This window comes from Myodes glareolus, chromosome 8 (genome assembly GCF_982192425.1).
Source record: "Myodes glareolus chromosome 8, mMyoGla1.1, whole genome shotgun sequence".
In the NCBI taxonomy this organism is placed as follows: domain Eukaryota; kingdom Metazoa; phylum Chordata; class Mammalia; order Rodentia; family Cricetidae; genus Myodes; species Myodes glareolus.
Window position 1 is genome coordinate 75,304,943 of NC_142033.1, and position 126,703 is coordinate 75,431,645.

The 126,703-nt window shown below is 48.9% G+C and overlaps 4 protein-coding genes, 3 long non-coding RNA genes and 1 other non-coding gene across 18 annotated transcripts; 4 read left to right on the plus strand and 4 right to left on the minus strand.

Annotated features, from left to right (window-relative positions):
- Positions 1-12,344: 12,344 nt before the first annotated feature.
- LOC146893907 (uncharacterized) lies at positions 12,345-24,509 on the minus strand. Its single transcript, XR_015738598.1, has 2 exons — positions 24,048-24,509; positions 12,345-13,134 (listed from the first exon to the last, which is right to left on the minus strand). It is a non-coding gene; the product is annotated as an uncharacterized LOC146893907 (long non-coding RNA).
- Smtn (smoothelin) lies at positions 24,509-47,512 on the plus strand. Of its 8 annotated transcripts, none has more exons than XM_048449982.2 (21): positions 24,509-24,637; positions 26,295-26,400; positions 31,205-31,353; positions 31,683-31,776; positions 31,868-31,946; positions 32,038-32,135; positions 32,985-33,311; positions 33,395-33,467; positions 34,082-34,153; positions 34,235-34,750; positions 34,907-35,079; positions 38,027-38,179; positions 38,263-38,338; positions 39,325-39,489; positions 39,583-39,645; positions 39,838-39,919; positions 41,738-41,911; positions 42,125-42,242; positions 42,778-42,929; positions 43,837-43,905; positions 47,192-47,512. In XM_048449982.2, exons 2-21 carry the CDS (start codon positions 26,350-26,352, stop codon positions 47,340-47,342), a joined length of 2,835 nt encoding a protein of 944 aa, XP_048305939.1. In that variant the 5' UTR covers positions 24,509-24,637; positions 26,295-26,349; the 3' UTR covers positions 47,343-47,512. The 8 variants fall into 8 exon arrangements, with proteins under 8 accessions (XP_048305939.1, XP_048305935.1, XP_048305933.1 ...); XM_048449978.2 differs by having other exon boundaries at positions 43,837-44,001; positions 47,192-47,331; XM_048449976.2 differs by lacking the exon at positions 43,837-43,905.
- LOC125410443 (uncharacterized) lies at positions 26,858-34,085 on the minus strand. 2 transcript variants are annotated; one of them, XR_015738597.1, is made up of 5 exons: positions 33,846-34,085; positions 31,524-32,978; positions 31,194-31,276; positions 30,115-30,259; positions 26,858-30,008 (listed from the first exon to the last, which is right to left on the minus strand). It is a non-coding gene; the product is annotated as an uncharacterized LOC125410443 (long non-coding RNA). The 2 variants fall into 2 exon arrangements; XR_015738596.1 differs by lacking the exon at positions 33,846-34,085 and having other exon boundaries at positions 31,524-31,642; positions 32,010-32,106.
- A 170-nt stretch (positions 47,513-47,682) lies between the features above and the next one.
- Positions 47,683-50,084, minus strand: Selenom (selenoprotein M). Its single transcript, XM_048449983.3, has 5 exons — positions 49,888-50,084; positions 48,667-48,702; positions 48,458-48,492; positions 48,107-48,185; positions 47,683-48,038 (listed from the first exon to the last, which is right to left on the minus strand). Exons 1-5 carry the CDS (start codon positions 50,014-50,016, stop codon positions 47,880-47,882), a joined length of 438 nt encoding a protein of 145 aa, XP_048305940.1. The 5' UTR covers positions 50,017-50,084; the 3' UTR covers positions 47,683-47,879.
- Positions 50,085-59,361: 9,277 nt separating this feature from the next.
- On the plus strand, positions 59,362-71,137 carry Inpp5j (inositol polyphosphate-5-phosphatase J). Of its 3 annotated transcripts, none has more exons than XR_007235052.3 (13): positions 59,362-59,757; positions 61,511-62,658; positions 63,014-63,127; positions 63,253-63,361; positions 63,538-63,654; positions 63,943-64,118; positions 64,436-64,547; positions 64,690-64,799; positions 64,930-65,113; positions 69,563-69,700; positions 69,848-69,925; positions 70,032-70,164; positions 70,352-70,489. XR_007235052.3 is itself a non-coding variant. In XM_048449984.3 (13 exons), the coding sequence occupies exons 1-13, from the start codon at positions 59,653-59,655 to the stop codon at positions 70,856-70,858; spliced, it is 3,003 nt and encodes a 1,000-aa protein (XP_048305941.3). In that variant the 5' UTR covers positions 59,362-59,652; the 3' UTR covers positions 70,859-71,137. The 3 variants fall into 3 exon arrangements, 2 of the variants coding, with proteins under 2 accessions (XP_048305941.3, XP_085548262.2); XM_048449984.3 differs by having other exon boundaries at positions 70,060-70,164; positions 70,352-71,137; XM_085692136.2 differs by having other exon boundaries at positions 59,363-59,757; positions 62,048-62,658; positions 70,060-70,164; positions 70,352-71,137.
- Positions 71,138-71,391: 254 nt separating this feature from the next.
- Positions 71,392-77,502, minus strand: Pla2g3 (phospholipase A2 group III). Its single transcript, XM_048449986.3, has 8 exons — positions 77,149-77,502; positions 76,358-77,003; positions 75,351-75,483; positions 74,966-75,100; positions 74,315-74,598; positions 73,495-73,624; positions 73,274-73,390; positions 71,392-72,555 (listed from the first exon to the last, which is right to left on the minus strand). The coding sequence occupies exons 2-8, from the start codon at positions 76,869-76,871 to the stop codon at positions 72,342-72,344; spliced, it is 1,527 nt and encodes a 508-aa protein (XP_048305943.3). The 5' UTR covers positions 76,872-77,003; positions 77,149-77,502; the 3' UTR covers positions 71,392-72,341.
- Positions 77,503-90,349: 12,847 nt separating this feature from the next.
- Positions 90,350-90,462, plus strand: LOC125410516 (U8 small nucleolar RNA). Its single transcript, XR_007235076.3, has one exon. It is a non-coding gene; the product is annotated as a U8 small nucleolar RNA (small nucleolar RNA).
- Positions 90,463-94,480: 4,018 nt separating this feature from the next.
- Positions 94,481-119,716, plus strand: LOC146893908 (uncharacterized). The gene is made up of 3 exons (XR_015738599.1): positions 94,481-94,530; positions 95,525-95,664; positions 118,442-119,716. It is a non-coding gene; the product is annotated as an uncharacterized LOC146893908 (long non-coding RNA).
- The last annotated feature ends 6,987 nt before the right edge of the window (positions 119,717-126,703 follow it).

Consider the following 126,703-nt stretch of genomic DNA (forward strand, 5'->3'; position numbering starts at 1 on the left):
TTACGTATGCAGATGCTGACCTCGAATGCACAGAGATCCACTTGTCCCTGCCTCCCAAGAGCTCAGGTTAAAAGTGTGTTCCACCATAACCCATCATTCTCATTTTTTGCGGGTTATTTGTGCACTATGCAAAAATGTACTGCTGTGATCAGTGTAGTAAAAAACTGAATAGCCAATAGCTAGGCGGGAGGTATAGGCAGGTTTCCAGGCAGAAAGAGAACTCTGGGAAGAAAGAAACAGAGTTGCCAGTCAGAAGAGGAGGAAGAAGCATGGGCAGTAGTATAGAGAGATGAGGTAAGGAGCCACCAGACAGAACACAGATTAAAATAAATGGGTTGATTAAAGTTATAAGAGTTAGTGGGACAAGCCTAAGCTAAGGCTGAGCTTTCATAATTAATAATAAGTCTCCGTGTCATTATTTGGGAGCTGGATGATGGGACAGGAAAAGACCCCCTGCACTGGTACTGCCCCTTAGACACCAGGACAGGCTCCCTGAGTAATCCTTGGCACCTCTTCTACAAACTTCCTGCTTCCGCGCTGTAGCCAAAGCCCTTCACAGCTCTTTGGGACAACCTTGGGCTGAGTGCAGGCTGGCAGGAAGTGTCAATGCAAGGCTATAGCACTCAGGAAGTTGAGGCAGGAGGATCTGGGGCCCTACAACAGCCTGGGATGTGCATTTGAGATCCTGACTCACCAACAAATAACTCTAGTGCCTGGTGGCACACGCCTGTAATCCTAGACCTTGGAAATAAAGATAGGAGGGTCAGGGTTCAAGGCAAAATTTAGCTACAGAAGAACTTGTATCAAATAAATATAAATAAATAAATAAATAAATAAATAAAACAAATGGGGCTGGGGAGGTGGCTCAGTGAGAAAAGCACTTGATATGAAACTTTGAATTCAGGACTTGAATTCAGAACCCAGGCACCAGTGTAAAAGTTCAGTATAGCAGCAAACGCATGTGTGTGTGTGTGTGTGTGTGTGTGCGCGCGTGCACACACACACATACAAGGAAAACAGGCGGGATAGTCATCCTTATTTCACAGATAGGGAAACCGTGGCTTGGAGAAACGAATTGAGTTGCTTGAGAATTTAACAGTCAATAAGAGAAGAAACCACAGGGTTGTCTGGCTCACATTCTGGGTCTCTTTCCCCACCGCAGGAACTGGTCTCTGACACTCCTGAGAGGGGAGGCTTTACCTCTCCTCTCATCCCTGAACAGATGACCGAGATAGAGGAGAAGGTTAATCTGAAATCTGCCGGAGAGGTCAGCGGGTTGGGATGTGCGGCTCTGGGGTAGAGCGCGTGCCTGTGTCTCGCATGCTCCGGCGCTTAGCAATGGGAAAAAAAGAAGTGGCCGTGGGGGGAGGGCAGGCAAGGAGGGCATTTTTTTTTAACCTTTTTCAAATAAGTAAATTAGGTCTGCTTTGAAAACTCATAAAGGATGTGGGGGAACGAACAAGCTGGAACCATTCTGAACCAGATCTGCCTCACATGACAGTCAGAAGGCCAGGAGAGCTCTAAGCCCATTAGCTCATCTTGCTCATCTCACGGCCACACCTACCCCAGGCACTGCGCCCCAGAGGAGCCTTTGCCTGGCCGGACCTCCTCAAATGGGACAGACACCAAGGGAAAGGAAAAAATGATTATTTTTTCTTTACTGTTACCACCACCTCATAAAACACAATAACAGACATTAATCTCAGCTATAACTATTAAAAACTACCTGTGTGAGTAACTCAGGACTTTGTCTCAGTTGTCTCAGTAGGGCAGGGCCAGAGAGGACAGGATCTAAGATGGTCACCTGGCAGTCCTCCCATGAGGGAGACAGACAGACCATTATATTCCCTGTCTGTGGGTTGAGAGCCACAGAAAATCCTTCTGGCTACCTTAATTTTTAAAAAGAAAGCAGTTGGGAGCCAATTTTGGTGTAGTATTCATTGGGAGGAACCCAGGTTCAAGACCCTATTTCAAAAATAGTGATGGTAAAATTAATAAAAAAAGAAATTGAGGAATTTAAGTGGAAGGGCCAAGCTGTATTAGTTTAGTAGTGCAGTGTTGGCCTAGCACAAGTGAGGTTCTAGGTTCAACTCCCAGCACCAGGGGAAAGTGGAATCAGGCATCTCTCCACTGTCTCTCAGATTCTCCCAGTTCCTCTCATTAGTGGCCATGTTACTCTACCTGCAGATAGGATTTATTTCTCCTTTGGCAGGGACTTCAGTGACCAAAATCTCTATATTTTGTATCTCATGGCTTCAGCAACCAGAGACACCATCAACCAAGGAATTTTCAATTCCAGCATGAAAGAGAAAAAAAATTGGAAGGTATGTGATTGACCCCAACTGAGTCACATGTCTACATTTGAACGAATCAACTGTGAGGCTGTTTATCACAACAAGGCAGCAGGCCTGGAAGAGGGCTCACAGAGTAAAGGTGCCAGGGCTCATGGAGTAAAGGTGCCAGGGCTCACGGAGTAAAGGTGCCAGGGCTCACGGAGTAAAGGTGCCAGGGCTCACGGAGTAAAGGTGCCAGGGCTCACGGAGTAAAGGTGCCCACGTCAAGCTTGACGACATGTGTTCAATCCCTGGGATCCACATGGTGGAAAGAAAGAAACGACTCCATCACATTGGGCACAATATGCGCCCACCCCACACACGAGTAAGTAAATAAACAGCTATAATTAAAGATATTTCAAAAAGAACCTCCTCATTATTAAGGGTCAGAAGAGGGAAGAAGCAGAGATGAGTAAGGGGAGCTGGGGGAGCTGAGGGGACATTATTCTGATGTTTACTATAGAGATGATGTATGTTGTAATAGACGTGCAGGCAGAAGCATCCTGGGTGCCCAGGAAGGAAGTCAGCAAGTCTACGGAAATCAGAGCCGCTTTTTAGAGGTGATACATTTGAATTGGGCCTTGAAGCTAAGATCAATGGACTTAGACGTCAGTTCAGAGATCAGCCCCAATAGGTGGGAAGGTGTCAGCTGAAGATCTACATGTTATTGTCTTACTTTATCAAGATCTGAATAGTTCTTTTAACTGAGATAAACTTTGTATATATATATTTAAAAAGTGGACATGGTAGCTCATAACTGTAATCATAGCACTCTGGAGGTTGAGGCAGGAGGATTGTCATGAGTTTGAGGTCAGACAGGGCTACAGAAACTGTCCCAGAACAGCCTGAGTTCTAGAGCAAGACTCAACAACAAAAACACCTCCAACAAATCCCACAAAACAAAAAACTTCATTTTGGTTGGGCATGATGAAGCATACTTGAAGTTACTGTCTCAGTGGGGGAAAGAGGCAAGAGGATCTTTAGTTCTGGGCTAGCCTATGCTACATAAAATCCTTGTTCATGAGGTTGAAGAGACAGCTCAGTGGTTAAGAGTACCTACTGCTCTTTCAGAAGACTGGAGTTCAGTTCCTAACCCTCCCATTGTGTAGTTCAAACAGCTGTAACTCCAGCTCCAAGGGATTCAATGCCCTGTTCTGCCCTCCTGGACACCACACTCTTGTGTTCTCTCCTCGCACCATGTAAATTCCAGGGATCAAACTCAGGTTGTCAGGCTTGATGCTAAAGAGCCATTACCTACTGAACTATCTCTATCTCTCCTGCCCTCTTTATTTATATTTGAGCCAAGTTCTTGCTTTATACCCCAGACTGGCTTCAAACTCATGGTGATCCTCCTGCTGCTTTATACCCCAGACTGGCTTCAAACTCGTGGTGATCCTCCTGCCTTAGGCTGCCAGGATCACAAGCATGAGCCACCATGGTGGGCCAGGATCATTTGAGTGCCTTCCATTTTATTCCACTTACATCCAGAATTCCACACTGCACTTACTGCTGTCTTCCTTGCCTCCAATCTGAGACGGTCCCTCGCTTTCCCTTAAGACTTTGACTCTCATTGCTCTATTTGAATGGCAGAGGTTTTTCCCCTCGTGTTTAGACCGAACCCTTGCGCTTCTGGGAAGAACATCAGAGAAGCAATGGAATGCCCTTCTTAGTGCATTAGATCAAGAGCTACTCTCTGTCGGTGTAAGGTTTATTACTGGTCATGTGAACATGAATCACATGGTTCAAAGGAGGGTCAACTGGGTTTCTCTTTTGCAAAGTACCACTTTGTAATTGGTGTCTTGGGGTGGGGGTTTCTGAACACTGGGCACAGATTTAAATTGCTCATCATGTACGATTTTTACAATATGTTACCAAACAGCGTTCCTTCTCCCTTTATCCCACAAATGTCACCTACTTATTCACTGTGAGGCAACCCTGTGGAGTGAGCCCTGAATTAAGATCATGGCACTATGATGTGTCTCTCCATGGACTCAGTGGGCCTCACAGTCCTGATCGCAAGGGGGAAGGAGCATACATGTGGTGGCTTGAATGAGAATATCCTGTGTTGGCTAATTTTACATCAGCTTGACACAAGCTAGAGTCATCTGAAAGAAGGGACCCTTAATTGAGAAAATGCCTCCATAAGATCAGGCCGTAGGCAAGTCTGTAGGGCATTTTTTAAATTAGTGATCCATGAGGGAGGGACCATTGAGTGGGATGTTATCCCTGAGCTAGTGGTCCTGGGTTCTATAAGAAAGCACTTTGACCAAGTCAGGGGGAACAAACCAGTGAGACACACTCCCCCATGGCTTCTGCATCAGCTTCAAGGTTCCTGTTTGAGTTCCTGTCCTGACTTCCTTTGATGATGAACTGTGATGTGGAAGCCTAAGCCAAATAAACCCTCTCCTCCCAAGTTGCTTTGGTCATGGTGTTTCATCACAGCAATAGGAACCCTAACTAAGACATCCCCCATAGGGTCTGGCATTTGAACACTTGGTCCCCAGTTGGTGGCACTGTTTGGGAAAGCCTAGGAAATGTGGCCTTACTGGAGGAAGCATCTCAGCATTCACTCTCTCTACATGGTTCATGATGTGAGCCCTTTGCTTCCTGCTCCTCCATCATGGACTCTAACCTTCTAGAATCATAACCCCAAATAAATTTGTCGTTTATAAATAGCCTTGGTCATAGTGTTTTTTCACAGCAAGGGAAATATAATGAATGCAAACACCTTCCTATTCAACGTTGCTGGCGCTGATGGGGGACCTGTGCTTATGAAACTGACCGGGGTTAGCATCATTAGTTCTGTGGCCCCAGCCCTGGCCTTTCTCTGCTCTGGCCTGCACGTATCTCTGGTCTGTTTGCGTCCTGCCTTTGCTCATGCCCCCAAGCGTCTGTCTGTCCTCACCAACATGATTTCCTCCTACTGGCCAAGCCTCACCTGTGATGTCATTCCGTAAGTTTGGGAGACACAAGCAGAGTCCTGTCCAGACTAGCTCCTTCTGGAGCCTTGTCAGCAATTACTCAGTATGCCTTGAGGTGCTGAGTGACACCTGGAACCTGGGGGTGGCGGATAAAGATCTCTCCTCCTTCAGTGGTGGTGGTGAGGGAGAGAAGTAGACAGGGCCTTCCTCTAACAGAGTTTCAGCACTAAAAAAGGAAGCTGCTGCACTCCATAGAGTATTCCAGACATGTGTGTGAAAAAGGAAGCTGCTACAGTAGCCATTGAATCAGACAGAGGCCTGATTCTGATGGTAAGAAGATCGAGAGTTCAAGACCAGCCTTGTCTCTATCAAGACCCCATCTCAGAGGGAGACAGAGATATACATATCTGATATATGTGTGCTTAAAATGACAACACAAGAGGATGATCTTACTCTGAACCAATCACCTAAACTGATTTCACTTTTAACGTTTTGAGACATGTTTTTTGTTTTGTTGTTTTGTTTTGTTTTTAACAGTGTCTCATACAGTCTGAGCTGGTCATGAGTTCACTCTATAGCTGAGGGTTTGCCAGCTCCTGTTCCTCGTGCTGCTAACTCCCAAGTGCTGGGACTACAGTGAGCGCCACCACACCCTGAGAGACAATTTTTAAAAGCAGGTGAGATGATTTAAGATGTACACGCTCTTGCTCAGCAAGCTCCACGACCTGTGCTGAGCCCCAGAGCCCACGATAGGAGAGAACTGACTGTTGAAAGTTATATTCTGACCTCCACACATGGCCTGCGTGCTCCCACGGACTCTCTTCTCTGCCTCTGTGTGTGTCATAACAAAGAAACTTAAAAATAATAACTGAAAAACAAACGTAACGGAGGTACAAGTAGTGACCTCACTAAGCTCAGCTTGGCGTCCTCCGGGCTGAGTTTCAGAGCTGGTGGCCTGCCACCACAGTCACTGCTTCTTCTTGGCTTTTTATCGAAGATCATAAGGATCAACATGATAAAGGCAGAAGGCACTTTGGAACTCCTACAGGGCCAAGAAATGTCAACTATTCCTATCCTGGGGCCACAGAGCTGAGTTCTAGGACCTGTTAACTCACAGCTCAGAGAGCACCTATTCAGTGGCCCTGTCAACTCAGGGAGGCCACTGATCAACACACAGGAAGCTTTCCCTCCAACCCAGTCCTGGGGGAGGACACGGAGCTGTTGGCTGGGTTTCTGCCCAGCTGCATCTGAGCAACAATTGGTGACAGCAGCCTAAGGCTGACTTTTATTGCCTTCCCCAGATGGGCCCTAAAAAACTGCTGGAACCTAAAGCCACAGCCTTCCCACAAGGCCTACGAATCTTTGACCTCAAACTCCCTGTGGACCCAAGGCTAGCTTTAAACTCTTGAGATCACAGCACCCTGGAAGCAGAAGCAGGAATATCTGTAGCTTGAGCCCAGCCTGGTCTCCATAGTGAATTTGAGGAGAGCTTGGACTATATATAGAGACAGTGTGTGTGTCTGTGTGTTTGTGTGTTTGTGTGCATATGTGTGTGTGTTCATGAGAAAGAGAGACATCCTACCTCGTCACCTGTTTCTTAATCCCAAACTACAAACCATAGGATGCATATGAATCCTTGAGAATCTTGCTAATTTGCAATTGTCCTTTCTTAGCTGTGGTGAATGCTTTTCACAATCACTATAAACTGTGTTTCTAACTCTGTGGATCCTGACTCAGGAGACCTAGTGGTGTAATTTTTTTTTTACATTTTTTATTGATATTTATTGAGCTCTACATTTTTCTCTGCTCCCCTCCTTGCCTCTCCCCTCCCCTCTTCAATCCTCCCCCAAGATCCCCATGCTTCCAATTTACTCACTCTTGTCTTTTTCTACTTTCTACTTCCCATGTAGATTAGATTAGATTAGATTAGTGGGTCTCCAAAAGACATCCCGCTGGGAGGGAGGAGGTGCGGGACACAGCTCCCAAGGATGAGGCAGAGGAAGATTGAGTGGGCACGAGTGAGGTAGAGAAAGATCCAAAGGGCTGAATGCACTGGTGTCCGGGGGAGAATCAGGCTGAGTGGGCACAAACTGTTTCAGTTCATCATCACGCAAGAACAGGGGCCAAGGGCTCTGAACCCAAGAGACACAGTTGCCTGATACCAGGACTTGGAGAAAAGCCAGAAGTCAAGGAAAGAACTGTGTCCAGGAAAGGGAGCCTCACATCTAGGGGAATGGTCAGAGGCCAATAATCCTGCCAGAGACCTAACTGTTGGTACTGAATGAAATAAAGTGTCAGCAAATGAGAAAGCAGATTTATTGCAGGTGGAAGAGAGCGGATGAGAAAGCAGTATCTGAGGGGTGTTTGGGTCAGATCTGACTGCAAAGGTAGACGAGTTTAGAAGCCCTAATGTTTGACACTGAGTGCAACAGTTCGGAGATATAGATGATGCCAAAGTTCCCATGAGTGAGGCAGATAAGTGAGACCCAAGGGTCTGTAATTCCTAGTGTCCCAGGAATTCAGAGGGCACAGGCTTCTCAGTGATTCATCAAATATAGAGTAGGGGCCAAGGGCTCTGAGCCCGAAAGAGCCGTGGTTTCCTGGTATCAGGATTTGATGATGCCAAAAGGCAAGAAACCACTCTCAAGAGATGAGTCCTCACCTGTGGAAATGGCCAGAGATGGAGAAGAGGGGGCTCACCGGTGTTTAATGGAGAAGCCCAGTGATCTGTTAGAAAAGTGAGGTTGTCATATGTGGACCGGGTTCCAGGGTCCCTGTGTGCCTCAAACTGGAGAGCCTTTCCCGATCAGGGAACCAATGTTGTAATTTATTTTAAAATACCCCATGCAGCAAGGCTCTCACATAGAAGGTTTATTGGAAAAGGAGAGAAAACAGTCAGAGAAAGGGTCAGAGAAGGGGTGGGGGGACAAAGATTGTTCCCTGGGGACAAGAGTAGCAGAAGAGAAAGAGAGAGGGGGAAAAGAGAGAGAAGGAGAGAGGGGGAGAGGGAGAGGGAGAGAAAGAGGGAGATATAGGAAGTGGGCAAGGGAACATAGCGAATGTGCACAGGAGATTTTCTTCGTGGCTGCAGCTCGGGACATATCCTGTCAGGACCCCAAGGGCAGGCCAGTACAGATGTCTGAATACTAACACTCCTGTCAGGACCCCAAGGGCAAGCCAGTACAGATGCCTGAATACTAATGCCTAGTATGAGGTCTGTGTAAGGAAACGATATTAGAGCCAGGTGTGGTAGAGTATCCAACACTCTGGGGGCAGAAGCAGGTGGATCACTGTGAGTTAGAAGCCAATCTGGTATACAGAGTGAGTTCTAAAACAGCCAGAACTGTATAGTTAGACCATCAAAAGGAGGAGAAGGAGGAGGAGGAGGAGGAGGAAGAAGAAGAAGAGGAGGAGGAGGAAGAAGAGGAGGAGGAGGAGGAGGAGAAGGGGAAGAGGAAGAGGAAGAGGAAGAAGAAGAAGAAGAAGAAGAAGAAGAAGAAGAAGAAGAAGAAGAAGAAGAAGAAGAAGAAGAAGAAGGAAAGATGTAATGTTAGAATATTATGTCATTGTGAGCCCAGAGCTAAGTGCCACCACATATCACTTAGGAAGTGAATTTGCATCCTGCCTCCTGCCCAAGAATGGGAGAGCCCAGCAGCAGGCTCTTGCTGTGAACCATCCCCATACACAGAAATGTATAATAAAATACAACTCCCTCCCCTGCTACACAGGCTGATTCTGACTGCCTCTGATGCTGAGGTCTGAACTCTCCTTGGAGTCTCTGCCATGCTGTTATCTCTCCATCTTCCAGGGCGCTGATAGCTCTTCTATGCCTTGGTGCCCAGTAATCTGTCTCAGTGTCCTTTTGAACCACCTGCCCCAGTCAAGCACAACAGGCTGAGAGCTCACATCCCCGCAAGGATCTACTTCAGTGCAGAGCTCAGAGTAACAAGTTGATGAGAAAGACTGGAAACCAGGGAACCCAAGCCAACCCGAGAGGAAGGGATGAAGCTCAGGGTCTCAGAAATACTCCCTAGCATCCTACCACTGAACTAAACCTAGTCCCAAAACTTTCTTTTTCAGTCAGCAGTGTTCATGCGTGTGTGTGTGTGTGTGTGTGTGTGTGTGTGTGTGTGTGTTGGGAATTGAACCTAGTTGAGTTGCACAACCAGGTCAGGTCCCAGAAGACAATTTTGGGTAGACTAAGACAATAAATGTGAGAGACCCTTCTCTCTCTTTTCCTAAAGACTTACCTTTTTGGGTTTTTATTTGTTTGTTTGTTTTTGAGACAGGGTTTCTATATGTTGCCCCAGCTATCCTAGAACTCATTCTGTAGACGAGGTTGGCATTGAGCTAACAGAGATCCACCTGCCTCTGCTCCCCAAGTGCTGGGATTAAAGAGGTGTGCCACCACCACCTGGCTGACATACTGTATTTTTAATTGTGTGTCAGAGTATGGAAAAGTACAGGTGCATGCAGGGGCCTATAGAGTCGGAGACAGCAGATTCCCTCCATCAGGAGTTACAGGTGGTTCATGGCCGACAACCGAAGTTGCAAATTGAGTCCCTTGGAAGAGCAGCGCAGGCTGTTAACTTAGCCCTCTTTTTATTTTGAAATTATCTTTTTTATATTTTATTTACTTAATTATGTGTGTGTGTGAGAGAGAGAGAGAGAGAGAGAGAGAGAGAAAGAGAGAGAGAGAGAGAGAGTATGTGTGTGTTCCACAAGAATGCAGATGCCCACAGAAGCCAAAAGAGGGCATCAGATCCCCTGGAGCTGGAGTTACAGGCAGTTGTGAGCTACCATTTGGGTGCTGGGAACCCAATCCAGGTTCCTTGTAAGAGCAGCAAGTGTGTCTAACTGCTGAGCTGTCTCTTCAAGTCCGATTACTATTTTTGCTTAGCTGGGTTTTAGGTTGATGGTTTTGTTTTGTTTTGAGACAGGTCTCCTGTAGCTGTGACTGTGTGGGAATCTTGATGGCATTTATTTTCTCCTTTAGTTAAAGAACTAAATAATGTTATTCCTTTGGGTCTGGTCCCTTTAAGGGCTAACCACGCCCACTCCCAGCCACTTCTGACCTCCCTCATCGCCATCTTAACCCTTTCTCTTCTGTCCCTCTCTCCTGGCGTGTGCACACGTGTTTTTCCTCTCTGTTCTCTTTTCCATTTCTGCCTTTTTTCCTCTCCTTCTCTTTTAAGTAATAAATGTTTACCCTTATGTCTATTTACTATGTCCTGTGAGCCTTTTATTCGCCGTACCCATCGCCTGACTCGCCTGGCCGCATAGCGCTGCCACCCTGGAGATCTTGCAGGGACCCACAGCCATCCTTGTCGGACTAGCGGCTGCTCTGCGAGCCTGCCAGGGAACACGCCCGCCTTTTAAAGAACAAAAAGTAAGACACAGGGAAATTCTCAGATACAGCAGGCAGCACCAGGTAAGTAAGCTTTATTCACGTCTAGGAAGTATATCTATGCACACAGAGAACAAGACACACAAAGACTTCCTGTAGAGTGAAGAAGGGACTCAGAATTCACAACCCATGTTTTCCCTGGAAGCCTAGGGGTTTTAAGTGTTTATGGTGGCCTGGGAAAGAGCCCTCTCCCCTAATTTTGGATTGTTCAGTTTAAAGAAAGAGGAGCTGGCAGGCTCTCAGCCTCAGGACATGTTTAAGAACAGTCCTGAGTCTATCTAGTCACCGGAATTGGAGGCCCTGTTGGTCAGAGAAAAATCCTGCCAGGCTATTGTCTCAGGTCAGGAAGATGAGGAAGAAGCGGGACTTCCTATTAACTGTCTATGGTCCCCTTTCCTTTCTGTCTGCCTGTCAGGGATCTGTCTGTCTCCTAGTTCCTCTTTGTCCAGGTGGGTCTCAAATCCCTATGAACTCTTGACCTTCTGGCTTTCACCCCCCAGGTGCTGGAATTGCAGGCATATGCCACCATGCTCAGCTGAAATTTCTGCAATTGTGATGTCACTTCTGATAGTGGCCTTCAGAGGAAGACCCACTTTTGCCCAGGGTAACACAGGGATGTTTCTGGTATTTATAAACAAAAGTGAGCTAGGTGTAGTGGCACACACCTTTAATCTCAGCGCTGTAGAGGCAGAGAGAGGCAGGCGGATCCCTGTGAGCTCAAAGTCAGCATGGTCTACAAAGTGAATCCAAGGAAGCCAAAGATACATAGTGAGAACCCTGTTTCACAAAATAAAACAAAACAAAAAGTGGTTTTTGATTATTTGTTTGTGTGTTATAGTTGGCACTGGGATGGAATATAGGTTCTACCTATGGCTTTGCCCATGGTAGCTAGGCACCCACTTGTCCCCAGAGCTATGTCTCCAATTCAGAATCTTCCTTAACATCCCAAAGAAGAATGTCCTCCATGGTAGGACAGGATGACCACATAGACACACACACACACACACACACACACACACACACACACACACACTTCAGCCCAATTCCTTCCATCCATCCTTTGCAGCCTTCTTAGGCACACTTGCTTCTTAAAGGGACCAAAACCCTTTTAGGGGTCTGCTGGGCATTTAAGTCTCCTTCAGTAATACAGAAGGGCTTTTCAAAAGTTACCCTGGGGATTACTCAAGACTTTCTCTCAGTATTTTCTTGAAAATTTTGAGAGGCCTTGGCCATGGTGTCTCTTCACAGCAATAGAGCAGTAGCTAAGACACCCCACTTCTGAGGCTCCCTAAATCCTTCCTGAACCCTCTTTGTGTCAGTCAGCTGGTGAACGATTGCTCTCTGATCACAAATGTGCTGACCCCAAATGTGCTGACCCCATGACAGCTCCCACCCCTCCCTCCGATGGCAACAGCATCCTCCAGGGAAAGGTCGTTGAGAATCCAAGCATCTCATTTGCTCCACAAAAGAGTGTTGTTCTGCTTCTTTGACGTCAGGCCCTGTTCCAGACCTGTTTTGAGAGAGACCACTGGCTTCGTGGTGACCCTCCCACCATTGACTCTGGTGGGGATGAGAGTCCAAGGGAGCAAAGCACACCCACTAACTCTGCTCTGGTAAAACCACCACTGATGGAACCGGGTGCCTATGTTCATCTTCAGGAACTGTAAGCAGGTGCTACGGAAAGACCTTTATTTTTATTTTTATTTATTTTTTGTGTATAAGTGTTTGCCTGCATGCATGAGTACCACATGAATGCATGGTACCCACCAAGGCCAGACAAGGGCATCAAACCCCCTGGATTTGAACTGAAGTTCCAGACAATTATGAATCTCCATGTCCACAAAGGAGGTATGGCTTATCTGCTTTGGGAGTGCTTCCTGGCCCATGGCAACAACTAGGGCATGCTATTTCAGGATCCCAAATTCAACTATCTGGCTGAAATTAAGGAAGAACTCCCACTCCTCTCCCACAAGAATTGCCACAGTGTGAACTCTAGACCTAGGCTGAGGAGGCAAAAATAGGGGTTAGTATGTGAAATAACTTGTGAAGGCGTCAGTGCCACTCTGGGGCCGGTGGGTGCCAGAGGGAGGAGGAGCCAGGGGCTATTCAGTGAGTCTATATTGTGATACACCTTACCCTGGCAGATCCGTGCCCCAGGAAGAACATACCACCACAGGCACACATTGATCTACTGTGGATGACTCAGGGCACAGTGGGAGACACCCTGCACACAGTGAAATGCCTCTTCCTCCAGGGCTGGGTGGGCCAACCTCAGGAGAGAGGGATTCCATGACCAGGGTGTATTCTGTACGTTAGCTGTTCTTGGGTTAGTTCATCATCTCTCTGGGCTTCAGTCGGTGGCCTGTACCGACATCAATTTACATTGTGAATGAAGATTTTGAAGATCTTTGAGGGTCTGTCTGGTCGGAGAATTTGGGCGGAGTCTGCTACAGAGTAGGAACAGCTGAAGGCTCTAGAACAGAAATGAGAACAAAAGAGAAATGAAGCAGGACGCCTGTGGGGAGAGGCACAGACCGTTCCACGTGACTTAGTGCTGACAAGTAAGGTTCATGCAAATCAGATCTAAACGAACCTAGATCAAAAACTCTCCATGGCTCCTGACAGCCTGCACAGCGGTTTCTTTTCCGTCCTTCCTTCCTTCCGTCCGTCCGTCCTTCCTTCCTTCCTTCCTTCCTTCCTTCCTTCCTTCCTTCCTTCCAATCTTCCTTCCTTCCTTCCGTCCTTCCTTCCTTCCTTCCGTCCGTCCGTCCTTCCTTCCGTCCGTCCGTCCGTCCTTCCTTCCTTCCTTCCTTCCTTCCTTCCTTCCTTCCTTCCAATCTTTCTTTCCTTCCTTCCTTCCATCCTTCCTGCCTTCCTTCTTTCTTTGTTTTGTTTGTTTGTTGGTTGGGACAGGTCTCTCTGTGTAGCCCTGGCTGTCCTAGAACTCACTCTGTAGTTCAGGCTGGCCTCAAACTCAGAGAACTGCCTACCTAGTGCTGGATATGTGCCGCCACCACCTGGCCTAAAAGTTTTTTCTTACCTCTGTCCAGGCAGGACTGGCTTCAAGACTGTGCAGATCACAGGCCCGATGCAAGTGAGCTCTCTGTTCCACCATCTTGGAACTCTTATTACCTTTATTTATTATATTTATTTGGTTTGCGTGTGTGTGTGGTGTAGGGGAGGTCTCAGGGGGCCATTTGTGGAATAAGTTCTCCTTCTACCACAAGGATTCTGAGTATCAGAGCTCAAGTCTTTAGACTTGGCAGCAAGCCTGTTGAGTCAACTCGCTGGCCCAGATGCTTAGTTCTCTGCATTTTGTAGGCAGTCCTGCCTGCGGGACTCTTCTGCCCAGCCCGCAATGCCCTCACCTTTCATACACACACACCACTTCTCTCTCACCCTTTGAACTCAGAGAAAATAAAGGTACTGTCTTATTAGTGTTTCTATTGCTGTGATGAAACACCATGACCAAAAGCAAGTTGGGGAAAGGGTTTATTCACCTTACACTTCCATATCACTGTTCATAACTGAAGGAAGTCAGGACAGAAACTCACACAGGGCAGGGACCTGGGGGCAGGAGCTGATGTAGAGGCATGGTGGGGTGCTGCTTACTGGCTTGCTCCCCATAACTTGCTCAGCCTGCTTTCTAATAGAATCCAGCAGCCCAGAGATTTGCCACCCACAATGGGCTGGCATCAGTCACTAATTAAGAAAATGTCCTACATACCTGCCTTCAGCCTGATCTTATGGAGGCATTCTCTCAATTGAGGTTTCCTCCTCTCAGATGAGTTTAGCTTGTGTAAAAAAATTTTTAGCCAGCACAGGAAGAATGCTATTCTTTCCTTAGAGATAGAGGTACCTGGCAGGAAGAGCGGGAATAAAAGGGGCCCTCTGCAGCTGCCCGCTTCCCTGGGCTTGTTTCCCAGTATGACTGCCAGTGTGTCTGCTTCCTTTGAGACAGTGTGGCAGCCAGTTTCCAAATGGGTGGGTCAGTGATTGAAAAACCCATCTGATGCAGACAGTAGGAGAGTCCATTGCCCAGACAAGGCTGGAGACCTGGTAAGGAGAAAATCATGTCTTACAACCTGAAGCCCAGCCTTTCTTGATACACCTGAGATACGATAAGAAGAAAGAAAAGAGGAGCCTGGAAGACAAACTATACTGCCTAGTGAGGTTTGTACTTGCTGCAAACTCCCTCAATGCAAACTCTTGCAGAGTCTCATGTGAAACCCACTCCCTGTAAACCCGTCCCCCTTTCCCGTCTTGCACTTCAACACCTGACGCTCACTCTCGCTCAAGCAGCTGCCTAAATCTTGCTTTGCTCACTCTGCTGCTCTCTGCTCACAATTCAAATGGCAAGCTCCCTTTTTTTTCTGCCCTTTTGCTTCCCCCCTTCAGCAGCCATGGAGGCTCCAGCTTGCCTGCCTGCTTTCTTTCTCAAACACCAATAGAATTGTTATCAAGTTTCCTTCTGAGTCCATTTTAAATTATTTCATTTGCAAGACTAAGATACTGCAAAAGAGCCCCTATGTCCCTGCGTTATGTCAGGACATTTACACACATACTGGCTCTTCCTGGAATGCCCTCACCCATGGCTTTTTGTTTTTTCTAGCTTTGGCTTTGGTTTTTCGAGACAGGGTTTCTATATAGCTTTGAAGCCTGTCCTGGAACTCACTCTGTAGATCAAGCTGGCTTCGAACTCACAGAGCCTGCCTCTGCCTCCCGAGTGCTGGGATTAAAGGTGTGTGCCACCACCACCGCCCGTTTCACTCTGTGACCTAGGCTATCCTCCGACGTGGGATATGTATATGTGTTTCTTTCATTGGTTAATGAATAAAGCTGCTTTGGCCTATGACAGGGAAGAATATAGCCAGGTTGGGAGAGATAGAATAGGCAGAGTCAAAGAGATGTCATGTGACTGTTGAAGGAGACAGATGCGGGAACTTACCAAAAGGCCACAGCCTCATGGTGATACACAGATTAATAGAAATGGGTTAATTTAAGATGTAAGAACTAGCTAGACATGCACCTAAGCTATTGGTCAAACAGTGTTGTGATTAATACAGTTTCTGCATTATTATTATTCGGGTCTGGGTGGTCAGAAAATGAACAGGCAATCTTTCTTTACATAATGGCACCAACATGGGCTGACTACATCCACATAAAACCTGAGAGAGCTTGGGAAGAAATTCTAGACACAAAAGAACAGAGTTAAGCAGGGCTTTGTGGTAGCAGCATTTTCTCAGGTGAGCTCTGTCTGCTGGCAGCAAGCAGAGGCACGACTCCTTTAAGAGAAGGCTTCCTGACTCAGCATTAGCAGTAAAAACCACATGGCTCCTTTAAGAGCTGGCTTTCTAGTTTATACTGGTCCTGTTAGGAGCACTGAAATGGGGTCTGTGAGCAGCGTGTTACAAATCGCTTAGTGGCAACATAGACCTGCTGCTTCCCTGGAGCTGGGCAGAGCAAACAGGCAGGGCTGCGGAGTTGGTCCTAGCCATGCCTACTTAGCATTAAAAAGAAGTGCTCCTGGTCAGAAAATGATTACAGATATGCAATAAAGGCAGATTCAGACAAAAAAAAAAGACCTCTGAATGGGTCACAGTGTTGGATAAATGTACATGAGCTTATGAGAGAGAAGAAAGTCAATACAGAGAGTCATAGACTAAAGGAGTAAAGATAACTCAATATTTAAAGGTAAAACAGTTTTTAAAAAGCCACATAAAGGTAGAAAATATACAGAGAGTCTAGATTATGTGTACTATTGTGTTTTCTTTTAATTTTTTGACTGTGAATGAGCTAAGTACAGAAAGACAAATCATTGTTCAGGCTGCTAAGCTAAACCAACATATATATTTTAAGTTATCTTGACTTTAAAATTTGAGTCTAAGGATATATTGCTTTGGAAAAGAGGTTCTGCTTTTGTCTCCACAGAAGATAAGAATCTGTGAATTCATTCCAGGCTAATGTGGTTTGATTGAACAAGACCCCCACGAAAGGTCTCTGTGAACCCTAAAAATAGTTTTCCCAATAAACCGTAGCAAATAGTTTGGAGAAAACTATGCCCAGATTCCCAAAACAATTATTTATAAATGCTTATTTTCATTTTAAAATGTTTAGTTATAACTGATTAATGATCATGGTCAATCTTCTTTTTTTCTTAAAAAAGGGAGGGGGAGACATGAGATAGAAATGAATATTTTACATTGGTATGGACTTTGATTTATTGATAGAAATTTAAGGTCAATTTTATTATATGTACATTTTTATTCTTATTTAAGGTATTATATTTATACACTCATTTTAAAACGTAATGTATAATTTAAAATTATGGGTTAATAGATAATCATTTATAATAGTCAAAATTATAATCATGTTAGTTAGGTTTTCTAGATATACATAGAAATATTTCTGTTAGATAATCTTCAACACTTCAAAGACATATAGAATATGGCATTTAAAAGGTTTTAAGAACTTAGACTTTTCTCAACAGTGAGACGTGTCTGCTTCTGGAAGCACCAATTACTTCAGAAAGGTTGATGGGCACTGAAGAAACTCATTATGGACTTTGCCTTCAATGACAAGGTTAGACATCTGGGCAAGAAACTGCTCTTGCCTGGACTGCTTGATGGTCTGCTGTATGAACTGGACAGGCAGGGCCCACAGAGAAAATGACTGCTGAACTGTCCAAAAGATGGGAGGGCCCTTCAGGGTTCCTGCTTCACAAAAAAACAACAACAACAACAACAACAAAAAACGGCCAGACATTCTACAGGACACAGAAGAAAGCAACTGATGGTCTTTGCCATTACAAGGTAGAACAGATCTTCAAATTTCCTGCTTCATGGAAAAATTTGCTGGATATTATGGGCCTGTAGGCTGAAGATGGATGCCCCAACATTACAGAAGAACTTTGGGTGACTGTCCAGGCAGCAAAATGTTTCTGCTAGTTTTAGAACTTTGGAAGTTACTTACAATGCACTTCCTGTTGACTTAAGCATTATTGTATCCTTCTGGGACCTTTGAAGAGTTGAAGAAAGATAGTTATAGTTTTTCTTAGTTATGATAAAAGATAAATTAGATATGAAACCTTCCAGATACAATAGACTAAATATTGTAAGTGTAGTTCTTGTTTGATGCCTGTTATATGTAATTTTACTGTGTTAAAATTAAAACCTTACTTTTTAATTAGACAGAAAAGGAGAGATAATGTGGGATGTCCTTCTATATATGTGTTGATTTTATTGGTTAATGAATCAAGCTGCTTTGGCCTATGGCAGAGCAGAATTAGCAGAATTATAAGAAAGAGTTTATATTATAGAGAGTAGGTGGAGTCAAAGAGAGGCCATATAGCTGTCAAAGGAGACAGATGCCAGAATTTACCAGTAGGCCACAGCCTCATGGTGATATACAGATTAATAGAAATGGGTTAATTTAAGATGTAAGAGCTAGCTAGAAATATGCCTAAGCTATTGGCTAAGCAGTGTTGTGATTAATATAGTTTCTGTGTGATCATTCAGGTCTGGCCAGTCTGGAAACGAATGAGCAGTCTCTGTTTACAGTCCTCCTGCCTTGGCCTCCCAAATACTGAGACTGCACGCAGAAGCCTCCATACTTGACTTCAACAAAATACCTTTTTTATTTTTTGGTTTTTTATGACAGAGTTTCTCTGTGTTGCCCTGGCTGTCCTGGATGGAACTTGCTCTGTAAACTAGGCTGGACTCAAACTCACAGAGAATTAAAGGAATGTGCCATCACTGTCTGACAACAAAGTTCCTTTTAGCCTCCAGATGTTAGCATAACCTTCTGAGCCTCATAACTCTATTTGATAAAATTGACAAGAAGCCAGGCAGTGGTAGCTTACACCTCTAATCTCAGTAATAGGAGGCAGAAGCAGACAAATCTCTGAATTTGAGGCCAGCCTGGTTGACAGGTAATGAGTTCCTGGACAGCCAGGGTTGCACAGTGAATCGCTGTCTCAAAAACATTAAATAAATAAATAAATGAATGAATAAATAGGCACGAAACCCAGGTGTCATTGCCGCAGCCACCTCCCATGACTATGTGTTCTGAGTCCTGAGTCCACCTGTTTCAGAGCTTGTCCATGGCTTGGTGTATCATAAATGCACCAAGATGTCCTGGGCACACATGGACAAGTTGAATGGCTACACAGAGAAGTCAATCAACTACAAAGGCTGGGAGACACTATCTGATGAGTCATATGATGGCTGACTTCTGATTCACGGAGAAGGATTTGACCCTAATGCTGTTTAAAATACTGACCTCTAGGTCTAAGGGAAAAGCTCAGGGGTTTAGAGCACTTGTTCTTGCGGAGGACCTGGGTTCTATTCCCAGCACCCACATGGCTCACAACCATCTGTAACTCTGGTTCCAGGAGATCTGACGCCCTCTTCTGGCCTCCTGGGTCACTGCATGCACATGGTGCACAGACAAACATGCAGGCACAACACCAGTATGTATACAAATTAATTTAAAAATAAGAAAAAAAAAGTACTGGCCCCTAGGTTCTTAAGTCAGAATGAGGGCTTCATGAGAATGTGGCAGATCACACAGCACAGCCAGCAAGACTGGATCAAGAGGGCCGTGATGGAATATAAATGAAACTGTCTCCCCTCCCTGCCTCTGCCTCACAGAACCAGCAGTCTTATACTCCTGAACCAGACTTAACCTGGAGCTGGAAAGAGGATGGTCCTATCAGTGACCATGACCTCAGGCCTTTGGAGCTCTTTCAATGGATGAGAAGAAGCAGAAGAGGAAGGATAAAATAGAGGGTAAAATGAACAGCACCTCCAGTCCACAGAGGAGGAAGGCAGACTCAAGCCATGTGTCATGGTCACACAGCAAGAGGCAAGGACCTCACTACAGTCTTGTCTTATTCCTGAAGCTAAGGTGTAGACGGCTGAAGCATCCTGGGCTTGGGCCCCAACTCCCACCACCATGGCTGTTTAACTTTGGGCACATCACTCTTCTCTCTGTTACAACTTATGGCCTATCTCTAAGGCTGTGGGACTTGACTGGAAATTGCTTAGTATGGCTGTGGGCGATACCCTTGCAACTTCTTAGCATTGGGCCCAGAGGGACACAGCACACAGCTGCTTAGGGGGACTAAGAAACTGCTGGTTGCCAAATTTAGTGGTCATCAGGGGCAAGCTGCTTAACTGTGTGGCTCTCAGTTGCTCTGTCCATCAAAAGGGCTCATAATAGCTTTATCCCATTGGGTGGTCATAAGGGATAAATGAGTTACTGTAGGCTGCGGTTTGATTTTTTTTCTCCCATAAGCACTTTCTATATTTCTGAGGTTCTGAAGGCTATTCAAGGCCAGCAGGAGATGATGGGGCCCCAAGCCCCCCTCCCCTCACTGGCTATAGCTCCAGGCACTGCTTTGTCTGCTATTTGGCTATTATTAGGCCCAAAGTCCTCATCTCCAATCCAGATGGGGAGTAAGAGGAGCAGGCAGGGACTGGGCTGGGATCACGGCGGGGAGGTTGGATGTGGGTTTGGGCCCCACCCTGCCTGCAGCTGGTCCAGCAGCCACGTCTACACTTGGCTCTGAGGTTGGAGCTAAGCACTGCCTCCCACCACAGCTGCCTCCTCTGGGAAGGTTCAGAGGCCTTCTGCAGTCTTTAGCGCTTTCCTACCAGTCCCCAGAAGGCTGGCCAGACCTGCACAGAAGCTTGGAGTCCATACTGCTCGCCTCTGGAGCCTGCGAGAGAGCCATCTGCCTTCCCATCAATGGCTCTCCATGCATCCCTTAAGGGTTCATGGGTCTCCTGAAGAAGAAAGGTGCACACCTCTGCCTTCAAATGCCAGCCCTCCACCATCATGCTATACCAACCTGGATAAGGATCTCCTTGTCTCTAAACCGCCCTCGTTTTTGTTCTGTAAAATGGACGTATCCCAACACCTACTTGACAGAGCCGTGCTCAGCCTTAAACAACTGAAGTGCACATAGCCGACGCTCAGTATGTGCCAGGACTGATGTTATTTCATGCTTGCTTGGGTGGATCAGACCCAGAAAAAGAAAGAAGGGATTTAGGAGGCTGGGTCCACAGTGGCTCTGCTCTTGACTTGCTGTGTGATTAACTTCTGCTCCTGGCCCTGTCTGGGACTCAGGTTACCCACCTGTATCATAAAGGGCACATCTAGAACTTTGGGGTGGCGAGACCCAGATCCTGCGCTCATAAGCAGTAAGAGAATTTGTTTTAAGAATCTGGCAAAGTGCCAGGCGGTGGTGATGCTCACCTTTAATCCCAGAACTCAGGAGGCGGAGGCAGGCGGATCTCTGTGAGTTCAAGGCCAGCCTGGTCTGCAGAGTAAGTTCCAGGACAGCTCAGCTAGGGCTGTTACACAGGGAAACCTTGTCTGGGGTGGGGGGAACTAAACTATCACACGGGCCTACCTCCCACAGGGCAGCGGATTTGTGATTAGGAATAAGGGTCTGAGTTTGAGTTGTGGGTGTCAGAGAGCTTAGCCTCACTGGGACCACCTCATCTCTATAAGGGTGACATCTCACCAGACTCAAGCTTCAAGGGCCCTTATGATAGAGCTGTCACATGATATTGCAGACCAGGGTTCAAAACATATGTACCCTCAATGAGCCCTCCTTCTCCCAGCACCAGGAATCCCTTAGAAGTCATGAGAGGTCCAGATTGACCCACATGAAGCCCTCCCCTTTGTCTTTGGGGCTGTTCTTCTGATGTCCACTCCGCCCAGGGGTCTCACAGCCCCTCCCCTCCTCCTAGGACTGCTGTTTGTCAAGCGCAGTTGCCCAGAGACACAACAGCTAGACTTGTGATGACCTTGCCAAACCGGTTGGAGAAGCAGGTCAGCAAGGCTGCTCCTCAAGCTCCTGGATGTGACCTTGGAGGCCTCCAGCTCTGCCCCTGAGAGGAAGGGCCCAGCCAGCCCTGGCAAGAACCAGTTCTCTTTCGGAACCTTGGTCCAGCCTTATTTGCCTGACTGGTTCTCTTTCGGAACCTTGGTCCAGCCTTATTTGCCTGACTGCTTCCCCGCGCTGACTTCTGCTCTGGCTGTCTGTGAGCTGCCTCTCCTCCAGCCTCTCGGACGACGCCAATCCAAGCTTTGCTCTCAGCAGCCTTTGGGCTCTAGATACTTTTTCTTCTCACTGTGTCGTCAGTCACCAACCCAGCCCTTGCTCCCCAACTCTTTCTGTCGCTCAACAGCCTCTGAGACCACCTCACACTCCAAGGCTCAGGCCTCAGCTAGCCTTACAGCCACTTCTAGGCACATACAGGCATAGCCTAAGGTTAAGATCTTGCTGACTGGTCTGTCATCTTATGCTGCACAGATGAGGCAGGGTGCTTAAGAAGCTCACCGGAAAACACCTCCATCATGCAGAGAAAGAAACAAAGAAGGCTCTGAGAAGCCTAAAGCCTTGCACAAGGCAGAACTGGGACCAGAAAACATAACTTTTCTTGCCTCTTGCTTGGCCCCAGGTGTGGTGGGGGTGAGGGAGTGGGGGGGGGTGGGGAGGAACCCAGAGTGAGTCAGGGAACCAATGCTGCCAGCTTGGTAAAAATCATCATTTTTGGACTTGGGCTTTGGAGAAAAATATTACCCTTGGCCCGTGAGCTGTTCCAGCCACTCCGCCCTAACTCTGCCAGGACAGGACTGGATGGGGAGGAATCCAGAGCCTTCCTGTTATAGCCCTTTGAAGGACTGAGAGCCAGTCAGTCAGCACTGCCTTTTTATAAACTGAGCAGATAGAAATTCAGGCCTCTGGGGTGCCTTCAAAATTCATTCCTCCTCCTCCTCTGGTGCCCAGGGCTCTTCACTGGCAACACTACCCGTATTTCCTACCCACAGCCCCTTCACCTCCTTTTCTCACTCACACGCCTCCCAGACTTTGGAAAATGTCCTTCTATCGGATGAGTCTTCTTTGTACTCATCTTCAGTAATATTTAGTATACCACCACCTCTAAGAAGCCCTCCAAGATTTCTTCCATATTTGAAACAACAAGGTTAGGAGAGGTGCTTTGGCAGTGGGCAACATTCTGCCATGATGGTGCCTTTGCCTCCCGGCAGGTTGACTTGCTCCTTGTAGAAGCAGGCGTAGTGGTTATCTTGGTGATCTGGTATACAGCACCTGCTGGGCACTCTCACAGGGTGTATACTCTTCCCTGCTCGTAGTTATAATGTTCCCGGCCACCTGCCCTGGGTTACCCTCTGATGCCCAGATCACCATCACCACCACCAGTCACCCCGTTGCGTGGCGCCCATCCCTTGTAAGAAGGAAGAAGAGGTGGGGTAGGTCAACTGGAGGTAGGCCAGGGCTTGCCATGCCTAGGTCAGAGCGAGGGAGCATAAGCTCTAAACAGGCATCCAGGGTGTTAGCACCCAGCAGGCAGCTCACTGGAGCCATCGGCTTCCACTCAAACAGATCCCGAGACTTAGGTGTGTCCGGAGGAAAGGTCTGTCCCCAGGGACGCAAGGTTTGCAGTGCTCCCCATCTGGCCTTGCAGAGCCTTCGACCTCATTCTGGAGAGTAAGCCGGTATCCAGCTCAGGTAGAGAGGGCTTGGAACGACAGTCTCCACGCTGGGTACTTCTGCTTGACTCGCAAGCGGCTTCTTTCTCTTGGTCTCAGGTCTCATTTCCCTCTTGAGGTGTGGGAGGAAATGAACGGCACATAGAAAAGACGCTCGGAATGGACACAGGGCCTCTCTTTAGGTGTGTCTTGGTGAAATCTGACCTGGAGCTCTCCGTAGACAACAGGACCCTACCTCAGCTCCCACAGTTCCACGTCACAGAGGTCAGAAGCACAGATTAGAATCAAGGCTAGGAGGTATGAACTGCCGCTCCATTACCTACAGGCTTTTATCCTCATCTGTATAATGTATGGGACAATTCAAATCTCATTTGTTGTTATGGATATTATAATCTGGTACACGAAACACACAAAATAAATAAATTGGCGTCCTTATAGTTTTTATTTGACTTACAGTTTTTACTTATCAAGCAGGATTTCAGACTCCATCTGGCCAGGCTCCATCCCAGTTTAGGCCCCACCCACTTTTGTCTTCACCAAGACCGGTAGGGCGGCTCCACAGACTCCAGGGCTGGACGCTGGAGGTGGTTTTCTCTACTGGGTCTGAGCTCTTATTTGATCTTGGGAATATTGGTTCTTTGGGGCTTCTGCTCTCCCCCACCCCATTTGCTAAGGATTGTGAAGTTCATCGACCCTGTTTAGGACTATGAAGCTCCCAGAGGCAGACTTTAAAATGTTTGGGAGAGCATGTTTTATGGACAGGGGAAGACGTACTACCGGTATGATTGATCCTATTCCATCTCAGAGGGTCCTTGGCGACTCGATACAGGGTCAAGATGCAGCTGGTCACCCAGTACTTACCCTGCGACAGCAAAGACCAGGTGTCCCGAAAGCGCTCTGTGAGCGTTGGCGGAGCAAGCCTGAGTTCCCAAGCCAGTAGTGGGTGGAGTCCGGAGAAAGGATGTAGTCTCAAGAACAAAGAGGAGGGCGGGGAGGGGTTGTCTAGACCTCTCAGGGCTTACCCCATCTCAAGCTATTTGCCCGGCCTGTGGCACTCTCCTGGACTTCGATTTATAGCCCGCGTCCTGCCGAAGCCCACTCGAGGAGGTCAAAGACACCGCGGCAGCAATCCTCAAAACTACAATACCCAAAATCCCTGGACGGTGAGGGGCGGGAGTTTAGTGGGGGTGGAACCCAAAAATTGAATTTCCCCAATAGGACCCAAGAAGGGGCGGGACCCAACTGAGAATTGGCTGGGACGGCTTGTCGGGGCGGGGCCAGCCAGCTGGCTGGCGCCGCGGGACAAGCGTCTGCGGCAGAGTCCAGGGGACGTTGCTGAACCGGCTGGGATCCCGGGCTGTGGTGCGTCCCGCCCGCCCGCCCGTCTCCTCTGCATCTGCCGGTCCCAAGCAAACACGAACCCGCACGGAAAGGGCGTGCCGGACTGAGAGGTGGGTGTGAGGATCTTGGGGCGACCTTCAGAGCCAAGATGAGTCGGGGGGTGGGGTGGTGAAACCTAGGTGTCAGGACAGGAATTCTGGAACTCTCGGGTCCGGGAGCCCCAACCAAATTCTGGGAGCTTCAAACCACAGGATTAAGGTTCTGAGACCTTGGTGAAGGCAGCTATGGACCTCGAAAGGGCTCCACGGTCCCCAGAGACACTAATCTGTGGGGAACTGATACCTTGAGGAAGCTTTCCCAGATCCCGACCCCTCACCCACAGGGCTTTAACAATCTCCAGGACCTCAAACTGTGTAGCATGAAGCCATGGGCAAGCAGTGGCAAGCAGTGACAGAAATTTCTGAGCAGATACTAGGACTAGGAACAGCCTTGTCCAACATGAGGAAGCACAGCATGTCCACAATATCTAAGATGGGTGACCATTAAATGACACCGGGGAGGGGGAGTTACCCCAGACAGAATAGCTAGATCAGGAGGCAAAGACCCTAGAATGGCTGGCACGCTGAAGCAGTGACTTTAACAGACGGGGTTCTTCAAACTCTAATTAGTGTACATTAGGGTTCCCCCAGACCCATTCACCGGATGGGGTGACTCACACTAAGTGACTGTTGTGGAGAGAAGGGATGATTTCGGGATGAATCAATGGAGGTGGGGGTCTTGAGGCCATTTCAGTCATCATATTAACTAAGTATCTAGGTGTGCTAGGCCGTGGAGTCTCAAATTCCAGAGACTCCGGGGCTCCGGGAAGGAGAGAGTCGGGCTAAAAAGACTGTCACCAGATTTAGGGATCTGTTTTGATGGATAGCGATTGGACAAGAAACAAACATCCTGGAGTCTTGGCGGCATTTTTGGGAGGGGACTTCAGAAGACAGAAATAACCACGATTTGTATTAGATCCTTCCTGCCCTTTAAGTCTGAGTTTTACTGACCCCCCTGTGATGACCGTTTGGCCCTCTCCCTCTCCTTTTGCCCAGTCCAGAGGTTGGGTGGGTCAGTTCCCAAGGCATTTCCCCCCGGGGAAGCAAACTTTAGGTGAGTTCTGAGTGTGTGAGCTGAACTGGACACCTGGCTCAGGAGAGCCAGGCCAGTCGGCGTCACGGGGAGGAGATGCACAGAAGTCTGGCTCTGAGAATCCAAAAGACACAAGCAGCTTCCACACCTGAACGAATTAGTGACAGGAGCAGAAAGATGGACTTGGCCTCAGCCCACAGCCAGAAGCCCAGTTTGTGGAGGGCAGGTAGAGGGGTAGGCTGGGTAGCCCTGGAGACGAGTGGGTGTGACAGGAAGCTGGGGAACGGCTTGCACCCCCTGGTGGTAAACAGCTTGGGTGGGCCTTGCTGATTCCTTTCTCAGTCCAGGTCCATGCCCTCCTTGTTTGGGGCTTGGTCAGGATGCCAACTTAGACCACAGGGCAGACTGGCAGCCAAGCTGGTAAGGCTGAAACAGGAACACCTATTCTTGGTTAGTGAGTTTTTCAGCAAACCACCCCGGGGCAGAGGACAGTTTCTAGCCAGGAGCCACATGGCAGGGTAGTTAGTACAGAACAGAAACAAATGCTCAGGGACTAGAGAGGGAAACAGGCATAAAACCCAAGGGACTGGGATTTCCACAAGCTCCAGCAATCTAACTAATGTCTGCCTCTTGCAGAATTCCCTGAGTGCCACCGAGAGCTGACACACTTAAGGAGCTACGGGCCAGCAAGATGGCAGATGAAGCCTTAGCTGGGCTGGATGAGGGAGCCCTCCGAAAACTGGTAAGTAGCCCTATGACTGTACTATGGGGCAGGAAGAGCCAAGCCAGGGCTATAGGGCCACGGCTTTTGCGCTTTTCAGCGCATACAAACAGGGTGGGTTTGGAGGAGAGGTTACGGAAACAGCGCCAAGTTGGTTCCATTTGGCCGATCCACAGGCCCTTGTGGCATGTGCCTGTCCATGGCCAGTGCTGAGACCTGGTCCCTACCCACCCCCAACTGTCATCTCCTGATTAAACAGTAACTTCTGGGGACTCACCCATGGGCTGCCGCAGGTGTGGGAAGGCAGCCTGGGCACTGCCCACTCCTGGAAGCCTGCCCAGTGATAATGGCAGCAGCAATGATTAATAAACCAGGGCAGAACAGTAGGGTACTGAGTACACCATCTTACAGAATGCCCACACATGGTCCAAGAGCCAGGATACTGCCACCTGTGTGGTGAGATCACATACCCAAACGCTCCAGGTTATAAGCTTTACTAGGTCCAAACTCCAGAGGGGATTTTGGGATACCCAGAGTGAGAAATAGACTGTGGATCCTTATGGGTTTTGTGATGTCTTGTCTGTTGTTTTCTTCTCTAAGCCTCAGGAGGTTTTTGTTTTGTTTTTTACTTGTTAAAAAATGTGTATGTGGGGGGTGACTGGAAAGATAGTTCAGTAGTTAAGAACATTCACTGGCTGCTCTTCCAGAGGATCTGGCTTCGATTCCTAAGTCACCCACATGACAGCTCACACCTGTCTGTAACTCCAATCCAGGGCTTCTGACACCCTCACACAGACATGCATGCAGGCAAAACATCAATGCACTTAAATTATAAATAAATAAATAAGTTGCTAGTGTTAGCACAGGGATGAAACAAGATATGGCCCTAACTTTGGGATAGAGGCTGGGTTTAGTCCACTCCATCCCTGTTTACCATCTTCTTCCTATGACCATGCACAGAGAGGCAGTGCGACAGCACCGGCCTGTAATGTGTCCATCTACACACACGGCCATGTGGTAGGCCATGGGGAGAGGGGCCAGAGCCCCACCACCCAGCCTCTGATCTCTATCCAGGGCAAAAAAGTAAGAGATTTGCTTTCTCTACAATGCCCCACACCACCAGCAATCCTTGCCCCTAGAGAAAGAGGCTGGGACCACTTGACCTAGTTGCCTTGACATCCCCTAGGCAGTTTGGCCTGTATATCCTGGGGCCAGCACCTTAACCTCGTCTTGAGTTCAGGGCAGCTACTTCCTAGAGCCAGGAGATGGGGTTGGGTCTCCAAAGACGCCCAGCAGCCGTCTTCACCGTCCCTCAAAAAGTCAGAGTCCTTGTGAGGGTCGCAGACTTTCCACAGGGAAAGCCAGGCTGGGTGTCCACGCACTCTCAGGGATTCTCCAGCATCAGACCCCACGCACGCAAAGTTTGGGAGCTGGGGAAAGCGTTAGAGAGAAGAAACAGAAGCGGTAGTTGACGGACGCACTTCCTCCCAGCCCCGAGGCCTGGGAGGAAAGGACGAGCGAGGCCAAACCCCGACCCGGATCCGCGGTCCCAGGCCCACCCCAGCCCTGAGGCTCCACCGCCCCGCCCCCGCCATTGCTGCGCCCCGGAGCTGTGAGGGTCCCACCCTCCGGCCTCGTGGCAGGAACGGGGGCGTCCCAAGCCCGGCTCCTCCCCGCGGGGGCCCGGCCTTATATGGGAAAGCTGTGCCCAGCTGACTCGGGAGCCGCAGCTGCTTCCGGCCCCTCTCCCGCACATTCCTGAGGTCGGGATGGTGGGCTGCGCGGGACAGGGGTACCCGGGGACAAGCACGCCGCGTGTCCCCATGCCACGTGTCTGCACGCCTTCTAGCCGGGTGACCTGGGAAGCGGCTTAGGTGCTGTGAACCTCCCTTCCTTTGCAGATGGGACGTTAAAGCCGGCGGTAGCGGGGGGCTTCCTGCCGGACTCCTAGCAGCGGCGCCTGGCTGGAGAAGGGTGGGTGGGGCGTGGGCGAGCCCCGCGCTAGTGGCCGCAGCCTGCGGGCCTTCAGCGCCCCCTGGCGAGACGTTCCCCCATTGCTCTCAACACTGCGGGCAGCTCTGATCCTGGGATTGAGGGAGGACCTAAGTAAGTCCAGTTTCTTAGGCAGGTGGAAAGACTAAAGTTAACCGAGACGCTGGGTCGGCCGGACGCCCCCAGCAGCAAGAGAGCGCCAGAGGTCCAGTCCCGCCAGTCCCGCCAGTCCCGCCCCCTCCAGCCTCCCGCAGGAGGAGGAAGCACCCTTTTTCCTCCCAGGAGAATTTCACTAGGCAGTTTCGGAAACCGTCCCCTTCCCCCGGGTGGACAATAGCTCTTTGTATTTCCTTCCCTCCCTCTCACAGTCCCCTCCACACACAGTGGGGGTTACTGAGAGGGTGGGGAACTCTGGACACAGTAGGAACACTGTGATCCGACCTTTGGTGTGTGAGAGGGTGGGGAACACAAGACATACAACAGGGACACAGGTCAGAGCTTTGCCCACAGTCCCAAAAGGAAGGAACATGCCAGGGAGTGGTCAGCAGAATGAGGTTCATCCCTCGGCCACCCCATCCACTTAGGGGATTCAGAGAGAGGATTCCAGTTTCCAGATCGAGATACTGAGATAACCAGGGGTTGAAGAAATGTCCAACTTCCCATCTTATTCTCCCTCCACCCCGGGGCTTGGAAACGGGGGTCCATGATATAAAGGATTAGTCATTGTGTCTCAGGGCTTTTATCCTCTGGACCAGTCTGAACCAGCTGTCCCTAAGGCACCAACCTCCAAATGTTTCAGGGAAATAAGCGTCTTTCCCTTGGTTGTGATAAGGTCTCCTAAGGCTTTGACATTTCCAGACAGGCTAGAGGGGTCTCCAATACTGAACCTCAAAGTTCCCACCTTCACAGAGACTCCAGGGTTGTAGCCATCTTCAGTCTTAGACGAGCCTTGCTGTCAGAGAGACCTACATTGAAACTTTCAAGTTTTTGAACAAGACACTCATTTCTCTCTTATCAGATAGAAATAATGTATTAAGAGTAGAAAAGAGAGCTGGACAGGCCCAACAGTTTAGAGCATTTGCTGCTCTTCAGAAGACCCAGATTTGGTTTCTAGCACCCACATCAGGTGGCTCATAACCACTCCAGCTCCAGGGGATCTGATGCCCTCGCCTGGCCCCTACAGGCACCCATACACATGAAGCATACACGCATACAGACACATGCACATGCATACACATAAATACAAATAAATCTTTTAAAAACAACAACTCTGGAGACAGAGGCAGGCAAATCTCTGAGTTCCAGGCCAGCCTGATCTACAAAGCAAGTTCTAGAACAGCCAGAGCTACACACACACACACACACACACACACACACACACACAAAAAAAAACCTGTCACAAACAAACAAACAAACAGAAACTACAAATGGGGATTTAGTGCAGGGTCTGATGTAATTTGGGTCTCAATAAATATACCAGTATGTTCTGTCTTTCCTTCGCCGTCTACTCCTGGCTGATGGGAACCGAGAGGAGAGGCAATGGTTTTGCATGTGCGTGTTTTGTATGTAGAGGAGGCCACGCTGCGTCACTGCACCCTCCTCCTCTTCTTGCCCAGTCCCAAAGGCCTTCATTCCATCTGGAAAATTAGGAAGCAGTGACAGAGAAGTTAAGGAATATAGCCCGACTGTAGAACCAAGGCTGGAACCTGATGGGGGCTCTGGCCTGAGCTGCAAGGGACTGACCCTCCATAGCTCCTCAGGAAAGTGGATCTGGAGAGCTGTCCCTCAAGGCTTTGCCTGCTCTCTTCAGATTAAGACAAGCTGGTTCTTGGCTAAACTGGACCAGCTACGGAAGTTTCATCTCTGCCTGCACCTCCCAGCTCCCCACCTGAGAAGGGAAGACCAATTAGGAAGAGGATTGAATGAAAGGGAGAGTCAGTCACTGTGTGCTTTTCTCGTTCCTGTTTGCATACTAGACCCACGCGGGAGGCGTGGCTCTGCCACTGCTCTGTCAGTCAGCCCTGAGCCAGGCCTCTACCATAAGATGTGTCGAGTGGTGTGGGGAAGGCACCAGCATTGCCCGCACACCACAGAGGGAGCACATTTTTCTAAACCTGTTTCTATGAGGTCCCCAATTTTCCATGAACTTCTGGGCTGAGAAGCTGATAAGAGTTCCTGCACTCTGTGGACATCTCTGGGGGCTCTAAGTAGACCCTAGCACTAGCTGACATCTTTATCTCTCTAGGGGACCAGCCCTTCCCATTCTGGGCCTTGACTTCTTCGTGGTGGTTAGGGCTAGGCCAAAGCCAGTAAAGGAGAAAACTAACCCTCAGCAGAGCAGAGAACTAGGACCCTACAGCACCTTCCTCTGCCTCAGTTTCCCAATCTTTCCCAACAGGGGCGGGGTCTAGATCAGCAAGGGACTTCATCTACTTGAATCACCCTTCCTTTCCTTGGGACCCTCAGAAGGGTGACCACATTCTTCCTCCTGTGGCTCCCTAGTCTAAAAGGTTAATGACTCAGAAGAGCAGGCATCAAGTCACAGAAAGGAGTGCCTGAGTGCTTGGCCCTTGACCTGGGTGGGTGGTTGCTGGCTCTGCACTCACAGAAGGTGGTCTGTGTACCACAGTGCACAGTGGGCTCCTCAGGATCTTTGGCGTCATGAACTTGGTCTCTCCTAAAGATCCTGAGTGGGAGGAGGCACGTGGAAGGCTTAGGGTAGAGAGACTGGAGACAAGTCTCTCATTGTGTCCTAGGCAGAACTATGGGCAGTTGGTGCCAGTCCCTCTGCCCCTGACAGATGCCCTACCCCTCACTCCCACCTGCATTGCAGCTGGAGGTCACGGCAGATCTAGCAGAGCGGCGGCGGATCCGCTCCGCCATCCGGGAGCTGCAGCGGCAGGAACTAGAACGAGACGAGGGGGCTTTGGCATCCAAACGTTTCCGCGCTGAACGGCAAGACAACAAGGAGAACTGGCTACAGTGAGTGGCAGAGGGGGCTGGGTTTGCAAGTGCAGGTGGTGCCAGGGGTCAGCTCGTGTGGAGGCAGGTATGTCTGATGCCCGTGAGCACTGGAATGCACAGAATACCTATGGGTATGAACCAAGTGCCAACTGTGGCCATGCAGTATGGGTAGCATGTGGCATTAGTACCTGTGTCCACAGTTGTATACATATCGATGTTTGCTCAGAGATTCTACACAGACAGCTCCGTGTCTCTCTGTCAAGGTTCAGGCCTCTGATCCTTTCCTTGAGCTCACATCCTCCAGACCCTGTCATACAATGGTAGTTACGCTCATGGTGTCTCTGCAGCTCTCAACAGCGGGAAGCCGAGCAGCAGGCTGCCCTCGCACGGTTGGCAGGGAGGCTGGAGTCCATGAATGATGTAGAGGAGTTGACCACACTGGTGAGGCCCAGGGCAGGCAAGGGATAGGGGAAGGGTAAATAAAAACCCAGACTCCACAGTCTATCTCTTGTGGCCTGCCTGTCACCCACAGCTTCGGAGTGCCGGTGAGTACGAGGAACGCAAGCTGATCCGAGCTGCCATCCGCCGTGTGCGAGCTCAGGAGATTGAGGGTAGGTGCCCTGGCCTAGACCCGCCCTTGCCCTACCAGCTGCTGCCTACAGCATCTCAGTTACCTCCTGACACTTGCCCCTGCTCTTTCAGCTGCCACCTTGGCTGGGAGACTGTGCAGTAGACTTCCTAGTAGTGACTCCCGAGAGGATAGCAGGAGGCCGGCAGCTCACAGACTGGACCCTGGTAAGGTAAGGAGTATGGGTATGGAGGGAGGGTGAGCCAGTGTCTTGTGCCTCCTGGTGCCAGTAGTACAGGGCATTTTTGCTACACTATCATTTGACTGGGAGCTGGCCCTTGGCCAGTGTTTGAGGAAACCCTGGAGTTCAATTTTTATACTCTCAGGCCACTCAGGCATGTGCCTTCCACTCCAGACCTTGAACTCAGGTTTTTCTCCCAAAGCCAGCCTGTATACACAGCTCCAAGTTACTGTTCCTTCCCCTTCGCTACTCTCATGGATATGCTGGCACCTCTCCAACTTCCATTCCTACTTCCCACCCCTACCCCTACTACCCTGCCTGTGCTCAGCAGCCGAAAGAATCTCCTAGAAATGCAAGTCTAGTCTTGGTATCTCCCCTGATTAAGCACGTTCCGTGCTGCCCTTCACCCGCTAGAGAGCACCACATCCTTACCTCACCACAGCCTGCATGCCAGGCCCCTGTCATCTCTATTCTTCAGGTTGTAAGGAAGAGAAGTCAAAACATATAGTTTCCACTAATGGCCAGCAGAGGGTGCTAGCTGCCCAGTCCTGCACAACTGGCTTTCTCTGATTAGCCAGTCTGAGGCCAGAACTCTGCTCTCAAGTCCTCTGGGCATAGGAGTCCCCAGTTTTCTGATATCACCAACTGTTGACGTTAGGATCTGGTCATTGTCAACCCACCTTTGGCACTGACTAGCCTTCCTTGTGCAGGTGTGCCCACAGGAAGCCATGCCCAGGCCCTCTGCTTTGCATGGCCTGCTCTGTCAGCTTGGCCCTCCGTGGGTGGGGGTAGCACTCGGAGTCAGAGAAACCTTGGTTGCGTCCTGTGGGTCCGCTGCAGGTACCAGAGCAAGAGCAACAGAAAGAGCAGACAGACGTGCCAGAGCCAACCCCAGCCCCAGCCCCTGAGGACACCAGCCAGGATGTGACCACAGTGACACTCCTGTTGAGGGCCCCGCCTGGGGGCACGCCCAGCTCACCTGCCTCACCTGACAGTTCACCCACCACTGCTTCCCCCGAGCCTCTCCTAGAGCCTGCTGGAGCCCAGTGTCCTGCTGCCGAGGCTCTGGACAGCTCCGAGCCACTTCCTCACCCATCAGGAGCTCCCAGCCCTGAGCCCCCCATGTCACCAGCACCCCCCAGCTCTCAGGAGCCGGTCATCAGCAAGGTGAGTTTGGTGAGAGGCAGGGATGCCAGGCAGGTGAGGTCCTTGGTCTGAGAGCCCCTTCCTATGTGGTGTCTCTCTTGCAGCCCCCGCCTGGCCCCACGGAGCCCTCTAACACCTTGGCCCCCACCAGAGGCTGCTCCAGCACTAAGAGAACAGGTGAGGAGCCCTGTGCAGGTTGCTACAGGCTCCCGCTTTCCCCTGCCCCTGCTTCCCTTTCCCTGCCGGTAGGATGGTAGGATGGGTTCTGATGCTTCAACAGCTGTAGCTTCCGCAGGTTCAGGCAGTCCCCGCACTCCCCCGGCACTCCCCACCACTGCCCCTGAGGTATTCCCGCCCCTGCCACCCATGGCCAGAGGCCTCCTCACAGCCTTGAAAGGCAACAGGCCTCAGGCACATTCTTCTCCCCAATAAGGGAGTACACCCATCACCCAGCTGGATCTATGGGCAGTACTGGCTGGGGGGTGGGGGGGCTGTCCTGTCCCCTAGTCCCATCAGTAAGGAGAATCTGGATACCTTCCTCTGGCCCAAACTTACCCCTGGCTCCTAAGAGTGTGCACGTCATCCTGGGTCTGTCATCCTGGGTCCGTGCAGGAGAGAAAGGAGGAGCTTGCAGGAGGGTTGCAGCTGAGTAGGCCGGCCTCAGCAGTGGGGGTGCTGGGCATGGTGAGGCGTGCAGAGGTGTTGAGATGAAAGTGGCCGGGACGCCACCCCACCATCCACTTTCCTTTCTCTTCCCCCATATGGCTGCCACCTACTCACCAACCTACCAGATCTGGCTGAACCACAGCCCTGCCAACGCTCCCTGCCTGTGCTCAGTCCCCGACAGCTAACCCAAAATCGAGGTACTGGCTGTATTTACTATCCCCAAGTTCTGGGCAGTCCCTATCCCACCCAGTCACTGACAGCCTTCGTGTCTCTTCCAGAGCCGGTCCCCCTTACAGGACGGTCCCAGTTCCAACGGGCTGGCTCCGTGAGAGACCGAGTCCGCAAGTTCACGTCTGATACCCCGGCAGTGACTACCAGGCTCCAGGATGGCCCACCTCGGACAGCCCTGGCTTCGCTGACCCCCACGAGGCTCCTGGGCTCTTCCTTCATTGGCACCACCCCTGCCTCCTCCTCCAGCAACTCCTCCTCCCGAGGTCCCAGTGACATTTCCTCCCACAAGAAGCAAAGAGAACTTGCTCATTCCCTGGCCCAGCTTCAGAGCTGCCCTCAAGAGGAGGGCCCTGGGGGGCGGGGCTTGGCTTCCAGGTCCCTTGAAAACAGAGCAGGGGGCCCCAGGCCCTGCTCAGAAGAGCCCAGTACCCCGCTGCCTGTGGGCATCGGCACTGGGGAACCAGGGGGCAGTATGAAGACTACATTTACCATTGAGATCAAGGATGGCCGTGGCCAGGCCTCCTCAGGCCGGGTGCTGCTGCCCACAGGCAACCAGAGAGCAGGTAGGCTTCTCACTGCCAGGGTAGAGCCCTTGCAACCCCTCCCTCCTGGTTCTGCATGTGAGGCCAGGGCTGTGTCCAGTGTCCAGGGTGTCATTCCCTTGACTGGTACTGCCCTCACTCCACCTGACCCTAACAGCAACCCTTCTCCCCAACCAGAATTGACCCTGGGACTGCGGGCACCCCCGAGTCTTCTCAGCACCAGCAGTGGGGGCAAGAGCACCATCAGCCACATCAGCAGCCCTGGGACTGTGACCCGACTGGGTAGTGTCACTCAGGTTACCTCCTTCAGCCATGCCTCCCCTGGTAACCGAGGAGGCTGCAGCTTTAAGGTGAGCCCCTCCTGTTTCCACCAGCCTCACCATTCACCAGCTCCAGAGAGTGCTTTAAGGGTGCAGGACTAGCAGACTTTCTCTGTGATGCTCCTCCGCCACTGTGCACGCAAAGCCACCGAGGCCAGAGAAGGAGCATCGCTGCCAATAGTCCACAAGTAGTTGGTGGCTAAGACTGAACCACTGTATCACCCAATGACATACCTGAAGTCATTTTCCCCATGTGTTGACCTTTTGTTGTTTAGTTTGTTTAATGTGGAGTCTCCTGTGCCCTGGGTTGGCAATGATCTTTGCACATAGCCAAGGCTGAACTTAAACTCAGTGAACCTCTTGTCTTCACCTCCGGAGAGCTAGTGTTGTAGGTGTGAGCCACCATGCCTGGGTCCACTTGCTGATCTCGTACCTAAATTGATCAGTTCGTTCTTCATGAGCAAATGTGAAGACTGAGGCTCGGAGAAGGTGGTAGGGGCTCCCACTGTCTTCCTATGGCAGCCCTGATACCCCAGTTGCCACCCGACACTGGACGTCAGCCCCAACATGGAGATCAGATCACAGGCTCACGCAAACTCAGCCTGGTCCATTAGGAGATTGTTGATTAGCATCTTTGCCGTGGAGGCAGAGCAGAACCACTGATGAAGACAGGCAGGCAGGGGGGCATCAGGCAATGAGGCATCGGCCCAGCAGGTGCCACGGGAACTGAATACGATGTATTCCTTCTATTATTCATTCCCGAGCCCAGGATCAGCTGGCTGGGAGCTCCGATGGGGAAGAGATTCCCAGTGGGCTGCCCAGGTAGTGCCCTCTATGCTGTACGAAAGACCGAATGGGACTTTGACTGAGGTGAGGTGGTCAGGCAGAGCTAGCTTTGGGTCTTCTAGTGGGTATCAGAAAGAAAGTGGGAATGACAGCGGCCTTCTTGCCACAAAGCAGGACCCAATAGATTGGGATGGGTGTCATGAGGGATGGTTTCAGATGAGGTTCTCCGGGTGAATGGAAGGTGTCAGGGTTAGATGACTTTGGTGCTAACAACTCAACTGTCTCCCCAGCTGCGGGGAGCAGATGGCGTGTCCGTAATGCACTTGTGCAGTGGCTGGGCTAGAGAACATGTCTCCCAGGGCCAAGCCCCTTTCCTGCAGATTGCTTAAAGACCCACCTCTTTGTGCCTCCATTTCCCTGACTTGCTCAAAACTTTCTAAGACAATGTGATATGAGGGCAGAGATTTGCAGGAGCCCAGCAAATCAAAGTCTCACAGCTAATGTACAGTGTCTCAGCCCGTGTCTTGCTCCTTGCTTCCATTATTCTACCTATGGGTCATGGGACTCTGGTTTCAGTAATCCTTGAGACATGCAGCAGGCTGTGTGCCTGTTTGGGCAGACTACCCATCCCCCTCCGTCCCCTCCATAGAGGAGCCCAGAATAGGTTTCTATTTGGGCAGTTGCTCCAGCTGGCTGGTGGCAGACTGGGAGGCCAGCAGGGGCGGGGCAGGCTCATTGCCCTTGCCTTCGCCCTCAGACCAGCTGCAAAGACTCTGACGCTGCCAGCATAGACAGCAGCCCCTGCTACTGTCCCACCATCGTACCCCAAAAAGTCCCCGGTAGCACGATGCCAGGAGTACCAGGGCCTGGGCCCGAGATGGCTGTGGCCTTTGAGGAACGGTTGAGCCGGGCATTACAGGAGCTGCAGGCGGTAGCTGAAGCGGGCCGGGCTGCGGTGACCCAGGCAGCTGATGCAGCCCTAGCCACTGTAGAGCCAGTGGCTCAGGCAGCTGAAGAGCTTCGAGCAGAGACAGCCGCTCTGAGCCGGCGACTAGACACACTGACCAGGCAGGTGGAGGTACTGAGCCTGCGGCTGGGTGTTCCGCTTCTGCCGGACCTGGAGTCTGAGCTAGAACCCAGCGACTTGTTGCTGGCTGCTGCCGACCCTGAGGCCCTCTTCCAGGCAGCTGAGGATGCTGGGGCTCCTGTGGCCCACCCGCCTGCCTTTAGCACCCGCCGCAGCTCCTCTGCGGGTCCCTCTCGCAGCAGCAGTCTCGTAAGTCAGCCCGTGGGAGGGACTTGATTTGAGCCCAGCTCTGCTGAGTGTCTGTAGACAGACCAACACTTCCTCAAGCCTCAGTTTACCTCACTGTACAGAGGACTAGGCACGGGTACTCTAAGATTGGAGCAAGAAGGTCCCAGACTCTTAACCCTGGTGGCTGTCCTGCAGCCTCAACCAGGCCAGGCCTCTCTGGAGCAGCTGCCACTTTGGCTCTCCCTACCCTCATGACAGACAGAGGCCCTGCTGGGAGGGGACGGCTGTAGTAGCTGAGCTGGGCCTTGGCTTCAAGGGGCAAGGTGGGAGGGAGTTCTCTTGGGGGAGATAGGTCAGTGCTGGTGCCCCTTAGATAATGGTACCCAGCAAGGTGGGGAAGGAAGTGGTCTGGACCTCTAGAGACGAGACATCTTGGTTTGGGGTAGCCCGACTCGGCCACCTTGTTAGGAGACCTTGGGACCTGGTCCAGCCCCTTGGCAAGCAATATTTGCCTGGGGGGAAGCTAGAAAAGAAATATTAGAAAGAACTCAAGTTGAGGAGCTAAACTACTGCAGCTCAACCCTCAGGTCATATCACACGCACAGAGGGCCTAGCCTCAGTTTCCCCTATTCTGACAGGGACACTAATATCCCCAGTGCTTATACAGATGTTTTCTACTGAATGGAAACCATTGTTACTACTGCCACCAACTTGGATTAATTGGATTCTGGGTTCTGGATATGTGAAAAACTCTATACAGGGCTTCCAGTTTGACTACCGTGGGCCTGAAACTAACACAGCCAACCTACATTAGTAGGCCTGGCGGGCTGTTGGTTATTTCCAGTGCTATGGCTGCAGCCCCAGGATCTAATCCTCCCCCATTCAGGTTTCACTCACATCCCTGTGCAAACCCTATGCCCTCTCCACACTCTGTAGATGGAGCCAGATCCAGCAGAGCCCCCCTCTGTGACAGTGGAAGCAGCTAATGGCACAGAGCAGACTCGAGTGGACAAAGCCCCAGAGGGGCGGAGCCCCCTGAATGCCGAGGAGCTGATGGCCATTGAGGATGAAGGCGTCCTGGACAAGATGGTATGTTAGTTCCGGTAGGCTGGGGACTGGCAAAGGGTAGGGATGGGCAGGCCCCAGGTGTGCAGCAACTGTTTCATCTACAGCTGGACCAGACTACGAACTTTGAGGAACGGAAGCTCATCCGGGCTGCACTCCGTGAGCTCCGACAAAGAAAGAGAGGTAGAGAGCCAGTTGCCCGCCTAGATGTGGCCGCTCCATTCCTCAGCTGCATCCCCCATTCTGGAGTCAGTAGTTGCCCTCCTCATGTCCCCCTCCCTGGAGCCATCTGCTCCCCAGCCTCCTTGCCCTGTGTCCAGCTGTGCATTCCCAGCCATTCCCCTCGGCCCTTCTCACCTTGCATCTAATTGTGCCTTGCTTTAATCCAGATAATCCCCCCAGTTGCTCCTCTCCCCTGGGTTGCCCCCCCCCTTAGCCTCTAGCCCGTATGTGGTCATTTCCCTTCCCTACAGTTCTTCCCTGGGTCTGGCTCTTCTCTCTGCTCATACTCTAGATTGACTTCTGGAACAGTTGTTCTCTGAGAACAACTACTCCCCCACCTACCCCACTCCCAGCTGGCAGTCAAATGCCTCCTGCAGCCCTGACAAGCACTCTCCCACTGAGCTGTGCCCTGATGTCCCATCCCCAGCCTACTTGCTTTTTCTGCAGACCCAGTTAACCCTCCCCACCAGCTTCCTTCTCAAGGGTTCTTTCCCTGGATCTGATGGCTTCTCCCAGTACCTTCACCCACCCCTGGGTCTTGGCATCCTTCTTACAGTTGCTCCTCTCCTCCCTAAGACTAGTTCGAAGGTTCGCCAGTCAGCTGCGATGCCCACCCAGCTCTCTCTGGATGTCAGCTGTCCCCTCCTGACTTGACTGCTTAGTCCCACAGAAACTTGTCTTGGATCCAAATACCCCTGTGACTTAACTCCCCTATATTCCCTCTCCCATCTGCAGAGCCCATCACCCTCAGCACGCACTCCAAGTTGTGGTTTACCCCCACACACACCCACTTTCAACCATCCCTAGGGAAGCACGGGTTTCCTGTGTCATTGGTGTTTCTAACGAGCTGCCTCCACTCCATCCCGTGTACCCCTTGTGTCTGTGCATGTGTGCTGTGTGGCGCTGGGCGACCCCTCTGGGCATGCATGGGGGCATCTCCTGCTCAGACCAGAGGGACAAGGAGCGAGAACAGCGACTACGGGAGGCACGGGCCCGGCCAGGGGAGAGCCGAAACAATCTGGCTACAGAGACCACCACGAGGCACAGTCAACGGGCAGCTGATGGCTCAGCTGTCAGCACAGTTACCAAAACCGAGCGGCTCGTCCACTCCAGTAAGAGACTGAGCAGGGCTTGGGGCTCAGGGCGAGCTCAGGGTAACTCCTGTACCTTTCACACGCTTCTTTGTCCCTTTGCTGTCCCTCTAGACGATGGCACACAGACGGCCCGCACCACCACTGTGGAGTCAAGTTTCGTGAGGCGCTCGGAGAGTAAGGCCACCTGCTCTCTCCTGTGCCTGCCTGCTGCCTGCTCACTTCCTTTCGTTCTTCCTTAAACACTCCATGTCTTCAACTGTGCCCTCACTTTCCCTTCTCTACTGTGACTATCACCATCCCTCCGGGCAGCCTCCCCCACATATCCTCTCGTCCAGCCCAGTCCTCACCTCACCCCCTTTTCCGCAGATGGTAGCAGCAGCAGCAGCACCACCACGGTCCAAACCAAGACCTTTTCCTCTTCCTCTTCCTCATCCAAAAAGATGGGCAGGTGAGCATGGGACAGTGCCTATGGGGATCTCACTGTGGATTCCTGCTGCAGGGGGGCAGGCTAACCTACTGAGAGGATAGGCCTACAGTAAAGGAGGTACCTGCTTGCTTTGTGATCTCTCTTAATCCTCAGCCACACCACAGGGTAGGGGTGGAGGCCTGTGGAGGCCAGACATTTGCTGTGGGTTTTACACTGAGCCTTTGAGAGTGACCTGCCACCGCCTGCTGGCACTGCCACCTCCCCACATCTGCAAGCCATTTCTGGGTCACAGAGGTTGACTTGAGGGAGCAGTACACCCCACAATACAGAGAAGTACACCCCACAGTACAGAGAGGTACGCCCCACAGTACAGAGAAGTACACCCCACAGTACAGAGAGGTACGCCCCACAGTACAGAGAGGTACGCCCCACAGTACAGAGAGGTACGCCCCACAGTACAGAGAGGTACGCCCCACAGTACAGAGAGGTACACCCCACAGTACAGAGAGGTACACTCCACAATACAGAGAGGTACGCCCCACAGTACAGAAGATGCAGGGCCAGAAGAAAGCTGAGCACAGTGACTTCAAGAGCTCTCGTTTGGTGACCTGCAATGCAGATGCCAGCCCTGCAGCTGTGTCCTCTGAAACCCTATGAAAGAGGCCTCAATTTCCTCATTGTTAGTGGAAACAGCATGGATTCCTCTCACCCCTTGCAAAGTTGATCTATTTGTTTTTGTCTGGACAAGAACCGCATCACTGAGCTCCATCGCTGGCCCTCTCTTCACTTTTTCCTTTGGGGCAGGGTCTCTCCCTAAATTGCCGATATTGGCATTGATCTCCCTCTGTGGTTCAGCAGGCTGTGAGCTTGCCTTAGCTACCTAAGTATCTGGTATTATATACCTATACTTACTTTTTGTATTTTTGCAGTGTGGTGAGAGGTGGACACTTGACAGAGTCTCACTCTGTGTCCCAGGCTGGTTTTGAACTTGTGATCCTCCAGAGTTCTGGGATTCCAGGAGCACACCAACACATCAGAGTGCCCTGTGGTGTTTAAATAGCACAGTGGGAGGACTGAGGGTGTAGCTCATTTGTGGAGCATTTGCTTAGCGCTCAGGAGACCCTGGATTCCTTCCCCCAGCACTAGAAGTAATAAAAGAACACACGAGAAAGTCTTTAAGGCATGAGCTCATGCTCACTTCATTACTTTTTACTGCTTGATTTAGGGGTTGGGGATGGAACCTAAGGCCTCTTGCTTCCTAGGCAAGTTCTCTACTTGCCCTTTCATTTTTTATTGTGAGTCAGGAGCTTCCCCAAGTCAGACACCGTATCGCTCAGATGGTCCTCCAGCTTGCAGTCTTTCTGGTCAGCTCCCCCAGTAGCTGGGATTCCTAGCCCTGCCCCAAGTCTGGCTCACTGTTATTACTTGATAATGCCTAGATGCTGAGCTTGTCTAGAACTTGGCAGTACAACACACACCCCTAGAAAAGTCCTAGGAACTAAGCCTGTTCAAACAAGCTTGGCTGCCAACTTCCTGTGTTTGTGACTCTATGTCCCTCTCTGCAAAATGGGCATGACAAGGACACCCACTCCCCACCATTAGGGCCACCCTCTACTCCCCCAACCCGGTCTTCATTTGTTAGTGGAAGTTGCTGGTGGCAGTTCATGCAGTATAAGACCTCTCCTAAATGCTGCTCCAAAGCAGCCCAGGAGGACGCCATGGAGCTGTACAGAAAGCTGCACCGGTTTTAGCGTTTTCAAGACCAACGACATCAAGCTAATGATCCTGGTCTGGTGCCAAGAGAGCGGGCCCCACAACATGCATTTTGTTACCCTCCAGCATCTTCGACCGAGAGGACCAAGCCAGCCCACGTCCTGGCAGCCTGGCCGCCCTAGAAAAGCGCCAGGCCGAGAAGAAGAAAGAGTTAATGAAGGCCCAGAGTCTGCCCAAGACTTCAGCGTCGCAAGCACGCAAGGCCATGATTGAGAAACTGGAGAAAGAAGGCTCCGCAGGGTGAGTGGTCGAGGGTGTGGGCTGCCCAGCAGGCATGGTCTGGGCATTGGGGATGGGGCCTGAAGCTCAGTGGGTGGAGCCAGAGGTGAGAGAAGCAGGGTTCTAATTGGGATAGAAAGGCTGAAGGTCATGGAAGACTAAACCAGGGGCCCAAAGGGTTGACTGACCCACTAATGGGGTCTTGTAACCCTCCTCCCCACACTGCCCCCACAGCAGTCCTGGCACACCCCGTACGGCTGTACAGCGTTCTACCAGCTTCGGAGTCCCCAATGCCAATAGCATCAAGCAGATGTTGCTGGACTGGTGCAGAGCCAAGACCCGTGGCTACGAGGTGAGCCCAGTGGAGCGCCTCAGCTTGGTACCCGCTCCTTAAAATTATTTTGCTGCTATCATGTGCTCTGGCAGGAAACACGGAAAACATTCTCAGATGGGAAAACTAAGTATCGGGTAGACCATGTGTCCTGCTCTGGATCCCTGAGGGCCTAATGAAGGAAGGCCCTTTGCGCTGGTGGGCATGATTCAAGGACGAATCCTGCACTTGGAGTCCAGTCAGTGTTACACAGAGTAAATGTTAGCGCCGGAAGGAGTGACTGGAACATTGACCACAACCTTAACAAAGTGGCACTGGGCTTCTCAGTAGCACCTCCCCCCCACCCCCTCTAAAAATCACAGCTCAGAGGTTCATAAACTGAGTTGGAAGAAGCTCGTGTTTTGACTGCTCACCTTCTGTTTAGCTTTCAGCAAGCTACGAGGTCTGTCTGAGCCCAGTTGCTGTAGGTCTGGGATGCAGGATGTGGGAAAGGGGGATTCAGCAAGCATGAGAAGGTTTCCCCTAGGGTCCTGACCAGTGCTCTTTCCTCCCATAGCATGTGGACATTCAGAACTTCTCCTCCAGCTGGAGTGATGGGATGGCTTTCTGTGCCCTGGTGCACAATTTCTTCCCCGAGGCTTTTGACTATGGGCAGCTTAGCCCACAAAACAGGCGCCAGAACTTTGAAATGGCCTTCTCATCTGCTGAGTAAGTGTGGGCCCCCTTCCTCCTGGTGTCAGCTGGGCTCAGCGGCCCCAAGACCCCATGGAAGTGGCCAGTTGTACTGTGGGTCTGCAGACGAGACCCCCCCTTCCCCAGAGAGTTTCCATCCTCCTCCACCCATGCCCACCTGTTGCTGAGTGTGCCAGGTGCCCACCGGAAGGAAGGAGCAGCAGGCTCGCCTACCAACCCAGGCTACAGCCCACCAGGTGGCTCAGTCCATAACCTCTCCCTCCTCCCTCTGCCCCTGTCCCTCCTCTCCATTTCTCTGTCCTGCTCTCCTCCCACTATCACCAGAGCTTCCTGCTCCCACGGGATCCCAGCTGGAGATTCCAAAAGGAGGCTCCTGGCCCAGGCACCGTGCCCGAGTGACCTATATAGGCTTATATAGGACATCAAAAGCCCTCCACTTTGGAATCGTTGCCCCTTCTGCACACTGCACCCAAGCACCCTCCTCCATCTTTTTCTTATTCTCCCCTTCTCTTTCTGGTTCCCTCTAGGATTTTTCCTCCTCCTCCTCCCCCACTCCTCTCACGCCTCCCTCACCCCCCATCCCTGGGGCACAGCCCTCCTCTCCAACCTCGGCACCAGTGCCGTCGCCCCCCTTCCCCCTGCGTCCCCGCTTGCCCCAAGAGTTCTCTGCACCTTGACTGGTTTGGCCCCCACCCTTGTCTGCACCGCACACCATTAGTGACGGGTAGTGAGCGGCACGTCCACCGTTGGGAGGGGGCATGCGGGAGGCTGGCAGATTGCGGCACTGACAACATAACTGAACTCATGTCTCTGTGTGTGTATGTGTGTGTGTGTCTCTGTCCTCCCTTCTCTCTCGGCCTCTCTCCCTCCTTCCTCCACCGGGTCCTGCCCCCGCCCCTTCCTGGCCCCCTACCCTCCCCAGGACCCATGCGGACTGCCCGCAGCTCCTGGATACAGAGGACATGGTGCGGCTTCGAGAGCCTGACTGGAAGTGCGTGTACACGTACATCCAGGAGTTCTACCGCTGTCTGGTCCAGAAGGGGCTGGTAAAAACCAAAAAGTCCTAACCCCTGCCTGGGGCCCCACGGTGAGAAATGTCGCCTCTCCCACCTGCCCCATTTCTCCGGAGTCTGCTCGTCAGTGCACAAAGAGGGATGAGGGGAAAGGGGGGAGGTGCAGGGGGAGCCTTAGAAAAGCCAAAGGAGACAGGCAGGACCCTAGGTGACACCGTTGCCCATGGGTAGTGATGACAAAGTAGGAAGACTGATGGGGGAGCCCAGGAGGCCCCAGACTCAGGCTTCAGGCCCAGGGTGGCAGTCTGTAAAAAAGAGAAAACTAAACTGGGATCTGAACAGTTCAGCCTGAAGGAAGAGAAGGAGCTACGGGCACAGGAACAGGCCCGACAGGGTCAGGGACAAGAGAGATGGAGAATATAGCATTACCTGGGAGGGACTTGATGAGAGGAGACGACCACAGTCTGAGTTTGAACTTCATTGTGAGGACCCAGGAATCAAAGGTATCCAAGCAGGAGAGGTGTGCTCAGGCTAGCATTCTAAAACAATCCTCGGGTAAAACTTGATATGTTCAAGATGGAGCAGCATCAGAAGCAGGGAGGGACAGAGCCAGGTGTGGTGGTGTGAGCTTGCAATACCAGCATGCAGGAGCCTAAAGCTTGGGGATCACGATGGAGGGCCAGCCTGGGCAGCATAGCAAGACCCTATGGTTTGGTTTTTCGAGATAGGGTTTCCCTGTGTAGTCCTGGCTGTCGTGGAACTCACTCTGTAGACCAGGTTGGTCTCCAGCTCCACAGAGATCCACCTGCCTCTGCCTCCCGAGTGCTGGAATTAAAGATGTGCGCCACCACTGCCCTGCTACAAGACCCTATCTAAAAAAAAAAAAAAAAAAAAAAAAAAAAAAAAAGGTAGAAAGACAGGCTCCCCAATCTGGTTTGGAGAAAGGGAGGGTCAAGACACAATCAAGCTTGGAATGTGCCATATGGGGAGTTGGTGATGTCCTTCTCCAAAGTGGGGAGCTTGGGAACAGGGCCAGTTCAACAGGAAGATGTTTCTGGCTGGATTGCCTGAGCCATATGGCTTTCCTCTCTGGTCATCTCACCTCAGGGCCACAGTAAAGAATTCTGACCTCAACTGACTGTCCCATTCTAGATAAGTAATTCAGAAAGCAAGAGAGATAAGGAAAGCATTCAGGCCGGCCACAGAATGATTCCAGACTCCTTAGTGGTTGCTTTTCTAGCCCCACCACTGTGTTCTGACCAATTTTGTGGCAGAAATAAGTTGGAGGCAGAGGTAGGAGCACAGGAGAGGGTAGAGTGTTATCCAGCATCCTCAAGTGGCCAGAGCTAGGACCAAAGAGAGGACCAAGGGAGCAAAGGGATTGCTGAAAGGTATCTGACTCAGAGAGGATGCGCTGGGGCACCCTCCTGGGTCAGGGTCCGGGGGATATGGGGGGAGGAACACACGTGCGCATACACTCAGAGATCCAGGTGTGGAAAACAGACTTGGTACAGGCTCTAGGTCTTATATGGACTTAGCTGCAGCTCAGCAGGCCTCTCTAAAGAGAAAGGGGCTTAGTGTAGGTCTGGTCCGGTAGGAAAGTGTGACTCAGCTGCGTGCTGTTGCTTCAGTTGCCTGGTGCTTGGCTTGTCACTTGGGTAGCCTGAACCATGTACCCCGGTATAAACAATGGCTTTATAAGGTCTCCAGGGAAGGCACCATGGGCGGGGGGGGGGGGGAGTTGGGGGCAGGGATCCTTGGGAAGATAGCTGCAGTTGGAAGATGCTCCAGAGAGAGGCTGCCTTTTCACCATGGTACAGTTGGATAAACAAGCCAAAAGTGGGATGGGGATGACCCCAAGGGCACATAGTTCATCATCAGTAGAGCCAGGTACCTGTCACTTTCCTGAGTACTTCCAGGGTCTCAAATGAGATCAGGGATGACTAATAAGGGGTGGGGTAGGATCACAGGAGAGGGCAGAGTCTTGTCCAGCACCCATGAGTGGTCAGAGGTAGAACCAGGACAGAAACTTTTCAGCTTCTCAGCGTCTTTGTAAAAGATCTGGTGAGGAGCTGGGCTGTGATCCCAACTCCACTGGAGGCTGAGGTAGGAGAATCACAAATTCCAGGCTTGCCTGAGCCTCGGGGTGATTTCAAGACTAGCCTCAGCAATTTATTGAGACGCTAATCTCAAACGAACTAGGTGTAGCTCAGTGGTAGAGAGCTTCTGTCTCAAGCTTGAGTCCCTGGATTTAATCTCCAGTGCCACCACAAAAATGTCTAGGTAAGCTGGGAGTAGATTCCTGTCCTACCACAATCCTGGATTTGAAGGTACCAGATGGGGTCTTGAGTTATCACATGTCTGGGGACCGGCAGCAATCTGCTTTTCCCTTCCCTGCCAAAGTAAGCGCACTGAGCAGCAGTAACGGGACCAGGGGCCAGCGCAAACAGGAGGCAATACAGAAGACACTCCTGCTGTAGTTTGGGACAGGAGGGGAAGTAAAGCTGAGCTTGTACCCCATCTTAAAGCTGTGGGGGAAGGGTTCCTACAGTAGGGAAAGGGGAGTTCCAGGCAGCTGCTAGCACCCATGGTTGAGGGCATGTATCCCATACCAGGTCCACCCTGGCACCTTCTGAGCTGTGAAGCTGTGTGAAATGCAGCACTCTGAAGGAGAATCAGAAGGGCAGTTGCACCACTGAGCACGGTGTAGGGTGTAGACGATCCGGCTGATGTAGCTGGGATCCTCATCTGCCTCCCTTGCTCGACCCAATGCAGGTGATAACAGCTAAAGGGCCACTCCTGACATAGCCCCCTGGCCTCCATTTCCAGTAGAACACCTATCCTCAGGAGAAGGAATCACTGGGGAATCCTGGCAGTAGAGAGACGCTAACCAAAGGGGAAGGCTCTCAGGGGTGTAATGGCCTAGCTGAGACTCTACCATCTGGGGTATACCAGTGCATGAGCAGGAGGTGGACCCTCCAGAGAGAAGTTGGGGTCTAGAACCAGAACCTACCTGCCTGAGGTGGGGCATGACTTATTCCGCAGCTCCATCTTATTCTCTACCTGCTTAGTCTATGGGCAGGATGGCTCCTGGGTTTGGCTGTGGCTCTCCCTTTCCTGGAAAAGTGTTTCCAATCCATGGACAGTCTGGAGTTTATGGAAAGACTAACAGGCTGCTGCGGCAAAGAAAAGACCTCGGGGTAGAGGGACACAGCAAAAAGCAGGCCGGCACTGACAACAACTCCTGTGCCCCTTCCCCTGCAGGATGCTGGTGGACTGTGTGCCCCTGGTGGAGGTGGAGGACATGATGATCATGGGCAAAAAGCCCGACCCCAAGTGCGTCTTCACCTACGTGCAATCGCTGTACAACCACCTGCGGCGCCATGAGCTGCGCCTGCGCGGCAAGAATGTCTAGCCACTCTGCTCACACCGCCCGACCCGCGCTGCAGGCTGTCCCCACCCCACCCCAGCACCGCTCCCGCCCCCCTCCCCCCAGTGCGCCTGCCTACTGCTGCCCGGTTTGTCGGAACTCCCCTCCCTCTTGTACACACGCAGCGTTTTTGATAAATTATTGGTTTTCAACGATCCCGACTTCTCTCTGTTGTCTTGGGGAATGGTATCGGGTTGTGAATTATCCCCCAAACGTCCCCAACTCCCTCAACCAGGCAGTGGGAGGAGTCACCCTAGGGTATTCGGGAACTCCTGTTTGATTTCCCACACCATCTACTCGCAGCAAGTAAAGAGAAGAGCCTTAGTAAGGGTGGAAGGGGATTTAGTAGAGCTGGGGAGGGAAAAAGGAGGATTGAGAGGACCCCCATACACACACCCCATTTCCGTTGCCTCGGAGACTGGCGTCAGCTCTCAGCAAGAGAAATGCTCCCGGGATACTGAGCGCCTCATTCTGTCTCCGGGGCGCTGGCAAGGGGGGTCCCAGCTCCACTGGGGCTCCGGGTTAGAGGTCGGCGCGCTCTGAAGCGTCCTCGGGAGGCTTAGCAGGCGCCCATAGGTGCTCGGGAGGCACCTTCGCGTCTGGCGCCGACTTGCGGTAGAAGCCGAGCTCCTGGACCAGCGTATTGATCTCGTCGCGGGTCATTTCGCTGAGTGGGATGCGCTGAGAAGGAGAAAAGGCGGGGTCAGTACTTCAGCACCGCTCCAGGGCCCCTCCCCCCAATGTCTCACCTCTAGTTCCTGGTAATTGCGACTTAACAGCACGAGTTCGGGGTCTGCCCCAGGGAGGTGCTTCATCACCAGGTTGTGGCTGGAGGAGATGTTAAGGGGGTGGGGACAGAGGCAAAGAGTAATGGTGGTTCCTGGATCCCCTTAGCTGATCACTTACTTTGTGCCTAGATGGGGACCCGATCCTCAGAGAAGTAAAGGGCCCTTCTCTCCACTAATAAACTCTCTTGTCTACTTAATTTTGAGACTTCTAGAATCCCTTGGCCAATCAACCTTTCTGGCCGACGAAAATCATTTTCTATCTCTGAAAACTAGTAGCCTTCCCCGTTCCCCTTGCCCAGAACAGAAGGATACTACAGTGGGATGTCCTGGGTGACAAAGGCCTTCACCTGGAGAGGAACCACAACGTTAGAAAACGGTACCTCAGAACTCTCTAGACATGGGGAAATGTGACCCACTGAGGTTATGTAGCAAGCCAGGTTCAAGCACAGGATTCCTCCCTGGCCCCCAGTCAGTAAGCAGTGTTGCTTATTCCTTAAGGGGACCCCTTCCTTCGAACTCACCTCCTTTAGGCGATTCAACTGTCATCCTCCACAGGTCTGGAGAGAGATAAAATGTGATAAATCAGGAGCCCATCCACTATACAGCCAAGACCATGCTATCCTTAACACTGAATTGGGTCAGGCTGGGATCTGGAAGGGCAGCATCAAGCTATGGAGGGGGAAAGAAGGTCCTGTGGAAAGGAGACCTCTGTACAGGTCGGGGAAACTCAGACCTAGAGACACGGGGTGGAGGATGAGCGAGAAGAGCTAGCCATGGGTTCCTGCTTGCAGATTATGATAGCGGGCCAATGCCCAGGAGACATATACAGCATTCTCCTTACTGCCAGTAGACTGCCCTCTGGCCCTTGAAACCACTTGGGAGAGTCAGACCACAAGAAAACAGTTCAGAACTGCCCTAAGGGCCCCATTAGAGGCAACAGCCATCTGGTCCCTACCCACCCCATGCAGAGCTAGCCCTGCTATAGCCACCTGTGGTCCAGCTCCACAAACCATCTGGTTACCGTTCCCCAACTATGGAGGATGGGTGGACCCTCTGTCTTCCCTGAAGGGAGGCCACATTCTGACAGGAAGTGCAAATCTCACAACCACCTATTTCAGGCCTTCCTTACATTCCTTTTTCTCAAAATATAACCAAGGCCCATGAAGAGTCTGTAAGCATCTGAATCACTTAGGAAGACTCCAGAGAATTCCTTAGTGGGGGTGGGGTGATGGAGGTGGTGGTCCAGGGCTGCTGGGATGCTTGGTATCATTTCCCTGCGCTCTCCTCCAGCTCCGGCATAGAACAGTGAGGGGAGGAGCTTAAAAGGTCTTTTCTCCCCCAGAAGATTCTTGAACTCCAGACACTAAAAACGGGGTGTGGGAGGAATAATAGAAAAAAAATGGGGTTATCGGGGCGGGGGGCTGGGTTCTAAGGAGCAGCTTTAGGAGAATTATAACCTGGAAAAGGGGCTGGGTGTTCAGAGACCCACGGTACGGCCTAATCGGAAGCAGAGCAAAGGTTCAGAATGCCAGGCCGCAAGGTCTACGTCTATTGCTCCCACAGTGCATGCTGCGCATCCTGTGGCTCGGAACAGAATGGATGATTCCCGGTGCCACGCAGGAGGGAAAGAGGGAGCCTCGGGAATTCTGGTATTCCCGAGACCAGAGTGAGCTGTATTCCAGGGTTGAGGGGCTGAGGGGTTCTGGGGCTATCCTACTAAGGATGGGAAAAGGCGCACTCACCTCCACCCGCCCCCTGGCCAGCCCTCGAAGACGGTTCCAGTCCGGTCGGTAGGTGGTGGCGGCGGTGGCTTGGGCCACAAGGGCCGCGAGAAGCAGCAGCAGCGGCGGCGGCCACAGTAGGATGTTCATCTGTGCCTGGCAGGAGACGTTCCGCAGGCTGCACCCAAACTCGGCCGCAGCGCCACGTCTGGCTCGTAGGGTGGCCCCGCCCCAGCTAAAGGCCCCGCCCATGCATAATCCACCCCACCCCACCCCCCCATCCCCGAGCTAGAAACACCACCCTCCCAGGCTCCGGTGGGCGCCTCCTACTAGCCCCCTTCCCTGTCTCTGTTACTCTCTGGTCCTCCAGATTTCACGTTCCCAGTCCTGACAATTTCCATACAGTATTTGCCCACTGAGTGTGAACGTTCCAGCAGGATGCCAGAAGACAGCTCCACTTCTCGCCACCAGAGAGCGCAGGCGGGTCGCAGGCGGACGCGAGGATAACTGGGTCAGACTTACGGATATAGAAACCTAGAAAATCTCCTTTATATTCTTTTGATGTCTTTGAACGAAATTCGGATCAAAATTTTAATTACCCAAAGCCCACGTTGTAGAGAGGACTATTACCTATGCTCTAGCGCGAGAAGGCTCAATGGGTAAAAGCCATACGAGCCTGACACCTGAGTTTGATACCCCCACAACGCAAAAAATGTGAAGGGAAAACAGCGACTTCCACAAGTTGTGCTCTGTCCTTCACACGCGCCCCAGTTCGCGCACCTTGATATGAGCGTGTCTGCACCGATATAATATATATGCTTAATTAAAGTGGTGGAATAAGCTCAGGATACCTCGGGTCACAGCGCGCACATAATAATAATAAATATAAATTCTTAAAAAGAATTATTTCTTATCCTTTTTAGCTAGAAAGGTCGAAAGGGTTAATACACATAATACATTTCATTAGAACAGTATCTGGTCAGAGATGGCTGGGGTGGGGGTGACTCACTTTATACAGCCTGCCCCCCACACCTATCCCCGGCTGTCCTTGAGCTGAACCTCCTGAGGGCTAGGATTATTAGGACAGACTCCTGCTGGGTTGCCTTCCGTTGTCCGTCCTTCGCTTTCCTCATCAAAACTCCCCCTTCCCTCAGCAAACTCAGTTTTGCAGGTTAGGAACTGTTTCAGAAATGTAAAACAGACCCAGAAATGTAAAACAGATCTAGGTTTGAACCCCAAACACCTCTGTGGGTCATGTCGCCAGCCCAAAGATGATGCAGGGGCCACTTCACCTCCTCAGGCCTCCAGCAGACACAGCAAGTGCAGTCAGCTCTTCCTCACCCTGGATTCAACCAGTCCAAGTTAGAAATATCGTTTAGTAGGAGCTGTCTCTGTACTGAACATGCACAAACTCTTTTTCTTGTCATTATTCCAGCCAATAGGACGTGACAGCTATTTATAGCACTTGTATTGCATTAGGTGTTATAAATTATCTAGAGACAGTGTGAGCACAAGAGAGGGCCACACAGATTTGAGGGAAATATTAAGCCCTTTTACCTATGGGATTGAGCATCCTCATAGTTCAAGTTGGGATATGGAGGAGCACTCTGGAACTAATCCCTGGCAGACAGTAAGAACGCACTGTGCCCTTTCCTACTGAATCCAAAGAACCCTGTCAACATTGAGCCAAGGCTGCTTGGTGATCTGAGGTATTTTTACCTTCCTGAGCTTATTCCCCACTTTAAAAGTGCATATTAAAAATGGGATGGGGGGAAGCTTATATGGTTTAGTGATTATAGACACTTGCTGCCAACCCTGATGCCCTAAGTTCAATTCCCAGAACCCATATGGAAAAACCACAAATTGTCCTTTGATCTTCACATGTTTGTGGTGTCAAGTTCTCACTCTTGTGCCCATGCACGTGTACACATGTGCACACACACACACTAATAAATAAGTAAATGCAAAAAAAAATTGGCTTTTTGAGTTGGGGAGATAGATTAACATGTAGGATCAAGTGCTGCATATTGATGAAGATGTGAGTTTGGGTCCCTACACCAATGTGAAAAGCTGGCCATGATAATAAAAACACTTAGGAGACAGGGCAAGAGGATCAGAGCTCAAAGTCATCCTCAGAGGGACTGGAGAGATGGCTCAGCAGTTAAGAGCACTGACTGCTCTCCCACAGGACCCATGTTTGGTTCCCAGCACCCACATGGCAGCTCGCAACTATCTGTAACTCTAGTTTCAGGGGATCCTATGCCTCAACCTACCCTCTGCCGGCCCTGGGGGAACAGACTTGCTTGCAGGCAAAATAATCACATAGGTAAAATATAAATAAGAAGCTGGGCATGGTGGCACACGCCTTTAATTCCAGCACTCAGGAGGCAGAGGTAGGTAGATCTTTGAGTTCAAGGCCAGCCTAGTCAAGCCACGGCTACACAGAGAAACCCTGTCTTGGAAAAGTCAAAACAAAATATATAAATATAGGTTTAAAAAGTCATCCTCAATATCATAGTGAGTTCAAGGCCAGCCTAACCTATAAGACCCTGACTCAAAAATCACAGAGAGAGAGAGAGAGAGAGAGAGAGAGAGAGAGAGAGAGAAGCTAGAGAGATGACCCTATGGTTAAGAGCATGGGCATGTTCTTCCAGAGGACCAGGGTTCAGTTCCCAGCACCCATGTGGTGGTTCACAACTATACCCATCTAACTCCTGACTCGGGTATCTGATGCCTTCTTCTGGCCTACGTGAGCACTGCACACATGTGGTGCACATATATACATACAGACAGAACATCAGAACACATAAAAGAAAATAAATCTTAAAAATATACAACATTACACATACACACAAGGGATTTTAGTCATGTGTATGATAGTGCACACTTGTAATCCCACCTCTCAGGAGGCCAAGGCAAGAAAATTGCCTCAAGATCAAAGCCCAATTTGGCTACAGAGTGAGAACCTCCTACATCTCCTTTTCACTGGCTTGACTACTAAGATTTTGAAACAAGCTTAGAGCTGCAGAGATGGTTCAGTGGGTTAAGTACTTGCTAGACAAGCACAAGGACTTGAGTTCAGACCCCTAGAATCCATATAAGAAGCCAAGTGTACCAGGCCATGTTTGTAATGAACACCAGGAGATAGGAGGATACTGGGGGCTAGCCAAATCAGTGAGCTGGGTTCAGTGAGATAGTATATTACAAAAAATTAAAGTAAAGGTACTTGCTGCAAAGCCGTGACAACCTGAGTTCAATCCCTGGAGCTCACAAGGTAGCAGAGAACCAACTTCTGGAACTTGTCCTCTGATCTGCAGGCAAGCCATAGCATACCCACACCCACACACAATAAATACATATAGTAAATAATCTTAAAGCTGAGTGTGGCAGAGCATGCCTTTAACCCCAGCACCCAGGAGGCAGAGGTAGGTGGATCTCTGTGAGTTCCAAGCCAACCAGAGCAACACGGTGTGACTGCATCTTAAAAAATAAAAACAAAAAAGGTATAGTTGATGAAGACTCGCTGGCAACATTTACTTCTAAGAGAGGGAGGGTGGGTTCTCAAACTTGCCAGGATAGAAAGTAAGCTTCTTTTTTCAAATTCCCAGCAAAAATCTCCTTATTTCCCATTAATCTTTTCATGATCCAATCATGTGCCATGAGAATTTCTCATCAGAATAACCAATTTTGACCCATTCCTAAAGCTGGAGACAAGGTCAGCCACATCCCTGTTTTTATTGAGAAAGACGTAGATGGTAATATGTGTGATGATGGCCAACATAGCCAACCAATATTATAAACTATACACACGCAAATATATTTGACTAGCTCAAAACAAGAAAATCAAGAAAAAAAATCCAAAAATAAAAATGCCTGTCTCTTAGAGGTTGAAACTATAGGTAATTTTTTTCCCCTCTGTACCCTTTTCTGTATTTTCTGTAAGTGTATGTCAACTAAACACAAGTACTAAATTGTGTTTACAAAACGATGGAATATAACCCATTAGTTCCCTCCACCCCCCAGCCCCTATCTTAATAAGGGCCCCAGGGCGACTGCAACCAGAGGCCCCACAGAGCCTGTGGTTTTTCTGCTGACACACCCAAACCCCAGTGCCCCATGGGCTCTTCTTGTTCACTGGACATATGCCACCAAACCACTCTCATTGCATTAACCTAGACGCTGTGGCTGTTGGACCACAGATTGGCCTGCTGAGGGTTGACCACCAGCTGGTGGAACCAGCAAGGGAGACAAAGGCCACAGCAATATCAGGAACTTTCTGGCATCAGCAGCACAAGGCATGCCAGGATAGAGCTCTGCTCACAGCCCATGCCCCTTAGGTGGCAGTGTGTAGTCTAGGCCAGCAGCTTCCTTGGGTAGGTTGGGACTGAAGCTTAGCCTGTGATGAGTTTAGGCTCGTCAGAGTCAGAGGCAGCTTTTAGTTTAAATGAAGATTTAAGAAAGAAACCAGATGGTGGTGGTGCACGCCTTTCATCCCAGCACTCGGGAGGCAGAGGCAGGGGACTCTCTGAGTTCGAGGCTAGCCTAATCTACAGAGGGTTTCGGGACCAGCAAAGCTACACAGAGAAACCGTGTCTTGAAGAAAGAAGAGGAGGAGGAAAAGGGAGACAGAAGAGGAACACAACTTCAAGATCAGTCTGGGCTACATAGTGAGGCCTTCTCAGAAGATAGATAGACAGATGATGGATGGATGGATAGATAGATAGATAGATAGATAGATAGATAGATAGATAGATAGATAGATAGATATCATTACCAACAACAACAATAGCAATAACAAAAGCACAATAGGTTTATAACTAAACCTAGAATGAAGTCAGGATTCAGTCTTTGTCCAGGTTAAGGCTCAGGGTATGACCAGGGTTATGGCTCAGCCAACAACTAAGCTCAGGACTTGGACTTTGACCAGATTCAAGGCTCCATTTATGACCAAAATAAACAGAATTTGCATGACACATGGTGAGAATTCATTATGAGATCAAGGATCAGTCAATAATTAAGCTCAGGGCTCTGTGGACAAAACCAGACTTTCACTTATATCAGAGCCAGGACTTAGTCTCAAGCAAGAGCTAATCCCGACCGAGGTTAACGAGCACTCTGTGAGTGGGGTTCAATCCTTAGGCTAAAAAGAGGGCTGAGTCTTGGTCCAGAATGAAAGTCTCAAGTTGGGATTGGCCTTTTATCAGGTTTAGGTCAGGGTCAGTATGTGGCTTGCCAGAGAACAATTCTAAAGTGATGGTCAGAGCTCTTCAGACAGTTGGAGTTGAGGGTTAGTCTTGGTATGGGATCAAGTCTCAGCCAATCTCAAGGTTAGAATTCAAGCTGGGTATAGGATGAGGGCCACAAACAGAGCTTATTCCGGTTCTAGGCTTTACCCTGACCTCCAATGAAGAAGTTTTTGAAGACCCAGAAGCTCAGGAACAAGAGTTCCCCCAGGCAAGCTTAGCAGGGTCCAGTAGCTGCAGTGAGCTTTTCCTTGCTGCCGAGGCCGGTGTCCTCGAGTCTTCTAACCTACATGGCTCTGCTGTTTCAGGTCCCTCGCACCAGAATAAAAATAGCCACTCACTTCAGAGCAGCTGACATCGGGTGCCTGGCTGCCTGGGAGGAGGGGGAGCAGAAAAGAGGGAGGAGGGATGTCTGAGCTCAGTCCCAGCTGTGTGACCTTGGGAAAGTCACTCTTCTGCCTCCAGCCCATTTCCTGAGTGGTGTGACTGCATTTGGACGAGGAGCCAGCCCTAGGACGAGACACTTGTTACCAATGAGGATCCTCGGAGGAGGAGGGCTCCTTTTGTGGCTGCTGTGTTCCCTGATGCTTACCTCCGTTCCTTTGTAGACATCTCTCACATAGTGCCACAGTGACTTCATTGACCGTGGGTCTGAGCTGGGTTGCAGAAAGGACGATAAAGGATAGCGAGTGAAAAGAAGCAAGGGAGAGGAGGAGGAAAAGGGAGGGAGAGGCCTTCTCTCCTTTGCCTGCTCAGGTGTTCCGTCTGGGCCATAAGGCCAGGAGGACACAGAACCAAATTTCAAATCCTCTCTCAGGTGAATCTTCCACACCCCAGCTGTCACCTGGCTCCCAGACATTTATTTCTCTTCTCCTTGTCACTTCAGACTCCTCTGCCAAGCAAGGCTTGACAGTCATGTGACTTCTTTTGTAGGGGAGAACTACCCATCTCCTTCCTCCCAAGGAACATTGTCCACCCTGTCCTCTCCTAAGCTCAGCTTCTCCCTCTGTCACTGGGGACTTTCTGGGCAGGAAAACAGGGTGATGAGGAGAAGGACTCGATTAGTCTCTCCCTCCGGGACTCTCCCTTCTCTGACCTCAACAGTCTGAAGGGGGGTGTGAGAAGTTTCCAGAAAGTGGCAGGTTGAGCTGTAACCTCCACAGAGTGAGACAAAGTAGGGAGCTGGGAGGGGCCTCTGAAGGCAGCCATCTCCAGGGGGGCGGTTCTCCGTGGCAGCTGCCCCCGGCCTGCCGCCCTGAGCCCCGGAGCCTGTTATCAACCTCCTTAGTCATCCTTCCAGAAGCTCAAATATAGCTCCTACCAGCTCCCGTTTCAGCAGGGGTCCACCCCCCACCACCCCCTTCCCCTTCCTTTCTCTTCCCAGAATACAGCCACCCCAGGCCTCAGTTTCAGCATCCACCAAATGGGTGGTCTGGAACAGACGGTGGTGATGGTGATGACGGCAGAGCAGCTTACTAAGAGCTTGCTTGCTCGCACCCTGCTCCAAGCTAACTTCTTCGGATGTATAGCTTGTTTAATCATCATGGCGAATGCAGGAAACATCTGGTGTTTTTAACTTTTCCTTACACAGATCAGGACTCTCAGTGACCACCCAAGTAAATCAGTGGCAGGGACAGAAGCAAAGCTCCCAGCAGCATTCTGAGCCCCAAGAGTAGTGACAGTGGGGAACCCTGGTTGGAGAGGAATAACCTGCTCACTCATTTTGTGATATTTGCATCGCTTGCTGAGGGCCTAGTTGCCCCTCTCTCAGCCCTGGGACTGAGAGGCCTGAATCTGCACCCTTAAACTCCTCCAGGATGGTATCAAAGGCCAGCTTTCCTGAGGATCCCAGTTACCCACTGTGAAACAGGAGCTGGAGGACCGGATAAGGTTCTCTTCCCTCTTGGTGACCATGGTTGGGCTCCTTCTCCCTCACATACACCCCCATCCTCACCTCCAGTTCTCCCAGCTCCCTTCTCCACCAATGCCACACTCCCACCATGGCTCCACACCCCCATCCTCACCTCCAGTTCTCCCAGCTCCCTTCCCACCAATGCCACACTCCCACCACGGGTCCATTTCTCTTCCACCTCACCGCCCTCATCACTGTCACTGTCCCTTCATGGTTTTCATCACCACTGCCTTGCTCACCTGCCATCAGCATCTCCACCACATGCACACCATCATCCTCACTGCCATGGCCTCCACCTTTACCAGACACCCCTTCCATTCCACCACTGCTATTGCCACCAGGCCCTTGCTTCCGCCATCATCAGGTGTGTTAACACCCGCACCATGATGGTCATCTCCTCCTCGCCCTCAAAGTATCTTTCCATCCCATGCTTTACACTGGCCTGAGTCTTTGCCCCCCCCCCATAGTCCAGCCTTACTTTCAATCCAGATACACAGGCCTGACTCAGAGCGAGTCCATAAGAGTGAGCACAGACAGGAGAAAGCCTGTAGTATCTGTTCCCAAGAACTTCAAATAGGGGTTGGCCCGGGCTAATAAAAATGCAGAGTTGGCCGTTGACCTCCAAGGACTCTGGGCACAAGCCTCTGAACATTTTGGGCTGGGGAGACGGCTCAGTAGATAAGAGCACTTGCTGTGAAAGCTTGAGGACCTGAGTTCAAATCCCCAGAACCCAGGTACAAAGTTGGGCATAGTTGTGTGCACTTGAAATCCTATCTTGGAACAGGTGCAGGGCAGAGACAGGGTGCTCGCTGGGACTTGCTGGTTGTTAGCCTAGTTCCAGATTCTGTGAGAGACCCTGTCTCAAAGGAATAAGGTAGAGAATGGCAGAACAAGACAGCTGAGGCCCTCTTCTGGCTTCCACATGTGTGCACCTGAACACATGCTCCTGCACACATAGGCACACACCAATTACATGCACCATACAAACAAATAAGGAAATAACACATGGCCGCACAAACGAACAAAAGGACTTTGAACATTTCCTGCCTGACCTGGGTGTTGTTCATCTTTGGTTCAACCTAGTATTCCTAGATGGATTCAGATTCCAGGGATAATTTAGCCGAGATGAGTCAACGTGGAGCAGGATGGAAACCTACAGCCCACATTTATCTCTGGCCAAATCTGACCTTTTCAATCATTCTCTCTTCTTTTCTCTTTTCTTCTTATTTATTTTCCCTGAGAATGGGTCTCACGTAGCCCAGTGGGGCCCACTGTTTATAGTAAAAGGTGACATTGAACTTTTATTTTCATCTTGTGTGCATGTGTGTGTATGCCATGTGTGTGGGCTCTCACAGGATCGGCTCCCCTAAAGCTGGAGTCACAGGTTGTGAGTCACCTGACATGGCTTCTAGGAGATGAATCTGGGCCCCCCGGAAAGCAATCACACTCTAAACTGCTAAAGCCATCTCTCCAGCCCCATGGCATTGAATTCTCCATTCTCCTGTTTCCAAGTACTGAGATTACAGAAGGCTCAACTCTTCTCCATTCACTCACTCATTCATTCATTCATTCATCAAACATACTCCTGCACTGCTGGGCACCAGGCCCTGCTCTGGGTTCTGATCTTTAAGGTCTGAAAGACTAGTGAGCTTTTGGCTTATTTTTGGTTTTAGCTTTTTGAGAGAAGTCTCCCTGTACATCCAAAATGGCCCTGACTTTAAATTCATACTATAGCTCAGGCTAGCCCCAAACTCTCAGCAAGCCTCCTACGATGGCCTCCTTGGTTCTGGGGTGACAATATGTGTCCCCCTCCTACTGTGAACTCCTCCCTAGTTTCCCTCCCTAATGTGCCCCACTGGTTCGAGTCGGTGGGATCCCTGCGTTAACCCACTGAAATGCAAGACCTCCTCAGTTCCTGCACCGGCCCTGACAAGTGCCTTTCAGATCCACAGCCGGTGAGTGAGTGTTAGAGAGAGGCTGAGATTGGATGGTGGGGACATCTGAGGGCAATGAGATGACTGCTGAAGAGGAGGGGCTGGCGCTGGCTTTGAAAGGGAGAAGACTCCAGTGGCTGGAGCCCGACTGTCTGGTTTTGGTTTGAGAAGAATAAGCCAGACAAGGATGATGTGGAGGAGGGGGAGCTGGCCCAAGACTTAAAAATGGGGCAAGGGTGGGGGCCAAGCCAAGTCCTGAGCTAATCAGGAAGTCAGGAAAACAACTGGGCAGAGACTCCGGTGTCCCTGAGGCCTTAGAAGAGGCTGCTGACCTCTGAACCACCTGTCCCTATAAACCTGCAGGTGTGCCTGTGGCCATTCCTGGAGGAAGGGTGGGTCTGGCTCTCTGTCTGGAGGGTGGAACAGACAGGGGGGTCTTTTCCAGCGTCCCGGAGGGATTAGGGCCAGGCTGATAGGTGCTTATATTACCCACAGATGTTCCAGCATCAACAGACAGCTTGAAGTTTTCCTAGGGCTTGGCCACTTAGCCCTGGCCACCTTCAATATGGGAAGTGGGTGCCTGTGCCTTTAAATTCTCAGCAGGTTGAAATGGCTGATGACATCACTGGTTCCCGGGAGCTGAGGAGCTGGAGTCAGAACCCTAGGGAGCCAGGCTGCACTGCCGGGGGCTGCAGACATGGAGGGCCAGAGCAGCAGTGGCAGTGCCAGGCCAGGTACCAGGGCTGGCCTGGGACCCTTGCCTGTGCCCCATGGGGTTTTGCAAGCTGGGGCACCCTCAAAGGTAAGAGCCCCCAAACCCTAGCTCCCATTCCTGATCCCTGGTCTCACACTCCCCCACCACACACACACACTCTCTGCAGGCACTCTGGTGCCCCTGGCTAAGTGGCTAAGAGACTGGTACTTTTCTGTGCCCACCAAGCAGGTACTGGACAAAAAAGGTCACCCTGTATGGGCAGTGGTGGGGTGCCCATAGAGAAATAGAATGAGCCACGGCCCAGAGCCCCCCCAGAAGCACTCTGGATGGTTGTCAGGGGACCCAGTTGTTCTCCAGCTTTGCTGTGTGACCTTGGGCAAGTTGCTGGTCCTCTCTGAGCCCATGCAAAATGAGGGGGTTTGTGTCTGAAGACTAGAATTGTGACATCTGTGATGTCTAAGTTGTTAGTACTGGAGGCGGTATGGTGGTTGGGGGGAGGGGGCACACAGTGGGACACTTGGAGCCAAGGGGAGTATCCAAACTGCAGCCTCAAAGAGCAAGTTCACGGAGGAGGCAGAGTTTCAGGTTCTCTGAACCGAGAAGGACGCGGGCAGAGACTGGGACGGAGCAAGATGGGGCCACCCTGGGGTGAATGCGGACCTTCTGTCCTCCCTGGCAAAGGACAGTTTTCCTGGCCTCTGGAGACTGGGGACATCATAACAGAACTGACGAGGCAGGGGGGCTACTGTCCTTGTCCACCTGTCAGATGTAAAGGGTCCCTACTTGCCTGTCCTCACAGGTGGGGAGGGGACAGGCAGGATAAGGGGGCACAGCCTAGGCAAGGAGAGGCGTGGCAGCAGACCACACTTCTTGGGATACCTGAGTTCAAGGGTGGACTCATTCTCCAGCACTCGGGGACTTCCAGGAAGTGCTAGGCTAAAAGTGACAGGCTGCTCATCCTGTGGTGGGGGCCCTTCCCAGGGTCCCTTTGCCTGAAATCACGGAGCCAGGGTGGGAATGCATATGACCGGCTCAGCTGCCGGCTCTAGACACTGCACAGCGCACTGGGAATGGATCAGCACAGGCAGGGCTGTGACCAAGGGGTCAGGGCTGGTAGGTGGTGTGTGAGAGGCACCTAAGGGCTACTGGCACTGTGGAGGAAGGAAAAGGCACTCAGCAGGGTGGACCTTGTGTTCCCAAACCCACATGGACAGACTTGGGGTATTGTCAGCAACCCTTGGTAAGGGAAGCTGTAGGGGCTACAGTGGTGGCTGCCCTGGAAGCTGGTCAGGACAGAGGAAGGCTAGGAGAGCCCTCAGATTCAGAGGCATGCTCTTCTTCATCCATTCAGGATCTCGGTCTTTTAAAGTTTAATATGGAAACATGGCTTTGTATCCCATGTCTCCTGAGAAAGAATCTAACCTAGAGCAGAATGGGTTGGAGTGCAATATCAGGGAAGAATTTTCTTGGAATGAGCCTCTGTTCTTAGCTGTGTGGATCTGCTGGGGTCTCCATGGGATCCGCTGCTCTTAGCTGTGTGGGTCTGCTGGGTCTACACAGGATCCACTGTTCTTAGCTGTGTGGGTCTGCCGGGGTCTCCATGGGATCCGCTGTTCTTAGCTGTGTGTGTCTGCTGGGGTCTCCATGGGATCCGCTGCTCTTAGCTGTGTGGGTCTGCTGGGGTCTCCATGGGATCCGCTGTTCTTAGCTGTGTGTGTCTGCCGGGATCTCCATGGGATCCGCTGTTCTAAGCTGTGTGGGTCTGCCGGGGTCTCCATGGAAATGGAGACTCAGGCCCTTGGTAAAGTTCACCCTGAGTCATTGATTTGTCCTCCACAAGGTGAACTCAAGTTTTCAGCTTTCAGCAAAGAACACAGGCCCAGTAACCCTGGAACCAAGGTTGGCTCTGGCACCTGTGGGACCACGAGCAGCTGTGTTACCTCCCTCCGAGGGACCAAGGCCGGCTTTAGCATCTTCCCGACCCATCCTAGCTCCACTCTCCACCCCTGGAGAACAGAAAAGACCTCCATCCCACCGCACCTCCAACCTGGCTTCAACATCTGTGGGCCAGCTGGTGGTGTCTGCCTCTGCAGGACCAAAGCCTCCAGCAGCCTCCTCAGTCTCGATCCTGGCTCCAAAGTCTCTAGGGCAGCTAGTAATATCCGCCTCTGCTATGCCAAGGCCTCCTCCAGCTACCCTGGGGCCCATCCTATCTCCAACTTCCAAGGACCAGAAGCAGCTGTCACCCACTTCTGTGGGACCTAAGCCAGCACTGGCAGCCTCAGGCCTGAGCCTGGCCCTGGCCTCTCAGGAGCAACCCCTGCAATCACCCTCCACTCCTTCCCCAGTGCCCAGTCCTACTCTGTCGCCCTCTCAGGAGCAGACGCTGGCTCCAGCACCTACGACACTGGCCCCAGCTTCTGAGAGACAGTTGTCAGCTAAACAGAAGGATGCCGTAGTACCCAGGCCCATTCCCCCTCCAGAGGGGTGTCTCCAGACTCCAGCTCAGGCAGCTGTCCTTGCCACCTCTCCACCAAGGGCCCAAGCTTCCTCAGACCCCCGACTTTCCCCCTCCTTTCGTGCCCGACCAGAGGCTCCACGCCACAGCCCGGAGGATCCAGTCCTGCCGCCACCACTACAGACCCTGCCCTTGGATGTGAGCGCAGGCCTTCCAGAACCTGGCACCCGCTCCCCTGGACTTCTGTCTCCTACCTTTCGGCCAGGGACTCATTCAAACCAGACTGTGCCCCCACCTCTGCCCAAGCCTCCTCGGTCTCCCAGCCGCTCCCCTAGTCGTTCTCCCAACCGCTCTCCCTGTGTGCCCCCAGCCGCTGAGACAGCTCTCCCAAGACCTAGCACCCAGAATGCAGTGCCTGGCAGGTCCCCGAGCCCTAACCTACAGGCACCAGAAAACTCAACCTCCACCACCACCTCACCATCTTCCTCTTGGTCAGCTCAGCCTACCTGCAAGAGTGACCCTGGATTCCGGTGAGGCATTTTCTCTCATGGAAAGTTACTGGGACTTGAGAGCAGAGACGGGCCATTCTTTCAGGGGGATGGTGTATTTTCGCTCAGTTCACCTCCCTAAGTATCTATCTTGGTGGGGAGAGTGCCGCTGGGTCCACTTGGGGACCCTAGAAGATATTATACCTTCCTAAGGGACTTGCTTCTCCTTCAGTTTATCTCCCCAGGAAGGTAGTCAGGGATGCTAGGCCCACTCTGAGTCTTTTCAAAGGGCTCCATCTTTACCTGCCTCGGTTTAACTCCCCAGAGAGAGTCCTGTGAGAGAGGGAGGTGGGGAAATGGTGCCCAGCAGTAAACTCCCCCATGCCCCTGTCTCTAGGATCACTGTGGTTACATGGAACGTGGGGACTGCCATGCCCCCTGACGATGTCACATCTCTTCTTCACCTGGGCGGTGGCCATGACAGTGACGGTGCAGATATGATTGCCATAGGGTGAGGAGTCGTGTGGGTGTGTCCCTTCCTAAGCATTTCGGCCTCCTGGACACTCACCCTTAGAAGGAATTTCTAAAACAGCCCCTCCAATCCGATGGTTGGTCCCTTTCCCCCTTGCTTCCCAGGTTGCAAGAAGTCAATTCCATGATCAACAAGCGGCTCAAGGATGCGCTCTTCACCGACCAGTGGAGCGAGCTCTTCATGGATGCACTCGGGCCCTTCAACTTCGTGCTGGTAAGGACGCCAACACCCTCGTGGGATGCTTCTGGTTTCCCGCTCCCATCTCTAAGAGCTCTTCAGGGACCCTATGGCTGGATCTTTGAATCCAAGAGAAGGGGGAGCAGGAAACAGAGGCAGAGGCTGGGGGAGGGCCGGATGTGGAGTGTCTCCCAACAGGCCTCCCCCTGCAGGTGAGCACCGTGAGGATGCAGGGTGTCATCCTTCTACTGTTTGCCAAGTACTACCATCTGCCCTTCCTGCGGGACGTGCAGACAGACTGTACGCGGACTGGCCTGGGTGGCTACTGGGTGAGCATGGGAACGGGCTTGAGTGTGGCCGTCAAGATCCCTGCCTCACACTTGCGTCCCTCACCCTGAGACGCACCCCAACCCAAGCACCACCTATCGCTTCGCCCATTTTTTTAGACTGCGTCCCCTCTCTGCCCCTTCCCTGTACCCGCGCTGTTTCTTTCCTTAGACCCCCGTCCCTGCTTACGCTTAAGCCTCCTCTGCTGCTCACCAGCTCTTATGCCCAGCTCAGTGACTCTCCTCCTGGCCCAGGCCAGGTCCGTGACCTGTCAAACCTCGTGCCCCTAGGGTAACAAGGGCGGAGTAAGTGTGCGCCTAGCAGCCTTCGGGCACATGCTATGCTTCTTAAACTGCCACTTGCCGGCGCACATGGACAAGGCAGAGCAGCGCAAGGATAACTTTCAAACTATCCTTAGCCTCCAGCAGTTCCAGGGACCGGGTGCACACGGCATCCTGGATCACGAGTAAGTGGGTTTGCAGAGTGTCGGCTGGATGGGTGAGGGACCCACTCATACTACCTGTAGGGAAATGGAGGCAGATAGCAGTTTGGTGGGAAGGGGTGGGTCCTGTAAGGTGGAACTTTGCTGAGGGACACCTTCTTGCTGAGGGTCTTAACCTAATTTCTCTAGACTCTCTTACTCCTCCATCTCTATTTCTGGGCTGACTGAAGGCTCTGGCAGGCTCTGCCCCGTGCTGTGGGGTTGGAGAGGTGCCAGGAAGGATCTAGATTGAGCCTTTGCACCTCATGGACCCACTAACCCCCATTCCTACCCCGGAGCAGCCTCGTATTTTGGTTTGGGGACCTGAACTTCCGCATTGAGAGTTATGACCTACACTTTGTCAAGTTTGCCATAGACAGCAACCAGTTCCATCAGCTCTGGGAAAAGGATCAGGTAAGAACCCTATTCTCCCTCCCTCAACCCTGAACACAACCAACACCTCAGGTTTCTGCCCCCATCCTTATCTGTCCCATCCCATCTCTGAATGCTGCAAGGCCCAAGTTGTTTGTTGGTTCTGCTTTTCTGAACCCCACAGCTCAACATGGCCAAGAACACTTGGCCCATCTTGAAAGGTTTCCAGGAAGGGCCCCTTAACTTTGCTCCCACCTTCAAGTTTGATGTGGGTACCAACAAATATGATACCAGGTAAGCCAAGAGATGGGGTGGAATGAGGTAAAGGGAGCCTGTGAGAACCAGGGCAGAAAATAAGCCTGGGACTGTGCTTTGACTCCAGGCCCAACCAGACCCTGAAACTCAGGTTACCTTTCCTACACAGTGCCAAGAAGCGGAAGCCAGCCTGGACAGACCGTATTCTGTGGAAGGTCAAGACTCCAAGTGGAGGTCCTAGCCCCTCAGGACGAGAGAGTCACAGGCTCCAGGTGACCCAGCACAGCTACCGCAGCCACATGGAATACACTGTCAGTGACCACAAGCCCGTTGCTGCCCAGTTCATTCTGCACGTGAGTCCTGGCCACATCCTCCCCTGATGACATCCCTTGGCCCCTTGGCCCAACTGAGAATCTCCTATTTTTTTTTTATTTTTTTAGCAATTCTCTATCTACCAAGCAATCTTTCTCATTTGTCCTTAACAGCATCCATTCTTTCAAACCAAGAGGGCGTGGGGTTATAATCTCCATTTTCAGATAAGACCGTGGCACCCTCCCTTGCCCGGGACCACACAGTAGTAAGAGGAAACGCAAGTATTTGCAGTTTGATTGCAGAGCTCGTATCTCTAACTGACTTCCTTCTTCCAAGAAATGTTTAGGGCAACAAGTTAAAATTTGAATGTGGAAGCAGGAGAATCAAGAGTTCAGGACCAGCCTCAGATACATAGAGAATTTGAAGCCAGTCTGTGGTATATGAGACCTGTCTCAAAAAAAAAAAAAAATCCACATGTATAATAAGACCAGCAAAGTCAAAATGTGTACTCAAGGCCCAGGTGACTTTCATTCGTTGTTAATGTATTGAATGATCATGGTCTTATCATATGGTAGGCATTATGAAATGGGCAGTGATGAAGAAGAGAGAGAGGGAAAATTGCAAAGCCAGGTTGTAGATACACCAGTTGGCAGACTACTTGCTTAGCATGTGCAAGACCCTCAGCTTTGTCCCAGCACCAAACTCAGTGCCACGATCTCCACATCTACAGAAACACAGATAAAAATATTTTGAGAAAAAAAATGTGTCCAGGGGGACTGGAGAGATGGCTCAGCTGTCAAGAGAATTTAACTGATCTTGCAGAGGACCCAGGTTCAGTTTCTAGCACCCGAATAGGGCAGCTCACAATCACCTATAACTCCAGATCCAGGAGATCTGACGCCGTTAGCTTGTGTGGGCATCCCCACAATGCACATACCCACCTTACCTCCCCATACAAACATACACAAAAATTTAAAAATAATTTAAGAATATTATTTTAAAACATGTGCCTATATTGAATATATATATATATATATATATACTCTTTCTTGTCATTTTCCTTAAACAGTACGGACTAACAACTACCGTCATATCATTTGCATTATATTGTACTATATTCTATTATATTGTATATTATGTAAGTGTAAGTAATCTAGAAAGAATTTAAAGTGTACAGAGGGCTGTACAAGGTACACGTACATACTATAAACTGTTTTACAGAGGCACATCAGCATCCTTGGCTTTCAGTGTCTACCAGGGTAACCAAACACACTCAGATGCTCAGGGGTGACTTTATTGGGTTAGACCTGCGGTTTCTAGTTGCCAAAGTGAAAGGGGGAAGCTCTAGAGTCTTAGAAACTGTTTGGAAGATGATGTCATCTAACTCCATGATTTACTTTGGGGTAACCTCAGGCTCCTACTGAGATGGCCGTGTGCCTCAAGTCACATAAAGGTTCAGTGGCAGAAGCAAAGCTGGATAGATCCCGTGTTTCCTACCTGGAAACCTAAGCTGTGTTTTCTGGATTTCTTGGTCTGATAAGAAGGAGCCCTGCAGGCCAAAGAATGTTTCCCATGGTAACTTTGTCATGTGATCAGCCAGTGGGACTTAAGCCAATACTTCAAGTGTTGATGGAGATTGGTCGAAGCCTGGCCTCCTGTGAACTCTGGGACAGGAACAGGGCGGGAGTTTTCGCTATAGTCATTTTTTAGATTGCTTCTTACCTTGCACTAGGCTTCTTCAAGCTCATGAGCTGCTACCTCAGATCCCCTAGTGTTAGGGTTACAGATATGTGCCACCTCACCCTAGCCCTTAGACAGGGACCTCACCTTGAGACTCAGCACTTTTGCCACACTACCCGCTCCTTCCTGTGGTGGATAGGAGGGAAAATTTACCTGGGGCTTGAATCCAGCTCAGCGGTAGGACATTTCCCTAACATGGGCAAGGCACCAGGTTCAATCCCAGTGCTGCAGAAAGAACTAAAAGAAAATAACTTTTTAAAAAGTTAGCATAAACTGGGACTGGTAGCCTACACCTGTAATTCCAGGATTCAGGATAGTGAAGGAAGCGGATCAAGAGTTCAAGGCCAGGAGCCAGGTGGTGGTAGAGCATGCCTTTAAACCCAGTACTCAAGAGACAGAGACAAGCAGATCTCTGTGACTTCGAGGTCAGCCTGCTCTATAGAATGAATTCTAGGACAGGCTCCAAAGCTACACAGAGAAACCCTATCTTGAAAAAAAAAATATATATATATATATGTGTGTGTGTGTGTGTGTGTGTGTGTGTGTGTGTGTGTGTGTGTATGAAAAGGAAAGAAAGAAAGAAAGAAAGAAAGAAAGAAAGAAAGAAAGAAAGAAAGAGAGTTCACGGTTAGCCTGGGCCATACATAGTAAGATCCTGGATCAAACAACAATAAAAATTACCCATTGAGCCAAGCATAATGGCAAATTTCTCTAATTACAATATTTTGGAGGCTGGGGCAGAAGAATTTCAAGTCCAAGGGCAGTCTGAGTTATTCAGTGAGTTTCAGGAGTCCCTGGTGTACAGACTCTGTCTCAGAAACAAAGCCCACAGTTACTACCAGATACCTATTCTGCATTAGGCTGTGCGCGGACACTTCGCATGCACCATCCCTAATGCCTTAGGCCCTGGAATGTTGGGAGAAACCGAGTCTGTTTACTTTATGCTCTTCATTTACGTTATGTGTTTTGACTGTGTGTGTTTCTGTGAACCTGGTACATGTGGAGGCCAAAGAAGCCATTAGATCCTTTGAAACTAGATGGCTATGAGCTGCCATGGGGGTGCTGGGAACTGAACCCAGGTCCTCTGGGAGAACAGACAGTGTGTTCTTCAACACTGAGCCGTCTACTTCTCCAGCTTCTTGCTTTAATAAACTCCATTCACTTATGTGCACAGGTGTGCACTCCCTGGAAGAGGTGAGAGGACAATTTTTGGGAGTTGGTGTTCTCTTCCCAAATGTGAATTCCAGGGATTAAACTCAGGTCAGATTGAGGACCAGGACTCCCACTGAGCCACCATCTCACAGGCCTTGTGTTTTGGTTGGTTGGAGATTTCTTTGTTTCTTTGTTTGTTTGTTCTTGCCTCTTTTAGAACAGAGTCCCTAGTAACCTGGTCTGGCCTCCAACCAAGGGCCATCCTGGGATCTGATCCTCTAGCCTCCACCTAAGAACTAGGGTTCTGGATGAGGACCATCATGCCTCTGCAGGGGTTTTGACCTTGCAAAGCCTCAGAGCACATTTCAACCTGCCTTTCTGTTTGGAACCCGGGACAGGGAAAGAATGCACTGGTTTCTTCCGGAACAGCTAGGCTCTGAAGCTGAGGGAGGGAAACCTGAAACCAGACCAACAGGGACCAGACAAAGGCCTGAGGCTGGCACCACCTGAGCTCGCTCTTAGGGACACAGGTGGCCAGTCCTCTGGCTGCTTGCCACTGCAGAAACTCCACCTAGTCAGGTGACTCTCTGGTTGTCCTGGCTGGTCCCAGGGGAAAACACTCATGTTTATAATTTGTCTTCCTGGACTGATGACAAAGGCAGTTCTTAGTGGGCCCTTCATAGTAAGATTCAGATGGGGGAAACTGAGTTTGGGGGTGGCTAGGGTCTTGTCTGAGGTCACACAGCAATTTGGTGGCAGAGCTAGAAGATGAACTGAGGTCTGGGCTCTTGTTGGCTCCAGGGAGCCAAGCTTATTCTGGAATTTTACGTACCACAGGGCTTTTTCCATCTCCCTTGCTAACATTTAGGTAGATTCTTTAGTGAGCTCCTAAGCAGTTTGTTACCAATTGCATTTCAGGGAATCAGCAGTACAATCCCGGTCTAAAACAAGAGCCTTGAGCGCTGGAGAGATGGCGCAGTGATTAAAAGCATTCACTGGCTGCTCTTCCAGAGGAACCAGATTCAACTCCCAGAACTCACATGGCAGCTCACAACCATCTGTAACTCCAGGACCAGGCGCCAGACACACACATAGTACACGCACGGACGCACATGCAAGCCAAAAACATACACGTAAAACATTTTTTTTTTAAGAAACTAAAACTAGACAAGAGCCTCTGGGTTTACAGACCAGGCCCTACCTTTCAGAATAGCCGAGGAAGTAACCCACTGTCTGTCTAAGCCGGCAATGGCTGAGCCGAGGCCAAATCTAAGACTGGCTGTCTTCAGAGCTCCGTTCCACTCACTTCCTAAGAAAGCTAAGGGTAAAAGGGGGCCCGGAATGGAGGCAGGAATTTTGCTTGTTTGGGTTTGGTTTGGATTTTACCAGGTTTTTGGAACAGTTTTTCACTCTGTAGCCCATTCTGGTCTAGAGCTTGCCGTGTCACTCAGGTTGTCCTCAAATTATAAATCCTCTTGCCTCAGCCTCCAGTAAGACTATCGTTACAAACACAGGTCGCTACCCAAGAGCCCTAGGTAATGTGAGACGTTAAAGGGCATCCTCTGACATTGTCCCCTGTCCCTGCCTTGCTTGGGCAGTTTGCCTTCAGGGATGACGTGCCTTTGGTACGGCTGGAGGTAGCAGACGAGTGGGCACGGCCGGAGCAAGCTGTGGTGCGGTACCGTATGGAAACAGTGTTCGCCCGGAGCTCCTGGGACTGGATTGGCTTGTACCGGGTGAGTCAAGCAAGAGTCTGGGACTCTTGAGGAAGGAGGTGTCCTGCAACCCCGCCTCCCTGAGTATCACTGCCTTGTCCTGTGTTTGACGCTCTGCTGGGAAGCTGCAGCATTAGGGTGTCCCAACCCTGGTTCCTCTTTGCCTAGGTGGGTTTCCGCCACTGCAAGGACTACGTGGCGTATGTCTGGGCCAAACACGAAGAAGTAGATGGGAATGTCTACCAGGTACTTACAAGGAGAGGAGGGTTGGAAGAAGGCCCCCATAACCCCGGGGGCACAAGGGTTCTTCCTGGGGGAGGGGGTCCTGAGGCTACCTACCCCTTGGCCCCAGCTTGGGCCTCTACCCCTGTGCCCACCAGGTGACCTTCAGTGAGGAATCACTGCCCAAGGGCCATGGAGACTTCATCCTGGGTTACTATAGCCACCACCACAGCATCCTTATTGGTGTCACTGAACCCTTTCAGGTAAACTGATCAGACTCTAGGGCCAAAGCACATCAAGAAGTCCCAGTCAAATGTCCCATCTTCTGGGTTCTGTTCTGGGACCCCAAGACCAGTAACCCTACCTACCGCTCTGGGTCTGCCAACATGGAGGGAAGAAAGTGGGCAGGCTAACAAGTGGGATTGCCGCAGTGGCCAGTATTCTCTGCAGATCTCGCTGCCTACCTCAGAATCGGCCAGCAGCAGCACCGACAGCTCCGGCACCAGCTCGGAGGGTGAGGACGACAGCACTCTGGAGCTGCTCGCACCCAAGTCCCGCAGTCCCAGCCCCGGCAAGTCCAAGAGACACCGTAGCCGCAGCCCTGGCCTAGCCCGCTTCCCTAGTCTTGCTCTCCGCCCTTCATCCCGTGAACGCCGCGGTGGCAGCCGGAGCCCCTCACCCCAGAGCCGCCAGCTGCCTCGGGTGACCCCTGACAGGGGTCACAGTAGTGGCAGCCGAGGTAGTAGTGAGGAGGGGCCCTCTGGGCTGCCTGGCCAATGGGCATTCCCACCTGCTGTGCCTCGAAGCCTGGGCCTGCTTCCAGCGCTGCGCCTGGAGACAGTAGACCCTGGTGGTGGAGGCTCCTGGAGACCTGACCGGGAGGCCCCTGACCCTAACAGCCTGTCCCCTAGTCCCCAGGGCCGACTGGGCCTAGAAGAAGGGGGCTTGGGGCCCTGACGTGGGTAGGCAGAAAGGCCTGGACAGCCTCACTCTGCCTCTCTCTTCCACAAACCTGCCTGCCTCTCTCTTGCTGCTGCTCCAGCCGTCCACCACACCTGCCACTCTGTCCTGGCCAGGAGTGGCCAGCTGGGGCTCCCCAAACTCAGTCCTGGCACCACCTCAACTGTGACAATCAGCAAAGCCTCGCCTGGGCCCCCATCTGGGATGACGGGGAAAACTCTGGCAGATGTTTCGATCTTGGAGGTCATCCATTAGGAATTAAACTCTCCAGCTTCACTCCTGGCTCCTTCCTGACTTATGAGAAGTTTGCAGATGGGGGTGGGAGGAATTATGGATGTGAGGAGTGATAAAACTAACATATATTAGGCACCAGCTGTATATGGAAACATGTCATCTCCTCTAATCTCCCATTTAATCTTAGACTCATTTCACAGATGGGCAAACTGAAATCTCCAACAGGACCCCTCAGGGTCTCAAGAGCAGACAGCAAAGCTCAGTTCAGTCTGGCTACGCACTAGAAGAAGAGAATGTTTACTGGTTATATATGTGTTTATTAATTCACTTACTCCTCAGCAGCCCTGTGAGATAGTTCATGTTTATGGCTCCCCTTTTCAGGCTGGGGGTGTAACTTAGTTGATTGCATGCTTGCTTAGCAACTCAGAGTGGAAAGGTTGAAGCCCTGGATTCCATTTCCAGTACCACATAAAACTTGGCGTGATGGCTTACTCCTGTAATCCCAGTCCTTGGGGGTAGAGGAAAGTGGATCAGAAGTTCAAAGCTATACTTGTGTACATAGCAGAAGCCAGCCTGGGCTACAGTTAAACCCTGGCTCAGACAAAAAACAAAACCAAAACAAGTACAAAAAAAGAAACACCTCCTTTTTTTCAGAGGAGGAAACTAAGGTTGAGTGGGAGGAAGGAGGTCCCTAACTCTTCAAGGGCACAGGAGAGATTTCAATTCAGAGTTAGAGCAGAAAGATTAGCTCGGGCTAGGAAGGGCTATTAAAAGAAGGGGGTCTCCGGTGAGGAGAGTGGGGAGCATGCTCCCCATGTTGAATTCAGACCTGGGTATTTCCGCTGTACCCCTGTTTTCCCGCCTGCAGCTCTAGGCCTCAGAGCCAGTTGCTGAGACTCCCGGATGCAGGTCCCGGGACATGTCAGTTTTGCAGCAGGGACAGTCGGGTCCTACTTCTGGTACCTCTGCCACAGTCACTCCCCGTTTCCACCAGTGCGTGAAGTTTCCCAGCAAGGCCGAAACCCAAGGCTTCAGAAGGCGCCTCCTCAACAGCACGCGCAGGCACAGGGGTTGTGTCACCAGCTGCAGGTCACCCAGTACAGCGGATGTGGCCCGGCGTCTGGGCCTTGAGGTTCCTCCCATCAGGCCCTCCTGTTGTCCACACGAGTCACGCTGTTCCTTGAAGAGGCCAAGCTTCTCAGAACATAGCAAAGCCAGAAGGAGGTCCAGGCTGCTGCACCTGAGGTCATGAGCTCCGGAATGTCTTCGGTCCACCGGCTCTCCAGATTGCGCGGGTTAGTTGTAGACACTGGCTGTAGAATGACCAGGAAGTCCCTGAAGGCTCCAGAGGCTGTGCCATGCTCCCATCTGCGCCTTTATCCCAGAAATGGAGTCGTTTCCGCTGAAGCCTCTGCAGGTGCTGAGCTGACACCTTGATGGCCCTGTGGTCTCTGGAACAGCTGTGGGGAGAGCAGGGGTCAAAACCAGCAGAATTCCACCCTACAAGGCCCAGAGAGGAGCAGGTGTGAGGCCAGAGACACCAGCAAGGCAGAGAGGGCATGGCTATACCCAGATGAGGCAGAATTAACCTAGGCTAGTACCCAGAGGCTTAGGTTCCATATGGAATGGTTGTAGAAACCTGAGTCAGTAATTGATCCTCAGTTTCCCTATTTCTGTATCAAGCAGGTCTTGAGCTATGTCCAGCACATCTGCTATTTTCTTGTCTCCTGAAATCTTTTGTTTGTTTGTTTGTTTGAGACAGAATCTCTCTGTGCATCCTAGACTGGCCTTAAAATTGCTGCCTAACCCGGCTGGGCCTCAGAGGACTTTATCCTGCCTCATCTTCCCAAGTACTGGGACTCCAGGCACGTACCCCACACCTGGCTTTCCCATAGCATTCTACAGACAAGGAAGTGGTAGACAGTTGGAAAGCTACATCAGCTTGTCAAAGACAAACGAGAATTAAATCACAGAGCCCAGGCACATACATCCCCGGCCACCCAGGGCTGCTGCAAAGCTGGGCCCAAGACAGCATGAAGCAGAGCAATGATTACAGATGGAGTTCAGAGCCCCCTGACCCTTTCCCAGGCCCCTCGTCCCAGGCACACAATTGTTCTCTATATAGGCAAACCCAGCCCTTGGCAAAGGTCCCCACCCCCTGGCTCTGCCTTCACTCACCCTTTGCTTTCAGCACAGTTGAGTTGGGGGGCCAGCTTGAAGCAGGTGGTTCCCAGGAGTTCCCAAACCTTGCTGGTGCCAGCAGGTGGGCTGTGGAGCCTCAGGGCATGTGCCAGACTGAAGGTAGATGCAGGCTCAGGCCGTGCCAGAGACTTGCCAGGTGCCCCTGCACAGTCTTGTCACCAGGCAGCCCACCCCCAAGTCCACCCAGCAGGCCTCACCGGCGGGTGCAGTTGCAATGGAAAAGGGGCATCTGGGCACTGTTGAGAAGGTGGAACTTGGTTTCCTGGGGCTTGATCTGGTGTTCACACTGGTCCAGATGTTGAAGCCTTCGACACACTCGGTGGGCACCTGGAGGCAGATGTGGTAATTAAGAAAGCCTGGCCCACCAGGGAGCCCACCCGCGCCTGTCACCATCCAGGAGACACACCAGTACACGTGCTTGGTTACATGGTCCTTTCTTGTCTCTGCCCCTGTAGTCACAGAACGTCACCCACAGAACCACACCCTCCCCACCCCGTGCCCAGTCACTGTCTGGAGATCCCAGATAAGGCTTCCTAGACATAGAGACTACGAAGATGAGTCTGGGAGAAAGAGAGAGAGAGAGGGCTCCCGACAGGAGAGCTTGGGTCAAAGCCTAGCAGTGAGAGTTGGTTATGAGGGCTTCGGTTGTTTCTTCTGGACTTGAGCATGGAACCTGGGGCCATGCATGTTGTAGACAAATGCTTCGCCACCAGATTCATGCAGCCGGGTACATCTCACCCTTGCAGTTGGCATTTGGGTACAGTCAGAGTACATAGGGTCTAAGGGTTCTGAGTGCTGAGATTCCATCAGCTAGTAGTGGGAGAGGTGAGGGACTCAACAAGGAGTGGTATGGCCCCACCTATGGAACATGGAACCCCCTGGCTATCCGGATGTGATGAGAAAATTGGGGTGTCCTGGGAGGTGTTTAGAACAAGAAAAGAAGTAATTCCTGCATTTGCACACAGAACCTAGAACACCCACTCACCCCACCCCCTAAAAGTTTGGTTTTAAACTCACCTTGAAGCTTTTGGCCATTGTAATAGCCGGGATGGGGGACTCCTGACTGAGCTCTGGGAACCATACCAGGCCTGAAGGCAACAGCAGGGGTCTGGAGGGTTGTGGTGGTGGTTGTGCTTTGGTGCTCGACTTGTGTCTGCTGTAGGCGCCTCTTCTGGGGGAGTGTGCTGGGGGCTGGACTCTGGGGGCTGGGAGTAGGTGAGGTAGCTACAGCCTGCCAGGAGGCATTATAGTAGGTCCTGGGCTGAAGGTGAGCGAGGGGCACTGAGCCATAGGCCTTGCACCTGAAGGGGGCAATTCAAGGCAATTGATGACCCAGAATTCCTGTTCCCAAAGGCCCCAGAGTATTCTCTACAGAGGCTAAATTTCTGCCAGTCCCATCTGCCATCCCACTGGGTTGTGGAATAAACCCCAGAAGGGTCCAAACCCCTGACCCTGCCCTAAGGAAAAGAAAACTCTACAATGTACGATTTCTAGAGGACAGACAGACCTCCTTCCCTCCTTGGTCTTGGAGCACAACCTGCCCTGTTGGCTGGGCAAGGACTCAAGTGGGCAACCACGTACCCACCCCACCAGTGCCACGCCACATGTACCTGCCCCACCAGTGCCACACCACACGCACCCGCCCCACCAGTGCCACGCCACACGCACCCGCCCCACCAGTGCCACTCCACACAGGCCTCCTGCTCCTTCAGCACAAAGCATGGGATCTCCAGCACGTTGAAGAAGGCCACGCCCATGATGTCAGAGATGGAGTCACTCTGGTTCCTCAAGCATTGATGAAACCTGCCCCCAGAACCAGAATTCAGGTCCCAGGACCCCAGAGAGCCTCCTGTCGCATTCTACAGCCCACCCTATAGATGATCATTCATTTTGGGGGGCCTCAGTTTTGCCCACCTGCACTGAAGGTGGTTGGGAGAGGAAGGGACCCCTGCTTCTGATCTTTAGAATTATCTGGATTTCTAGTGCTGATACCCAAGACTGGGTAACTCTGCTCTGCCCTCTGAGCCCCAGGCCCTCTCTGCCTGCTGCCAACCTGGCATCACAGTCGCAGTGAGAGATGGTGTGGAATCGGAAGTTTCGGATGCCATAGTTAAACTGCAAGGGTGAGATGGTTTGTGGGCATTGGTCGTGTTCCCGGCAGCAGAGGTCAGGACCGTGGAACATACCTGCATGGAGAGAAGAGGGAACAGACTAGAGCAAGGTCCTGGACACTGTGCACCAGTTATGCCGACCTGGCCATAGTAGTTAGAATTTGCCCAATTGTCATCCCAGCCCACGGGTGGCCTCAGGGCAGCTGGTCTCTGGATAGCGCCAACATTTTCCGAGAAGACCATCCAGGCTTGCAACCTCCTTTGCCTCCCCCATGCCAGGAAGCTCACATTCCAGCATGTGGACGCGTCTTCCTCGGAAGTCACTAGAGCTGACTCACAGAGTTCCCAAGCTCACACCCAAATAAAGCTCCAAGTTATGAAGGTGTGTATAATAGAATGACGGGCAGGAGGGGTGCAACATTTTCTCTGGTACCGCAAGACACTGGGTGGCCAAGATGCCACCCTGGCCTACTCAGGTCAAGTCCTCCGCCAGCTCTTCTTGCAGACACACAGCAGACAACCACAGCCCCAGCAATAGTGCCCTTCATGGGTGTTCCCCACGAGCTAAGCTCACAGCAGTCCCGAAGGGGAAGTGGCCCTTTATCTTACAGATAAGGAACTTGGAGTTGCAAGAAGTGTCAGTTTGAATGTGCTGAACGACAATTTGAACCCAGGACTGAGAGGTTTTTCCACGGAAGTACCTCATGGGTAGAGGCTGTTTAGAACAGCAAAAGTGGGATCCTCCCAACCTGCCTCCTCCCTTAGAAGGTGATTCACAAGGACTCTGGGTTTGAGTAAGACCCATCCATGACATCCACTTATGTGTCCCATGAAGAGCTACTCATGCTCAACCCCATTTTACAGATTAAAAAAAAAGTTGATGTTCAAAGTACCTAAGTCACTTCTCTAAAGATATCCCCCTCCCCACATACACACCCCCATGGCTCACCCAGTTCTGAGGAGTTCTCTGCAGAGTTCCCAACTCCACACCACAGCGTGCCAGGAATGGTCCAGCCTCTCCTCCTTCTAACATGCCCTCGGTCAGGTGCTCCACTCTGTCCTGAGGCTCGCTTCTCCCTGGCTCCTGTAGGGCTATCCTCAGACCCCTGACAGGCCTCCCACTGGCTCTGCAGGGTGGCCAGGGCTCTCTGCAGCTCAGGTCCAGGAGTGTGGGTGAAGGAGTGCCTCGAGGGCTCACGAGTACAGAGGACTCCAAAAGCTCTGATGAGCTCAGAGTCATCCTGCCTGATACATACCTTCAGCCTGTAGTGCGCATCCCAGAGGGCCTGGAATAGTGCCAGGCCTTGGGCATCTTTGCCCAAGAAGCTCAGAGAACCCAGAGGGTTACCAGGGATGGGCTTGACCAAGTAGCAGGAGGTACTGCCCCAGTGAAGGGTGAGGGAGCCTCCTGAAGCAACCCCTAGAAAAGCCAGCACCCCCAGAAGGACCCCCTGAACCCCCATTCTGTCCTAGGCCAGCCTGCTCAGACAAAACCCCCTGGATGCTTGCCTTTGGCTACCCACGAGGCAGCTGCTGAGTCTGGATCAGAAGGGATGCCAGCAGGCCCTGGGTGTCAGTCGGACCAATGAATGGAACTGAAGGAGGAGGAGAAAGGCAGGAGCATGGGGTGATCTTGGGCTTGTAACCAAATCCACCGGCTGGGCAGGCTGCTGATTGGCTGAGAAATACATTGCTGGGCCCACGCCTCCACTCTCCCTGCCCTCAGTGCTGTCCAGTCACCTGCCCCAGGCCAGCCTGTAAGGATGCATCTGTGGGAGCCAAAGCCTTGGGCTGTGAGGGTGGAGGATGGAGGAAAGAAGCCAAGGAGGAGCTGTGTCTCCTGTGGACTAAGAAGAGAGTGCAGGGACCCCCCAGAGGAGAGGAGACCCCCAGAACCTGCCATTGTCCTCCTAACCCAGTTGTGGCTGCCGCACCCAAGTCTATGAAATTGGCAAGAGGCCATGTACCTCACTCATCCAGGGCGGGTAGCAGAGGCAAGGGCAGGTTGGGGCTCTGGGGCCCACCCTGGGAGTTCCCAAGTCTTTCCGGGTCCTGGCTCTCAAAAAGACTGTTAGTATACTCCAGAGAGAGTGGCCAGACCCCTGGGACCCCTGAGACCCCTGGGACCCCTGAGACCCCTGGGATCCCTGAGACCCCTGGGATCCCTGGAAGCACAGATCTGGTCCAACACCAATACTCCTGCCTGATAGTGGGGACCCACAGCCAGAGGAGGACCTGAAAACAACATGGAGCAGAGCTGGCGCTGGGGGATTAGAGAGACAGGGTCCCCTGGATAAACAGAAAATGGCTCAGAGGGCCAGGTTTGCATGCCTTTAATTCTAGGAGCATGGTCACCTGAGGACTCAGAAGGTATCATGTGTCCCCCAGGAGACATGGGACTTCTATTAGGGACAGGGTTATACTCAGCACTGTTTCCCATGTCCCCAAGCTAATGTGTCATTCAGCTTCCAACCGTCTGGGGAAGCTGGTACTTACACCCATTATGTAGATGAAGAAACTGAGCTCAGCTGGATGTAATGGCACATGCCTTTAATCCCAGCTCTCGAGAGGCAGAGGTAGGTGGATCTCTGAGTCTGAGGCCTGCCTGGTCTACATAGTAAATTCCGGGACAGCCAGCACCACATAGTGAGACCCTGTATTGAAAAACTAAAAAGAAAGGAAGAAAGGGAGAAAGGAAGGAAGGAAGGAAGGAAGGAAGGAAGGAAGGAAGGAAGGAAGGAAGGAAGGAAGGAAGAAAGGAAGGAAGGAAAACTGAAACTCCATAAGGATAATAAAAATTTCAAATTGCTTTCAGGCCCCATGAAGCAGGGAATCAGGGCCGGCCTAGCCCAGCCCCTCTCCAGTCCTCTTCCTACCACTCCAGGAATCAGATCCCAGCTTGGCAGAGTCAGAGCCAGTCCTGGGCAGGGGAGCTCAGTGTGCTGCTTCAGGGGAGTGAACACCAGGTCATGTGGTCCATCTTTGCGGCTGCAGAACTAACATCCACCTGTGGGGGGGAATAGCAGAGGACAGTGACAGAAGGATGGGTGTGACTAACCTCCACGCCAACCTTCTCCAGAGGTGGAGAAAGAAGGTACGGAGTAGAGGAGGTGCTGACAGCAGAGGGAGCGGGCAGGGACACAAGCAAACCCAGCGGAAACATTTTTTGCATGACTGTGGTATTTTCTTTTGTCGTAGGGCCTGACCTCCAGCCTGGCTCCCTTTTCCACATTCCGTACCCTTCCTCACCCATCACCTGGAAAGGCCAGAACAGATCACATCAGGAGCCCAGCTTTGGAAAAATCAGGCAGATCCAGCTGGGATGGCGTGAGCCTGGCCTTAGAAGTCAACTTCTCTCAGCCTTGGTCTCCACTTCTGCATGAGCAAAGCAATCCCTGCAGTTACCTATAGGACATTAGGCAAGACTCTTAATGGAGATCCAGCGTCTGCTGCGGTCCAAAACACTCATGCCTCAGGGCAGCAGGAAGCAGCTTATCTAGAGAAAGCAAATCCTAAGATTTGGGGGCCACTGTGTCTATAACTATCCACTTTGGGGCGGGGACTGTGGGACTTTGGCCAGGGTACTGCCTCACGGGGGAACTTGGTCTTCTCTAGGTCCCTGTTTTCCTCCTCTGCTGGGAGAAGTACCGCCGGGAGCATCTTTGAGTTCTCTTCCTGTCTTGGCCCTGCAGGAAGGCAGGCCGGAGCAGCACAGGCCTCAGGGGAGGCAACCACCGGGCTTCTCTCCCCACTCCCCCTGGGTGGCCGCATCAGTCTGCCAACAGGAGCTGTACCTTGTGTCCCATCAGGGTGTCCCTCAGAGAACAGCGGGGTCCAAATGAGCAGGATAGGACAGAGGTGTAAACTTTCCCCTGAGCCTTCATCACCCTGATTCACAGCCGGCATCGGTGAGATAAGGAATCGATGTCTGCCCAAGAAATCAGTCCTTCTTCTCCTGCCCTTGTCACCCATTTCCCCTCCTCCTTTCTTTCTTGGTGGGGTCTTGCTAAATAGCCCAGGCTAGTACCAAACTCGAACTCCTCCTGCCTTAGCTTTCCGAAAGCTGAGTTTACCAGTGAGCACACCATGCTGCAGCCCCATGACTTTATTACTTTTGGCTTCTCACTCATATCCCCATCTGCCTGTGGTCTCCTCTGGGCTAAGTCTCATCATTTCTGTCTCCTCGAGTCCCATCTTCCTATCTCCCTGACTTTATCCTTCCACCTCTTTCCATTTGTCTCTCGGTCGGTCTCCTCGCTTCCATCTCTTCTCTCCCCACCCCTTTCTGTTTTATGGTGCCAGGGCTAGAACCCAGGGCCTTATACACACACACTCACCAAGCACTCTAGAATCCAGGGCCTTAGACACACACACTCACCAAGCACTCTAGAACCCAGGGCCTTAGACACACACACTCACCAAGCACTCTAGAACCCAGGGCCTTAGACACACACACTCACCAAGCACTCTAGAACCCAGGGCCTTAGACACACACACTCACCAAGCTCTCTGCTACTGAGCAACATCTCCAGGCCCATTTTGTAACAGACGCTTAGGGACTGCTTTTGCTAAAAGAGCATTGACTCCTTCCTCACTTGGTAACAACAAGTAAAAGTGGGACGAGAGCTTAGCGTCTCTGTCTTCAGCCCCACCTGTCTCCTGCCTAGCTTTGCACATAGCTGTGCTGATCATTCATGGAGTGGCAATCTCAAAACTTGAGCGACCTCTCCCGTTTCATTCCCTTACAAGGCTGAAGGCACAGAAGGCAACCTGCTTCTTCTCACTGTTGCCTTTTCACAGTGTCCTATCCACGGCCCTGTTGTCCTGACCCTTCAGCTACCTTAGATTCAGGAACAGCAGATCCCTGAAGGACAAACCACCCTGCAAATGAAGGCGATTATCTCTGTCACTAAGGCTGCACCTTGGATATGAAGGATCATTGCCCGAGAACTGGCCTCAAAAAGTAAGAGCCTCTTAGGACCTCCTTGCACAACCAGGACTGCTTAGGCATGTAGACTCTTGTCCCATTTCTTCTTCAATTTAAACCTAAAACCCACTAGGCAGTGGGGGCGCATGCCTTTAATCCCAGCAGTAGGGAGGCAGAGGCAGGCAAATCTCTGTGAGGTCAAGGACAGCCTTGTTTATAGAGTGAGTTCCAGGACAGCCAGGGCTACGTAAAGAAACCCTGTCTTGAAACCTCCCCTCCAAAAAACTAAAGCTCATGTCAACACTCAAATATGAATTTAGGGGTAGTTGAACCCCTTATCAGCCCTTCCCAATGTGTTGGTTAGATAGCTCTCATTATTATTTGTATCTTTGGGGCTTTTGTCCTATTTTATTTGAGAGAGTGTTCAGAATTGTATCTCAGGCCGACCTTGAAGTCACTGAATGGCTCCTGTTGGCTTGCACCCTGCAGAGATCCACCTGCTATGGCCTCCCAAGTGCACACCACACCTGGTACATAGAGGGAGTGTACCACCCCAGGACCTGGAGATGCTCCATTGTTGTCCGCCCCCACCCCACTCTGAACCCAGTCTCCCCACCTCAGAATCTTCCTCTTCACCAGCCTGAATGGCGTCTCACTCTGGCCTTCTGAGCTGGCACCCCCAGCTTTACCCAGAAGGCACCGTGTGCTCTGTACTCTGAGAATGGGACGGGCTGTGCCCAGCTTCAGAGCATACAATTCACTTAGAAACAAAAAGTCATTGCATTTACTGTGTGCCAGGCACAGGATGAGACCCTGCAGAGAAGATGCTTCTGAGAGCTGGGCAGGAGTGGGTGGATGGGGGAGCTCAGAGGGGGGCAGGGACTAGGAAGGGAGCACATTCCCCTAGGAGAACAGAGGCTGGAGGTGGGAGAGCGGCTGGAGCCCAGTCTCAGTTGTCTCCTCCAGGAGCCACTGCCAAGACTGAGTTAGAAGCGATAGAGATTTATTGGAGGAAATAGTTGGATAAAGATAAAAGGAGAGGATGTAGAACTGGGCACGGGAACCCTTCAGGCCATGTTTCAGCTCTGACATCTATGGGAAGGGGGGTAAAGGGAAGGACTCAGCTGACGGGAGGCTAGCAGGTCTAAGCCAGCCAACAAGCTCTGGTGTGATTTCCTGGGGAGGAGCCCCACTTGGACCCAGTCAGCCCTGCTCTAGTGACCCAATTGTTCTGTCAATAGCTGGAGGCTCCCCAAGAAGTCAGTGGTCCCTGCTGCAGAGCCTGAAGGGGCTGCAACTTTAGCTGTCTGTCAACTGCTCTCTCACAGGGACCCGCGGAGGTCAGTGAGAGGGACAGAGATCTCCGGGGAGATCTCAGGCCACAGAGAAAGGAATGCTGGGTATAGAACACACCTGTAAGATTCCCAGGTGGGATTGGGTCCCTTGTGTTCCTGATCACAACTGTGCCCAGCTCCAAGTATGAGGAAACAGAACGAGGCCCAACGAGACAGCTCAGCATTAGATTTGATGCTGCAGCTGCCTAGGCTACTGTGGTGACCTGTGCCTGCAATCCCAGCATTTTGAAGGTAGGGGCCGGAGGGCCAGGAACTCAGTTACATAGCAAATTCAAGATCAACCTGGACTGTATGAGACCTGTCTCAGAAAGAAAGAAGAATTGAGGGAAAGTAAGAGACTATAGGAACCAATGGACCTCACTAAGCACCATTGGAAACTATGGTGGTTCAAAAATATGCCCACAAATTTTTTGATACTCTTCTTCCCTTCCAAAGGAGGGGCCTCAAACCCCTCACTTGAGTAAAAGCTGTACTGATTAGTGACTTGTTCTGACAGTTAGAATGTGCTGGAAGTGACAAACTTCCAGCTTCGAGAAGGAACTGTCTTCCTCTTTCTCTGGAATCGTCCCCGCTGAGAAGCAGGGCGGTCATTGTCACTGGGGCAGCCTTGTAAAAAGGCTCCTGGGATGGGAGGTGAGCTGAAAGGTCTGTGAGCCAACCGCTCCAAAGTATTTCAGGTTTCACAGGAATGCAGCTTTGCTCTCGCTCTCTCTCTATCCCTCTTCCCTCTCTCTTCCCCTTGTGTGTGTGTGTGTGTGTGTGTGTGTGTGTGTGTGTACTTCAAGTGTACAGTGATTAGTCAGGGTGTAGTGTCACAGGCACCAATAATCCTGGCCCTCCGGGGGCTGAAGCAGGAGGACTGTGAGTTTGAAAGTCAGCCTGGATTATATAGTGAGACTCAGACACAGAAAACAAAGCAAAATCAATATTAAAAAAAATAAAATAAAAAAAGCATCCAATGTCCATAGCCGTGTGACCAGCGCCACTAATTCCAGAGTATTTTCACATTCCCCAGTAATATAAATAATATAAATAAGAACTAGTAATAGTTTATTCAGCCTCCTTCTAGCGTGATGACTGTGAATCGGCCTTATGTCTTCATGGAGCGATCTGTTCCATACAGTTCACGGCCAGTAACGCCGTATTAACAAGCAGGGCATGGTCTGATAGACTCCTGCTTAGATGAGTTTGTCACTGTGCAAACACAATAGAGTGTGCTTACACAAACTGAGGGAGCTGAGTCAGTCCCTCGATGTGACTCCTGGACACACAAAGAGAGAAGTTCCATACGAGGCTGAGGAGGCGCTACTCCGAAACAAGGCATGCTGCTTCTGCAGTAAAGTTTTTGGTTAAGTAGAAGGAGTGTATTCTAAAATAACAATAAACTAGTACAATAAATACATAAACCAGTTACACAGGCATGCGTCATTAACTAGTTAGTGCTATTTACTCTGCCTAATTGCATATGCTAAAACTTGTGGTGCGGTGGCTCTTTGTCCCTCTGTCACCACAAAATGTGAGTCATGCGCTATGCTCTGCACTCTGAGTACAAAATCACTAAGCAGTTGGAACATTCCTGCAATTTTAATCTTTTTATAAATGGTTTTATTTTTCTTTTTAACTATGTGTTTGGAGGGTAGGGTTGGGCACAAGAGTGTAGTTGCCCTTGGAGTTCAAAAGAGAGCATTGAATCCCATGGTGTTGTAGGTAAGGGCAGTTGCTACTGGCTGACATGCTGAGAACTGAGCTCGGGTCTTCCAGCAACAAGAGCTCTTAACCAGCAAGGACCACCAGGGAGTCTGCAGACCACTGTTATGTAATGTGGAGAATGACTGCATAGAGAGGGGTACGATGTGGTGTTTTATGACAGGCTTCTTTCAATTGCATGTTTTTAAAGTTTGTCCATGTGATGGCATGCAATAGTACTTCATGCCTTTAAATTTTAAAAGTTTTATTTACATTTATGTGTGAATGTTTTGCATGCATGTATGTCAGCGCACCACATATGTACCTGGTGCCCACAGAGGCCGTCAGGGAGCATCAGATCCCCTGAAATTGGAATTACAGATGGTTATGAGCTGCCATGTGGGTGCTAGGAATCAAACCTGGATGCTCTAGAAGAGCAGCCAGTGCTCCTTGCTGTTGACCCATCTCTCCAGCCCCATTTCCTGACTTTTTATAACTAGATAATATCCCATTTTATGGATTTGCCATGTTTTGTTTATCTATCAGCTGGTGGACATGAACAGTGATGTCTTGAATATTCATGTGCAAATGTTTGTATGATTTCTTTCTTTCTCTTGGCTGAACGGGGGGGTCACACTACATGACATTTTAAGCCACTCCAAAGCGGCCGTATAATTTTATGGTCTCAGCAGCAGATGTGAGAGTTCTGACTTCTTGCCAGCACTGGTTGCTAGCCCTACTGTAACTGCCCTATTGTGGAGTGGCATCTCAATTACTTGCATTTCCCTAATGGCTTATGAAGCTGAGCTTATTCCCAGAGCCCATTTCCCTTTGTATATCTGAAATCTTCAGAGAAATATAGCTGACATAACATTACCACTATAACCTCATGAGTCTTGAACCAAAACCACTCAACTAAGCTACTTGAATTCCTGAATTTCAGAAACGGTAACACACACACAGAGACACACACACAGACACACACACACACAGAGACACACATGCTGAGTAGGTGCTAGGAATTGAATATGGACTCATGCATTTTAGGCAATGGAGTGTGTGTGTGTGTGTGTGTGTGTGTGTGTGTGTGTGTGTGTGTGTTTGTAAATTCAAATACCATTCAATCCACTCACAAACTTACACTTGTTGTGACATACAAAATGGGATGTTTTTTTAATTTATAGATACAGATATATAAAGAGAGCTTTACTTATTTGCTTGTTTGTTTGATTGATTGATTCTTTTGCTGTCCTGGACTAACTCCATAGACCGGGCAGGCTAATTTTGAACTCAGAGACTTGCCTGTGTCTGCCTCTCTGGTGTGGGGACTAAAGGTGTGTGCCACACATCCAGTTAAGAGAAAGATTTTTTTAAAATATGGCAATAGATAACTAACACAGGAACATTCTATCGAAATGGAAAACACAGAATTGGAGAGATAGCTTCATGGTTGAGAGTACTGTCTGCTCTTCCAGAGGACCTGACTTTGATTCCCAACACCCACATGGTAGTTCACTACCCTTTGTAACTCCAGTTCTGGGAAGTCCAATGCCTGCTTCTAGTCTCAGTGGATACCAAGCATACAGGTGGTACATGCATGCCAGTAAAACATCCATGCACATATACATAAATAAGTAAGTAAATAATAACAACAACAGTAATAAGATAAAATGAGAACATATCATGGGTGCCTGCAATAATGCAGAGACTCGGGCCGTGTAATAACGTAAGAAAAAATGTTTTAGTGTAAATTTTGGAAGGAAAGAAACAAAACTGTCATGTTTCTAGATTGATTTTCTTTTTCTTTCTTTTTTTTTCAAGATAGGGTTTCTCTTGTAGACTAGGTTGGCCTCAAACTCACAGGGATTCACCTGCTTCTGTCCCCCAGTGCTAGGATTAAAGGTATGCGCCACCACTACCTGGCTTCTAGATTGATTTTCTACCTAGAAACTCCTGAAGCATTGGTACGGGGTGGGAAGGGCTCAGTTGGTTAAGTGCCTTCCACACAAGAATGAGGACTTGAATTTGGATCACCAGAACTCCTGTAGGCAGCTAGGCTTGGCAGCACATGACTGTAACCCCAGGACTGGGGTGAGGATGGGGGGCAGAGATCCATGGATTCAGCCAGCCTCGCTGAATCAATGAGTTTCCCTGAAGTGGAACTCCATGAGAATCTGGGAGGGGTTCAAAAGAGTTTATTTAGATATAAAATAGGGTAAACACTCACTGATACAGGATAGTTAGATGCCACCGCAATTGTTCTGCCCAAGGGGAAAGATCACCAACAGCAAGCTGCCTGCTCAGCTCCTACTGAGAGAGCAAGAGAGAGGAGAGACCATTCCTCACAAGCTTATCAGTTGTCACAGAGCAGGTGAGACAACACCCTAGGACTGGTGCCCCAAGGCTGTAGACAGAAGGAGTTCCCACAACACTTCCCTCTTCTGTCTAAATAAGAAGGTTCTAAACGTAATACAAAACTATATACAATAAGAACAATTATCAAGCAGGAGAAATTGTCCAGAAGAAAGAAAGGGTAATAATAAAAATGGAATACAACTAACAAGAACAACTTCAAGCAAGAAACATATTCTAAATGCCCAGGCTACAGGGAATTGGTGAATAACAGAGATTATTCCAAAAGCTGTCCTATCCTGAAGAATCTAAATCTTGTATCCCAAGTGCCTTAGCTAAAATATGAGAGGATAGTAACTGTGAATATCTAGTCTTCAATCCCATCAAAGACCTACGAAGGAAAATAATATTACTTGAGTAAGCAGGAAGTACAAGCAAGCAACTTCCAAAAGATGCAAGAAATGACATAAACAGGTTGACCTGGACAATCACCCAAAGTCTCTCTGCAACACTGGGACAAACAGATTTGGCTGTAGCCCTAGAATATCTGACAGACCATTTTCAGAACCAGAAAAATTCAAAAGACTGTCCTACCCTGTCTTGGCAAGGTTCAACAGTCCCCTTTCCTTGTATCCTGCTTGTTTAGACTGGACAGCATGCTTACTGTCAGCAGTCAGGTAAGGGCAACCAGTTTTACCAGTAAGAAGACAAGATCCATATGGAGTGTCTTTGATGTGCATCATTCACTCAGGAGTAGATTGGTGCTGCCAGGAGCAGTTGTGTCTCTCATCAACAGAATTCTAAATTACTAAAACATTTAAATGCTATATTCTGTAGGTCTTTGAAGTGTTTGAAGTCTGCCTATCTATGAGGAGTGCATCTATGTGCATCTAGAGAACCTAACTAACATAAGTATAAGTATGACAAACATGGGTGACTATTAACCTGTAATTCTTTTTTTTGTTTGTTTGCTTTTGGCTTTTTGGGGGGTGTTTTTGTTTGTTATTTTTGTTTGTTTGTTTGTTTGTTTGTTTGAGACAGGGTTTCTCTGTGTAGCTTTGATGCCTGTCCTGGAACTAGCTCTGTAGACCAGGATAGCTGTGAACTCACAGAGATTCTTCTGCCTCTGCCCCCCCAAGTGCTGGGATTAAAGGCATGCCTGTGCCACCACCACTCAGCTTAACCTGTAATTCTTAATAACCTACATATCTTAAAGACTAAAGGTTCACATTATAAAAATAAACATTCTTTAAACAGATGTGCAGCACGAGGACAATGTTCTTGAAAATGTAACAATATATAAAGTATCTTAATCATAGGTAAGAATGTATAGTGAAATATGACAAAAATATCCTTAATTTGTATCAAATACAAAATATCTTAAGTAGAAATAGAAACATACATACAGCATAACAAAGTAATTTTACATTTGTATACAAAAACATTGTAAACAGAAATAGAAACATAAACAATATAACAGATATAATTTTGAATTTGTATCAATATGCAAATTAACTTAGGAATACAAAAATAATTTTATACTTCCTGTTCAATGAAAGGACTTGTCTTAAAATATAAAAGTAGAGGGGTTGGAGAGAGATAACTCAGCAGTTAAAGAACACTTGCTGCTCTTGCAAAAGACCCAGGTTCGGCTCCCAACTCCTACACGGTACTTACACTGAAAGCATCAGATATGCACTTACATCACATTCAAACAAAACACTAACATACATAAGATAAAAATCTTTAGGGAAAAGAAAAATGTGGAAAGCAACAGAGGAAAGACATCCAGTATCAACCACCGGCAGCTGCCCCCATAGGGAGACATGCACATGCACCTACACAGACCACATGAGAACACACATGAACACACCAACCTTCCAACACTTAGGGCATATCCAGTATTAGAGTCAGGCTTCCCTCAGGCCCTGATATGTGGAGAAGACATAATTTCTTGCCTAAAACCAGCAGCATACTTTGCAGAACCAGCATTGCCTTGGGGCCAGGGCCTTGGGAGAGCTGTGGTTTCAGATCCTGGGAACTCTACACTCTGCCACTCCATCCCTATCCCCACTGCTCCTTGAAGGCCTGTGATTATCAGTCCCAAGGCAGCTAAGTGTGCGGTCTGTGACACATTTGAGATAGTCTATGTTCCCTTTGGGCAACATTGCTTGATTAACTTCCTACTGACTTTGTCCCATTGTTTGGTGGCTTTCTGCTCACTCTGGCTGATTTCCTCCCCTCCATCCTCCCAATCATACATGTTGTACTTCATGGTATAAATAAACTTGCTTGGCATGAGCTATCAGCTTATGCAAGACCTCCTGACCCCAACTTTCTTATTGCCTTTATTTCCTCATCCGTGGTCCTCCTGCTGAGGACCCTGTCACTAAAGAATGACCTTCTGGTCTAAGTCATCTAGCATATAGGGACAGAGTACAATGACAGGCTGAAATAAGCCCAAGAGGCCTTAATTTGTGTTCAAATTTAAACCTTTTTCCTTTTAGTGTGTGTATGTGCATGGGAGGAAGCACATAGTGTACTACGACACACACATGGAGGTCAGAAGACAACGTGAGAGAGTCAGTTCTCTCCTTCGACCATGTGAATTCTGAGAGCAAACCGAGGTTGCCAAGCTCACCAACAGGTGCCTTTATCCGCTGAGCCAGCTCACTGACCCGCGTACAAATTTTTCTTTAGTCTTCATTACTAAAACAGAGATATGAGGCTCGAGGACTGATGTGGGTGGGAGCAAAGTTCGCTACTTATCATGCAGTATTTGGCAAGTAAGATATTCATTTGAGTTGTAGACTTGAAGGCAGGAGCAAGAAAGGGTGATAGTGTGACTGACTGGACCAGAGTCCCAGTCCCCAGGGCTTCAGAATGTGAACTCTTTCCATTTCCCCAGAAGGTGCCTGCTTGATAAAGGGGTCTAAAAAAGCTATGATGCCTGGTGTGGAATATTAGCTTAAGATGTGTTACATTTGTTTATGCTGCTGAATATTTATTTAATGATACAAAAATGTCTGCATCCTTTTATGTTACGTTTGTTTGAGTCTGTAAAGCTGTATTACTTTGCCTAACTAAAACACCTGATTGATCTAATGAAGAGCTGAACAGCCAATAGCAAGGCAGGAGAAAGGGTAGGCAGAGCTGGCATGCAGAGAGAATAAATAGGAGGAGAAATCTAGGGAAGAAAGCAGAGTGAGAGAGAAAAAAAAAGAGGAGAGGAGGATGCCAGGGGCCGCCACACAGCCACACAGCCAGATATGGAGTAAGAAGGAAAGAAAGATATATAGAATAAAGACAGGTAAAAAGTCCAGAGACAAAATGTAGTTTCGAAGAAATGAGATCATTTAAGTTAGTTACATTTGTTTCTAACTCCCCAGAAGCAATGTCCAACAGAGTCTGAGTCTTTGCAGAGAGAAGGGTTTCACACAGCGCCCTCCGGGAATCAGTGAGAAAATACTGAAGAGGCCACAGGTCCAATGTCCCTTCAAGAGCAGTAACCAGTTTTGCTACCCCAGGCCTCAAAGCTCCCCCCATCTCTCAGTAGTGCCACGGGCTAGTGATCATAGGATCCAAGGGGAGGGAAGGGGCTCAGCAAAGAGAAAACTTCCAGTAACTGAGGAGCTATAAGGAAAGTCAGAAGAAACACGGGTAGCAGGGCCCTGAGGGTATTGTACAGCTGGACAATGGGCTGCAAAGGCCCTGGGGTATGGGACTGAGTGATGCTGAATGTAAAACTTACAGCCTTCCTAGTTAGATAGCACTTACAACTACAGTCCCACCATTGGCAAGGGAACAGATGGAATTTCTGGTTACATTTTAATTATCTGGAGAAATGAATAGCATTTATTATTATTATTATTATTATTATTATTAGTAGTAGTAGTAGTAGTAGTAGTAGTAGTATTACTATTAATACTATTATTATTATTATTATTATGGTTTTTCGAGACAGGGTTTCTCTGTAGCTTTGGAGCCTGTCCTGGAACTAGTTCTTGTAGACCAAGCTGGCCTTGAACTCACAGAGATCTGCCTGCCTCTGCCTCCCAAGTGCTGGGTTAAAGGCGTGTGTCACCACCACCCGGCTTGAATAGCATTTATTTAATGTGTGTGAGTCAGTTCTCTCCTTCCACTATGTGTGTTCCAGGCATCAGACTCAGATAAGTCAGCTTGGTGGCAAGTATCTTTACCTATTGATCTCTCTCACTGGCTCACCGTTGGTGTTTTTGTTATTTGGGACTAGAGAGATGGCTCAGCAGTAAGAGCCCTAATGGCTCAAGTTCATTTCCCACATCCATGACTCACCATTGCCCCGAACTTCTGCTGCTGGGCAATCTGATGCCCTCTTCTAGTCTTTCAGTGGCACCTGCACCCACACACGCATATATCCTCACCCAAAGACACATGCATAACATAATTAAAATGAAAAAGAAATCCTTAAAAATATTTTTGTTGTTTTCTATTATAGTCAGCTGGGTATAGTGGCACGTTCTTGCACTCTCAGGGCACGGAATTAAAGAAAGAAAACTCAGGAGTTCAAAGTTATTAAAAAAAATTATAACTTAACTTGTATTCTGTGGTTTTACTGATACGTCTTTAAGAAGTTCTAGGATCCTCAGCTAGGCTAATCCTTACCTGTCCTTCTTTTTGGAGGGCAGATAGAAAATGATGATCAGAGTCTTGGTATAACCAGAGCCCACAGAATCTTGATGGTTCCTATCTGTGTCTCTGGTGATCACATTTACTTACAGGGCTGAAGAGAGGCTCATATATGTACTCTAGTCCCAGGGCATCCAATACCCTCTTCTGACCTCTTCAAGCACTTAGGGATGCACATGGCGCACAGACATACATGCAGAGAAAACATCAAAAACAAACAAACAACAACAAAACAACTGGGCTGGGCAGTGGTGGCACGTGCCTTTAATCCCAGCACTCAGGAAGCAGAAGCAGATGGATCTCTGTGAGTTCAAGGCCAGCCTGGTTTACAAAGTGAGTTCCAGGACAGCCAGAGCTACACAGAAGCCCTGTCTTGAAAATCCTAAATAAATAAATAAATATTTTTAAAAGAAAGCTCTGGGAGCTAAACTCACCCAATAGAATGAAAAAGATGGATATTTGGGAAACATGAAAGGTGAATCGGGACACTCAAGGAGGTCTCGTTATAGAATTTGACCTTTGTTTGACTAAATAGTGATTCTCCTGCATCTATGCCCAAGTCCTCAAGGGCAGAGAGGTATTTGTGTCAGGCCCCAGGCTCTCCTGGCTGCTGTGATTTGGAAGTAGCTGTGATTGGTAACTAATGAATCCCAGTCTCCAAAAACCTACTCAATAGATGAACACAAGCGTGCATGGTCGTTCGTGCCTGTAACTCCAACCTGGGAAGTGGAGGCAGGAGGATCAGGAGTTCAAAGTTTGCCTTGCTGTATAGTGAGTTCAAGGCCAGCCTGGGCTACAGGAGACCCTCTGTCTCAAAGGTAATAAGACTATACGCATGCTAGCCCTGAGCAAGAGAATGTTAATGCAAATCTCAGAGATAGCCTAGCAAAGTCTTGCTGCAGCTTAGAATGTAATTAACAGAGGAAGTTAGTTTTAGTAATATATTTTATATACTCTACTGCACCAAATATTATTTTGACATGCCGTTGACATTTTAAAGGATGGACAGGGTATTTTGCAGGCCTTTCATACTGCCTTTATAAATCCTTTGAGCAGCCTACTGTGGTATTGAGGACCAGCAATCCCAGCACTCAGGAAGAGAGACAGGATCAGGGTTATCCTCAGCTACATGTTGAGTTTGAGGTCAGACTGGGCTATGTGAGACCCTGACATAGAAGCAAACAAATTCTGTGTTTATTTTACACTTACTGTATTGTTCAATTCAGATTTACATCAAAAGTGCTCACTAAAGGGTATCGAACAGCACAGCTCTGTGTGTGTGTGTGTGTGTGTGTGTGTGTGTGTGTGTGTGTGTGTGTCTGTCTGTCTGTCTGTCTGTCTGTCTGTCTGTGTGGATAAGTCTGTGCTTGTCTTCTTTGAAACAGGGTCCCCTATAGCCTGGTGGCCTTCAGCTTGCTATGTGACTGAGGCTCGCCTAGAACTCCTGATCCTCCCGTGTTTATCTCTCAAACCCTTGAATTGCAGGCTTGTGCCCTGTGCTTGGATCAACCTTATAGCCTGGCATGTGCAGTGTTTACTTATGAAGAACTCTGAGGAGCCAAACAGAAGGCTACTTTTTTTTGAAAATTGTGTCTAATGTTTGTGTTTAGGGGTGGAGAACAATTTCTGAACTGCTGGCTGGAGTGTGACTAGACAAAAGTGGATTAATTTGGTGGGATAGAAGATAACCGATGGGTATGGGGTTAGGAGAAACTGAGGGAATAAGGGTCCTTGTCCCTTTAAGTCTTCATTGTCAGCAGTCTCTGGGAGCCAAAGCTGTGTAAACCTTGACTGCCACCTGGTGGCCTGATGCTAGTGCCAGGGAATCACAATGCCACCCACACTTATCTCTGGGGTCCAAGTCTGCCTGTCCCTGCTGTTGAGGGCTTGGATATTCCTCCTAAATGGGATTTCCAGACTTGGAAAAACAAACACCAAACTGATTGTGCAGTGACCTACAACTACTCAGGAGACTGAGGCAGAAGAATTGCTTGAAAGTTCAAGGCCAGACTAGACAACAGAGTGAGATACACCTCTTTAAAAAAAATTAAAATAAAAGTTACTGAATTAACTTTGTGTTTTAGATTGATATATATGAATAATCTTTTAGTATGAGCTTGTCCCTGATCAATTAACTTATTTTTTTTGTGAAACTTGAAAGTAACTGGGCATGCTGTATTTTATTTGGAAACTCTATTCTAGCACATTTTGAGGGTTCTAAGGGAGAAGAATAAACCCTGACTTAACTGGGGCAGAGAACTACACTTTAAGGATGCACCAGGCTCTGAACTTTGCCAGGAGTCACACAGAGAGAATGAGAGGGGTCTGAGGCCTGGAGGTTAGGTGACAGGCCTGAGGGCACTCAGCAAGGACTTAACTAGCTGCCCAGACGTGAGGACTAGTTAATACTAACCCAGTCTTCTGAGGAGCACTGAAGATTGCTTCCCTGGTCTAGTCTCACTTCCGACTACACACATGTTGTTTTTTTTTTTTTTTTTTCTGTCTTCACCTCTGAGGGTGAGATGGTGGACTGGCCATGCCCAGAGAGCCCCAACTCCTTCACACCAGGTAAGGAGACCAGAAGAGAGTTAGTCCACCTTCCCACCACCTCCCTGAGCTGGACCTCCTGGGAGCCTGGAATCCCCTCCCTGCACTAAATAGATGAGAAAACTGAGGCCCAGAGAAGGACGGGGATCAAGCGGTTGAAAGATTTCTTGGTCTAGATGCTCTTCCTTTTCAGGCAAGTGAACACTAGGCTTTGGGTCACACTCATCCTGTTCCTGGCTGGCCTAGTTTGCTTATGTTTCTGTATAAGACACCGTGACCAAAGCAACTTGGCAAGGAAAAGGTTTATTTGGTTTGCATGTTCTGATCACAGTCCATCACTGAAGGATATCAGCGTGGAAATAAAAGGCAGGACTTGAAGGCAGAAGCTGAACCAGAGGCCATAAAGACTGCTGCTCACTGGTTTGATCTTTGTGGCTTGCTCAGTTTGCTTTTACTTACAGCCCTGAAACCACTTGCCCAGGGATCACCGATCACAGTGAGCTGGCCCCTCCCATTTCAATCTTTAATCAGGAAAATTCTCTATAGACTTTTACCTACAGGCCAACCTGATGGAGACATTTCCTCAACTGAAATTCCTTCTTCTAAGATGACTTGGCTTGTGTCAAGCTGACAAAAAACTAATCTGTACATCATTCTACAGTGTTTTCTTCTTTGTCCTTCAGCCCTCCTGGTCCCCAAACCCTTTAGTTCAGGTTTTGATTCTCTCTGAGGCTTCGCGATGGCTTCCTATTAGTCTTATTCTGCAAATCTCCATTTCTTTTTCTTTTTCTCCTGCCTTCTGTAGAGATTCTTGATGTCTCTGCAAGGGCTCTCAGCCCTCGCTACCCTAGCCCTTCACACACCCCACACTCTGTACCTAGAAGACAAAGCAACATTTCCCTGAGCTGTTTTGGAGACTGTGGTGGTTTGGATAAGAATGACCCCCATAGCCCATATATTTGAATGCTCAGTCTTCGGGGAGTGGCACTACTTGGGAAGGATTAGGAGGTTTGGCCGTGTTGGAAGAAGTGTGTCACTAGAGATGGGTTTTGAGGTTTCAAAAGCCCAGGCCAGGCCCAGTGTCTCTCTCTGCCTGTGGTCTGTGAATCAGAATGTAGAATTCTCAGCTACTTCTCCAGTACCATATTTGCCTGAATGTGGCCATGCTCCTCACTATGACAATATGAACTAAATCTCTGAAATTGTAAGCAATCCCCAATTAAATGCTTTCTTTTATAAGAGTTGCCTTGGTCATTGTGTTTCTACCAACAGAAGTTGGTACCAGAAGTAGGGTATTGTATGACAGACTGGACCATGCTGCTTGTGACTGAATGTGGACTTTGGGACTTTGGGTTAGGAAAACAGTTGAACATCTTAAGTGGGGCAAGATCCCATCCAGCTAAGTTTCCAACTGTGGGGAGTGCTGCGGGAGCACCTTCCGCTCCTTCAACCAATAGCTGCTGAAATACCAGCCCACTGGGGCGTGGCATATTTCTCTTTAAAAAAGAGCAGCAAGCCTCTGCTCGCCCTCTTGGTTCCGGCTCCTGCTCCAGCGACTAGGCTCCTTTCCTGACGGTTTGTGTGTATGTAAGTTTTACCCCTCAAAATAAATACCCCTTTAAAACCTAACTGGTGTGGGATTGATTCGCCATTAGGGGAGGAATTAAAGAAAAGTTGAAGCAGTGAAGGCAAGCATCAACAACAGAAAGTTGGTACAGATGTGATTGAACTAGGTGACCATATTCCAGCAATCAGCAGAACTGGGCAGCTTTGGCCACATGGTTCATGACGAGCACCTGTGGGATCATCATCAGGCAAGAGAATAGCAGGACTGATGGTGGAGGGGTTCTCAAACTGGGCTTGAAGGTAGTCCAGGAGTAAGGCCTGGTACTGGGTCATACCGATATTAGACAGCCAGTGTTCTGGTGTTACTTGAAGGAGGGCTTTAACCACACGGGGTGCTGTGAGTATAAGATCATGACCCAGAGTTAACTTGTTTGCTTGTTTGTTTTTCTTTAGACTAGCAGTAGCTACCACAGTTCTTAGACAAGTGGCCATCTTGTGGCTATGGAGTCCAAACATTTAGACAAGTATGCACAGGGAGTTTCCATGTCTCCAAAGTTTGGGTTAAAACTCCTTTTGCAATGCCCTTTGTTTCACAGACAAACAGATGAAAAAAGTTTTAAGACATCTGAAGTGCTAGGGCTGGACCCCAAGTCAGAGCTGTTTTCAAAGGCTCCAATGCCTTTTGTTTAGTCTCAATCCAGATTAGGGGGCTCAGTGCCCTCTTTGTGGTAGTATATAAAAAGGCCTTGCTATTTCCACAGACCCTGGCATCCAGAGGCAGCAATACCCAAACACACATACTAACTCTCAAACCTGTCTCTTAGTCTTTGGAGTTAGGATCTGAAGGATGGTAACAGTCTTACTCAGAGATGGGCTCCTTTTACCCTCCCCTCAGTTGGGAGCTGAGATAGGTAGTCTTTGATGTGCAAGATTGGGCTTTCTTAGCCAGCACTCTGTAGCCCAGTCTGTAACTCTTGTGGCAGTCCCTCCATGACCCTTTTATTATCTATTTTAGTTTCAGGATCTAGGAGGTCACCTGCATACTTTAAGAGTGTGGTCCTGAGAAAGCTCTAATGGAAGGGCAGGAGGTCAGCACTTAGTGACTCATCAAACAAGACTGGAAAATTTCTTGATCCTTGGGGCAGCATGGTCCTGGTAAGTTGCCAGCTGTAACCTCCGTCTGGGTTGCCTCTGCCAATGGGAGGCTGAAGAATGCATCTTTCAGGTGCAAAACAGTGGATACCTGTTTATCTGGAAGAATCAGACTCGTGAGAATGTGTCAGGACCCACAGATGTGAGTCCGTTCCATCGTGACTAAAGGTCAGAGAGTTTGAGCTTATTCTTGCTTCTTCAAAGTTGTTGACAACAGGTGAGGCTACAAATAAGAGACCCAACCTAGGGTGTGATTAATTAGCATTTTGAATATAGAGGTGAATCCACTCCACCTTGCTATTTCTGCTCCTGCAAAGGAGATTGGCAGGAGGTTCTAGGGAGTAGCTGTTTGCATGATACTTGGTCTATTCCTTATATCATGTTAATGAAGTCTGTTGTCTCCCCCTATCCTTTTGGAGTGAAGTATAAAAGAATGTGGGAAATTGCTGTGGGACAATGGTTTTACCCTGTAAAGATCTGTTTCTTGTACTTGTTTAATAAAATGCTGATTGACCAGTAGCCAGGCAGGAAGTATAGGCAGGGTGACCAGGCGGGAAGTAGAGGTGGGGCAAGGAGAACAGAAGGATTCTGGAAAGAGGAAAAAGTCAGTCTGCAGTTGTCACCCAGACACAGAGAAATCCAGACACAGAGCAAGCAAGATGTGATTGCCTCACTGAAAAAGGTACCAAGCCACATGGCTAACACAGAAAAGAATTATGGGCTAATATAAGTTATAAGAATTAATAAGAAGCTTGAGCTACTAGGCCAGTCAGTTTATGATTAATGTAGACCTCTGTGTGTTTATTTGGGACTAAACAGCTGTGGGACTTGATAGGATAGAAACCTTTGTCAACAAATGGCACCTAACATGGGGCTGACTAAATCCACTTTAAAAACCCGAGAGAGTTTGGGAAACAATTCTAGACAGAAAAGAATAGAGTCAAGCATGGCTTGTTGATAGCAGCACTTTCTAAGGTGGGCTCTACTTGCTAGAGGCAAGTACTCTCATTTAAAAGAGGCTTCCTGACTCAAAGTTAGCTGTAAAACCTTGCAGTTCTTTTAAGAGGTCCTGCCACAAAACACTTAAATAGTGTTGATGGAAAGCTGACTGTATGCTTTTTGGTGGTGGCAGGGACCTTGAAATGCCATAGAATTGTGGCAATAAACATGGCTCCAGCCAGTACTTCTGCCATGAGGCTAAACCCTCAGGAAAAAAAAAAAAAACTAAGGAATGGGCTGGATCCAGTCGTCAAAGCCATAACTTTAATTCTAGCCATATTCTTTAGCAAATTAAAGACTCATGTGGTCAGAAAAAGAAAAATATAAAATAAAGATAGATTCAGATGAAGAAAACCTCTAAACGGTTTACAGTGTGTTTAAAAATATATGTAAATATATGTAGGCTTGGGAGAGAAAAGAAAAAGGATAAAGTCCTTAAAATAAAAAAGAAAGAAAGAGTAGTTGGGTGTGGTGGTACACACCTTTAATCCCAACACTTGGGAGGCAGAGACAGACAGATCTCTGTGAGTTCAAGAACAACCTGGTCTACAGAGTGAATTCCAGGACAGCCAAAAATACACAGACAAACCCTGTCTCAAAAATCCCAAAATTAAAAATAAAAATAAAATAAATAGAGTTTAAAATAAAGCCATGTAAAGATGAAAAATACACAGAGAGTCTGAATACTGTATTTTATTTTGCTGTCTTTAAATTGTTTGGCAGCTGGGTGATGGTGGTGCACCCCTTAAATCCCAGCACTCAGGATGCAGAAGCAGGCAGATCTCTGTGAGTTTGAGGACAGCCTGGTCTATAAGAGCTAGTTCTAGGACAGGCACCAAAGCTACAGAGAAACCTTGTCTCAAAAAAACAAAACAAAAAATTGTTTGGCTGAGGAAGGAGCAAAAACTGCTAAAAGTTATTTGATAATAAATGTTGCTGAATGAATCCAACATATATATTTTGAAAATGCCTTGACTTCAAAATTTAAGACAAAAGGTATGTTACTTTGGAGAAGAGGTTTTGCTTTTGTTTTCATGGGAAATGAGAAGCTATGGATTCATTTTGGATTAAGAAAAGTCAGGTTTGATCAAGGAAGTCCCCCTGAGAAATCTCCAATAGGAGCAAATAGCCAGATGTCTGAGTTCTACATCCAGAACAGCCTCAAGACTGCTGCCTGAGATGATCAAGCCTCACAGGATACTCCAGTCAGGACTTTATCTGAATTCTAAATTTTCTCTAGGTTCCCATAAGATTATCAGTGACCCCAGTCAGCAGGAAGTAGCCTGGAAAACTATGCCTGCATTCCCAAAATATGCATTATTGAAAAACTTTGGGGCACCTCAGCATTACTGCACCCCACTTCCTGGGAACCAGGACCCTGGTAACTAACCACAGTGCACTGCACTGGAGCTCTGAGTACTTTCCATCCCCTTTGCAGTCTTTCTTCTATAGACCCAGACTCTGGAACTGGGGTGAGACGACCTGCAAATAACCTGCAAGTGTTCCTCCTTGTTTAACCAACCAGCAACCACCATAGCATTGATCAATTAGAGTTAGCTAACCATTAAATAAACTAGTCAAAATAGTTTACAAATGATTTCTGGACTCTCCCTTTTGATTCTGTACTACCCTCCTCCTTGATTCTGTGGTTTTTGCCTTTAAAAGAGCCTGTAATAGACAAAGTTCCTTCTCCTCTCGAGGCTGAGGGACCTTTGCCGCGGCAGCAAAATAAAAATTCCTCTTGCTATTGCATCAACCACGCTGAGTGTCTCTTGTGGCGACCTCCTCCTTGGTGGGGTTTTAGGGCCCAACATTATGAATGTTTGCCTTTGTTTAGAGTGTTGATTACAAGTTGTATGACTAATGGTCAGGAAGAAAGCTAAACAAAGGAGATTCAATTCAGAGTTCTTGTTTTATTTACAGAGGCTGGTAGTCAAAGATGGGTAATATCTTTTTTACACCTCCCCATTCCCCACCCCCTACCCCCAGCAATCTAAGACAGGAAGTACATGATGGATATATGTACCCATGATGGGTTAGTCTGGAAAGTGGAAGAAGACTTTGAAGCACAGGCTTTATTAAATAACATAAAAAGGAAAGAATTGTCAGGCCCCACAGATGTGAGTCTGTTCCATCATGACTAAAGGTCAGAGAGTTTGAGCCTATTTTATTTTTGCTCTTTCAAAGTTGTTCATAACAGGTATGGCTGCAAACAAGAGATCCTGATCTAGGGTGTGGTTAATTAGTATTTTGAGTGTAGAGGTGAATCTGCTCCACCTTGCTATTCCTGCTCCTTCAAAAGAGATTGGCAGGAGGTTCTAGGGAGTAGCTGCCTGTATGATACTTGGTCTATTTCTTATATCATGTTAATGAAGTCTGTTTTGCTCCCCTCTCCCCTTTCGGACTGAAATATATAAGCATGTGGAAAATAAATGTGGGCAGTTCGGTAATCACTGAATTTCCCTCCTGGCACTGTTCTGTGTTTCTGTCTTTTATTTCTCTCTTATCTCTTATCAAAAGTTCCTTTTGCTTAATAATTCTAATCCTCACACTCCTACCCCGGAACATATGAATTTCATTGAGGCTGGTCCCTGACAAGAGTGTATGGGTTTGACACTGTGGGTAGATGGTTTCAACCCTCTTATTTACTTACCTCAGATCTTGAATGAGTCTACAATCAGAGGCCCTAGGTTTCTTCACAGGCAGGAGGGAGATATTTCAGGGTGACTGGCAGGGTACCAGGGTGCCTGTCTTTGTAAGCCTGGCAATATGGACTACAATTCCCCTTTTTGTTTCCAACATCATTGGGTATTGTTTAATCTGGATAGGGATAGCTGAACTGGTTAGGTGAATAATTATAGGGACTTGGTGTTGGCCAGTTCCAAGAAGTTGCTTTTCTGCCCACACCCCAAGGAATCTTTGTTGTAAATCTGAGCGATAACCTAACTGTATCTTTTGATCGGGGTCAGGACTTTCAGCTAAGAGATATTCTTCTGACAGAGAGCAACACACAGAATTTTGCTGGCTATCTCAGATCTACTGTATCTCATTATCAGAGGACTGTGGCTTTCAGCTTATGCAAGAAGTCTCATCTCAATAGTGGGGAGAGGCAATCACACATGACCAAGAATGAGTGGATTACTGTCCTCTTTCCAAGGTCTATGGAATGGGTCAGTGGTCCAGGGCTAGCAGGCCATTTTCGCTGTTGGTCCTAGTACAGTCTTTTCATCAGTCAATTGGCCTAGGGACTTCTTTTTGTTTTTTGTTCGTTCGTTCGTTTGTTTGTTTGTTTGTTTGTTTGTTTTTCAAGACAAGGTTTCTCTGCAGCTTTTAAGCCTGTCCTGGATCTCATTCTGTAGACCAGGCTGGTCTCAAACTCACAGAGATCTGCCTGTCTCTGTCTCCTGAGTGCCAGGATTAAAGGCATGTGTCACCACCGCCTGGGTAGCCTAGGGACTTCTTAAGGACTAAATATATCATCCCAATGTCTACTAAGAAGCCAGTTGCTTTCCTCCCAATTTTAAATGTTACCCTAGGGCTTAAAGTATAGGAGCCTTGTCCCCTGTCACTTTTCTGACTGTAGTACACCAATAGGGCACTCATTTCCCCATGCCTTTTCTCCTTGCTGTAGGTACATTGGTCTTTCTCTAATGGTAGTTTACTTATCTCCTGGCCTCCTTCTTGCCTATTGTATCAGACTGGTTTATTATCTGAGTTTTTTAAATAAGGCCACACTACATCCCTGGTAAGTCTCTTATACTTCTGACTTGCTTTTGTTTCTCTATTGTTAAACACCCTTTGAGCTACCTCCAGCAACTGGGACCTATTCATATGTTCAATCTCTCTAAGCTTTATAAATTCTAATACCTGGGACTAACTGGGTAACAAAGACAGTGTTGACCACTTGCCTGTTCTCTGGTGCTTCTGGGTCTGTGGGCATATAAGTACATGAAACCTATAGAAGGTACTCTGGGAACCCAGTGGGATACTCTGAGATCCCATGTATGACCTCACTTACCTCTGACAGGTTTGTGGGCTTCTGTGCCACTGCTCGGAGCCAAGCCAGTAAAGTCTGAGGTGTCTAGTGCTCCTTTACCTTGGTCAGTGTTAAGATCCCAATGGGGTTGACTGGACAGAAACACGCCTTCAATGCCATAAGTGTTACTAGCCAGAGATCCCCCATAAGGCTTTCTTGGCTTCCAACTATATGCTGTCCCTTTCTTCTGTTATAAATAGGGTTGCCAGTGGCCATGTTAGAGGAGCAGCAGGTGGTGATTGAGGTCCAGGGTGTCAGCCCACTAGGAGGCAACCCTCTGATGGATAATTCTTGGTTAGGCAGGACCACTGAGATCACAAACCCCAGAATATCTTTTGCTTCTGCTGTGCCTTTACACGTTTGCTGTTGCTGTCTTTCTCTGATGTCTGGCATGGTTGAATTGGGTGTGGGAGATTTCCCATTGCTTCTAATGTAACGTATTTATCACATGGAAACATCCTGTTCTAATGAGCATTTGTACCTGTGGATTACTATGAAGATGATTTCTTCTTAAACTGTGCTGTCTAATTGATAATAAAAATGCTAGCTTATACAGAGTTTTGATGAATAAAAGCAAACACAAGAAAATGTTACAAAGCAGGGGTCTATGAGTTCCACTTAAGGAGCTGCCTAGATCATAGCTCAAGTTCATGACTAAGAGAAGCAGTTGAATCCCAGGAGCCAGGCTGGCTCAAATTCTTCTAATCTTAGTGCTGAAGGACACTAGTGCTGAAAGATAGAGTCACGGGTTTCGGTGTGCATCATGAGCTGAAACAAAGCGTTTTCACCTGTGCTCATAGGAATTCAGTGGAATCACTGGACGGGGTAGACATTAGAATGGGCAGCTGCTTTCAGCAGGACCTTGATCTTGAAGAATCCTTGCGGAAAGCAGAGAGTGTTTTGCCAAGAGGGCCTTGTGGCCATCCCATGACTTTGGTCACAAGACACCTCAGGTACACCTGGGGTTCTTGTATTATTGTGTATTGCACACAATGCATAGTAAAGGACTACACTCATGGAGGCATGGGATGTTCCCCTTCGGTAAGAAGGGTTAGGGACCTTGGTATGTGTAAACGGAGACTGCTTGTTCCTTTTCCTGCCTCCCAGACCCAAATAATCACACAGAAACTATATTGGTTGCAGCACTGTTTGGCCAATAGCTTAAGTGTATTCCTAGCTAACTCTTACATCTTAAATTAACTCATTTCTGTTATTTTATATTTTACCGCGAGGCTCGTGGTTTGTTACCTCTTGCTTCTTGGGCAGCTACATGGCATCTGCCTTCTTCAGCAGCTATATGGCATCTCTCTAACTCTGCCTACTCTCTCTATATATTGCTTCCAGCCTGTCTATATTCTGCTAAGCCTTTGACTGAAACAGCTTTATTATTAACCAATGGTAATAAAACATATTTACAGCATACAGAGGGAAATCCCACATCAGGTATGAGGAAATGCTCTGTGTACCAATCTATAATATGCCTTTGTATGTCTGTTCAGGATCAAGTCTAGTCCAAGTCCAGCCCAGTCCAGTTCAATCCATCAGAAGAGGCTGGACCTTCCTGCTGTCACATAGACCTTAAAGAATATGGAAGAAGGAAGCCATCAAGAGTGTGTGAGTGTCTTTTTCCCTAACCTCCTCAGAAAGAAAAGTCTGAGCTTATGCTGACACTAAGGATTCCTTTCAAGCCCAGCACTGTCTGAAAGCTGCCCCCCAGGTGGCAATAAAGGGTGTCCAGTAACTGTTGGCAATCATCTCAGGTGAGGTATAGAAAACAGTCTGCCAGGCAGTGGTGGCACACGCCTGTAATCCCAGCATATGCAAGGCAGATGGATCTCTGTGAGTTTGAGGACAGCCTGGTCTACAGAGTGAGTTCCGGGACAAAGAGCAAACAATCTCTAGGAAGGGATGAGTGCCTGAAGTTTCTTAGAAGGTTTCTGGGACTTTCTATTGTACATATAACACAAATGGGCACAGGGGCTTCTCGCTCAGATTCTCTGGCTCAAAGAGAAAGAGTCTAGGGGCTTGCCAGAGGAGAAAAATGGCAGAAACTGCTGGGGTCTGGGTCAAATCCAGGGAGTCCAGAGAATCAGGGATGGCAACTGAGATATCTGCTGGATTCAGATAGGAAGCATAATTGGAACCACTGCAGGTCTGCAGGGAAGACATAGATCAGGGCAGGTCTTTGTAGAGGAAGAATAGGAATGGGCCTATGGGACTGAGACCTGGAATGGGGGTCACTTTTGTCCAGGAACATTGGGTGGGAGTATTCTTCCTCCTCTGGGTTGCTCAATATAATTCTTGATGCTTTTCCCCACTGGGGCTTAGCTATCAGAATTCTGATATCAACTTTAAGGGAACAAACAGATCCTGAGCCATGGAAGAGATTTTGTAACAGAATTAGCCAAGTATCTATGTAAGGAACTGATCAGGGTGACCAGGATTTCCTGTGATTGCCAGTCATACTGTTCAGGCCATGTGGCTCTTGTATGTACCTGCAAACAAACATTCAGCAGCAAAACAGGGCCACTCTACAGACAGTCCAGAGGTGTCCTTTCAAAAGGCGGACCCCTTAGTCTGTCTCCCTGTCTTTATAGACCTACTGAAAGTCACAGAATAAACAATTCAAAGAAATGAGTTGCTTGGAAGCAAAACTGCCCTTGGTTTGACTTTCCAGATCTCATTTCATAATGGCAAATAACAGACCAATCAGAAGAGACAGAGACAGACAAAACAGAAAAACAATGACAATAAAGAGACAAAGTAGGGGTGGCCACCACCCACTCATATGGGTGGGGCAGCAATCTGGTGACATCTCACATGAATTTCAGATCCTGGGCTCCTGTCCAACAGCTCTTATGTGTCCACACAGACGTGCCTTGACCAGACTTACCTCCAGAGGTGACAGACAACAGCTCTTATGTGTCCACACAGACGTGCCTTGACCAGACTCCTGTCCAGAGGAGACAGGACAGATGATGGCTCTCACTGAACGAAGCTTAGAGATGGGTGTCAGTGGGGCCTAATTGTTCCAAATGCCAAGACTGTCTCTCCCTGAACCCTGGAACAACTCAGGTTGTGCTCTTCCTAGGAAGAAGTCCGCAACTCCAAGGTCTGTGGCTGGCTCCTACCGGTGGGTCAAATCGGCAGGAGTCTTGAAAGAATCTCTCTGGGGCCTCCAACTGTTGCAGGGTAGAGACTCAAAGACCACCAGCACAACCAAAGTCTGGATTGAGGGTCTGTATTAAGTCACAGCAACTGCCTGAAGAGAAACACTTCCCCAGAGCAGCCTTGAAAGCATTTACAGGAGCTTTTAAGGGAAAAAAAAATCACAGAAAAACTACATCCTTGTTGGAAGTTGCAGGGAGCATTGAAGCAAGCAAGACATTTAACAGAAGCCAAGATCATAAAATTATCTGGGGCATTTTTGACTCTGAGTTTCTAGAACAGGGTTGGATACTTTCCCATGGGACTTTTCATGGTAGGAGTGGTAAAAGGAGGTGGGGGTCAGCTTTAGGTTAAACCAAATACGGCTCCAGTTGAGACAAGAGGGAGGAACCTTTGACCTATCATACCTGGATCAGTTAAGTGCCTTCGTGTGATGAAGCAAAAACATTGTTTGATTTACCTAGCCATCTAACTGTTTTTAGGAGTGCAATAGTATGTATATGTAACTGCAGTGCCTTGTGAGTCCAGAGGAGGACACCTAATTACTTGGGACTGGAGTTACAGGCAGTTTTGTGTCATCCGATGTGGGTGCTGGGAGTCACTCTCTGATCATCTGTGAGAACAAGATGCACCCTTAATCACTGAGTTATCCGTCCAGACCTGCCTGATTTATTTTTGAAGCTAAAGTGATTCTAAACTTAACAGTGCCAATTCCTGGGGACGTTTTTAATAACAAGAACATGATGAAATAGAAAATGCTATTTCCTCAGTGTTAAAATTTCAGGAATCTAATTGTTGCTTCCCAGATAAGACCCTAAGAATTACCTATTTTCCAACAAAGAAGGTGAATTTCTTTTCAAGCAAAGTTTCACTGTGTAGACCTGGCTGTCCTGGAACTCGCTCTGTAGACCAGGCTGGCCTTCTACTCAGAGCGATCCTCCTGGTTCAGCCTCCCAAGAGCTGGGATTAAAGGTGTGCAGCACTATGCCCAGCAAAAACGTGAATTCTTGAGTCTTAGCCCAGTGGTAGGGTGTTTGCACAGCTTGTACTAGACCCTGAGTTCCATCCATACACCACACACACCGTGTTGACCTCTTTCCTTCGGTCTGCATTATAAACTCAACAACAATCAACAGGAGTATAAAATCCAGGCTGAATGGGACTGGAGAGGTCAATAGCACCGGTTGCTCTTCCAGAGAACCCATGTTCAATTCCCAGCACCCACATAGTGACCCACAACTATCAGTTACTTCAGTTTCAGGGGATCCAACACCATCTTCTGACCTTCGTAGGCACCAGGCACACATATATGCATAGATATACATACAGGCCAACACTCACATACATAAAATAAAAAATAATCCCAGCACTGAAAGACAGAGGCAGGTAGATCTCTGTTAGTTCAAGGCCAGCCTGGTCTATGGAGCAAGTTCCAAAACAGCCAAGGCTACACAGAGAGACTGTGTCTCAGGGGAAATTAACTAATTAATTAATTACATTTTTAAAAATGAAAAAATCAAGCTGAGATTAAGTCAGTATATTTTCAAACATTTTTCAGTATTTTCATAATGGTTATGCTCTGTGATCTTTCTAAAAAGACAATACTAGCTAAAGCAAGATCTCTCTCTCCCTCCTCCCCTCCCTCCCCGGCTCCCTCGGTCTCTGTCATTGATACTGTTTTGTTTGTTCAGAAACTTTGTTTTGTTTTGTTGGGAGAGTCTGGACTTCAACTCACCAACCCCCGCCTCACTTTCCTCTGTGCTATGATTACAGGTGTGAGCCACATGCCTGGCTCAAGCAGGCATTTTTAATTTTCGAAGCTGTCATACTTCTGTATAGTGTACCGGTTACGTTTGCCTCCCATACCCTCTCTCAGGCCCCGGCACTCCTGCCAACCCTCTTCCCAGCTAGACCCCACCACCTTCAAGTCCCTCCTCACTTTCTTTCTTTAAACCCCATGCAGACAGTCACCTTTGCTGAGTGTTCATGATTGCCACGTTCACGTTATGCACAGAGGATAACAGCCATGCTGTGGTCTTTCCCAGTCTTTTGGTTCCCATGACACACATCCTCTTCATTGCAATGTTGTCTAAGCCTCAGAGCAGGTGCTACCGATGTCCTGTTTGGGCCAAGCACTCAGCAGTCTCTCTTTCTCAGCACGTTAACTAGGCATGAGTTCCCACTGTGACCATTGCCCACTGCCCAGAGAGGCTTCGCTGACTAAGGTTAAAGCTGCCCTGTTGTGGGGTATTCACCAGAGACAACTGTTCAGACTCCAGTGTAAGTCAATACAAAGTCTTTATTAGCTGAACAGCGACTACACTGGGTTTTTAGGATTCCATTGTAGGCCCAAGCCTTTCTTAGGGTGAGCTTTGAAACACACACACACACACACACACACACAAAAGCATGTCCTGGGTAGACATACTTCAGTTAATAAGAACAGTTAGCCAGAATCAGAACTACAGAAGCCAAAAAGCAAGGTTAGTACATTTAGAGCCTTTCTCAGAACTATAGACTTTGATAGATAGGTCTTTGTTTTAGTTTTGGAGGTGGTGCTGTCTACTTGCTGAGTTTTACAGCAAGTAAAGGTACTGGATAGCATTTCCATCACCGAGTCAGTTGTGGTAGCGTGGGGGGGGGGGGACTGTGACATTCCCCGCTGGTCTTAGTGAATGAGTCAAATCATGGACTCATTCTGTTTTAGTTTAAGGTGCAGGTTCTCACTGTTAATCCAATCAGAAAGAGAAAGGCCCAACCAGTGCTGATGGCAGAGTAGTTAGCCAGAGAGCCAAGAGAACAGACTGGTATCAATTATCTGATTTATGTCTTTGTCTTTTTTTTCTTTTTGAGTTCTTTTTCCATCCATGGAAAGTTCTTTTTTTTTTAATTATTCCCAGTCAATTAGCATAGAAACAACAGGTTTTTCTCAAAAATAGTTTCTTCTATCTCATGAGAAGTAAATCTAAGCTTCTTCAATTTTGTAGGACCATTTCGTGTGTGTGTGTGTGTGTGTGTGTGTGTGTAGGATTATTTCTGTCAGGAAATCTGTTGGTTTAATATCTCCAGGTCCTGATCAACCTGCCTACTGAGTTTGGAAAGCATCAGAAGAGTTATATGTACTCAAATCGTTAGTACATGCCCACCAAATAGTCTCAGAGGCTCAGTAATGTTGCTGTTCTTCAGATGAATTAACTTGGAAATCAGAATAGCCAGCATCAGAATGAGCGGAAATGTCTAGGTTAAAGGTCTTGGATATTAGACAAGTATTTAGACCCTTTCAAGTCCTCTGATGTTATTAGGCTGCTCCCCGTCACTGTGAGTTTTGTCAGTCAACAGCCTGACAGTCTGGTTAGTTCTTCTCCCTGTGTAGTCAACAGCCTGACAGTCTGGTTAGTTCTTATCTCTGTGTAGTCAACAGCCTGACAGTCTGGTTAGTTCTTATCTCTGTGTAGTCAACAGCCTGACAGTCTGGTTAGTTCTTATCTCTGTGTAGTCAACAGCCTGACAGTCTGGTTAGTTCTTCTCCCTGTGTAGTCAACAGCCTGACAGTCTGGTTAGTTCTTATCCCTGTGTAGCACAGGGGCCAGGTGTCTAAGCATAATTACCAACACTGGCTGATTTTTGGCTGGGAATGATTAATTCTATCCCCAGGGTCCCTTCCTGTGGCATAGAGTCTGTTTCCCCAGGATTTTCCTGTTTCCCAAAGGCCAGAATCTTTTTAAAGAGATTTTTCAGGAAGCCTCAGTTTTTGCAATGAAAACTCCCTTGTTTCTGGCAACTAGAGGGCCCAGTTGCAGGGCATGCGTAAAATTGCAAACTCTGTATTTTTATCTCAAAAGATAAATTCCCATATCTTTCTTTTTTCCATCAAACTAGACACTTAAAGTGGGCATCAGCGAATAAAGGTCAAGATGGGATATGGGTTGCTGGTCTGTGGTCACACCAGCTAATACACTCTGTGTCTGTCTTCCTCAGTCTCCAGGCCAGGCCTGAGGGTGGCAGGGGTTGACTTCCACGTGAGTATACGACCCTCCATGTATACCCACAGTGCAAAGCACAGCTCTGGAGAAGGCAGAGGGGCAGGCAATGGAAGGGCCCTGGGCCCAATGAAACATTAATTTTAACAGGTCCACAGTCCAGAAACAGTCCATTCGGCAGCACCTGTTGCTTCTGTTCTCTTGACCTGGGTGTGGTGGATTCATGGTGTGTTGCCAGCCACATTTGTCACCATAGGAGTGGAGAGAATCACCTTGTAGGGTCCTTTCCACCTTTCCAAGTTAGTTTCAGTGCCCCTTCGGTTATTCGGTTATTCGTGCGATCCAGACGGAATCACTGGATTCAAACAAAGGAAACTGGTGGTGGATTCAGGTCAGCTGGGTTTCTCAGAGGGTTTAATGAATAGCCTGTGTGGAGAACTGGGGGGGGGGGGGGGACTGGAGTGACTTAAGAAAGAAAGGGTTAGAGAGTTCTACCAGCTGCTGGTCTCTGAGCCTGGGAAGCAGTGGGGGAGGGCTTCCAAATATAATCTCATAGGGGTAAATCCCTCCTATAAGGAATGCTGAACTCTAATGAGAGTTTTGTTAGAGTTGTTCAGGTCTTTTGTTTGTTTTGCTTTTTTTTTTTTTTAAATGTCCTATTGTCTTGGTTTGGTTTAGTTTTTGAGACAGGGTTTCTCTGTGTAACAATTCTGGCTGTCCTGGAACTTACTTTGTAGACCAGGTTGGCCTTGAACTCACAGAGATCTGCCTGCCTCTGCCTCTTGGGTGCTGGGATTAAAGGTGTGCGCCACCACCACCTGGCTTCCTGTTGTTGTTGATATTTACCTGCCCGGAACTCTGAGTTCTATCTGCACAATGAACTTTTCAATCTAAAGCTTTAGCTATTAATTGAGAGGTTTTGGCCATGAAAGCCAGGTCATTGTCGGACCCCATTACTAGGAGAAGGTCAAACCAGGGGACCAGTTCCTGGAAGATCTTTTTAACCACTATTTGAGCTGTTCAGTCTGGGTGGGGAACATGTCTACCTAGTTGAAAAAAGCCATCTATAAAAGCTAGCAAGTACTTTTATCGTCCCCCAACAGGCAGGATCTAGGTGAAGTCAGTTTCCCCAGAGTTCACCAGAGTGTTGGTCTCTCGTTTGGACCCTTCCTGGGTGAGAGCTCTCTGTTTTGGATTCACTTGAGCACAAACCTGACGTCTGGCTGAGACATCCCAGGTAGACCATGCCTCGGTCTGAGCAACTCAAAGTTTTATGGACCCCAGATGAGTAGCCTAGTGAAGACCAGTTACCAGTGTCCTCCAAGTTGTTTCTGGGAGAATTAATTATCTTTCCCTCTTATCTCCTCCATCCACCTGAGTATTTGAACTGTCCTGTTCTTCTTTACCTTGGAGTCAGGCAGCACCAGGATCCTGGTATGTCATCAGAATATCCCTAGGTCCCATTAGGGTCTTTTGTCAGGCAGCCAGGTCAGCACCCCAGGAGCTGAGGACAGCAATTCGTAGGGAAAATCAAATAGCTTCTAGGAGGCCAAGATTTTTAATCTCCTTTTCCCCAGCAGTGAGAAGCCCTCTTTCTCTATATATTCAACCATGGACATGCCCTGTAGTAAAAGTATACCAACTGACAGTCCATGTACATGGTGGTGGGGCTGGGGTACCTGTCTTGGGCCCAAACTATTTCTAGTAAGGTAATAATTGAAGTTCCTATGAACCTGGTTTCATATTTCATCTCTTGACATTCATGGACAAACACCTGCATCATCAGGCAAGAGGGTGGCAGAATTGATGGTGGTGGGTTTCTCAAATCAGACTTGAGGGTGGACACAGTCATTAGACAGCCAGCATTCTGGTGCTCCTCGGAGGAGGGCCTCAACTGTGTCATAGGGTGCTGCGAGTATGAGATTTTGTTTTGTTTTGTTGGAGACAAGGTTTCTCTGTGTAGATCTGACTGCCCTAGAACTCACTCTGTAGACCAGGCTGGCCTCAAACTCAAAGATCTGCTTGCCTCTGCCTCCCAAGTGCTGGGATTAAAGGTGCTAACTTCTGGTCTCTGAGCCTGGGAAGCAGAGGGAAGGTCTTCAATCTAGAGTTAACTTGTTTGCTTTCTTTCATTAAACTATTAGTAGTGATCACTGCTCTTGGACAGGTGGGCCGTCCTGTGACTACAGGGTCCAGTTGTTTGCACAGGTGCTGGAATAACCTTTTTGTACACTGTGTGAAGATGTGTCTCTGTTTAACCTCACCAGCCTAAGGCACCTCTGATTGGTTTAATAAAGAGCCGAATGGCCAATAGCTAGGCAGGAGAAGATAGGTGAGATTTCTGGGCAGAGATAGGAACACTGGGTAAGAATTTGAGGCAGGAATTTGCCAGCAAGACTCTGAGGAAGTTGAATGCACATTACTGAAGAACAGTAATGAGCCACGTGACAGGATGTAGATTAATATAAACAGGTTAATTTAAGTTTTAGATGCTACTTGGGAACAAGTCTAAGCTAAGGCCAAGCTTTCATAACTAATAAAAAAAATCTCCGTGTCATTATTAGAGAACTGATAGTTCAAAGACCTGTTATGGACAGGTGTGTCATAGGGCATTTTCATGGCCCCAAAGTTTGGGTTAAAATCCCTTTTGTGATATTTTTTTGTTTAGTCTCAGTCAAGATTAGGGGCTCAATGCCCCACTTTGTACTCGTGTATCTTCACAAATTCTGGTGTCCAGAGGCACCAAGACCCAGCTACACCTGGGAACTCTTGAACTTGTCTGTGCCTTAGTCTTTGGAGTTGGGCTCTGAAGGATGGGCGCAGTCCTACTCAGAGATAGGCTCGTTTTGCTTGCCCTGAGCTGGCAGACAAGATAGGTAGCTTGCTACAAAGTTGGACTTTCTTAGCCAGCATTCTGTAGCCCAAGGTCTGTTAACTCTTGTAGCAGTTCCTCAGGGACCCTTTTATAGCCTGTTTTCCCAGGACACCTCCGATGGAAGGACAGGAGGTCAACATATAGCGTCATCAAATAGGGTTGGCTAATTTTCAAGTCTTTGGGGGCAACCTGGTCCATGTAAGTCTCTCTGTGTAACCTCCTGCTGATCTGTCCATTTAAAAGCAAAGATCGTGTGGTGGTTTGAACAGGAATGGATTCCATTGACTCCTGTGTTTGAATGATTGGCTCATAGAGAGTGTCACTATTAGAAAGTGTGGCCTTGTTGGAGGAAGTGTGTCCCTGTGGAGGCAAGCTTTGAGGTCTTAAAAGTCCAAGTCTGGTCAGTGGGATACAGACTCCTTCTGTTTCCTGTAGATCAAGATGTAGAATTCTCAGCTCCTTCTCCAGCACCATGTCTGCCTGCACACGGCCATGTTTCCCACCATGAAGATAATGGACTAAATCTCTGAAACTGTAAGCTAGCCACAATGAAATGTTTTGCTTTATAAGAGTTGCTGTGGTCATGGTGTCTCTTTGCAACAATAAACTCCTAACTAAGGCAGATGGGCTGACTCACCTCTGCCAATTGAAGGCTGAAGAATGCATCTTTCAGGTAAAGACGGTGTACACCTGTTTGTCTGGAAGAAACAGACTCATGAAAATCAGAGGTCCCAGGTTTCTTTACAGGCAGGAGAGGTGTATTCCAGGATGCCAGGCAGGGTACTAGGATGCCTGTCTCTTTAAGCCAAGTCATATAGTCTGCGTTATCCCCTTTTGTTTCCAGAGTCATTGGACAAAGTCTAGACAAAGGTAGCAGAATTGGTTAGTTGAACAATTATAGGAGCTTGGTGTTGGGCCAGCCTTTGGGGGTGGTTTCTTCCAACAGAAAGTAAGACACCAAAGTCCACTGGGTAAAATTTGTAAGTCTAACTGTGTTTCATTATCAGAGCAGGTGACAGTGGTTTCCAGTTTATGCAATATGTCTTGTCGAAATCAGCCCTCTGTTGTCCAACACCCTCTGATCCACCTCCAGCAACTGGGACCTACTTTATCTTCACAGTTCTAACTTTCATAACTTTATTTTTAATATTTGGGGCCAACTGGTAGCAAAGGACATCTTTTTAGCAGTTGTCTCTAATCCTTCTAAAAAGGACCTAGTGGAATCGTTTAAAGTCTCCTTGGTCAGGGTTGGACAGAGGGAAAACCTGTTCTGGACAGGCTGTGTTTCTTGGCAACAATTCCCCTGCCCAGCCCTGGGGCAGTTTTTCTATGGGGGGCCGGGAGGGTCTTCAGAGAATGGTGGGTTTTGAGTTTTCCAATTATACAGATTACTGATTAATTAGAAGGCATAAGTCATGAAAGAAAAAGGAGGTAACTTTCTCTTTTCCTTTGGGTTCAGCTCAGGAGAACTTCCTCTTCCCTGGGGTTGCTTAGAGCAGGCACAGAGCACAGAGAATGCTCACCTAGGGAACTATTTCTTCCTCCCTGTATACACTCCGCTTAGATGGCAGGGGACCTGGATGAGAGGCCCAGCTCCTCCTTCCCTCCACACAGGAACCAACCCTGGCCATGAGCAGAAATCAAGCAAATGTGGTGGCACACACCATTAAATCCCAGCACTCAGGAGGCTGAAGCAGGAGGATCTCTAGGAGTTCGAGGCCAGCCTGGTCTACAGAGCAAGTTCCTGGACAGTCAAAGCTACACAGAGAAACCCAGTCTCAAAAAATCCAAAAAACAAAACAAAATAAAAACAAAAACAAAAAAACCGAGCAAGTGTTCCTGCTCCTGGGGTGGGACAGGTGGAGATTTGGGGGCTTCTCTTGGTGACTTGGCAGAGCCCAAAGGATTCAGGTCTCCAACAGGAGGTAGCACAGGTCTTAAATGGAGCAAGGTTGGGGTGGGGTAGTCTTACACCAGAGAGAGCCACTGGTCAATACAAGGAAACAAAACTGACAAAAACACATAGAAAGACACACAGACACAGATACAGACACAGACACAGACATAGACACATACACAGTAAAAACGACCAGGAATGGGCACCACACATTCATATATCTGAATAGCAGAGGGATCTAGTGACGTCTCACGTGGATCCTGGATCAGCAGCTGCACAACCTTTCCTGTGTGTTCAAACAGAAGGAGCCTTAACCAAACTTAATATCCAGAAGTGACAGACCAGGTAACTTTCTAATTAGTTTCCTTGTGGGGTGGAGGTGTCAGACCCCTCTGAAGCATTAGGCAGAGGTTGATAAAAGGGAGTCCTGGGTACCTGGAATGTCTCAGATTGCACACCCCTTAGGAATCCCTTGACAACTATAGTCTTCCTTTCTCCAAGGGGCCTTGAGACTCCCAGTGTCTCAAGATCAGTTTTCTGGGGATCTCAGTGAGAACTGTTATGGTGTATTCACCAGAGAAGACTGATCAGACATGGGTTTATGCCAATAGAAAGTCTTTAGTAGCTGACTGGGTGTTTAGGATCGTAGGGTAGTCCCAAGCCTTTCTCAGGGTGATCTTTTATGCACAAAAACCATATTCTGGGTTGACATACTTTGCAGTAAAGGGAGTGGCAGGCTGCTTCCTGCCACCTGGCTCCCAGCTAGCTTTACACCCGAAATAACAACACACAAATTGTATTCATTTAAACACTGCCTGGCCCATTATCTACAGCCCCTTATTGGCTAATTCTTACATATTAGTTTAACCCATTTCTAATAATCTGTATCGCCACTTGACTGTGGCTTACCAGCATGAGTCTAACCAGTGTCCATCTCGGAGAGGAGAGCCATGGCATCTGCCTGACTCTGCTTTCTTTCTCCCAGCATTCTGTTCTGTCTACTCCGCCTATCTAAGCTGCTGTCCTATCAAAAGACCAAGGCAGTCGCTTTATTTAACCAATGAAAGCAACACATAGAAAGAAGACCCTCCTACACCATTTCCCCTTTTTCTGTTTAAACAAAAAGGAAGGCTTTCATTTTAACATAGTAAAATTACATATAACAAAACAGTTATCAAGCAAGAATTACAATCACAATATTTATATCTTTTATCATAACTAAGGAAAACTATAACTATCTATTTTTCAACTCCATCAAAGACTCCAGAAGGATATAATAAGTAAACAGGAAGTACATTATAAGTAACTTCCAAAACTCTAGAAATGACAGAGACATCTCGCTGCCTGGACAGTCACCCAAAGTTCTTCTGTACTGTTGGGGCATCCATCTTCAGCCTTTAAGCCCATAGTATCCAACAGACTTTTCCATGAAGCAGGAATTTTAAAGACAGTTCAGTCACTATCTGCTGTGTCCTGCAGAATGTCTTGCAGACTCTTTCGTGAATCAGGAACCCCGGAGGATCATTTTGCCTTTAGGCAAGTTCAGCAGTCCTCTCTCTGCAGATTCTTTGTGTCCAGTTTATGCAACAGTCCAGGCAAGAGCAGTTTCTTGCCCAAATGGCTATCAAACTCCATAAGGAGCCTTTTCGATGTCCATCCTCCTCTTGAAGTAGCTTGGTGCTGCCAGGAGCAGACGTGTCTCATTGTCATGAAAAGTCCTAAGTTATTAAAACATTTAAATGCCATATTCTGTAGCCTCTGAAAGATATGAAGAATGCCTATCTAACTGAAATATATCCCTATATATCTAGAAAATCTAACGAACATAACTAAAAGCTTGACTACTATCAATGATTATCCACTAACAACCTATATTTCCTAATTATACATTACATTTTTAAATGAACTACACAATCACAATACCTTAACCAAGAGCAAAAATACATATACATATAACAAAATTGACCTTAAAATCCATACAAATGCAAATTATTCATATCTATATCATATCCCCCTTTAAATGTAAAAGAACATTTATAAACAATATCTGGGAATATGGATGTAGTTATTTCTCTCCAAACTTCTTCCTTTTGTATTGGGGGCACTGTTAATTAGGTCTTTCATGGTATAACCTGTGTGCTAGGTTCATCTCAGTCATCAGTTGGGTGAAGTAATTTTCTGAAGGTGTTCACGGTGACCTTTCAGGAAGGTATGGTCTACCATACCATATTGGAATAGAAGCAATCCACAGGGTCTCATCCTCTGTGAAAACAAAAGAAGAACCTCTTTTCCAAAGCATCATATCCTTAGACCCAAATTTGGAAGTCATGATACTTTTAGAACATACATGTTAGATCAGCTTAGCAGCCCAAACAATGAAATGTCTCTCTGTATTTAGCTCCTTCACAGTCAAAAAATTCAAAGAAAATTCAATATACAGAATTCAAACTTTGTGAATTTTCCATTTTTACATGGCTTATTTTTCTTTATTTCTTTTAATCCAAAATTATCTGTACTCTGTCTCTTTAAAGACTTTGCCCCCTTTTTTAAAAAGCATTAACGTTATTCTCTATATTCTTTTTCTTCTCTCTCCAAGGCCTACATATGTCTATCTAGCACTATGACCCATGGTGTGGGAGAATTGTCTGTATTCTGTCAATCATATTTTAATAAAACGCTGATTGGCCAGGCAGGCAGTATAGGCGGGAAAGCCAGACAGGAAGTAGGGGTTGAGCAAAGAGACTGGGAGTATTCTGGGAAAACAGGAAGCTCCCTCCACATTCCTGTCCAGACCACCGAAGAGGCAAGATGTAAGCTGCCCAGCTGAAAAAGGTACTGAGCCATTATGGCTAACATAGATAATGATAATGGATTAATATAAGTTACAAAGACTAATAAGTAGCCTGACCTAATGGGCCAATCAGTTTATAACCTTATGGAGTCCTGTGTGTGATTTCTCTTTGGGATATGCTGGCTGTGGGTTACTGGGCAGGACAGATACCCCAACAAGCCGGCCTTCATGCTACAGACCCATTTACAGGTCTTTTATATATATACATATTTATTTATTTATTTATTTATTATGTATACAATGTTCTGTCTGTGTGTATGCCTGCAAGCCAGAAGAGGGCACCAGACCCCATTACAGATGGTTGTGAGCCACCATGTGGTTGCTGGGAATTGAACTCAGGACCTTTGGAAGAGCAGGCAATGCTCTTAACCTCTGAGCCATCTCTCCAGCCCCATTTAGAGGTCTTTTATGTCTGAATCTGTCCTATTGCATTGTCTGTAACTCTTTGCTGTCCAGGAACATTTTTGCTTTGCGCTTTTAAATTGCTAAGCGCTTAAGAATCTAAGCTGTGACATTCCTAGGTCAAAAACAGGTACTGTGGGCTTGTCCTGCCCAGTCCAACATGGCGGAGCTGCTTGTGCCTCTGAGCCACAGCATGCAATGTCCCCCTTTTAGGCACACAGTGAGTCTAGCTGCCATCAAACAAATTGTAGCACTTTACTCCAAAACTCCATTCAAATGCTGTGGAGGGCCGGACCACATTCTCCATTGCTTCAAGGAACAAAGGTAGAGATTGACCTCTGTGACCCCAAGGTGAGGCGGTACACGCCTTTAGTCCTGATGCCTGGGCGGCAGAGGCAGATTGACCTCTGTGACCTCAAGGCGTGGTAGTACACGCCTTTGGCCCCTATGCTTGGGAAGCAGAGACAGGCAGATCTCTGTGAGTTCAAGGTGATGTAGCACACGCCTTTAATCCCAGCGCACGTGCTTGGTAACTCTCTACCGCTGCGTCCCTGCCTACTCCCGAGGCATCATCTGGGATAATGGGCAGCGGACCAATCCAAGAGTGACACGTCAGAAGCGAGGACTGTTTCCTTTATAAGGGCTGGGTTCCCCTCATTCTGGGTCTCCGCTTTGGAAGCTGATGCTCTCCCTCTCAAGAGGCATTAAAGCTTTACTGCAGAAGTATCCTAAGTGTCCCGCGTCATTCTTGCGGGCGAGGCCGAGCGCAGGGCAACTGGTGCCGAATCCCTCGGGACGCTGAGGGACCCTGACAACTGCTTGCACCGCCGGAGACCCCTTGGACACAAGGAGGATTCAGAACTGCAGGGTGTTTGCTCAGAGAGGTATGACTATTCTTGGACTTTTCGGTTTTGGGCTTGACTTGTCTCCACCTTGGAAAGATTTTGTAGAGGCCTTGGTACTTCTTAGCAGTTCTCTTATCACTTTGAAATTGCTTAGAAGATAAATCCTGCCAGGCTGTTGTTGCAGATGGACAAAATGTACTGGAGGAAGTCCAGGATAGCATATCAGAAACTGAGTGCAGTGAGAGGTTAGGCGCGCCTGTAAGAAAAAGAAAATAGAAAAAAGGACCCCCCCCCTGGTGGTTCAAAGAATGGGGGAGACTGAAAAGGAAATAAAAAAGGACCCCCCGGTGGTTCTAAGAATGGGGGAGACTGACCTACAAGGTCAAAAGTTTTATGTTATGTTGTTTGTGTTGTCTTTTGTGTACCGGACAGGAGAAAGATATTTGAATTTGCCTAAGGATATGATGTTTTGGAAAAGAGGTTCTGTTTTCATCTCCACAGAAAATGAGAGCCTAAGGGTGTACTTGAGATTTATGTGGTTTGAATCATCGAGACCTCCTGAAATGTTGTAGTGTATACCCCCAAAATGCAACGGCCCAATTCAGCAGGAAGTAGTCAGAGAGAGACTAACGACGCCCATATTCCCTAAAAGATTGTTTAAATGAGGTCCTTTCAGTGGTTGCATAGCAGCAAGCCTGCTTCTGAGTTCTGCTTTACTCCGTGCACCGAGTTTGGACTCAGAATGAATGCAGCTGCGACTGGAGGGTGGCTGGAACGGAGCTTTGCTGGATGGCTATGGTGGGGGGCACGTCGCACCGGCTCAGTCGGTGCCTGGCCTGGAGGGTGTCAAAGCAGTACTGAGAATGAGAGAGGTGCCACAAGCTGCCAGGCCAGAAGGCTTGCAATGTGCCTGAAACTGTGAGGGGCTCTGAGGCTGGAGTGGCTTCTGTTCCGCTTGGCTGAGCTGAGCTGTGCTGATCCTAGGTAACAAAGGCGGACCAATAGCCTGGGGCAACGGGGGGGGCGAACAATGCTGGCTACTAGCCCGAGAGATTTTCCATCTGAATAAGGAGCTAAAGAGATAGCTTAGGGGTTAAGAATGCTGCCTGCTCTTCCAAGGGTCGTGAGTTCAATTCCCCAGCGACCACATGGCAGCTTACAACTATTTGGTTTTAAATCTAATGTTTCAGGATCCACAGGGAGGTAGATGCGAAAAGCCCTTAGATTTTTAAGGTGATTGGGTCATTGGCTAAATCTGTGACTGTGGCAAAAAAAGCCCATAGTTTCCAACAAGCCTCTGGTAGACTTCTTGATGCAGCTGGAGAATTGCGCCCCTGCAATCCCAGATACAATGACTAATTATTAAGCAATTGTCTAGTTATCTTGTAAAAAATTAAACTAAAAAACTTAATGAGAAAATAGCAAGGATGACCCTCTAAACAGTGACAAGGGCATGGCCTATACCGATACCAGTTCTTGTTAAAAACAAAAAAGGGGGAATAATGAAGGAGTTGCCCCCAACGCCAAGAGAGGCCATTGCCATGGCTCTGTTCACTATAAATTTTTTAAATTTGGATGATAATGGCCAAAATGCTGCAACACGACATTGTTCAGATCCGCAGTGGCCCAAGGATTTGGTTAAGTGGAAAGATGTGCTTTCTAATGAATGGAAAGGCCCGGATCCCATTTTATTGAGATCCAGGGGAGCTGTTTGTGTCTTCCCACAGGATCAAGAAAGCCCATTCTGGCTGCCAGAGCGATTGACCCGAACAGTGAAGAGTGATCCACAACACACGGATTCGCCTGAGGACCTGGCTGCTGTTCCTCCTGCCATTTTGCGGATGGATGACAGAGCACCGATGGAGGACACTCTCAGCTTACCCGAAGCTGTTACCAGTCAGCCATAGGATGGCGGTGTTTCCTCGATTCTTTACAACCAATAAGACTCTGGGCCCCCTCCCTACCGTCCTAGAGATGATTTATAAGCTTGGCCATAGGATTCCAGTCCTGGGCCGTGTCTTTCATTCCCCTACCTCAAAGAATGGGTGGGGGTGGAAATGTTTTGGAACAGTCCTATGCTATGGATTAGTGTTTCTCCTCTGGATGGTCTGCTGACTCAAATCCCAAAATCGTAGGGACAAAGTGGTTATTGCACAAGCGTTGGCAGCCCTGAAACAGGGGCCTCTACCGATGTGTGGTTATCTATGCTGAAGCAGTAAGGTTTATGCCAACCAGCTCCTGCACCCCTAGGACAATGGTCCATTGCACAGGGTGGAGTGCTTGGCTTAGCTAGCCCTGAAGGTTGTCGAGCTGAAGAGCATCGCACAGAGAATGGCCCTCTCTGAGAGATATGTCGTTCTGCATAAGGGTTTCCTGTCGTATATTCCCTTTCCCAGAAAAATGGCAGAGGGCAGGCCGGATAGGTTCCAGGTGTCATGAACCTAGGGGCAGATTCCATGCAAGCCCATCGTAATGTTTTCGCTCTGGGAAGTGCGACCTCTATCTTTGCCTTCTGAGGGAGTTGCCTTTCTGCAAAGAAGTAAAAAAAGGGGGATATGTGGAGGGCCGGACCACATTCTCCATTGCTTCAAGGAACAAAGGTAGAGATTGACCTCTGTGACCCCAAGGTGAGGCGGTACACGCCTTTAGTCCTGATGCCTGGGCGGCAGAGGCAGATTGACCTCTGTGACCTCAAGGCGTGGTAGTACACGCCTTTGGCCCCTATGCCTGGGAAGCAGAGACAGGCAGATCTCTGTGAGTTCAAGGTGATGTAGCACACGCCTTTAATCCCAGCGCACGTGCTTGGTAACTCTCTACCGCTGCGTCCCTGCCTACTCCCGAGGCATCATCTGGGATAATGGGCAGCGGACCAATCCAAGAGTGACACGTCAGAAGCGAGGACTGTTTCCTTTATAAGGGCTGGGTTCCCCTCATTCTGGGTCTCCGCTTTGGAAGCTGATGCTCTCCCTCTCAAGAGGCATTAAAGCTTTACTGCAGAAGTATCCTAAGTGTCCCGCGTCGTTCTTGCGGGCGAGACGGTAGCGCGGGACAAAATGCTCTGTCTCCCGCAGGAGCCAGACAGAGATTGCAATGATGGCACCACCCAGAAACTGGTATTTCAAAACTGCCACTTTCTAGTAGACCTGATCCTGCTGCCTACTCAGGCAGAAAGAGCTGAGACATGGATATGGTCTCAGCTACTTTGTTCCCGACCCCGAATAGGCACACAAATGTCCAGGCCCAGAAATACTCCATAGCTGGTGATTGCATTGGCAGCAGGACTCAGGAAGCAGCATTTTAAAATGGCGCAGCTAATTTTTCCTTTATAGGCTGCTGAGTCAGGAAATTCTCTCTGTGACACACCACCCACAAACAGCAAAAAACTGTGTTAAACTCTCTCTCTCTCCTTTTTAAGCCCTTTAAGGTTTTACATGGAGTTAGTAGACCACATTGGAGCGCCACTCTGTTGTAAAAGGAGCAGCAGGCCACTTCCTGTCACCCGGCTCCCGGCTAGCTTTACCCAAAATAATTACATGGAAACTGTATTCATTTAAACATTGCCTGGCCCATTATATCTAGCCTCTTCTTGGCTAACTCTCACATCTTAATTAACCCATTTTCATTAATGTGTATTGCCTTTGGCTTTGGTAATTCTGCTTCCAGCTAACTGCTCTTGTTAAGTGAAGTATTGGTGTAGGAGGATCTTCTTTCTATGTGTTGCTTTTATTGGTTAAATAAAAGCAACATCGGCTTACTGGCATGAGTCTAACCAGAGTCTGTCTCGGAGAGGAGAGCCATGGCGTCTATCTGACTCTGCTTTCTTTCTCCCAGCATTCTGTTCTGTCTATTCCGCCTATCTAAGCTGCTGTCCTATCAAAATGCCAAAGCAGTCTCTTTATTTAACCAATAAAAGCAACACATAGAAAGAAGATCCTCCTACACCAATACTTCACTTAACAAGAGCAGTTAGCCGGAAGCAGAATTACCAAAGCCAAAATCATGATTAGTACATTTAAAGACTTTCCCAGAACTATAAACTTTGATGGATTAGGACTTTCATTTTTAGCGGGTGATGAGGTCTACTTGCTGAGTTTTACAACCTGGAGGGCATTTCCATCAGGGAGTTAGTTGTGCTAAGGTCTGAGGGCCTACTAAGGTCTGGGGCCCTGTTATAGTACTCATCTTTGGGCTTGGATACCCAGAACACACACACACACACATACTCATGTGTGATAAATATATAAAAGAGAGAACAATTTAACTACATATCCATTCAGCAAAACATTAATAGTAGGTGTTCCCAGAGTACCTTGGACTTTCCTGACCAAAGACTTTTAACCAATTCTACCATGCCAGGCATACACTCCTATTTCAAGGTAACCATGCTTAAGGACTTTCCCAGAACTGTAAACTTTGATGGATTAGCATAGTGGTTCTCAGCCTTCCTACTGATGTGACCCTTTAATACAGTCCTTCATGTTCTGATGACCCCCAACCATAGAATTATTTTTGTTGCTACTTTATAACTGTAATTTTGCTACTGTTGTAATGTAATATAAATTTCTGTGTTTTCTAATGATCTTAGGGGTCGCAATCCACAGGTGGAGAACTGCTGGATCAGGACTTTGTTCTGTTTTTGGCAAGTAGTGTTGCCTACATGCTGGGCAGCCAGAATGGCACTTCCATCATGGTGTCAGCTGTGCTATGGTCTGGGTGCCCGTTTCAAGCTCTTCTGGGGAGTAAGCCTAAGATCCAATCAGGAGATGTTTGAGTATCACCAGAATATCCACGCCACCACTGTCTTGGTAGGCTATCCCCTGCCAGGCATTGGAGCAAGCCGAGTCTACATCCGGATGTGATTGTTGGTGATTTTTCTCCCCTAATGCGAAGGGGTTATTCTGTGAAATCCTGTATTTGAGCCTGTTTTCGAGTCCATGTCATTTCATTTTTGCAGTGTAGGGTTCTCATCTATGATTCTATTTCCTCCATCGCACCCACTCTCTACTCACGCCCAATCACTGACAATCCCTTTAATAGGCACTTATTGGATGAATCAGAGATACTGTTGGGAAAACTACTGGGGTGCCACATAAAGCTACACTCTTTATGTGTGCCATTTGAACACTATGTACTAACAGTTACTCTACCGTCCATACAGAAATGCTGGTATTTGTCCCGATACTGTTCACTGAGGCTCTTCCACTGCAATCCTCAGCCCAGGACACAATTTAGAGCCGTGCACACTTGGTTGTTGTGCTCCTTTAGTCTCCTTTAGTCAGTTTTGCAGGACTCAGCTATTTTGTAGTTGATCCCATGTTTTCTCCTGAGATTTGGCCATGCACTCTTTCCCCACCCCACCCCCTTTGGATTTTTCAAGACAGAGTTTCTCTGTGTAACAGCCCTACTTGTCCTAGAACATTGAACTCACAGAGATTCGCCTGCCTCTGCTTCCCACATGGTGGGATTAAAGGCGTGTGCCACCATCACCCAGCTCTTCTTTTTTAAGAGGTGGTGGCAATGGTGGCGTTGAGACCCAGGCCCTCAGGATTGCTACATAAGAGTTCTGTCACTTACTGGCACCCCAGTCACATGGATGTGATGTGTATCTTCTTGGGAGCCACATGATATCTGCTTGACCTATTGAGAAGATGTTGACAGTGGTCACCTTGATATAATTTGTTCTGCTTGGCCAAGACGTTATAACATGCTGGCTTTGCATTCTGATGACTAATGGTGAGAGACGTGTCTGCATAAGCATCCTGTTTAGTTTCCCCACTCCGCCATATTTCCTGCTCAGCATTCCACTCAAAGGAGAAGCTGGAAGGTCTGTGCACCATGTGCAAGCTTGGTGCCCATGGAGGCCAGGAGAGGGCGTCAGATCTCCTGGAGCTGAAGTTACAGATGGCTGTAAACTGCCATGTGGTTGCTGGGATTTGAACCCAGGTCCTCTGGAAGAGCAGTCAGTGCCCTTAACCACTGGGCCATCTCTGCATCATCTGTGTATATATTTGAGGCAGTATCTCTTGCTGTAGCCCCGCTGGCCTTGGACTCACTTCTCTTGTCTCAGTTTCCCATGTCCTCAGATTATAGCTACCATAGTTTACTCACTTCTGTGTTTGTGTGTGTGTTTGTATGTATATGAGTGTGTGTTCATGTGGGTGTGGTGGCATGTACACTAGAACATGTGTTCATGTAACCAGAGGCCAACCTTGGGTTTCTTTAGAAGACATTCACCTTTATTTTTTTAAAGATTTATTTATTTATTATGCAGAGAGTATTCTGTCTGCATGTATGCCTACAGGCCAGAAGAGGGCACCATATATCATTACAGATGATTGTGAGCCACCATGTGGTTGTTGGGAATCGAACTCAGGACCTCTGGAAGAGCAGTCCATAATCTTAACCTCTGAGCCATCTCTCCACCTTTTTATTTTTAATTAAGGGAATCAAGATGACCTTTAGCAGTTAGTTCTCTCCTTTCACCATGAGTTCCAGACATCAAATTCAGTTCTTCAGGCTGTTTAGCAAGTGCTTTTCCTGGTTGCGCCATCTCACCAGCTCTTATTCTCAGTGAGAGGACACTAGCTAGCCAGCAAACTCCAGGGATCAGCCATTCTCCGCTTCCTTAGTGCTGGTATAAGCAAGAGCCAGTATCCCTGGCTTTTTACATGGCTGCTGAAGGCTGAAGTCATTATTGATGAGGCATTTCCTTGGCCCCTTTATTTGTTTCTCTGTTTGACTAAAAATTCATGGATTCTCTTGCTGGTCCCTGGCCACCAGAAGGTAAGTGGTTCTGTTCCACCACACCCTCTCTGCCTCTGAACAGACTGGAACCTCTGAAACAAAAATTAGGAGATTTGCTGTCCTACTAGGAGGAAAAGAAGATGTAATCGATGTGCCAACCACAGCGCCGGAAAGAGAAGGGACCATCCTGAAGCAGGGGATCGTGGTAGAAAAGAAAAGGGGGCTGGAGAGCACTGTCAGCTCTCCCTGAAAGCTTGGGTTCGACTCCCAGCACCTACGCTACAGCTCACAACCCCTGTAACTCTAGTTCCAGGGAATCGGATGCCCTCTTCTGGCCTCCATGGGAACTGCATGTAAGTGATGCACAGATTAACATGCAGGCAAAACACCCATACCCATAAAATAAGATAAATTTTGTTGTTGTTTTGTTTTGTTTTTCAACAGGGTTTCACTGTGTAGTCCTGGCTGTCCCGGAACTTGATCTGTGACCATGATGACCTGGAACTAAGAGACCTGTCTGCCTCTGCCTCTCAAGTGCTGGGATTAAAAGTGTGCACCACCACTGCTTGGGATAAGATAAATTTTGAGAGAGAAAGAGAGGAATAGAAAGAACAAACTGTCTTAGCTTCCAGCAATGGATTGAAGCAAACCTTTGCCACAGCATAGTCAGGAGTGTATATGGGGGTAGGAACAGACTTGTCTCTGCACAAAACAATGGCCACCATTGTTCACATGTGCTAAGAATCTGTATAAATGACAGCATGCAAAGGAGGCATGGGGGAAATCCCCAATAAGTCAGCCGATTCAGGGAGACCCACTCTCCCTGCTGTTTTGACTGTGGAAACACAAGGCGTTTCATAGAGAAGTCGTCTGTACTATGGTAGTGCTCTAATGGCAGCTGGGATGAGACAGCTCCGTGTGCAGCTGAGAAGACAGCATCCCCTCTATGAGCCTGAACTGACAAGGAAGGAGACCTCCAGGCCAAATGGGCAGAGGGAGGAGAAAATAAACCACTGTATGGAAGTGAAACTGGAGCTGGTAGCTGCAAGAATAGTCCAGGACACTAGCTTGAAGTAAGTGCAGAAGCCTGAGCTGCAGATTTCTGCTTACGTCATGACTTCATGTCATAAAACGCTGATCGGGAACAGGCTCAGAGTCAGATTCTAGAACAGAATAAAAGGTCGTCTCCTTGGTATGCTCTGAGACAGGACATCTGAGGGCCAGGCCACAGCTGGCCTCATAGTGGGAGCAAATGGGCCACGTACTTCAAGACTAATGCACTAAAACATGTGTTATTCGGTAGGTGGAGTCCAGGAGCCAGGCCTTAGCAGCTGGACTATCAACAGAGTGTAAGCATCAGAGAACAGCTCCAAGAAGTTGGGGGCTTCAGTAATCTCTCTGCCTGGAGTACTTCAGTGATTAGGATGGCCAGAAGTCCCCAGGAGAACTCTAAGGAGTCTGAGCATCTCTAGCAAGCCAGTCCCCTGTGCCCTAGGACCTCTGTCCAGTACAGCTATCCAGGGGACAAGCAGGCGTTCTCAGATCCTGTCTGGACTCAGCATGTTAAACTGTCCTGGGATCAAGGACTCCCACAATAATGTGACAGGAGAGAAAGAACAACAACAAAATCTATGTCAAGATTAACCTGGGAAGGAAGCCTGTCTGTAGACAAAGACCCAAAGCCCTTCCTTCCTGTGGCATCATGAACAGAGCCCGAAGAAAACAAAGCCCTCGAGAGACAAGCAGGGGAGTGTCTGTTAGAGCCCTGCACGCCAGATGCTTTTTAGGTTCTCTGCTCAGCTCATTAGACCGCTTCCATTCTTGGGGGTGGTTTTTTTCCTTCCTTTCTTTCTTATTCTTTTTTTTTAAATTTTTATTTATTTATATTTTTTTAGGTGTGTCTGTTCTATCAGCATGTATGCCTGCGTGCCAGAAGAAGGCATCAGATAGCATTATAGAGGGTTGTGAGCTGTACCATGTGATTGTGAGGAACTGAACTCAGGACTTCTGGAAGAGCAGCCTGTGTTCTTAATCTCTGAACCATCTCTCCTAACCCCTGAACCATCCATCTCTCCAGACCGGTTTTTCTCTCTTAAATTTTTTTTTAATTTTATGTGTATGGGTGTTTTGCCTGTAAGCACATCTAAGCATCAAGTTCATGGGGCACCTAGAGATACCAGAAGAGAGTGCCAGAGACCCTGAAACTGGAGTTGGGGGAAGTTATGAGCCCACTGTATGGCTGCTGGGAAGCAACCCTGTGTTCTCTGATTCAGTGTTCTTAACAGTTGAGCCATCTCTCCACTCCCAGTTTTCCCCTTTCTCCCTTTCTTCCTTTTTTTTTCTTTTTTCTTTTTATTTTTTCCTTTGGAGTGGGGGTTGAGACAGGGTTTCCCTGTGTAGTCCTGGATGTCCTGGAGCTAGTGTTGTAGACCAGGCTGACCAAGATCCATCTGCCTCTGCCTCCCCAGTGCTGGGATTAAAGGCATGCGCCACAACCACCCGGCCAGCTTTCCTTTCTTGATAAACTGCCTAATCCTATTCCATGTCTAGTCTAAAAGACGCGACTTTTCCCCATTTCCTGGGAGCTGCTCAGATTTTCAGCTGTACTGCTTTTCTCTCAGACTCTAACAAAACTGCCCCTGCATTTTCTGTGAGTCCACTTCTAAATTCTTTTATTAATGAAACTAAGACTTGCCCCCGCCCCTGCCCCCCCCAAAAAAAAGAACTGTCGTTTTCCCAAGAACAAAATGAGAGGAATATTCTGGTAGTTCAGGTGGAGCTACAGCTGGAGACTGACAAGGGAAGAACTCTGGGGAGCACGTGCAGCCTCATCTGTCACATGGAGTTCGGGCTCTCAAGATGTCAAACAGAAGCTGTCCCAGTCCAAGGTAAGATACTTCAAGGTCGGTGTGCCAGCCCCACCTCAGCTTGCACTCGTGGACAGTACTGCTCCTGCTTGTCCAAGGCCAGGACGGAGGTCCCTTCCTGTTTCCTGAATGAGGCGTGCCTGCTCTCTGCCCACCCTGTGCAGCACCACAGCTTTGGAGAGGCTGCATGCAGTCACTTATCTGCACTGAACACCGCCGCACTGGAATAACAGCTGAAAGCTAAGACATCGATTTTTCTGTTCACTTATTTTTATAGATAATAAATGTACTTGCCACTGTAGGCAAATCCCTCATTGGTCACCAATTCACCTAATTATACTCTTAAAATAAAAAGTTAACATAAATTAATTGTGTCTG

Bases quoted from the DNA above. Each gene is read 5' to 3' on its own strand.
- Pla2g3 (XM_048449986.3), bottom strand. From the start codon at position 76,871: ATGGGGGTTCAGGGGGTCCTTCTGGGGGTGCTGGCTTTTCTAGGGGTT. The intron at 73,391-73,494 runs GTGAGGCCTGCT...ATCTACCTTCAG, and splicing joins CATTGCAACTGCACCCGCCG to TCTGGCACATGCCCTGAGGC. The intron at 72,556-73,273 runs GTGAGTGAAGGC...CTCTCCCCACAG, and splicing joins AACTGTGCTGAAAGCAAAGG to CTGTTCCAGAGACCACAGGG.
- Smtn (XM_048449982.2), top strand. From the start codon at position 26,350: ATGGCAGATGAAGCCTTAGCTGGGCTGGATGAGGGAGCCCTCCGAAAA. The intron at 33,312-33,394 runs GTGAGTTTGGTG...TCTCTCTTGCAG, and splicing joins AGGAGCCGGTCATCAGCAAG to CCCCCGCCTGGCCCCACGGA. The intron at 34,154-34,234 runs GTACTGGCTGTA...TGTCTCTTCCAG, and splicing joins ACAGCTAACCCAAAATCGAG to AGCCGGTCCCCCTTACAGGA.
- Inpp5j (XM_048449984.3), top strand. From the start codon at position 59,653: ATGGAGGGCCAGAGCAGCAGTGGCAGTGCCAGGCCAGGTACCAGGGCT. The intron at 64,119-64,435 runs GTAAGTGGGTTT...ACCCCGGAGCAG, and splicing joins CACGGCATCCTGGATCACGA to CCTCGTATTTTGGTTTGGGG. The intron at 69,926-70,059 runs GTACTTACAAGG...TGTGCCCACCAG, and splicing joins TAGATGGGAATGTCTACCAG to GTGACCTTCAGTGAGGAATC.